Source organism: Mesoplodon bidens (assembly GCF_964165515.1).
Source record: "Mesoplodon bidens genome assembly, chromosome: 16".
NCBI lineage: Eukaryota > Metazoa > Chordata > Mammalia > Artiodactyla > Ziphiidae > Mesoplodon > Mesoplodon bidens.
In genome coordinates this window covers 51,192,534-51,336,712 of record NC_138173.1, presented here as the reverse complement: position 1 = coordinate 51,336,712, position 144,179 = coordinate 51,192,534, and the positions used below count along the sequence as shown (strand labels likewise).

Sequence of the window (144,179 nt, the reverse complement as noted above, 5' to 3'; positions counted from 1 at the left end):
TTGGGTCACAAATAAAGCCTCAGTAAATTTAAGAAAATTGTAATCATATGCTTTCCGACCACAACGCTATGAGACTAGATACCAGTTACAGGAAAAAAACTAAAAAATGCAAACACATGGAGGCTAAACAATATGCTATTAAATAACCAAGAGATCACTGAAGAAATTAAAGAGGAAATCAAAAAAATACCTAGGAACAAATGACAATGAAAACACAATGACCCAAAACCCATGGGATGCAGCAAAAGCGGTTCTAAGAGGGAAATTTATAGCAATACAATCCTACCTACCTCAAACAACAAGAAACATCTGAAATAAAAAACCTAACCTTATACCTAAAGCAATTAGAGAGAGAAGAACAAAAAAACCCCAGAGTTAGCAGAAGGAAAGAAATCATAAAGATCAGATCAGAAATAAATGAAAAAGAAATGAAGGAAATGATAGCAAAGGTCAATAAAACTAAAAGCTGGTTCTTTGAGAAGATAAACAAAATTGATAAACCAGACGCACCAGGAAAAAAAGGGAGAAGACTCAAATCAACAGAATTAGAAATGAAAAAGGAGAAGTAACAACTGACACTGCACAAATACAAAGGATCATGAGAGACTACTACAAGCAACAATATGTCAATAAAGTGGACAACCTGGAAGAAATGGACAAGTTCTTAGAAAAGAACAACATTCCAAGACTGAACCAGGAACAAATAGAAAATATGACCTGACCAATAACAAGCACTGAAATTAAAACTGTGATTAAAAATCTTCCACAAACAAAAGCCCAGGACCAGATGGCTTCACAGGCGAATTCTATCAAACATTTACACAAGAGCTAACACCTATCTTTCTCAAACTCTTCCAAAATATAGCAGAGGGAGGAACACTCCCAAACTCATTCTACGAGGCCACCGTCACCCTGATACCAAAACCAGAAAAAGACGTCACAAAAAAAGAATACTACAGGCCAATATCACTAATGAAAACATACATGCAAAAATCCTCAACAAAATACTAGCAAACAGAATCCAACAGCAGATTAAAAGGATCATACACCATGACAAAGTGGGATTTCTCCCAGGGATGCAAGGATTCTTCAATATACGCAAAACAATCAGTGTGATACACCATATTAACAAATTGAAAGATAAAAACCATATGATCATCTCAATAGATGTAGAAAAAGTTTTGAAAAAATTCAACACCCATTTATGATACAAACTATCCAGAAAGTGGGCACAGAGGGAACCTACCTCAACACAATAAAGGCCATATATGACAAACTCACAACCAACATCATTCTCAATGGTGAAAAACTGAAAGCATTTCCTCTAAGATCAGGAAAAAGACAAGGATGCCCACTCTCACCACTATTGTTCAACATAGTTTTGGAAGTTTCAGCCATGGTAATCAGAGAAGAAAAAGAAATAAAAGAAATCCATATTGGAAATGAAGAAGTAAAGCTGTCACTGTTTGCAGATGACATGATATTATACAGAGAGAATCCTAAAGATGCTATCAGAAAACTATTAGAGCTAATCAGTAAATTTGGTAAAGTAGCAGGATACAAAATAACTGCATAGAAATCTCTTGGATTCCTATACATTAATGATGAAAAATCTGGAAGAGAAATTAAGGAAACACTCCCATTTACCACTGCAAAAAAAGAATAAAATACCAGTAATAAACCTACCTAAGGAGACAAAAGACCTGTATGCAGAAAACTATAACACACTGATGAAAGAAATCAAAGATGATACAAACAAATGGAGAGATATACCATGTTTTTGGACTGGAAGAACCAATACTGTGAAAATGCCTATAACTACCCAAAGCAATCTACAGATTCAATGCAATCCCTAACAAACTACTAATGGCATTTTTCACAGAACTAGAACAAAAAATTGCACAATTTGTATGGAAACATAAAAGACACTGAATGGCCAAAGCAATCTTGAGAAAGAAAAATGGAGCTGGAGGAATCGGGCTCCCTGACTTCACACAATATTACAAAGCTACAGTAATCAAGACAGTATGGTACTGGCACAAAAACAGAAATATAGATCAATGGAACAGGACAGAAAGCCCAGAGATAAACCCACGCACATATGGTCACCTTATCTTTGATAAAGGAGGCAAGAATATTCAATGGAGAAAAGACAGCCTTTTCAATAAGTGGTGCTGGGAAAATTGGACAGCTACATGTAAAAGAATGAAGTTAGAACACTTCCTAACACCATACACAAAAATAAACTCAAAATGGATTAAAGACCTAAATGTAAGGCCAGACACTATAAAACTCTTAGAGGACAATATAGGCAGAACACTCTATGACACAAACCACAGCAAGATCCTTTTTGACCCACCCCCTAGAATAATGGAAATAAAAACAAAAAAAAAACCAAATGGGACCTAATGAAACTTAAAATCTTTTGCACAGCAAAGGAAAACATAAACAAGATGAAAAGACAACCCTCAGAATGGGAGAAAATACTTGCAAATGAAGCAACTGACAAAGGATTAATCTCCAAATATATAGGCAGCTCATGTAGCTCAATACCAAAAAAACAAACAACCCAATCCAAAAATGGGCAGAAGACCTAAACAGACATTTCTCCAAAGAACATATACAGATTGCCAACAAACACATGAAAGGATGCTCAACATCACTAATCATTAGAGAAATGCAAATCAAAACCACAATGAGGTATCACCTCACACTGGTTAGAATGGCCATCATCAAAAAATCTACGAACAATAAAAGCTGGAGAGGGTGTGGAGAAAAGGGAAACCTCCTGCACAGTTGGTGGGAATGTAAATTGATACAGCCACTACGGAGAACAGTATGGAGGTTCCTTACAAAACTACAAATAGAACTACCATATGACCCAGCAATCCCACTACTGGGCATGTACCCTGAGAAAACCATAATTCAAAAATAGACATGTACCCCAATGTTCATTGCAGCTCTATTTACAATAGCCAGGATATGGAAGCAACCTATGTGTCCATTGACAGATGAATGGATAAAGAAGATGTGGCACATATATACAATGGAATATTACTCAGCCATATAAAGAAATGAAATTGAGTTATTCGTAGTGAGTTGGATGAACCTAGAGTCTGTCATACTGAGTGAAATAAGTCAGAAAGAGAAAAATAAATACTGTATGCTAACACATATATATGGAATAAAAAAAAATGGTTCTCGTGAACCTAGGGGCAGGACAGGAAAGATGCAGATGTCGAGAATGGACTTGAGGACACAGGGAGGGGGAAGGGTAAGCTGAGACAAAGTGAGAGAGTGGCATGGACATATATACACTCCCAAATGTAAAACAGATAGCTAGTGGGAAGCAGCTGCATAGCACAGGGAGATCAGCTTGGTACTTTGTGACGACCTAGAGGGGTGGGATAGGGAGGGTGGGAGGGAGGCTCAAGAGGGAGGGGATATGGTGATATATGTATACACATAGCTGATTCACTATGTTATACAGCAGAAACTAACACAACATTGTAAAACAATTATACTCCAATAAAGATGTTTAAAAAAAAAAAAAGATAGTGCATGGTCAGTCAAACAAACAAATTAACCATAGACTTTTGCTAAGGGTTTTTGTGTTTAATTGTGTTTAATGTGGTACTGAAGATGAAATTTTAAAGTGATAGCATTCTAATGATCATATTAAATAAATCTTTGTTATAGCGAAAGCTAACTTCATTATAAATGCATTTCATTTCTAGAGGATTTATTATTGTTCCTACTCAGGAAATTATTCTGGCCAGACTCATTTGTCTCCTTTAATCAGGTAGAGAATAAATGATGGCCTAGAATTTTTAATATCAGTAAATCCAATGAATCCTATGCTTTGACGACCCATTCCTAGTCCAATGAAAATTTATGGCCTCAGTGATGACCCTGATGAATTCAGATTCCCTATGTGTCTTTTGAATTACCAAAGGGAAATTAAATGGTATGCCTTATTTTTTCTCATATGTAAGAGTTTAATAATTTTTAAAGAACTATAAAATTTCAATCTATGTATATAGTACATAATCATTCTAGAATAAATGGTTGAATAACTAGATCATTCCATTCTGTTACCATAATATATAACGAAGGTCACTGTAAAAACAAAAGGATTAAAAATGAGAGGCTTTTCATGCTATCATTATCATAACAGAAGGCGGAAATGTGCTTTAATAAGATTTATAATTGAGGTGTTTTGGAAAAAATATTTTTTAGGGGAAGTATTATTCTTTTTCTTACACTCATTATCTCCGTCAACAATTGTTTCTTTTTTTTCACACAAGCTTATCTGAGCCTCAAAAGTGAAAGAAACCAATTGAGAGAAAGAGAATGAGGCCTACTGTGCTCGGCATTTTATCTACTGGACACACAAAGGGAATCTACACAGTAAAATATTTTTTTTCCTTGAAGAGTTCTTTCATTCTCCTTGCTTCTCTGACCTTCACTATGTAAACAGTTCCCATTCAACTGTCAGCTCTGATCTCTCTCCTGGGCTCAGGTCCTCCATTCCCAACTGACCAGTGAACATTTAGCTGTTCAATGACCACATTAAAGCTCAGATGTCTACAGCTGAATCCCCGTCCTTCCAACCTAACATTTCAATGGTACCGTTCTCCAGCTTACCTTGACATGAAACTGCAAATTCACCCCTGAATTCTTCATATTTCTTCTCACCTCTATCCATTAGTCAGTTGACCCTGCTGCTTCTTTAAAAAGTCTTTAGCAGCTTCCTATTGATGCTGCTTTCATTCTAGTTGCAGCTCTTACCTTGCATGTGAACAGCGACAATAATTTCCCATTTGACCTCCTCGTACTACGTTTTCCTTCTCCAGACTGTTGTATTACTTCCACCATAATTAACATCCAAAAATAATGCTGGCAGTTTGAGATCAACCAGGAGAAATCAGGACCAGGAGGGGTCTGGTGGATCAATGCTGCAGACAGCCAGTGAGAGGTCAAGTTCAAAGAGGCATAGAGTGGGTAGAAAGATCAGTGGGTTTTATAGGTTAAGCAGGGAAGAATTTGAAGCTCAAAAGACTCTTGAGCCAGAAATGATCGGGTGGTCAAGCACTGTTAAGTTCTAGAAAAGGAGGATCTTGAGTCTCAATGTCAAAAATGGTACAAATGACCAGGAAGAATAGCTATTATATCCTAAATAGATGGCCAGCTCCATTAAGTCTGGAACTATTTGCTAAAGGTGTTGTCACCATCCCTTCTTATCTAGAGCATACCTCCCATACACATAGAGCTGTCATCCCACAGCAGAAGGTGTTTGTCTCAGTCCTGTTCACTTCTCACAGCTGCTACTGGATTACCCTGGACCTACTATAACCAAAGAGTAGTGAGAGAATTGGGCATGAACTTTGACCTTAAACAGATTAATTTTACTGGTTTTACCTAGAGGTTCCCCTGTAGGTGGTAATTCCTAATTCAGTAGCTCTGACTCCAACCTAATTCTCTAGCTCCATCCTGCTATTACGCAGTCTTTCTGTCTGAATGCTCTCCTACTCTACTTTGTCTGTCAGTTTACCATGTTGATCTGGAGTCAGACTGCATGGGTTGAAATCTTTGTTTTACCATTACCTCGTGTGATATGAGAAAATTACTTAACCTAAATTGTAATATCCTCATGCATAAGAAAGTACCGTTGACCCTTGGAGAACACTGTTTGAACTGCATGGGTTCACTAACATGTGGATTTTTTTTTCACTAAATACATACTACAACACTACACAGTCTGAGGTTGGTTGAATTCCTGGACACAGAACTGTGGATACAGAGGACTGACCATAAGGTTTTACATGGATTTTCCACTAAGGGGAGGGTGGGTGCCCCTAACCCTTGCTTTGTTCAAGGGTTAACTGTAATGATAATAGTACCTGCTTCATAGGGGATTTGTATGCGTTAAATGAGACAATAAATGAAAAGCATTTAGTACCTTTCCTGGGACTTACTGATAATGTAAATAATAAATGTTAAGCTGATACTAATGCCCAAACTTCAGCCACCTTTCAAAGTCCAAATTAAAATACTACTAGATAATATACTGCATTAATTAAGAGTGTGGACTCTGGCTTTGCATCCTAGCTCTGTCACTTAAACTAGACATGTAACTTTGTGCAAATTTCTTCACCTCTGCAAATGGTGATACTATTTCCCACTTCATATGCTTGTTACTGGGCTCAGGTAGAGGCCAAAGTCTGATCATGCAACATGATGTGACTATGCCTGAGAACTGTACATTACTACATTACTAACTAGTGTTATGTGAAGTGCTGAATCATAAAAACTGAAAGGAAGACAAGGTTGCCCACTCTCACCACTCTTATTCGACATAGTTTTGGAAGTTTTAGCCACAGCAATCAGAGAAGAAAGGGAAATAAAAGGAATCCAAATCGGAAAAAAGAAGTAAAGCTGTCACTGTTTGCAGATGACATGATACTATACTTAGAGAATCCTAAAGATGCTACCAGAAAACTACTAGAGCTAATCAATGAATTTGGTAAAGTAGCAGGATACAAAATTCATGCACAGAAATCTCTGGCATTCCTATATACTAATGATGAAAAATCTGAAAGTGAAATCAAGAAAACACTCCCATTTACCACTGCAACAAAAAGAATAAAATATCTAGGAAAAAACATACCTAAGGAGACAAAAGACCTGTATGCAGAAAATTATAAGACACTGATGAAAGAAATTAAAGATGATACAAATAGATGGAGAGATATACCATGTTCTTGGATTGGAAGAATCAACATTGTGAAAATGACTCTACTACCCAAAGCAATCTACAGATTCAATGCAATCCCTATCAAACTACCACTGGCATTTTTCACAGAACTAGAACAAAAAATTTCACAATTTGTATGGAAACACAAAAGACCCCGAAGAGCCAAAGCAATATTGAGAATGAAAAACAGAGCTGGAGGAATCAGGCTCCCTGACTTCAGACTATACTACAAAGCTACAGTAATCAAGACAGTATGGTACTGGCACAAAAACAGAAATATAGATCAATGGAACAGGATAGAAAGCCCAGAGATAAACCTACGCACATATGGTCATCTTATCTTTGATAAAGGAGGCAGGAATGTACAGTGGAGAAAGGACAGCCTCTTTAATAGTGGTGCTGGGAAAACTGGACAGGTACATGTAAAAGTATGAGATTAGATCACTCCCTAACACCATACACAAAAATAAGCTCAAGATGGATTAAAGACCTAAGTGTAAGAGCAGACACTATCAAACTCTTAGAGGAAAACATAGGCAGAACACTCTATGACATAAATCACAGCAAGATCCTTTTTTTTTTTTTTTTTTTGTTTGTTTGTTTGTTTTTTTTTTGCGGTAGGCGGGCCTCTCACTGTTGTGGCCTCTCCCCTTGCAGAGCACAGGCTCCGGACGCGCAGGCTCAGCAGCCATGGCTCACGGGCCTAGCCGCTCTGCGGCATGTGGGATCTTCCCAGACCGGGGCACGAACCCGTGTCCCCTGCATCGGCAGGCGGACTCTCAACCACTGCGCCACCAGGGAAGCCCGCAAGATCCTTTTTGACCCACCTCCCAGAGAAATGGAAATAAAAACAAAAATAAACAAATGGGACCTAATGAAACTTAAAAGCTTTTGCACAGCAAAGGAGACCATAAACAAGACCAAAAGACAACCCTCAGAATGGGAAAAAATATTTGCAAATGAAGCAACTGACAAAGGATTAATCTCCAAAATTTACAAGCAGCTTATGCAGCTCAATAACAAACAACAAATAACCCAATCCAAAAATGGGCAGAAGACCTAAACAGACATTTCTCCAAAGAAGATATACAGACTGCCAACAAACACATGAAAGAATGCTCAACATTTTTACTCATTAGAGAAATGCAAATCAAAAGTACAATGAGATATCATCTCACACCAGTCAGAATAGCCAGCATCAAAAAATCTAGAAACAATAAATGCTGGAGAGGGTGTGGAGAAAAGGGAACCCTCTTGCACTGCTGGTGGGAATGTGAATTGGTACAGCCACTATGGAGAACAGTATGGAGGTTCCTTAAAAAACTACAAATAGAACTACCATATGACCCAGCAATCCCACTACTTGGCATTTACCCTGAGAAAGCCATAATTCAAAAGAGTCATGTACCCCAATGTTCACTGCAGCTCTATTTACAATAGCCAGGAGATGGAAACAACCTAAGTGTCCATCATCGGATGAATGGGTAAAGAAGATGTGGCACATATATACAATGGAATATTACTCAGTCATAAAAAGAAACGAAATTGAGCTATTTGTAATGAGGTGGATGGACCTAGAGTCTGTCATACAGAGTGAAGTAAGTCAGAAAGAGAAAGACAAATACCATAGGCTAACACATATATATGGAATTTAAGGAAAAAAATGTCATGAAGAACCTAGGGGTAAGACAGGAATAAAGACACAGACCTACTAGAGAATGGACTTGAGGATATGGGGAGGGGGAGGGGTAAGCTGTGACAAAGCGAGAGAGAGGCATGGACATATATACACTACGAGACGTAGGATAGATGGCTAGTTGGAAGCAGTCGCATTGCACAGGGAGATCAGCTCGGTGCTTTGTGACCACCTGGAGGGATGGGATAGGGAGGGTGGGAGGGAGATGCAAGAGGGAAGAGATGTGCAAACATATGTGTGTGTATAACTGATTCACTTTGTTATAAAGTGGAAACTAGCACACCATTTTAAAGCAATTATACTCCAATAAAGATGTTAAAAAAAAAACAAAACTGAAAGGGATCAGCAAAATTCTATTGTAAAATGGGAACTGCTAATAGATATTGGATATGAGGAGGTCCAGATGCACAAGGAAACTGCATAAGCAGATGGTTCAGACTCATCTGTTTCTATTGCTTTGCTGCCTCTCTCTCAGCACATATTTTTAGCCTCACAGAGAGTTCCCAGGACTAACTCATGAGGGAGGAAAAACATGTGGGACTGACTTACTGATATACCTGCCTGGGATACTGGCACCAGGCAGGGGTGAATGCTGTTGCACTACAGCTGCACTTAAGGGAGGCTCCAAAAGATGGTGGTGAAAGTGTATATACATCAAGCCAATAGGCATAACTTTAGGTGAGACTGATTGCTCACTTTGTCTGGAAAGAGAGTGCCTGCATCATAGATCCAAACTGATTTGTGGGCAGGAGCTAATGGGCTGACCAGGTGATCAGGCACTTGGAGACACAATTGGAAAATTGAGGATATGGAAAGATAAGTACATAGACCCCTTAGGAGGGCTTCTTTCTCTTCCTGGAGAAAGCATTCCAGGATTCCCCAGGATTTAACATGACTTCTCATCTTTCAAAAGGACTATGTTTAGAAACCTGGCAATTCCCTCAAACGCCTGTTAGCTTTCCTCTGTTAGTAGTTCTGCTCAATGGAAAATTGCAACAACCCCAAGCGACAAAACCACCAAGTACTTGGATCCTAAAGGTTACCCTTTCATGTAAAAATCCTTTTGCAGCTGAAGGGCTTGCAGAGGGTAAAAGAAACATGGACGGTGTACTGGCAGAAGGCAATTTTTGCCTCTTGACCAGCTCTAGGAGTGGGGACTGAAGCAGCTTTCTTATGTTAATTAATAACTTTACAATCTCTCTTTTTCATTCTACAACCTAATATGAAAACTAGGGTTTTAGATTTCAGGTAGTAGTATAACCAAATTGATATCAACTTCTGATGGAAGTTTACTCACCTGGGTTGAAGATATGAACTTTTCAATTACATAAATGACAAAAGTAGTAGCCAAAGAGCAAAAGCACTTTGATGGGCATCAGCAATTTGTTTTTCCAAATCTACACCCTTGTGCCCCCTATTCTATATCCGAAGAAGCTGACCTGTCCAGGTTATATTCTCAGTGAGAGCTGTAAGTAAGAGAGTCCAAATCCAGTGTTTTATCCACCATATCATACATAGTTGTATCCACCTGAAGATGCCTTTGTTTTCTCAGCTGAAGGATAAGAGACCTAAATTATTTGTGGTGGAGCAGTTGAGGTACCCAATGTCACTATCCATTAGCTATGGATGCATCTAGTGGCAGTGATTGCCAGGTTCTGCGATGGTGTCCAGGGGCAGAACCGTTGTATAGCTGTGTCTGGTGGTGATGGCCTGTATCCTTATTCCTGATGCTTAGTGTTCTTGGCCTCTGGGTTCCAGCCTAATGTCCCAACCCGCTCCTCCAGCTTTCTGTCAATTCTCTGAGCCACTAAGTGTCTTTCAAATTGGATGCAATAAACCAATTTTTTTGTTTTAGACCACCAGATGCAGCTTATAATTTAATGGTTGAAAGGGCAGTGCCAATAAGCAAACGAATAAGCAAAAGGAATATCGAAAAAGTGATCATTGTATATAGAAGATGGAAGCAGGTTTATTGAGAGGTTATTTTATATCAGGTGTCCTGGGAAAACCTCACTGAAGAGATGATACTTAAGATAAGATCTGAAAGATAAGAAGGAACCAGCCATGTGAAGATTATGAGGAAGAACATTCCATACGAAAGAAGCAGCTACTCAAAGGCCTCAAGGTGGGGAATGAAATCAGCACGTTAAAGGAACCAAAGATAACAGTAATAGGGTCTGAGAAATGAGAAAGCAGGGAGGGCAGGATTCTAGGGCTTTATAGGCCACGGTGAGGAGGTTTTTAAAAAGTGTGATGGGAAAACACTGGAAGGTTTTAAGTGGTAGAGTGATGTGGTTGCGTTTCTATTTTAAGAACAATCACCTGGGCTACTGTGTGAAGCAAGGATTAAAGGGGGACAAGAGTGGAAACAGGGAGATACTATGAATTAGCATCATAGCCTAATGATCTCTACTCAGAAGGTTCAAGAAAATATAGTGAAGGAATTATTTATCGAGGAATGGGGAAATGGGAGAGGTTCAAGTATTCCAAGGTTCAAGAATTCAAGAAGAATTAAAGATGACTCTGAGATCTCTGGCTCCACCTGGAGTATTGATTTATCACATTTAATCATAATTATATTAGTATGTTTGTCTTACTAGCTGATTAAGGGAAGAGACTGGATCTTATTTATCATTTTCTATCTAGTTTCTAACCCATTGTCAGAGTGGACACAGAGTAGGAATGAAATAAATGCTGCCAAAGGAGCCTGTGTGCACTTTGAATAATAACAATAATTTAAAAAGTACTCTCATCTAGTTATAGAGGCAAGTAGTAGAGACCATTTAAATACCGCTTTCTCTTTTGCTCATTTATGCTTCTCCTTTTTCTTTACCTTCATTTGTGTCATTTATTTTTAGATGTAAAATAATTAAATGTAACAGGAGAAAAGAGAATCAGATATTATATGTAGAGTAGGAGCTTCTTTTATCTTTTGCAGTAAATTTTTTGTTTTGCTATTTTGTCTTTTTCTTTAGACTGAGAAGAAAATAAAAAGAGATAAAGATGGGGGGTGGAGAGGGAGAAAGGAGCTGTGGGGCTGAAGTATAATCTGAAGTGAAGACAGGCATATAGGGGAGAAAAGAGGAAGGAAAAGGGGAGCTGGGATGAAGAGATGAGGGCAAGAATAAAGGCCACCTAAGGGAAGCTGGAGGCACAGCAAGGCCCGTTATCTAACGGGTCCCTTCTCCCCCAAGCCCTGTCTCCCACTCCTTCCCACGACTCCACTGCTACTCCTACAGTCTACACCCATACCCACCCCACAAACAGTTTAAACACAAAATCCCTAACACACCAAAAACCTCTTGGGTATGTGCAGGTGGTATATCTGGATGAAATGACTAAGTTAGTTAGAACAAACAGCTTTTCAACTTGGTTTCATAGCTTCAATTTAAATGCTCCTGTTGTGCTTCGTGAGGTCTAAATATAGTCAGCATATCTGTTCTACAGCTTCTCCATTATTACGTGTAGATTTATCTCCATGAGGGCCATGCTACCAGCTGTCTCCCCTGGGCACCCTGTGGAGGGTATAGTCATGTATATGGGAATAGAGTCATGCAAGACTGGTAGAGTGTGAAGGTCATATACAACTAAACTCCTATGGACCAGAGATGAATCCTTTGCTCCCTTCCCCCACCATTTTGTTCCACTGTAAAAAAAAAAAAAAAAAGAAAAAAGGATATTTATAATCCAGGTAACAACGTTAATGGCTGTATTGCTTGACATTCAGTTGTGGAAAAAATATTCTACTCTAGCTATATAGCTAGAATCTACTCTGGCTGAAAATTTACGTAGGAAGAATTTTATTCTAGGGTATCAAATGGCTTAAGAATTGTTGGGTAGGATAAAGCAACAAATTCTATGTTGTGCTTTTAGGAAAGAATCCCAAAGCCCCACACAAAACTCGGCTTTTAGAAGTGTTGCTGCCTTACTGTTATACCAGTATTTTTAACCGTCTCACCCTATCAGTACAGAGGAATGCTCTTCTATCTTCCTCTTCTTTTGCCAGCTCTATCCTGTGTGTAACCTCTTTTGGGGCTATGTGGCAAGGTAACAGTGGTTTGGCTTAGGAAGCAAAACTCTATCTTAGCAATTATCCCTTTATACTGTAATTACCTATTTGTTTTATATATCTCAAATTCCTCATAGATAGTGAATAAATCTTATTTATTTCCTTAACGTCAGCACCTGGAACATAGCGCTCAATATTTGTAGACCACATGAAGAAAGGAATTTTATTTTTGCCATTACTGAAACTATGCACACGCCTGACCAATATGAAATTGTACAGGCTTGATTCCCTCCCACTCCCTACCAAATGTGCATAGTTATATTACTGGGTATGCAACAAAATGTTTGATTGTGATGAATGCTATTATAGTTAAGGCATGTTGCTAACATTTGTTGCAATAAACAAGGAATAACTACTTAAAAAAAAAAAAAGTGTTGCTGCCTTTTCTGTGATCAGGAAGCTGTTGTTTTCAGCCCAAACCACTATTGCTACAGTCAGGATAGTCTACAGTAGGAAGGTGTTGCTACTGCTGCCAGAAATAGAACAATACCACCTCTTAAAATCTATACTCGTCCCTGGAAAATGGATGCCCGGTATGTATCACTCATGAGGGTAATGACTGGACACTGAAACCTTCTAATATAGCCAATGGAGAAACAAATGTCTCCACAACCTGGGTCGACAGCAAAAACAAAAGCAACAACAGGAGCAGAGGAGGAAAGAAGGACGGCGTGCTCCTTATTCTCACTTCCAGTTTCAGGCAAGTTCACCTTATTTCCGAAATGAAACCACCTCCAGGTCTTGGCAGTGATTTCTTCTATCTGACACCAAAAGTACAGTCAACAAAAGCGAAAACAGACAAGTGGGATTACATGACACCAAAAGCTTCTACACAGCAAAGGAAACAGTGGAGTAAAAATGCAACCTACAGAATGGAAGGAAACATAAGGGGTTAATATCCAAAAAACGTAAGGAACTATTACAACTCAATAACAAAAACAAAAACAACAAACCCAGAACACCAAATAACCCAATTTAAAAATGGGCAAAGGACTTGGATAGATATTTATCCAAAGAAGACACACAAATGGTCAACAGGTGTTTGAAATCACTAATCATCAGGGAAATGCAAATTAAAACCACAACGAGATATAACCCCACAGCTATTAGGATGGCTATTATTAAAAAAAAAAAAAAATCCCCTCCCCCTCACAAAAAATAACCAGTGTTGGTGAGGTTGTGGAGAAATTGGAAACTTTGTGCTCTGTTGGTGGGAATGTAAAATGGTGCAGCTGCTATACAAAAAAGTATGGAGTTCCTTTAAAAATTAAAAAGTAAAAGTATGATCCAGCAATCCCATTTTGGGATGTTTATCCAAGAGACTTGAAAGTATACTATTACCTTAAAATGCAAATAGTAATAGTTTAAGGATAATATGTACCATGCATGTTTATAGTGAGTAGTCAATGTGATAAAGCACATAAAGGGCCTAGGACACTTAATGTGCCAGGAACTTAATAAAATGGTAATTGCCTTTTATCCAAGAAATATAGAATTTTTATTCTTTAGAAACTCTAAGCTTTTTGCATGTATCATGTCATCTATTTTCATAAAATCTTTTAGTGCTTACCCATGGACCTAAGACATATGTCTTGTTCACTTTTGAACTCTAGATGTTTGCTAAACATTCATTGAATTAATAACTGCATTAAAAATTGGATAATCAAGGGGAGTTCCCAAGATGGTGGAGTAGAAAGACTCTGAGCTCACCTCCTCTCATGCGCACACCAAAAATTACTATTTACACAACAACTATTGATGAAAAAACCTGGAACCTACAAGAAAAGATCTTCTACAACTAAAGATACCATAAAGGAACCACAATGAGATGGGTAGGAGGGTTGGAGTCATGGTATAGTCAAGACTAACACCCCGGGGTGGGTGACCCACAAATGGGAGAATAATTACAACTGCAGAGGTTCTCCCCAAGGAGTGAGGGGTCTGAGCCCCACACTGGGCTCCCCAGCCTAGAAGTCCTGTGCTGGGAAGACAAGACCCCAGAACACATGTCTTCAAAGCCCAGCAGGGCTTACTTTCAGGAGACCAAGAGGACTGTGGGAAACAGAGACTCCACTGTTAAAGGGTGCACACAGAATCTCACACGTTCCAGGACCCAGCGCAGAAGCAGTAATTTAAAAGGAGCCTGGGCCAGTAAGCACATGAAGAGATGCTCAACATCACTAATTATTAGAGAAATGCAAATCAAAACTACAATGAGGTGTCACCTCACACCAGTCAGAATGGCCATCATTGAAAAGTCTACAAATAACAAATGCTGGAGAGGGTGTGGAGAAAAGGGAACCCTCCTACACTGTTGGTGGGAATGTAACTTGTTGCAGCCACTGTGGAAAACAGTATGGAGGTTCCTCAGAAAACTAAAAATAGAACTACCATATGATCCAGCAATCCCACTCCTGGGCATATACCTGGATAAAATTATAATTAAAAAAGATACATGCACCCCTATGTTCATAGCAGCACTATTCACAGTAGCCAAGACATGGCAACAACCTAAATGTGCACTGACGGATGAATGGATAAAGAAGATGTGGTACATATATACAATGGAATATTACTCAGCCATAAAAAATAACAAAATAATGTTATTTGCAGCAACATGGATGCAACTAGAGATTACCATAACAAGTGAAGTAAGTCAGTAAAGAGAAAGACAAATATATGATATCACTTATATGTAGAATCTAAAATATGGCACAAATGTATCTATAAAACAGAAACAGACTCACAGACATAGAGAACAGACACATGGTTGCCAAGGGGGAGGTAGGGAGGGAGGGAGAGGGATGGACTGGGAGTTGGAGTTTGGGCTTAGTTGATGCAAACTATTACATTTAGAATGGATAAACCAAAAGGTCCTACTGTATAACACAGGGAACTATATCCAATCTCCTGAGATAAACCATGATGGAAAAGAATGTATAAAAGAAAAATAAAACAAAAGGAGCCTGGGTCAGACCTACCTGCTGATCTTGGAAAGTCTTGCAGAGAGGCAGGAGGCAACTGGAGCTCACCCTGGGGACATATACACTGGTGGCAGGAGTTTGGAGAAACTTGTTCTACCATGGGGACACTGATGCTGGGAAGCACCATTTTGGAATCTTCCCTCTAGTCTTGTAGCCTCAGAACCCAGCCCTGTCCCTGCCCACCAGTTTGTAGGCACCAATAATGGGATGCCTCAAGCCACACAACTAAATGGGAGGGGACACAGTCCCACCTAACAAGACGCCCTGAGCCCACATTCACCCCTAGACATGGCCCTGCCCACCAGTGCACAGGCACTAGACCTGGGATGCCCAGGAGCCTGCAGCCAGAGACCCTTATCTCTAAATTTTATTCCACTTCCCCTATAGAGTTTCATGTTAAGAAAACATATATTATGCTTAAAATTCTTTTATTGATCCCCTATCATACTTGTTTTAAATAAAACTATGTGTATAAATCTAAATTAAGATATTTTATTATATTGAAACATATATTCTGGAACATGTTATCACTGCATTATGAGTATGCAATTTTATCAAAATAATATACACATATTATAATTTTTGACAAAGACAACTTAATTAAGCACCTATATGATGCATTTTACTTTTTTTTTTTTTTTTTGCGGTACGTGGGCCTCTCACTGTTGTGGCCTCTCCCGTTGCGGAGCACAGGCTCCGGACGCGCAGGCTCAGCGGCCATGGCTCACGGGCCCAACCACTCTGCAGCATGTGGGATCTTCCCAGACCGGGACACGAACCCGCGTCCCCTGCATCGGCAGGTGGACTCTCAACCACTGCGCCACCAGGGAAGCCCCATTTTACTTTTTTCCGCCGATTAGTTAATGTAACCCTAGATGATTATTATTTATTGCTTGAGTGGCATAGGGAGGGTTCAACATCAGTTCACATAGATAAGTAGATGAGATGGGTTTTGTTAAAGTGGTTTTCCTTTATTCTTTGAATACTTTCTGAGTTACATGCCAAACATCTCAAAGTGGTCTAGCAGCAAAAGTCATTTTTAAAGCTCTATTAGCTGATTATTCTATTAGGCCTGCCATCAATTCCATTGAGAGCAAAGAATTGAAAATCAACTTACCTGCAAAGATTTGTTACCCAGTTGTTGTAGACGTTCATTTTTTCAGATTTTGGGAACTATACCAAAAATGCTTTACCAATACTTTTTAAATGGCTATTTATTATATTTGTTAGTTTTGCACTTGAAGGCATATAGTTTAACCCAATACTCTCAGAAAGAACTGGGACATGAAATAGTAATAATTTCAATATACACTGTCAATATAATAGCTTGATAAAATGCTTGTATCCACATGATCCATATGCTTTAAATATATTTTTGTTAAAACCTGGGGGCTTCAAGTTTAGTTCATCCTAATTGAAAATTTCCACTCTGTAACCTAATTAGTAAAGTCTGTACTTACTGACAAAAAATTGTTACAATTGATGAACCAATATCAACATATCACTAACAACCAAAGTCCACAGTTTATATTTGGGTTCACGCTTGGTACGTACAACTGTAGGTTTGGACAAATGCATAATGAAACGTATCCTCTACTGTAGTATCATATATCACTACCCTTAAAATTCTCTGTGCCTATCCATCCTTCCCTCCCCACTCAAAATTATACCCCAATTGAAGACCATATCTTATACTTCTCCTGTCCCAACCCCACCTTTGTTTGTACCACGGAAATTTTGTTATCTTGACTTTGCTTTCTCAGTATGATATTCCAAACCTGCTCTATAATCTGCTCTGTATATATTAACTTCAACTTTGAAAAACAAGGAACAAAAGAGTTAGTTCTAGTAATATTCTTCCTCAACAGATAATGTCCATGACCTCATATTCAGTGTCTCTAGCAACATTGCCATCCTTTCTAGCTGTGCAACACGCTGGCCCTTTAAGGGCACCATAGTAGCAACAGGAAACTGCAATATGACCAAATCAGAGTGCTAAGGCAATGACTATAGATTGAGTACTTCTTCATTAAAAAAATCATAAAATACATGCACGGGCTTCCCTGGTGGCGCAGTGGTTAAAAATCCACTTGCCAATGCAGGAGACATGGGTTCGAGCCCCAGTCCAGGAAGATTCCACATGCCACGGAGCAACTAAGCCTGTGTGCAACAACTACAGAGCCTGCACTCTAGAGTCCCTGAGCCACAACTACTGAGCCTGAGTGCCACAACTACTGAAGCCTGCGCACCTAGAGCCTGTGCTCTGCAACAAGAGAAGCCACTGCAATGAGAAGCCCACACATGGCAACTAAGGGTAACCCCTGCTCGCCGCAACTAGAGAAAGCCTGCGCGCAGCAACGTAGACCCAAGGCAACCTAAAATAAATAAATAAATAAATAATAAATAAAATACATGAACATAATAGCAAAATCAGAAAATACAATAAGAAAGAGATACATACTGTCACTCAGAAATAACAAAATTTTGAAGTGTATCTTTTTTCTATCTATCCTTATCTATCTAAATAAATAAATTTATCTTTGAAATTATATAATGCAGGGTGTTGTGAAATGTAAGTTTTAGCTCTCCAGCTCATTAACAACATATTTCCACGTTAATAAATTCACCTCTACAACATAATCTTTAACGGCTGCAGAATGTCCCATTGTGTGATTGAATCACAATTTAATCAATCAATATACTATAGTTGGATGTTTAAGTTGTTTTCAGTTTTTCACAATTCCAAACATTATGTGATTAACATCTTTGTAGCTAAATCTTCTCATACTTCCTTAGTTATTTCCCTGGAAATTACTCCTAGAAGAGATAGTTCTGGGTCAATATTTGAGTCTTTTGATACATAACCTCCAGAAAGGTTATATCAATATGCACTCCCACAAGTAACATATGAAAGTCTCCTTACAAAATTATGTGCTTCACTTGAGGAATGCTAACACATTAAGCTTTGGTAAGGAGTGTATACTAGAGGTAAGAGAGTGTGTAAATTGCATACTGATTCATGTACATGTAAATAATCTTTTTCTAGATGGAAGACTACAGAGACCTTTGGTTTTTCTGCCTTTCTTAGAAGTCTCTTCATGGCTCCTGTATTCATAGGCTTTATAAACAGAGCTTTAAATATCTACTGATTTGTGGCAAACCAGGCAAGATAATTATTCTGCCACACCTGAAAGCATGTCTTGCTCTCAGCATCTGAGTAGTTTGAAGCTTTGATTAGCTACATAATCTGCAGAGTCCCGAAGTTTGGCTTATTTTCTTATTTGAAGCAAGTCTGCCAACTAACTTGGACGTCAGAAAGTAGCAGAGGCAGATTTAGAGAGACAAACTATTTACACATTGCAGAGGAAAACCTGGTTTTGTATTCTGAATCCAATGAATTATTATTGCCTGAAAAAATTCCTACCAGTGATGATAACAGACAGGATACTGAGAGAGATTATGAAATTCCTTTTCCTAAAAAGGCACTGAATGACTTGAATTGTCATTAATACAGAATTTATTTCTTCCACTGTTATAAATATGTGAAAGGGGCACTATGAAACAAACAATATGAATTGGTAAAAAGACGGTCTGATGACAGATCGAGATCAGGGAGGCACATGTGTCATAGAAGAAAGAAAATTGGACTTGTATCTGAACTTAAGTTATTCATTTTTTCCCCACCCATTTAACAAATACTTGTTGAGTATTTGCCGTGTACCAGAAGTTGAACTAGGTGCTTAAATACAATAGTGAGCAACAGACACAATCTTATCTTTACGGGGCTTAGGGTTAGGGAGAAAATGGACATCAAAAAGTAAATAAATTTTTAGCCCCAGCAAGAAAAGAGCTTGAAAGTTTTCACTCCCATCATTACAACAATAAAAAGCTGAATAAACTGAACATTAATGACTTTTCTTGGATCTATCAGAGAAATGAAGTCACAGGGCTAGGCGTCACGCTGCAATCTGGAGAGACAGGTGAAATTGGAGAGTCACAGCTGAAATCTGCTTACTGAAGCAGAAGTTAACCGGTATGAATGTTTAAATGGTGATTTCGACAAATCATTTAAGTGCATGAAAATCTTAAGGAAATCATTTAGGAAGTCAGCAGGCGAGAGAGCAGTTGGAGTTAGAATCACAGCTCTAACCCTAACTGGCACTGACTAAGGCGGTTTGGCCGTGAGTAAGTCACTGACCTTTCCTGCCTCTTAACTTCCTCTCTTGTTAAAGATGTGACATTCAGAACAGAATTCAGTTCATAGTTATCTCTTAAAAATATTAAGTTTCGGGCCTCCCTGGTGGCGCAGTGGTTGAGAGTCCGCCTGCGGATGCAGGGGATACGGGTTCGTGCCCCGGTCTGGGAGGATCCCATATGCCGCGGAGCGGCTGGGCCCGTGAGCCATGGCCGCTGGGCCTGCGCGTCCGGAGCCTGTGCTCCGCAACGGGAGAGGCCACGACAGTGAGAGGCCCGCATACCGCAAAAAGAAAAAAAAAAAAAAATATTAAGTTTCTACAAATTAGCAATGTTTGTTGTTTCAGAAAATAACCTTGTTGTTTAGGTCATAAAAATTGAGAAGTAATTTTCCTGCTTACTAAAGCATCATGTTCTGTTTTGATCTTCGCATTTTAAAGGACGTTTTTAGTGCTGAGAATCAAAAACAATGAGATCTTAAGCAGAACCAGTGAGGAAAGCTTACATGAATTGAAATCATTTAGCTTACATTAAAAAGGAAGATTAAGTGATGATTTGATGACAATTTTTCAATGAAAGAAAAGTTATAGAAAGGGACATAGCTAATTATTCTCTCCTTTTATAAAGGCTTTAATGAGAAGCGGCTTAAGTTGCTAGGAAGGAGTTGGGAAATATTGTCGACTGCACCTGTGAGCTGCACTAGCACAGATTATGGAATGTCCATGACCGAAACATACAGAGCTAGGTCAGACAATGATGTGCCTCAAGTATTCTGCATTTTCCTTTGTAAAGACAGGTGATTGGTCTAGAAGGCACCTGGAGGTCTCTTCCAATCCCTTCATTCCACAGGAGGAGGGATTAGTACCTACTAACTCTTGCTGGGTGACAGCTGCTTTCATAATGTTCCTTAATCCTTACAATAACACTGAGTTGGGATAATTATTCCTGCTTTAGAGATAACAGACACTTCCTTCCCCACACCCTGGAAGGAGCATCTTTTTGCAGGTGAAGGGAATAACAACTGGGCCCTCAAAACTGGGCATCCGTTTATGTGCAGTAGTTAAATGGTTTATAGTCACAGTGAGGGGTGCCAAAATAAAACTTCATTCCTCATTTCCGCTTGGTGGTGGAAAGCATCCTTTTGCCAGGTTAAAGAAACTCAGCCATTTCCATTTAATGCTCAGCCTCTGCAGTTTTCTCCTCCCCTTTCTTCTCCTCATCTCCATGAGCAGCATCTGAGATTATGGCCTTTGTAATGCCACAGAATGGGGTGATGTGGGGATTCCATGGTAGTCTTCTGACCTTACTCACCCATCCTGATGGGTGCCTGGTGGGGTCAGCATCTGCTACTGCTGTATCTGCTGATGGTGTAAATTTCCTCCACAGCCTTGAGTTATCTGGGTACTACCATCTGTGTTAGCCTTATGTCAGCCATGAGTTTTCTTTCAGTCTACTATTAATTTTTATGCCTCTCTTGGGACCTAAGAACTGTTAGATCCTTTGCCTTATGGCTTTAGATCTGGAGGAGACTTGGGGGATGTATCAGGTGTGCTTTCTCTCTCTACCTATCCTATACCCATTGCTCCTCTAATGCCTGGTGCTGTTTGCATGCAGGGCTTCTCTCAGAGGTTTGCAGTCTCTTTGGGCTAAGCCGTGGGCAGAAAGTCCATGTCCCCTGTACCCCATGATTCCTCTAAACTGGTCTGCTGTCTGGGATTAGAACGGGGTGGAGAAGTGTGGCAGAGGCTCGGGTGTTTCACAGGCACATCTAACTCTTTTGCTTTACTTTTTGAGTTCTTGCTAAATTCCCTTTTCCCCCATAGCCCATAAAAGGTTCTGATCACCTGTCTGGGTGTTAGGAAAGCTATTCTTGTGCCATCACACATTCTTCCCTGCTCTCTGTTTTGACTTTTCCAGGCTTTGCTTTTAATCAATAAAGATATGCTTTTAAAATTCGCCCCAAGTCCACCAGCAACTTCCCACAGGAAAACCAAGCCACATAAAATGTATTTTCTCTTTCAATTGTCTGGCTTTTGTAATGGAAAGTTACTGCTTTCAAGACTATTTTGGAAAAAAAAAGATCCAGATTTGACACTTTTTTTCTTATTTGTTTGCTTTATCTTCTTTCTCCTTGGGCAATAAACCTCAGGTTTATGATCTATGTGTTTTGTTTTGCTTTAAGTAATTTTGACATTGAAACATAACAAACATATAGAAGAGTGCAAAAAAAAAAAAAAAGAAAAAGCATACAGGTTGGTGGCTTACTACAAAGTGATTACTGGTGATACCACCACCTACATCCAGATATAGAGCATTAACTGCACCCCAGGAACACAGCCCCCTTCCAGAGACTAGTCCACCTTCAAAGGTCACCACTGATCCAAATTCTAATACTCTACCTGTTTTCAAATTTTATATAACTGAAACCATGGAGGATGACTTATTTGTGTCTGACTTGTTTAGCTCAAATTTACATTTGTGAATCATTTCTACTGCTGTGAACAGCAGCAGTTTGTTCATTTTCATTGCTGAATATTCCACATTGCATGTATATCCCACAGTATGTTTATCCATTTCATTGTGGATGGATATTTAGATTGTTTCCAGTTTTCTGGCTGTTGAAAACAATACTTCTCAAATCACGCTTGTAAATTTCATGTGGTACATGGTCTGCATTCTGTCGGGTGAATTCTTTGAAGTGATAGTCTTCACCTTTTAATTCGAGTGTTTAGTCTAGATACATTATCATTATTTCAGTAGCTTCTTATCTTGTCTTCTTGCCTTTTTCTAATGCCTTCCCTATACTATATTCTTTCTAAAAATCAACTAGATCCTGTCATTTATATTTTTAAACCACTTCAGTTGGGAACTATTGCTCTGGGGTAAATTACAGACTCTACATGGCCCGTAGGGCCTCCTATGATTTGACTTCCTGCACCTTTTGCTCTGCCCTAGCCAAACCTTGTTCACCTCTCCTAACTGCGCTCTTTCACGAGCTGTTTCCTCTGCTTTAATCGTTTTCTGTCATCCCTTGTCCACCTTCCTCCCTACCCCTCACCATGATTTCATCTGGCCAACTCCCACTTATTTCTTAAGTCACAACTTGTCATTTCTGAGACAACACTGAAGGTTGAATTGTCAAATTTGGAGCATACAACACTCAAGTGAAACATGGGAAAGTCTGAGCCCATCAACAAAACCATCAGTCTGTTCTTCTCATATTAGGATGTATATTAGAACATGTGAAGTTCTCAGAGGTGCTTGATGGATATTCACAAGGGGAGTCATTTCAGTTATGGAACAGCTCCTTTATATAGCCCATTAATACACAGTTACATGACATTTTCTAGTGACCTATAAATACCAAGTTTAGTGACAATAAGCAAACTTGATAGACCATCTCTTAGAAATAATTCCTCTACTTCTCCCTAGAAAATACCATTAGGTCTTCACGTTTACAAAGGGATTTGACTGTGGCAACTCTTGCTAGGCATCCCTTAGAGGAAGAAAATAGATTTCAGACTTGCGGTTAATCTTTTCCTTTCCAACTTCTTAATGTAAGCGTTTCCAACACTCTAAGTCTGGACAAGTGTCTCTATTGTTTTCATAGTTTCTTGTGTTTCTCCCACCTAAGTGATTTCTGATGTATTGCCCGTAACCCCCTCAATACTATGAATTCCATTAAAATGGGGATTATGTATATTTTATTTACTGTTGTGTGTCTAATGCCTGGCACCATTGCTGAGACATAGTAAGGCCTCAACAACATTTGTGAATTGCTAAATTGTTTAAATATATCTGCTCTTTTAAAATAAGGTCTTTTGTTTACTCAGTTTGACATTGTTGGTTTTTAAGCTTGTTTGAATAAAGTTTATACATAGTTAACTTTGATGAATGATTCTGGCATAGCAGAAAGAAAAAGATTCATGGGTTTCTTGTATAAACCTTGTTATAATAATTAGATTTTATATTCTCATTGAATATAAGGCATAATACATCTTTGACCTTTTCAGAGATGTATTATTTATTTCCAGATTTACTTCTGCTGACTCTCTCTGTATTAATGTCTTCTTTCTTTTTTTCATTTTCTCACTCTTCTCCATTTTTCTATTTTTCCATCCTCATCTGTTTGCAATTCGTATTTCCTTTTTGTCTTTCTTTAAAATCCATTCCTTTTCTTTAGTTTTTGTCACCTCATAGAATTTAAAAAATCAAATTTCCCCGGCATTTGAATTTAAGATTGAAATAGTAAGCTTCTTGTTTGTAGAATTCGTGGTTTCGATCTACCTTTGCTCCACAAAGGCTGACCTCCAGTTTATCCATAGGTTGACTGATAAGGTTATGATAAGACCGATAAGACTGAAAAGATTATGGGTTCTGGCTATTTCTAAGTTATGCCAAAGCATCTCAGTGAAAAGGGATATATTCACTCATTTACCTGGATTCAAACAATACTTCACTCTAATATAATTCATAATAATAATATTGAGTTTATGTGACAACTGACATTTTCCTGAAACTACGGCAGCATTCGTGAAGAGACTATTACACTGACTGCTACTGAGTTCTTTTGAATTTGACCCATGTATACTTTCTTGTGCCATGGAATGGTTCAACTCTGCCGATCCTTTTGCTCTAGCACATTTTTCTATTCAAATTACTGCTAAATCTCTATTCAAATAGCACTTAGAATTTCACTTGGTCTTCACTGAATAACAATGCATCCTTTATGCATTTAGTCCTTATCCCATTAGCAAGTCTTATTAGCAACAATTAAAGTAATACTGTTTGGTGTAAGATGTAATTAAAATCATAAATGCAAATATGGGCACTGACATTATATGACAATAGTTAGCAATAAGGTGGTTATCTGGATGTTTTAAAGTAAGTTGATAATAATTTATTTCAGATAATTATTAAAAAGATACACAAAACTCAAAAATTTTATAGAGGGCTCCTGAGCCCTTGAGACTGTTTGTTGATCCCCAGACAACCACATCTTTGAGAAATCGTAGCTTCTTCCTTGAATTCTTAGACCAATAATTCTCAAAGTTTGCCCCCAAACCAACAACATCTGCATCACCCCAGAATTCATAGAGATGCAATTTTTGGCCTCACACTGAACCTACTAAATCAGCAATATTGAAAGTGGGGCCCAGAAACCTGTGTTTTAGCCTTTCAGGTGATTCTGATGCACACCAGTTTGAGATCACTGTCTTAGACCATGAGGAGATACTATCTGCCCTGGGCTAGAAAATAAAAGCAGGGCAGTGTGCTGCATGTATTCTAGAAGATGCACAGGACTTGATGTATACGGCATGAATTATTTAAGGAACAGTATTCAATCTCAATTCTATAGTGGGGAAAGGGTCTTGTAAGTTTAATGCATGAAGAGTGCAGTAATAAAACTAAAATAAAGTTACTATTCTAAGACAGAAAGACCAGGAGCTACTGCTTATCTATGAAGATCAAACTGAGTCAGGAGAGAGCAGAGGTCAGAGAGTCTGGAGAGTGTGTGTCAGAGGGAAAAAATGTGAAGTCCAAGGATTAAGAGTTCAAAATCGGTGTCTATGGACAAACCAAACTTAGATTCTAAACCAGTTGGAGACAATAGCTGATTGACTTTCTGCTGCCATGGAGAGTTTGGACCAGATAAGACCCTGTTGTTGTGAAAGGGCATACCTCTGTTACCCTTAAGGCTTTGGTGTCCTGACAATCATGGCTTAGAGAGATACACTGAAGGCTATTATATGAAATTATATTTGAGAAAGGAAAAGAATCTTAAGATCAACTGCATCCATGTAGCTAGTATCTTATTCAGGATTCAGTGAAAGCTTCAGTTCTCCAGGAAGATTTTCATGACCCTGTAAGGATAGGGTCCTGAGATACGTACCATGTGCTCCATAGTATGCTGAAACTCTGCTATCATAGAAATCTCATACTGTAATGTAAGGGTCTTTTGTCAACCTGTCCTCTCTAATCATAGTAGATTACGAACTGCATGAGGGACTGTGTTGGGAGTTCCCAAGATTCCCCTACCTTTGGAGATTCCCTAGAAATGTACACGAGACTCTTCATATAGACGTACTCATGGCTAAGATTTATTCCAACTGTGTAATAAGGAGACACAAAAAGACGCAGGTAGAGTCTGGAGGAACCCATATATAATACATTGAATGAATGAATGTACATGAATTCCTGATGTTGTCTCTAGCCCATCAGGGGTCACACAGAATGTGCTCTTCCCCCAGCAATGAAAATGCAGCAAACTGTGTGTGATGTTTCTGCCCAGGGAAGCCCACTGAGACATGATGCCCAGGATTTCTACTAGGCGTCGGTTCCATAGGCATGCTCTGCATAGCACATAACAGAATTCCAGACTCCCAGAAAGAAAACACGTGTGCAGCATAAACTCTCTAGCCATAGTCTAGCCCTTATCAATTCACTGTTGACTGGGAACGCTTGAAAGCCAAGTTTTCAGAGGCCAGACAAGGGTCAACTTTGCGAGTAGGGCTTTCTAAGGACAGCAGTGTCAAACTTACTATTAGAGCTCTTTCTGCACAAGGACCATATCTGCCGTATTCCCTGCTGTTTTCCCAGCAACTAGCACATTACCAGTAAATCTTCAGGAAATACTTGCTAAAGGAATTTTAGACCCATACAGATAAACAACATATTTCTAGAAGCTTTGGTCTGAGTATGGTTGTGTGTACATGCATACACACATGCCTGCATACACACACGCACACACAAGGCAAACAGTAAAATATGCTTCACAATTTGACTGTAAACCTTTCTCAAGAGTTACTTAATTGCCACAGTGCTATAGAAGATTTGGTTTCTGTATAGTTCGCTATCTGTTTGAGGGTGCAGGTCACTGACTCCCTGGAGCTCTCTGCTGAACTGTCAGAGAATCTAGGGCCTGGTCCAAGCCTCAGGGCACCCTTTAGTGAGGCCTAGGGGTGGGGGTGGAGTGGATATGCAGGAGCATAGGATGGAAGCCATCCTCTCTTCCAACCTATTTTTAGGCGTAATAGGTCTCTTCTTTTCTTTCTTCCTTCCTTGCCACCTGCCTGCCTGTTAATCTCTTGCTTTTTCTCTAATGCATATGGACATATCAGCTTTGGAGTAAAGTGAGTATCCACCTTTGTTGACCATTAGTTTAAAGGCATCCCTGCCAATAGGCTCCAGTCAAATACCACCAGGAACATGCCTGAAGTTCAAGTTGGATCTATGATTTATTGACATGAGGGAGAAGACAATCTTTGGGGTGTCTCAGTACAAGGGTGTTAGGTGAAACTTATTATAGGATTTGGGCTGTGTTAGGTGATTTGGGGAGGGTTTAAAGTAGCAGAATTTTGCTCTTGATTGGATACTGTGAGGAATCGGGTAATTCTCTGATTTTGTATCTTAAAAAATCTTTTTTAGGAGGAGGAAAAATAAAGCCATAATAAAAGCCATAATTGGTAAAGAAGATGCAGTCACTCATATAAACTGGGAGAGGTAGTTTTTTGTGCCTCGGACAGTATTCACGTTTTGTCTGTCTAGACGTGATTACAGAATGGTCCTATTTTTGTCTTGATCGATCCTGGTCACAGAGTTGCCTTGTCTGATATTGACATTCTGTGAAATTGTTTAAGTTCAACAGTAGAACACCAAGGCCTGGCTGGGAGTACGAGGCCAGCTCCTGGATATCAAGGACCGTTTTTCTTTTTCTCACCCCCATGGCTGAGCTGGAATTGGAGTACAGGGCAATTGATACACTTTTGGGGATGAGGTGAAGAAGTTGTGCTCCTATCAAAAGATAAAAAGTGATGCATCTACTTAACAGGCCCATGAACTCAGAGCTTAGGAGGGATAAATGTACCAAAATGAGAGACTCTATAGACAAAGCAATCAACAATTTGATGAGAAAATGCAATAAAACTACACTAATGTTACAGATTTTTTTGGAGAAGGTGGGAGTCAAAGTTTCCTTCTTTGTTTCTATGCACATAACTCTTCCAATTCAAGAGTAAGTTACAGTTCATTTTCTTGTCACTTAATAGTTTGCAAAGTGCTTTACAGCCTGTCATTAGTTTGATTCTCATAGTAATCTTGAGGCAAGTATTAACTTATTATTATTATTTTTTTACAGATTAATAAACTGAAGCTCAGAGAGGTTTAACAGACTTGCCCCAGAACACAGAATTAACTTACAGGAGTGAGTGACAGAGGCTTTGATCTCTGATTCTGAATCTCATGCTCTTTCAAAAGTGACACCCAGGGCTTCCCTGGTGGCGCAGTGGTTGAGAGTCCGCCTGCTGATGCAGGGGACACGGACGGGTTCGTGCCCCGGTCTGGGAAGATCCCACATGCCGCGGAGCGGCTGGGCACGTGAGCCATGGCTGCTGAGCCTGCGCGTCCAGAGCCTGTGCTTCGCAACGGGAGAGGCCACAAAAATGAGAGGCCCACATACCGCAAAAAAAAAAAAAAAAAAAAAAAAGTGACACCCAGCTTCCATTGGGGGGACTTCTTTTTTCTTCTCAAATAATTTAAATAAGTAGCATCAACACCCTCTTTGAGTCACAATCATAGCGCCAACTTACATAGCACTTCCTGTGATTCAGACATTTTTCTAAGCACTTTATATAAATTACCTCCTTTAATCCTCAACCCTTTGTGTTGATACAGCTGACTCTTGAACAACAGTGGTTTGAACTGCATGGGTCCACTTATAAGTGGATTTTTTTTTCCAATAGTAAATGCCACAGTACTACGCAATTCCCAATTGGTTGAATCCGAGGATATGGAATCTTGCATACAGAGGAAACTTGGATACAGAGGACCACTTATAAGTTATATGTGGATTTTCTACTGGTGGAGGGTCAGCACCCTTAAACCTGCTTTGTTCAATGGTCAACTGCTTTCATGTTCCAAAGGATGAAACTGAAGCAGAGAGGATACAATTAAGGAAGAGAGAGAGAACTTGCACAAGGTCATGCAGCCAATAAGGGACAATGTTGGAACTTAAACCCAGGTAGATGGTTTCCAATGCTCATGACTTTAACTACTGTGACTTACAGTCACCTGTGCTCTCTCAGTTCTTACCCAGTGGGTGATTAAGTTGCTCTTGGGGTGCAGAAATTATGGATCTAACTGAAGTCTGTTATTCTCCTTTGGCCACCTCCTGTCGTCTAGGGTTCACGCTCCTCAAGAATACCTTCTGCCCTTATTAGTGCTTCCTACCCATTATTTCTGATGAGAAATATTTTCAACTTGTTTATCTCAATCCTGGCAGGAGGACAGAGAGAGAGGCAGAGAGGGAGAAAGAGAGGGAGAGATGGGGGTGCGGGGGAGGGAGGCAGAGAGAGAGAGGAGAAAGAGAAAAAGAAAAAGGAGGAGAAGGGGGAGGGGGAGGAGGACAAAGAGGAGGCTAAGAGGAGGAGGGAGAGGGGAGGGGAGGGGAGGGGAGGGAAAGAAGAGAGATCTCCAGGCCTATTTTTGTAATCTCTTGACCTCTTGTCCTTACCCAACTTTTTGCTGAACTTCACAGTCTTTGGTAGTGTCTCTGTTTGAGCTCCATGTTCACTCCTCAACCTTCATGGTGAACTTGACCTTTCTGGTTTGGACTCTGTTCACTCAGATCTGGGCCTGTACTCACTACCTGCTTCTGCCCCCCAGCTCCAGACCACAGGGTGCACATCCTGGAAATACATCTTTCAAAGTTTCCCCTCCCAGGAGCTACAAGGAATGATCTAGACCCTGGGCCCAAAGATCACCTGTGCCTCAGCTCCTGTGGGGCCTCCAATGCCTTTTGCCTCCAGCAAACCTACCAGCTCTTCCTCCTCTGCTACTAAACTATTCTGAAGAATAGAGTTTATGCCTCAAAAAAAGAAGTGGTGCCTTTGTGTCAGCAGCATATAATTTTCCTGAAGTTACTTGGAGAAGCAGCTTCAAAGATGCTCTACTGTGATAGGGATGAGTGTGTGTAGAAAACAGAGAACTAAGCACTCTGCCTTGACTCTGCTAGTTGTTCTCATCCTATCTTTGGTAATCCAGGCACTGGAGTGGGGTTGATCAAGTATATAAAGATCAACTCCGTCCTTCCCTGGACAATAGCCAAGTGAAGACTGTTCCAGAATAAGTTTACACAGTCAGCAGTGGAAGGACCAATCAGCTGTGTTACAATGCATCTTAAGAAAGCAACAGGATTTAAGTCTTTCTGTAATATTTCCTTTCTTTATTTTCTGCTAGATGCTATACTAGGAATCTGCGGAAAAAAGATGGATATTATTTGGCCTCTGCCATCAAGGGATTTACACTTGAGTGAGAAAAACAGGCACATAAACAAACAGATTACAATATGATGTGATAAGTACAAAAAGGGAATATTGTATAGTTCTAGAAACAGCATACAGGAAGAAGCTATCAGTTCTCTGTATAGGAAGGCTTCCATATGAGGTTGTTTCTAAACTGGGTTTTGAAGGACGAATAGGAGTTGTCCAAATAAACAAAGGGAAGATATTGGGTAGGAGGAAAGAATTAAAACCAGGATCCTGGTCATAATTAAAACCATAGAATGAGGACCTACTTCTAAAAGTATTATGGACTAAGGTACTATTAGAGGTCTCTCTGCCACAGCAAAACACTTCCAAAATGACATGTTAAGCTCACAGGAAAGTATGGAAAATCCTAAAGGGCCAGATCATAAGAGTGAATGCTGAAATCACAGAAGCAGATGAACACAGACACGGAAGCTGCTGCCCTGGGGATAAAAAGTCTTATTTATAACCCAGAGTTTTATGTACCAATGACCACTGCGTGGAAAGACTAAGTTTGGGGTATGTGACTCTATGTTAGACAACATCACAGATTGAAAACTGCTGAGAAAAGCAGATGACTAATTCCAGAGATTGTCTTTATATGCAAATCTCTTTGCAATAAAAGTTTCACTGTATGGATAATCAACATAAAATGAAAATGCTGTGTGACTGTTATGAATGTATATTCAAATTTCTGTCTTATGTGATAGTCAATACTTTTGAAGTTATATTGCCAAGTATAAGAACTAGAAAATCTGAGAGAATATGACTAAAAGAGGGTGAAAATTAGAAAGGTGAGCTAAAAGTAGCCTATCAGTCTAGTCCCCAGTCACCATCAGGAACTTGGATGGTAATGAATTTATACTTCCCAAGGCCACAGGGTTTTTCTGGGAGTCCAAATCCTTCCAAAAGCTAAGACAAATAGTAGCTCCCAAGACAACTCTCTGAAACTGTACAAGTGAACCCTTTGAAGAATTTCCATAAAATACAAATGACAGTGGTTAAAATAAGGAGTTATTTAGAACCCACAGAGGAACATAAGTGAAAATAAATGAAATGTTAAAAAGTTATAGAAAGTTGCGGCAGAAGTCATTAAAAGAGGGGGGAGAATACAGTCTTTGAAGGATTTTCATATTGTCATTGAATGTATGAATTTCACAATTAACTCTTTTTGAAGAAAGATATTTATTTGTGCTTGCATTGATTCACTTAATAAACATTGAAAGCCGAGTATGTGCCAGATACCATGTCAAAAGCTGGAGATACGAAAATGAATAGACCTCACTGCCTGCACTTCTGTAATTCCATAGTCTACAGTAGACTACAGTGTGGCCTTCGTGTAACAAATAATTTCAGGGCTGTGAGATAAGTGCTGTAATAAGATATAGTGGTGACACACACAGCCCGGGGTGGATGATGAGATGGAACATATATTATCTTTTCATCTGGGATGAGCATCTACTTATGGCCGTGATCTTCCTTTCATTTTTAGAGTGGGCTGCACCAAGTCAGGGAAGGTTTGGGGGCTTCTGACTCCCTTTCTGAGCTTTATCAGTGAAATGTTATACAAGTTATATTCCTATCTGTGTATATTTCATGTCTCTGTATATTCTAGCCAATGCATACACAATGCAACAGCAAAATAAAAATATAAGGAAACAGTAAACAAAGATGCATTCAGGTGTATCAAGGGAATAAATTAAATGATATGACTTTTAGGGCATGAATCTGTTTTCATTCATAGTATCTTCCTTTTTCTTTGGGGCTGGGGGCACACAGAGAATTATAAAGAAATTACTTTCTCAAGGAGCTGCAGTGTAGAGTGATGATTGAGAGTGTCGTCTGGGCTCAACACAGGCAGGGCCACAGACTACTCAGGGACGTCAGACACAATATTTAACTTAGCAGGCTTCCCTGGTGGCACAGTGGTTGAGAGTCTGCCTGCCGATGAGGGGGATACGGGTTCGTGCCCCGGTCCAGGAAGATCCCACATGCCGCGGAGCAGCTGGGCCCGTGAGCCATGGCCGCTGAGCCTGCGTGTCCGGAGCCTGTGCTCCACAACGGGAGAGGCCACAACAGTGAGAGGCCCACATACCACAAAAAAAAAAAAAATTTAACTTAGCAAAGCCTTAGTCTGCTCATCTGAAAAATGGGGATGTAATTGCAATTTTTTTTTCCTTCATAATGTTATTGTGTGGATGCTTGCAAACAGCTTAATATATGTGATGACCATAATGATGATGAACAGCCACCCAAGCTACAGGAGTGGGGTCTGGCCAGGGGAAACATTTGGTCCAATGGCTTTCAAAGTTTTTAGCATATTAGCATCATGTGGGGCAGGGCTGGCTTCATGGATGTGAACCTGTATGGGGCCTTGTCCAAAGAGGGGCTCCCCCCTTGACTTAATGCTCTGCTGTTGCCATCTTAACATTCTTAAATTTAAACAAGAGTCCTATATTTTCATTTGAAAATGGGCCCTGCAAATTATGTAGCTGCTCCTGTCTGGGGAGCATTTAAAAATCCCAATGCCTGAGCCCCACCCTGCATCAATTAAGTCAGAATCTCGGAGGCTGGGTCCAGAGATGCTTCTCATTTTTTAAAAGTTCTATAGATGAGTTTTATATGTAACAAAGTTGAGAAACAGTGCCTTGATTTTCTAGTTGATTGCTGGCAGTCTAGGGCAGTTTTTGCCTCTGTGGCCTATGTCACCTTGGTGGGGGAAACTTGTTTTAGGTATAAATTTCTATTGCAAGAGAATTAACATATGTTCCTCAACTTTGAATCATGTCTATTACTACACTGCACACACTAGAACGCTCACCAATATAGCTGAGTGATGACTGGTCCTGGAGTCAGACCACAGGAAACTTTCTTTAATCTGTAAAATGGGGCTTAAAATAACACCTATCAATACATCAGACAGTTGTTATGAGAATCAAATAATTCATATTAAATGCTTAACAGAAAGCCTGACACATAATAGGTATTCAATAAATGTGAGCTATTATTAATGTTATAATGCCTACAGGTTGTTTTGGCTTTATTAGTAACAGGAAACTTTGATGACCTAAAAGATTCCTGTCATGAGAACATCCTTAAGGTACTTGTTTCAAAGTCCATGGTTAGTTATTCTTTAGAGTGTACAAGGCATTCAGTCCAAGGAAGTACAGTGGCTTGAGGCAAGCCACATCACAGCACATAAAGGCAAGCTGTGAATAATTTACTCATCCTGCCAAGCTGTCAAATTATTGAAGTTTTCCAAAGCACCATCTGACCTGATTTCCCGGACCACCAACACCCCACCCCCCCTTTACAGAGAACATGGCTAATTGGAAGAGAAAAGACATCCACAACCCTCATGCCCTTTGCACACCAAAACATGCCATCTGTCACCCCTATCCTTAGTCACCACCCCAGCCAACAAAATCTCTCCATCATCAATGACTGTACTTATATTTGTTCCTTAATTATTGATCATTATTTTTTGTTTATTCTGATATCCTTCATTTTTGATAGTAAGATGACAGAATGGATGTTGCAATACACTTTTAGAGCCTCAAGCACTGCTAAGATGCAGACAGATAGGTTTTTAAGCCTTAGAGGGGGATGAGGACAAAAAGAAATATAAATGATATTTTAAAGCATAAACGAACCATAAACTTACAGCTTTAATTTTGCAGTTTGAAATTTTGTTTTCCTATTTTCCTCCATTTGAAGGATTACTTGGCATTTTGCTAGTACCGCAGAGGGAAAAAATTTATGAATGCCTTTTGGTAGAGAATTACAAAGAACTGTGTAAATACTAATTTAATTAGAATTCAGCATGGAAGCCAAAAGCCAGAAATTATTTATCTGCCTGACACCTGGTTGACATGCTTACTTGGCACGGTGGTTCTTAACCCAGCAGCACTTCAGGATCACTTGGTGAGCTTCAATGAAATCATACCTAAACTCTGGCTCCACTTTCAACCAGTTAACTTTGAATCTTTGGGGATGGGGTCTGGGCATCATTTTCTTTCTTTTTTTTTTTTTTTTGTCTTTTAAATAGACAATTTTAAAAAAGCAGTTTCAGATTCACAGCAAAAGTGAGCAGAAAGTACAGAGAGTTCCCAGCTACCCGCTGCCCACCCCCCAACAGCCATCCCCACTATCAACATCCCGTACCACAGTGGTACGCACATTTGTTATAACCGATGAATGAACCTATACTGACACATTGTTATCAAAGTCCACAGTATACATTATAGCTCACTCTTGGTGTTGTACATTCTATGATTTGGACAAATGTTTAATGACATGCATCCAACATTGCGGAATCATACATCACTGCCCTAAATGTACTCAGTGCCCTACTTATTAATCCGTTTCTCCCCACTAAACCCTGGCAATCCCTGATCTGCTTACTGTCTCCCTAGTTTTGCCTTTTCCAAATGTCATATAGTTGGAATCATACTGTATGTAAGCCTTTTCAGATTGGTTTCTTTTACTTAGTAACATGCACTTAAGTTTCCTCTATGTCTTTTCATGGCTTGATAGCTCTTTCCTTTTTAGTGCTGAATAATATTCCATTGGCTAGATGTACAGTTTTTTATCTATTCACCTATTGAAAGATGTCTTAATTGCTTCCAAGTTTTGGCAATTAAGAAAAAAGCTGCTATGAACATCTGTGTACGGGCTTTTGTGTGGATGTAAATTTTCAACGCATTTGGGTAAATATTAAGGAGCAAATTGCTGGATCATATGGTAAAAGCATGTTTAGTTTTGAAAGAAACTGTCTGTCTGTCTTGCAAAGTGGCTGCACCATTTTTCATTCTCACCAGCAATGAATGAGAGTTCCTGTTGCTCCACATCCTCACCAGCATTTGGTGTTGTCAGTGCTCTGGATTTTAGCCATTCTAATAGGTGTGTCACAGTATCTCATTATTGTTTTAATTTGTATTTCCCCAATGACATACAATGTGAAGCATCTTTTTTATATGCTTATTTGCCATCTGTATATCTTTTTTGGTGAGGTGTCTATCTGTTCGGGTATTTTGCCTATTTTTAGATTAGGTTTTTTTTTTTTAAATCAGGTTCTTATTGCTGAGTTTTAAAGTTCTTTGTATGTTTTAATAGTCCTTTATCAGATATGTCTTTTGAAAATATTTTCTCCCAGTCTGTGGTTTGTCTTCTCTTTCTCTTGATGGAGCATCAATTAAAACAGATCTCCTCTGGTGATTCTCACATGTAACAGGGTTAAGAACATGGAGCCCCAGCTAGAAATGTGAGAGATCCTTATAGAACCCTCAAGGGCCACATGCTTTAAGGGTTGAGAAAGTACAAAAGCAGTTTTAAAAAACACCCTATTTGATTCTGGTTGGACTGTACCAGTAAGCCAACAATGTTAATGCCTGGTTAAAAAAAAAGCACAAACATACCTTCAACCACGTAGGAACAAGAACTTTCTCACGCTAAAGGAAAATTCAGTGCTGCTAGTTCCCTGGCCCTCAGGGCATCACAGCAGCAGAACAAAGTCAGTGCAAAACACAGTGTGGCCTCTTTTCTTTCTCACTTTTAGGTTTTCTCCACTTAGCTCAGGCATTTGGAGTTCCCCTTGCACACTTCAGTTAGACCTGAGCCTCCGTGAAAGCCAGCCACACTAGCTGTTCCCAGCGGAGCATGGGAAGTGTTTTTCACTCATGTGTGCAGTGCAGCCCACCCCCACTCACTGCTGTGTTCAGGTCCCTAAGGGACCAGATACTGCCCCCCACAAAAATGAATGTCATCCCACTTCTGAAAGAGACTTCTGCCTTGAATCCCTACCTTTAGAGAACTTCCTGCCTAATATAGAAGGAATTGCAAAGGTCTCCTTTACTCTAATGCCTGAAAGCCTACATCAGTGTAGGACCTGCTTGAAATCTCTGGGGCCCCATCCTGACCCCTGTTCAATTCTGAAACAAAAGAGCCCCCTAAACTACAATGGCAGCTCGTCTACACTGATGCTATATGGGAAGCAACTCTATACAGGGAGAGAGGGAAGGGGAAAGGACAGAGGTAGAAAGCATTTAATTATCTGATAACCACTTAGAGTGAGCTACCCAATATAAATAATCTGGATTATGCCTGTGTGAAGTCTCTTCTTCACCCAGTAACCAGTGATCCTTAGTTATATGAGTCAGATCATGTCACCCCTCTTCTCAGAAATCTCCAGTGGTCTCCCAACTCACTAAGAAGAAAGTCCAAAGTCCTCATCATGGTCTACAAGGCTCTATGGGACCTGCACCCCATTGGTTCTGCAATCCTGTCTCCCACTGCTCACTGAGCTTCAACTGCATTGGCCTCCTGGCTATTCTTGGTATGCACCAAGCATCTCAGTTTGTAATTGCTGTTCCCTGGGTCTGCAAGGTTCTTATTCTGGAGGTTGGCATGACCCCTCCCTTCCTTATGGGAGAGACAAGCTGACCCTCCTATTTAAGACATCACCCCATCCACCTCTGTCACTCTCTCTCCCCTTACCCTGCTTTGTATTTCTTCATAGTATTTACATCCACTTGACACATCAGAGAGTTTTTGTTTATTGTCTGTCTTCTCCCACTAGAATGCAACCTCCATGAGAGCAGAGGCTTTGTCTTGTCCACAACTGCATTCCCAGAGCCTAGATTGGTGATTATTAGACCTACATTGGTGTCAAGTAAAGCTTCAGAACATGTGCAGAGGCATCTTTCAAATGACACCCCTTAGCAGAGCTCTTTCTCCAGAATGCTAAGGACAGCTGTCCAACATTTCCACTTGAATGTCTCAGCATGTTAAAAGACTATAAGCCACAGCAGAGCAAGGACTCTATTGTTTTGCCCACCAAGTTCTCCCCAGTACCCGAGACACTGTGGGTCTATGGCCTGTGCTATTTGTTGAATGAATGTTCAGAATTGAACACTTTCCCACCAGCCCAGCCATAAACCTGGGAGACAACCTTGATTTCTCCTCATTCTTCATCTTGTGCATCAAATCATATATCAATCCTTGTGGATTGTTTCCCATTTACATCTATGAAATATATAGATTTCTCTCTGATCCTATGGCCATTACTCTAGTCTAGACTTCGTAAATCTCTGATTTCCTCTAATTTGTTCTTTAGTTGACAGGTTTAAAAAAATTTCTATTAAAGCAGATCTGATCATGCCTTTTTTATTATGCTTAAAACTTGTTAATGACTTCACATTATGCTCAAGATACAGTCCAATCTCTTCAATATGACTGGCACAGATTGCATGATTAGATCCCTGCTTTTCTCTTTCATATCAAATTCCATACACCAGACACGCTGGCCCAAGGCTCTGTCTGGACTTTTGCACAGGGTGTTCCTGCTGCCTGAAGAGCCTGGTTCTCTTCTCTCCATCCATACAGCTAACTCCTACTACTGTCTTCACCCCCCTTCGAGATTGGATCATGTGCCTTTACTGAAGCACCTCCTCAAAACACATGCATTCATTTGTACCCTTGTGAAGGTAAGGGCAGTGTCTAACTTGTTCTCCATTGTGTCACCAGTACTAATCCATCCCTGATACATAGCAGAGATTTAGCAAATTTTTTTAAAACAGATCTTTATTGGAGTATAACTGCTTCACAATACTGTGTTAGTTTCTGTTGTACAACAAAGTGGATCAGCTATAGGTATACATATATCCCCATATCCCCTTCCTCTTGAGCCTCCCTCCCACCCTCCCTATCCCACCCCTCTAGGTGGTCACAAAGCACCGAGCTGATCTCCCTGTGCTATGCTGCTGTATGTTTCTTGATCAACTGCATCCTGTGTAGGCACAGTGATTAGTGTGTGTGGTGGTGAGGAGAGCATGCTGTGTTGTTTAAGTTTAAACATCTAGTATTTAGAGCAAGCCCTGTATTTCCACAATTGTTAGTTTCTTTATATGGACTGGGTAGGGTTCACATATGGATCCCTGTGGCCTAATACTGTGCCTGGCATGTTGTAAATGCTCAGAAAATGTTTGCAAAATGAAGGTTGCATATATTATTGCAGCAGAATTAAAAAAAAAAACACACACTGCACCCCAACTCTGGTAAAAAGGCAAAATAGTGGAAAGAATGAGAGCTTAGACAAAGAAAAAAATTCAGATAATTTTGGTTGCTTTAATGTGGACTACTCCTGAGTGTAGTAGAAATGGTCTTAATGCCTTAACCACCAAATAATTTCCAGTTCTACCACATTTTCTAAGATATTTGAACTGTTTAAGGGACATGCAGTATGAGTGTGAATGTGACATTCACAGGATAACAATTAAATACACACACACACACACACACACAAATCTTGACTCTTAGGTAATATGGTGTAGTGGTTGAGAACCTGAATTTTAGGGGTCAGACAGACTTGGAATAACATACTGATGTGTCATTCCCTACATGTGGGAACTCAGGTAAATTACTTAATCTCCCAAGTCTCAGTGTATTAGATTGTAAAACGGGAATAATAATACCTAAATTTTAAAATGATGTATTGACAAGAGGGAGGAGATATGGGGATATATGTATATGTATAGCTGATTCACTTTGTTATAAAGCAGAAACTAACACACCACTGTAAAGCAATTATACTCCAATAAAGATGTTAAAAAATAAAAATAAAAATAAATAAATAAAATGATGTATTGAGATAAATACTGTATATAGCAGTTGATATACCAAGCATAAAGTATTTTAGAAACTGTGCCTGATTATTATTACCAATTATTATTAAAAGGTAATCCAATTACCCTTCAAGTAATTGAATTCCTATTGAGCAGTAGTTCATCCTTTACTTCAACAAAGCCCTGAAGCTCTCTAGCCATCCTTTCATCAACACTAACTCGCCATAATACCACCTACAACAGGTCTAATATTTTAAGGTTGCAAATGGAATATTGTAGGCCCATTCTTCACTAGTCAACAGAATTTCTGATACAAAAATATCAAAGATTATGCATTCTGGAAGGAGAACTAGGGAACCTCTAGGTGATATCTCTAATGGAAACAGTCTTTAAATTTTCAATATAGGGGACATTATGGTGGGAGTTTTAGCTATTTTAATGTAAGCCATGGATTAAGACTTGTTTGGAGGCAGGAGGATCAGGTAGATATTTTATGAACATTCCCTCAGAAGACGAACAGTTAAGAGTGACGCATTGTGCATGAATGACAGGATGCAACACACCATCCTGAACTTTCAGCCTCTTGAGAAAACTGGGGGGAAAACACGAAAATTTTCCATATAAAAATGTGCGTTGAATTTTCTGAATCTTAACAGGACAGAGCAAAGAAGCTGACTTGCCGGAAGGCTTTCTCCAAGTTTCAAGTAATGAGTCATTTAGAACAAAACATCTGTTGCATCTAGAAATGGACTATTGGGAGCAAAACCATTCACTGGAAAACAGAGAATTTGAACCTATGTCACAAGCAGTTTCACAAATAGTTTCCAAGACTAAAAAAGGAATTAGATTCAGCTCTCATGGCTAACAAGCCAATATTCTGTTGCATCATGCCAATTTTATTGTTTTTGTTCTATTATGAGCGCTGATCTTTAAGATTCTCCCGAGACAAACAGAGTGCAATTCTGAATGTCATTCTCATTTGATTACCTGTCATCCAAAACTCTGTTCTCTAAACTTGGCATGCACATGTATCTGTTCTAAACTATAGTTACATTGAAAATTAGAAGACCAATCTGTCCAAGATTGATTCTCAGTGGCATTATTATGTGATGAAAAGATAGCAGGCTTTGCAGTAAGGTCTAATTTGAATCCTGGCTTGGCCGTTGATGAGCTATGGGAATTTGGAGTTACTTACCTTCAATTGAATGGAGTTGCCTCATATGTAACATAGGGAACATAATACCTATCTCACAGATTTGTTGTAAAGAATACATGAGTATCCACTGTGCTCATTACAGAGTCATTCTAAATGTTTTCCCTGTAGCTTCCCAAACTCCAGGGCAACTCTCATACAGTCTCCTTATAAATATCCTGGAATGCAGTACAGGGACAAAAAGTGTTTTTGATGGAAAGGCATCTTGCATTGGTCCTTGGACCCCATGGGTAGCCACTGTCAAATTCTGTTTTCCGATGAAAGGTGTTTCAGAAGGCATCTCATGTACTCGATAATCAGCTTAGAAAAAAACCTAAAGTTTATTAACTGTTTCATGGTTCATAGAAAACCGAATAATTAAACACTAATATGTCAGTTGTTTATTGACTGACTTCTACGATCTTGGCCCGTTTTACACATCATTTCAACCTTAAAACAACTGGACTTAGTTTGTATTTTGATCACCCTAATTAACAGAGGGAAGCCCTGAGATGCAGAGTTGTGCTCACTGAAAGTAAGTGGCAAATTCAGTGTCCGATTCTAAAACTGGGCACTTTCACTTCATCACTCTGCCTCCCCAAATAATAGCGTCTTTGGAATGTGTAAGTCGTTCAAGATACAGGATTACTTAACACACTCTACTCAGTATATTCACATTGTAATTTTAGGAATTTGATTTCCTTTGCTCCCTTCTATGTTCTTTTCCAACAACTATAAATTGTTTTTTATTACTTTAAAAATTTGATTCCAATCTGATGTCTAAATAAGCCAAACTTATACATCTAAATTGTATTTCTCCCTGAATTCCTACCTTCCTCCCTCACTCCTTCCCCACCTTTTTTTCTCCTTCCTTTGGTCATGTCACTCTATTAAATATTACATACGCATTTACAAATACATACATATAGAAATGTATCAAAGAACTCCAGATGTCTAGTTAGAAAACGATGCTAAAACAAACATGGCCTCCTTCCCATTTTACCTATTAACTAGTCCTGGCCATTCCACAGTCGTTTGTAAAATATGGACATGCATCTCTGAACCTGGACCAATATTTCTTCCATATCTTCTCCATGGTTGGGGCATGTCTGGTCTAGTCCAAGAGTCAAAACTCCTTCTAATTTTAGATGTATACTCTCTAAATGAAAGAAATCCAATAAATTGTTTGGCAGTTCTTTTTCTCCTTTTCTTTCTGAGGAAGCAGATTATTACCTAATTTTCTTCTATTTGGAAACATTTCACTAGCCATTGAACTAGAGCCTTTGAAGTTTATTCATAACATACCACATGAAGAGTCGGACAACATTCTGGTTTGATCACTAGAAAAAGCCCAAAGGTGGAAACAGTTGCAGAAAGGAAAAGAATGAAGGGTCAACATATATACAAACTAACTGCACTGAAGTGAAATGAAATGAATTCCAATGAAGAATGGATTCCCATGGATATATATGTTCTGGTTCTGAATTAAGTTTTTTAGAGTAAAGGAAACTAACAACCCCTTTTAATGATAAATAATTAAGGAAACTTTTATATAAAAACGTTAAGAAATTAAGACATTAGTTAAAGGGATTTTTCTCTTGCCCTTTTCCATGAGAATTTCTGCCTAAAGTGATTTACTTGGCTTACTGTTTCCAAGGCTTCTGATTCTTTATTTGCATTTGGTTAGAAATCCCCTAAAATTATACACTAAAGAATAAGTATGCTATAAAAGTATATACCTAAAAGTGAATATTAAAGAATATTCTGAAGGATAGGTACTACTCTAAAGGATAGGAGAAGGATGATGCTTTAATTCGTAGCATCAACTTATCCTAAAGATGATGGAGGTCATATATGTTACTAGGGTAAAATCCTCAAACACCATATGACACGTATATAATAATGCCCCATATTTCAAAAACAGTCCTCAATCTCCTATCTTCTGCTACTGTATCAGATACGATGTATATGTTATAACCCATGCCTCAAGTTTTGGATTAGGAAATACTATCAAAGCACACATGGACAAAACAACAAATAAAACAAACAAAAAACCCCACAACAAAATCCAGCCATTTCTTGTTTACAAGGGACTCAGCCAAAGGAAAAAAAATCAGGACACCGAAAGTCTGGAAATAACAAGATACAAAAAATGTACTAGGAAAATATTAACAAAGTAAAAGAGAATGTGGCAATATTAGTGGAGAAAAAATTATATTCCTATGAATTACTATAATGGATCTTTCTGGGATGAGAGTGTTAGGTGAGACAAAAAGATATTGTATATTTTATAGGTAAAAGAGATTTTATTTTATTTTTTTTTGCAGTACGCGGGCCTCTCACTGTTGTGGCCTCTCCCCCCGCGGAGCACAGGCTCTGGACGCGCAGGCTCAGCGGCCATGGCTCACGGGCCCAGCCGCTCCGCGGCATGTGGGATCTTCCCGGACCGGGGCACGAACCCGCATCCCCTGCATCGGCAGGCGGAATCTCAACCACTGCACCACCAGGGAAGCCCAAAAGAGATTTTATATTAAACAAGTAAATATGACCTATATACATCTAAATGCATAGCTATAAAATATGTAAGGCAAAATATTAGAAATACAAGAAATGGATATACCTACAATTGTTGCAGAAAAATTTAACAAATTTTTCTTAGAAATTAATTGATAAAGAATAAAAAAGTATATAGCAGATATAAATAATTACCAAACTATATCTAATAAACATTCAGAGAACTTTGTATCCATGAACTGAAAATATACAGTCATTTTTTGTATATATGGATATGGAAAGTCTCACTAAGAAAAGAGACTATATACTAGTCCACTAACTAAATAGAAAAATTATTTTAAAAATGGGTGTAATAAGGAGTATTTGATCATAGTGCAATCAAATTAAATAAAGAAATTTATAGTAAAACTCTAATCACTTAGAAATTTAATCTTTTCTAAATAAATTTTGGGTTGAAAAGGAAATCAAAAAATTAAAATTTATATTGTAAGAGAAGACAAATGAGAACATAATTTGAACATAAGTTTCATATCAAAACTATATAGCACATAGGCACATACATATATGTACATACACAGACTGTTAGACCACCAACACAGAAGATGCATCTTTATATTTAAAGAAGATTGGAAAAGCCAAAAAATAACAAAAATGTTAGTTGTCTAGATTCAAAGTCAATATACAAAATTGGTATCATTTTCTATACATCCAGAATAGGCAATTGAAGAAGTCAACAGAAAAGAATCCCATTTACAGTAACAACAAAAATCTGAAAGTTCTTAGAAAAAAATTAATGTGTTCAAATCCTATCTGAAGAGAACTACACTACTTTAGGGAAAGGCAGAAAGGGAGACCTGTATGAATGAAAAAGCACATCATGTTTCAGCATGGGGAGATTCAGCATTGGAAAAGTTTACTAATTCATGATTTGATTCATTTTCAATTAAAATCACAGTAGAAAATTTCATGGAATTTGATATCTGGATCCTAAATTTTTCTGTAGGAGAACATGCACAGAAAATTTGGTAAAATAAAAACAAGAGGGAAATAGTACTACCAAATTTCAAAATAAGCCATAAAACTAAGTAAGGTGATTAAGATAAAGTGGTGTTAGGGCAAGAAAGAGGTTAATTCAGATGGGGAAATCCAGAACCCATCCCATATATAAAGAAATGTTTTAAATATTAGAGTTTCAATCCAAATGAATTCTCCCCCAAACTGCTGTGGGAGAGATGTTGTCTGATTTTCTGAAGGTAACACTAGAGAAAAACACAGAGAAATATTTTTACTGTCTTGATGTGGGCAAGACCTTCCCAAGCAAAGCAGAAAACACAGAAATTATAATGGAAAAGACTAACAGGTTTTCCAACAAAAGAATTAAAATCTTTTGTATGATAAAAGATACCACAAAAAAACAAATGATCAAAAGGGAGAAAATATTTGTTACAAATATAGCAAAGAATAAATATTCAAAATACACAGAGAACTCCTATAAAGCAATAAGAAAACTCAATAAATAAAAAAAGGACAAAGACATGAAAAAGCAACTTACAGAAAAAAATAATAGAAATAGAGACAGAGAGAAAGAGAATGTTCAACTTTATTAGTAGTAAGAAAATTGGAATTTAAACTAGTGTGATTTTTTTGGAATTCCCTGGCAGTCCAGTGGTTAGGACTCTGAGCTTCCAACGTCAGGGGTGCAAGTTTGATCCCTAGTCTGGGAACTAAGATCCTGCAAGCCGTGTGGTGTTGCCAAAAAATTAAAATAAAAAAAAGTGTGATATTTTTGGACCATCAGCTTAGGAAAATCTTGAAAGATTGATACGTTTAATGTGGGTGAAAGTGTAGAGGAATGATTACTCTCCTGTACTGCTGATTGGAGTGTAACTAGGTAGTCTTTTTGGAGGTCAATTTAGGAATATACTTCAAATTTATAATACATATGTTCTTTGACCTAGTGATTACTTTTAAAGGCATATATCCTATAATACTTCTGGAAGCTGTGTGTAAAAACATCTTTATGATGGTGCTGTTTGAAGCATTGCTTGTGATAGTAAAATGTTAGGAACAACCTAGCTGTCATTGATAGATGGATGTAATTAAATCATGGCACAGCCATACAAAGGAATCGCATGCAGCTCATCAGTGTTCTCCAACTTGAATCATGGATTTTCTCTAAAGGGATTTTTAAAAATTAATTGCCAGGGGCTTCCCTGGTGGCAGAGTGGTTGAGAGTCCTCACTGTTGTGGCCTCTCCCGTTGCGGAGCACAGGCTCCGGACGCGCAGGCTCAGCGGCCATGGTTCACGGGACCAGCCGCTCCACGGCATGTGGGATCTTCCCGGACCGGGGCACAAACCCGTGTCCCCTGCATCGGCAGGCGGACTCTCAACCACTGCGCCACCAGGGAAGCCCTTGTTTCTGAATTTTAAGTTTATCGTACTACAGTTTTTAGTGCTTGTTATCATTGGTGGATTTGTTTATTGGTTTGGTTGCTCCCTTTTCTTTACTATTACTGTTTTTACCTATTTTAATGATTAAAAAATTTTTAATTTTAATTATTTTATATTTTATTTATTACTTTTTTCTTGCTTTTTTTCGCCCTTTTCTTCTGAGCCGTGTGGCTGACAGGGTCTTTGGTGCTCTGGCCGTGTGTCAGGTCTGAGCCTCTGAGGTCGAAGAGCCGGGTTCAGGACACTGGACCACCAGAGACCTCCCAGCCCCACATAATATCAATTGGCGAGAGCTCTCCTACAGATCTCTGTCTCAACACTAAGACCCAGGTCCACCCAAAGGCCAGCAAACTCCAGTGCTGGATGCCCCATGCCAAACAACTAGCAAGACAGGAACACAACCCCACCCATTAGCAGACAGGCTGCCTAAAATTATACTAAGTTCACAGACACCCCAAAACACACTGCCAGATGCAGCCTTGCCCACCAGAAAGACAAGATACAGCCCCACCCACCAGAAAACAGGCACCAGTCCCCTCCACCAGGAAGCGTACACAAGTCACTGAACCAACTTTACCTACTGGGGGCAGACACCAAAAACAATGGGAACTATGAACCAGCAGCCTGCAAAAAGGAGACCCCAAACACAGTAAGTTAAGCAAAATCAGAAGACAGAGAAATATGCAGCAGATGAAGGAGCATTTTCTACCTGAAAAAGAATTCAGGTAATGACAGTAAAGATGATCCAAAATCTTGGAAATAGAATGGAGAAAATACAAGAAACATTTAATAAGGACGTAGAAGAACTAAAGAGCAAACAAACAATGATGAACAACACAATAAATGAAATTAAAAGTTCTCTAGAAGAAATCTATAGCAGAATAACTGAGGCAGAAGAATGGATAAGTGACCTGGAAGATAAAATAGTGGAAATAACTACTGCAGAGCAGAATAAAGAAAAAAGAATGAAAAGAATTGAGGAGAGTCTCAGAGATATCCGGGACAACATTAAACGCACCAACATTCGCATTATAGGGGTCCCAGAAGAGGAAGAGAAAAAGAAAAGGTCTGAAAAACTATTTGAAGAGATTATAGTTGAAAACTTCCCTAATATGGGAAAGGAAATAGTCAATCAAGTCCAGGAAGTGCAGAGAGTCCCATACAGGATAAAACCAAGGAGAAATATGCCAAGACACATATTAATTGAACTATCAAAAATTAAATATAAAGAAAAACTATTAAAAGCAGCAAGGGAAAAGCAACAAATAACATACAAGGGAATCCCCATAAGGTTAACAGTTGATCTTTCATCAGGAACTCTGCAGAAGGGAGTGGCAGGACATATTTAAACTGATGAAAGGAAAAAAACCTACAACCAAGACTGCTCTACCCAGCAAAGATTTCATTAATATTCAATGGAGAAATTAAACATTTACAGACAAGCAAAAGTTAAGAAAATTCAGCACCACCAAACCAGCTTTACAGCAAATGCTATAGGAACTTCTCTAGGTGGGAAACAAGGGAAGGAAAACACCTACAATAACAAACCCAAAACAATTAAGAAAATGGTAACAGGAACACACATTGATAACTACCTTAAATGTAAATGGATTAAATGCTCCAACCAAAAGACATAGACCTGCTGAATGGATACAAAAACAAGACCCATATATATGCTGTCTACAAGAGACCCACTTCAGACCTAGGGACGCACACAGACTAAAAGTGAAGGGATGGAAAACGTTATTCCATGCAAATGGAAATCAAAAGAAAGGTGGAGTAGCAATTTTTATAACAGACAAAATTGACTTTAAAATAAAGACTATGGGCTTCCCTGGTGGCACAGTGGTTGAGAGTCCACTTGCCGATGCAGGGGACACGGGTTCGTGCCCAGGTCCAGGAGGATCCCACATGCCGCGGAGCGGCTGGGCCTGTGAGCCATGGCCACTGAGCCTGCGTGTCCGGAGCCCGTGCTCTGCAACAGGAGAGGCCACAACAGTGTACCATAAAAAAAAAAAAAAAAAAAAAAACTAAAAATAGAACTACCATATGACCCAGCAATCCCACTACTGGGCATATACCCTGAGAAAGACATAATTCAAAAAGAGTCATGTACCACAATGTTCATTGCAGCTCTATTTACAATAGCCAGGACATGTAAGCAACATAAGTGTCCATCGACAGATGAATGGATAAAGAAGATGTGCCACATATATACAATGGAATATTACTCAGCCATAAAAAGAAATGAGATTGAGTTATTTATAGTGAGGTGGATGGACCTAGAGTCTGTCATACAGAGTGAAGTAGGTCAGAAAGAGAAAAACAAATACCATATGCTATCGCATATATATATGGAATCTAAAAAAAAATGGTACCAATGAACCTAGTGGCAGGACAGGAATAAAGACACAGACATAGAGAATGGACTTGAGGACATGGTGTGGGGAGGGAGAAGGTGGGGTGAAGTGAGAGAAGCATTGACATATGTACACTACCAAATGCAAATAGTTAGCTAGTGGGAAGCAACAGCATAGCACAGGGAGATCAGCTCGGTGCTTTACGACGACCTAGAGGGGTGGGATAGGGAAGGAGAGTGGGAGTGAGGCTCAAGAGGGAGGGGATATGGGGATATATGTATACATATGGCTGATTCACTTTGTTGTACAACAGAAACTAACAGCACTGTGAAGCAGTTATACTCCAATAAAGACGTATAAAAAAAATCTAGCAATTACACATCTGGGTATCTATCCCAAGGAAATGAAATCTATCTTGAAGAGGTATCTGCAGTCCCATGTCCACTGCAGCATTATTCACAATAGCCAAGATATGGAAACAACCTAAGTGCCCGTGAATGTATGAGTGGATCTAAAAAGATGTGGTACATACATACAATGGAATATTACTCAGCCATAAAAAGAAATGAAATTGAGTTATTTGTAATGAGGTGGATGGAACTGGAGTCTGTCACACAGAGTGATGCAAGTTGAAAAGAGAAAAACAAATACCGTATGCTAACACATAAGTATTGAATCTAAAAAAGAAAAAAAGGCTTCTGCAGAGCCTAGGGGCAGGACAGGAATAATGACCCAGACATAGAGAATGGACTTGAGGACATGGGGAGGCCGAAGGGGAAGCTGGGATGAAGTGAGAGAGTATAATTGACATATATATACTACCAAATATAAAATAGATAGCTAGTGGGAATCAGCTGCATCACACAGGGAGATCAGCTCAGTGCTTTGTGACCACCTAGAGGGGTGGGATAGGGAGGGTGGGAGGGAGTGCAAGAGGGAGGGTATATGGGGATATATGTATACATATATGCAATTCACTTTGTTATACAGCAGAAACTAACACAACATTGTAAAGCAATTACACTCCTATAAAGATGTTAAAAAAAAAAAGAAAAGTGCTCCCTGAGAGAGTTTAATAATATGAGCCAAAGTATCTCAAAACCCACTATAGTTAAAATCTCAGGAACAAATCGAAAGAGAAGATAAGAAGGGTTATATACTCCATGCAAGCCTACCTTTTGTTCTAATATAAAAATTCCACTCTTGAGTATATATCCAAAAAAAATGAAAACACTAATTTGAAAAACTACATGCACCCCAGTGTTCACAGCAGCATTATTTACGTTTGCCAAAACAAGGAAGCAACCTAAGTTTCCATTAACAGATGAATGGACAAAGAAGATGTGAGATATATACACATATTCATACAACAGAATACTAGTCAGTCATAGAAAAGAATGAAAATTTACCATTTGTAACAACATGGATGGAGATGAAGGGTATTCTGCTAAGAAAAATCAGTCAGACAGAGAAAGAGAAATACTGTATGATATCACTTACATGTAGACTCTAAAGATAAAACAAACTAGTGAATATAACAAAACAGAAACAGATTCACAGATATAGAGAACAAACTAGTGGTTACCAGTGGGAAGCGAGGAAGAGGGAGGGGCAAGATAGGGGTAGGGGGCTGAGAGGTACAAACGACCATGTATAACATAAATAAGCTATAAGGATATACTGTACAGCACAGGGAATACAGCCAATATTTTATAATAACTATAAATGGAATATAACCTTTAAAAATTGTGAATCACTATGTTGGACACCCAAACTTACAATGTACATCAATTATACCTCAATAAACCCACCCCACACACAAAATATATATATAAACTTGGAGGGCAAGAATTAATATGTTCATTTTATGGCTGAAAATGAAATTAGAGCACTTCTGTGAATGAATAATCTGTGTTGCTTATCTTGCTAAGTAGCATATTAATTTATGGTTTCTTATTGGTGCCCAAACACCAGGAATCATGGGAAGCAGTATAATGTATTAAAGAAGGATGCAAGATGCTTTTACGTATCTGAAAAACATTCAGGTCAAATTAAGTGAGTAACAGTTCACATGGTAAGAATTAGGTTGTACCAAGAAGTTAGTCAATTTTTCAGGCAGACAGGGTTAATATTGCTAGTGATGGGGTGGGCAGCTATCAACATGCTATGATGGGTGGGGGACAAAAGATCTGCCTGCACAAAGAGGCTTTTTCTCCCAGCCTTTCTGAAAATCCTCTTGGAGTCACTTGTATTGTCACTGTCTCCAAGTGGATCTGGCAAATGAATTAATGCCTCATTGGACGGCATGATACCTTAACCTCCTTTATAAAAATGACTGTTTATTTTGACATGAGTGTCTGTCTGGTGGATCTAGGGCAAGGGCTCTCCGTGCTCCCAAGGTGATCAGGGATCATCTTGTGAATCAGTTAAGGTAGAGTAACACTCATAATCTACCGATGGTTGATGGTTAAGTGGCAGAATAAGGGTTCAGTGTCTTAGAATCTGAGGCCTGTCCTTTATTGATTCCTAAACCACTTATCCATTCTTTCCTGAAATCTTAGCAATTTTTCTGTCCTTTAACATTCTTTGACATTTTCATGCTCGTTCATATTTTGTGCTTTGCCCATAAAATTCCCTTTTCCTGAAAAATGTATTTTTCAGGTTTTTTTCTCTATCTCAAGATTTTACCTATTTTAAGGACCTTTCTTAAATGCTTCCTCCTTTGTAATGGCTGTCCTGATATCTTCAGGAAGAATTTACCATTTATTATATGTGATTCCAAATACTTTGCAGATCTTAAAAAGCTTATTTCAGTGTAGCTGTGCATGTATCAATTCACAACTGAGGATGGGGGTAGCCTTGACCTTGCACAGTGCACACTGTAGGTGCTTAATAAAAAATTATTACTTAATACATGAGCTTTCATTATATAATTCACTGACTCCAGGTGGCATGGGTCCATGACTCGGAGAATGTGTAATCTAAGCTAACTCTCGGGAACTAACACTTGCAGACAGCTGATACCTGAAGGATTTATAAACTCAAATCATTGCCTCAGATCACAAAGTCTGATTTTTAAAAACTGGCCTTTGGAGTTCAACAGGCTATGCTCTAATCAGATCATATTCATTCTTCCATTCGGTGAAATGGATTTTAGCTTGAACCATCATTTATTCAATTCTCTGCAGAGTACAGCTTAGACTTAGATATATGCAGGCTATTCTGTCATTCAGGTTTAATTCTGTTTTTGATGCTGGAGGCTGCTGACATAGTGGAGTCCCGGACGGAAACCTAGGCTGCGCACCCACAGGGGGTTCAGGACCAGGTGCATCCAGCCTTGTCTGAATGGCTGACAGTGGGGAGTCACCAGCAACTGATTTTCTGGAGGTTATCCGAAAGCCTCATTGTGACGAGCTCATCCACAAAGAAGGAAAAGTTAAGGAATGAAATCTTGGTGTGAATACAATGTGGCCTTTTGAATTTAGGAGTGTGACTTCTGGCACAACCCTCTTAGCATCAATTAAGTTATCTGTGAACTCAGACCAGAATCATTTTTCTTTTTCATGCTACTTGCATACTGATGACAGAAATAACTGTAGACCTTCAGAAAGTTGCTCTTCCAAGTTGCTCAAAATAAAGAGAAACCCCTGCCATTTCCGAAATATGTAAGCTACTCCCAGGTGGCTCTTGGTCCATAGTTTCTCTTTCCTACACCCTCTTCCTCAGGAAAACAGTCTCCCCACATGACTGCTAAACCCAGGACTGCTGGCTGACTGCACTTCATCACACCGTCTTCCTTCCTGCCAAAATCCTGATTTTGCTCAGCTATCTATCCCTGCACCACACAGCACACATGAGTAAGAGGAAACTGACACCATCTCCAGTACCAAGTGTGGGTAATAATTAGCCTAAAGGAATCATCACATGGAGTTCTCTTGGCAACTATTACTGATGCAGAAATGGGCTTCTGACTTTAGTTGGCTCAATTAGATTAAAGTGAAAGACATATTCCTTCCTTGAGGGCAGTGATTTCTCTTTCTCTCTCTCTCCCGGCCCCCTGCCTCCTTCTTCCCCTCCCTCCCTCTCCCCCTCCTTCTAGATGTGAACAAGAGATCACATGGCTATAGTTGCTGCTGGCAGCCATCTTAGGACCAAAACAAGAAGGACCATAAGGATAAAGCAAACACTCTATAGACAGCAGAGCAGAAAGACAGAAGAATCTGGGTCTCTGATATTGTAGCTTGAGCCCATGAATCAAATCACCCTGCAGTTTACTGCCATAGTTCGTGCTATGTGAAATAATACCATTCCTTATTGTTTAAGCCTAGATGAGTCATGGCTTCTGTTACTGCAGCTGAAATCATACCAACAGATATATTATGAAAATAGCTAATTATGAAACTGCGAACACAAAATTTTGTGTTGTACTCAAACAAAACTTAAAGTTAACCTGACTCATTTAGTTAGTGATTTACATAATTGTTATCACACTGCATAATAATTAGATTTAAATTATAAACAATGCACACAAATGACTAATTTCCCAGGGAGATGGTGGGAGAAGGTGACATGGAGCAATGAAAAGCTTACCTTATTCAGAACCATAGATGGAAATGTTCTACCCCATGTACTTCTAAGAAGAGGAGCTACACATACATTTTTGATCAATAATCAGCTCCCAATTGGAAAGGGACTATTGCTTATTGAGTACTTACTGGAAGAGAAGCAGTCTCCTGGGTGCTTTTTATATAGTTGGAGTCATGCAGTCATTGAGAGCAGGAGATGTGGAGGAGTGGCTTAGAGCTTGTTCCACTGGGGCACGGGCTGGATGCAGCCAATTCTGAATTGAAAGAGCAGATGGGGTATACATATTCTCTACTCTGCTTCATCCAGATTCCACACTTGGATTCCCAAGATTACTGTCCTCTTAGTGAAATCAATCTTTCCCAGAGCACAACCACTTTGCCCCAAGGGGCTGGTTCCAGAGGAACTTCCGATATCAGCCACATACAGTGTCAGAATCAGCCCTTCCACATAAAACTCTTAGGCCCTGGTGTTAAGGCTGGATCAAAAGCTGAAAATAGCTACCCTTTTTTGTCAAGGTAAATTTATTTCAGGTGCCGCATTGCTACTTCTTGTCAATGAAACCTGACTGGAGCAATCCCAGAAAGCTCATCGGGTCTCACCAAGTTCTGTTCTCAGGAACAGTGTTGGATCTGTGGTCCCTTATTCCTCAGAAGTCCTCTGGGCGCCTAGGTAACTCTCTTGAGATCCTGACTTGATCAAGTTTAAAAAGCACTAATCTAAGAGTGCCTGCTTTCCTACACTTGAACAACCAAGGGGGCTGCACAAGTGACTCATCACTTGATAAAGGATTGTTAAAATTTATATAAAACAACATATATTCAAATTATACACATGTATATGTATGTAAAATCAGATCATTACACAAATGTTCTATATCTTTTTAAAGGTCTCATGGAATTCCATCTATAAGAATACGATAAATTACTAAATCAATCTTCTAACGTTGAACTTTTAGATTGTTTCTATTTTTTCTCTACTATAAATATTTCCTCACCATGAACACCAAATGCATAAGTTTAAATGTTCCTGGTAACATTTTAAAAGAACTTTCCAAACTGATCTCGGGGAAATCCAGAATCATTGTAAATGAATACGGGGACTATTGCGGAATGCGTCACTAAGTCTACCAGAGAGATTACGAGCCAGAACCACACAGCTGCTCCTTTTCAGGGCAAACGCTACCCGAGCAATGGACCCTAATTCCTCTTCTTTGACTGTCTCCTTGCTTTGTCCTGTTGGGCCCTACTAGCCTCCCACATCTACTTCCTCAGATTTTAGTGTTTCCTCTTTGCTCTCCCTCCCCGTGACTCCTGACCAAGGCCTTGCTCCGATTCCGCCAGCCAGGCACTGGGGTGCTGCAGGGAGCCCAGTCCAGGGCTCTCTGCTTTCTTCCTCAGCATTTTTTGGAATTGACAGCTTGCCCCAGCCCAGCTCTCTGTGACCACACGAGGGTTTTAAATTGTTCTGAGTAAGGCAGGAGTTACGGGAAAAGGCTGAAGAGCAGTGCTAAGACCTGCGAGTTGAAAACTTAGGGAAAACCCGCCGTTGGGCAGCACCCAGCGACCCTGCAAGGCCTGTACTTGCCCAGCTTTAAGACCCAAGAAGGAGCATGGAATCAGCAACAGAGACATCAGGGGTTTAATGCGTGGGGGAAACTTACGTGTCTGAAGCCAGGTCCTGGAGCGACACCCCACCGTGTGCAGCTGACTGCGGACAGAACATGGCGGCAGTCTTCTCCGGAGATTGCCAGTTATAGGGGTAATTGACATCAGGTGCGCTCATTAGTTACCAGGGAAACCAGCAGAGGGGTACGCCCCTTCCGGCCCCTTTGATGAGAACAATCACCAGCTGGGGCCTGGGGCAAGTACTAGGCAAGTTAGTCATGTGCCTAGGGCTTAGGTGAAGCAGGCCCTGGTCGAGCAGGGGATTACAGAGAGCAAGAGGACAGCCATGTTGAGTGGCCTGACCATACACCCACTTTCAGAGCACAGATCCACCCTTTCCCTAGGTGCCTTTTAGCGATGATATTTGATATTCTACTTTATTTCCTTTCTGCCCCAGGCTAATGTTTCTGCGACTGCACCTGAGCTGCAAGTTTCATTTATTTTTATCTTCTGTTGGTAAGCATCTGGACCCCTGCATTTTGAGAGGCACTGGCTTCTGATTCTATTAGTCCTTCTAGCCCTCCTTGGAGCTCCTGGAGACCCAGGTGCTTCCCCTGCCTCTGCTCTCGCGGTAATGAAGAGGCCGTGCTGCTCAGTCATTTCGTCATTCATTCATATTCATAGAAAAGCATAAAAACAATTTGCTTAATTACAGGGCTTGATGCTGCCATGTGTCTCCCAATTTTCCGTGTGTGGTTTCATCAGTGTAACAGTCACTCTGCATGAATTTAAGACCTTCAATTGCTGGGGAAATTTCTCCAGGAGAAGTAAGATGCAAAGAGGGAAATTGACTTACAGGATTCCATTTAAAGGATGCTTATTTGACTCTGGTCTTATTGAGGCTGAGCTGCTGCTTTGTGATTTGCATGTACAAACCAAAGTTAAGCTTCTGGTTTGCATTCTTCATTTGCTAATGAAAGTTTGTATTTACCTGCAGGTGAAGATTCAGACCTCACTCTCTCCTGAGATCACTGTGAAAGAAGGGAATGAATAATTGGATGGTCCCTAAAACATGGAGAGAAACATGCTGCAGGTTTTCACCATAAAATTGAATTACGTGAATCTATCAGTTAATGTTTACAGGTTGTGAGGAAGTAGAGTGTAGCCTCTGTGACTTTCCTCCAAACGCACTGAAGAAATCCAGCCGTTCTAGGTTTGTTGGGTAGAATGCTTGGCGATCTCAGTGCAGAGTCTATAGGATTTCAAAACAACAGCTGGGGGGACGTCCCTGGTGGTCCAGTGACTAAGACTCCGTGCTCCCAATGCAGGAGGCCTGGGTTTGATCCCTAGTCAGGGAACTAGATCCCACATGCTACAACTAAGAGTTTGCGTGCCACAACTAAAGATCTGGCAAGCCGCAACCGAAGATCCCTCTTGTGGCAATGAAGATCCCGCATGCCACAATTAAGACCCAGTGCAGCCAAATAAACTAACAAATAAATATTAAAAAACAAACAAACAAAACAACAGCTGGAAAGTAGAATAAATATCATCAAATACATTTGCTTTGAGCATCTTAAGAACTAGATCTCCCTGTTTGATTTCAAAATTTCACTTTTATCAGATGTCAGTTGGTCAAACTAAGCAGTGTTTTTTTCTTTCCAGTCATTTAGGGTCTAATGAAAGAAATATATGTTTCACTCTGGCTCTGCCCCTCACTCAAGCTGTCTGAATACTTGAGGCTACTGCTGGCTGAGATATGATCTGAAGCCAGGACTGATCATGTCTGAAGCTGGCATTAGTATTCCTTGTTTGGGTAGGATTGAACTAAGATTTGAAGTAAGCTAAGGATCCCTTGAGTTTTGGGGTTTTTTTTTCCATTTGTTCTTACAAGTTACAGAAAGAAGACATAAACCAGCATACCTACTTTGTTCCTCAAATTTAATCTGTTTTCAATAAAGCTGTAATTTTTATGGACCCTAAACTGGGATTTAGTCACCACTCTGGTGGGCCAGTGCCCTTCATTATTTACATTCATGAGCTGATTTGTATTAAAGGAGAAAAAGATGCCAGAGTTGGAAAGTTTTGTGATGAGTGTCTGAGAGGAGAGGTGGGGGAGAAAAAAAGGATATTATTATGGTGCTTTTTTCCAGCCTTTCAAGAGCTTATGTTTATAGGAATCATTGCTACACACAGAACATAAGCAGTGGTATGCAGAACCAAGCTTATCTCAAAACATGGTATAAAATAGGGGGAAGAAGGGGATTTTACATGGAACAAGGAAAGAAATGCAGTTGGTTTTTGTGTGTGTGTTCTTTTGCGGGGTGGGGGGCGGTTTGGGCAACTCTAACACTTTACATCTTTCAGAGTCAGAAGGGATGTTTCCTTGGGCAAATCTATATTGTCGTGGTGAGAACTGGCAGCTAATCAGCTAGGAGATACTATCTTGTTGTTTTGCATCAATAAAGAGGCTGAAGTTGAAGACAAATAAGACAGGTCCTGAGCAAAGCGATATACCCCCAGGTCTGCAAGAAATAACTGAAAGGGAGACTGAGGCCTTGTTGTTAGGCAGGTGGGTTGACCAAGTGAATCCCAGGAAGATCCAGAATATATTTGCTTCTATTTTAGACACAAATATCTATTTGGGACACCGCACTTCAATTTGCTTGGCAACAGAGACACTGCACTCTTGCCTTAGGGCACTTTGAGTTAATGTCACATTACTGGCAGACAAGATCATCCTTTTTTGCTTCATTTCCATTGTTTCAGCATATTTGCATTCAATGTCTTTTTCTAAAATCTGATGAGAAAACTTTTCTGTTTGTTTTGTGCTGTATCAAAATAGGAGATTGTAGAAAGTGGTATCCTCCTAGGGGTGATAAGAACAAATGTGAAAACTGCCTCTTGGCAGAGGATAGTGTATGGAATGAGTCAGCTGCCTTTTTAAACAGAGGGCTGAGAATGGAGCGGGTGGGATGTAGGAAGGGCAACACATAGGAGTTTTGGTGAGTCTTCTAGATGAGAACAGTAAGAGGATGAAGGGTACCAAGAGTAACTCTTAAAAATTTTAAAGAAAGAATTTGTCACCCATTAGTAACTTTAATATTCAAATAGCTGCCTATGTGGTTGGCTCAGCTATTTATCTATCTATCATCTGTCATCTATCAGTCATCTATCTATCTATCCATCCATCTATCTTCCTTAAATATATGATGTCAATCCTTAAGGATATTTTCTTCAATTTATAGTACCAGAAACAGAAAAATTATAACTTTATGTTTATGTGGTTTTGATTTTAAAAATTGTATATTTAACTTATGACTTATATTGCTTTTTTGGTGGGTAAAACAGTGGTAAATTGAATACACACTTAGGATCTTTTCTGGGAAATAGTCCCTAATCAGAGTAAAAAGAGTCTCTATCAATGAACTCTTGCACCATGCTGATGTTTTAGCATCCTGACCTTAATAATGCTCTGTGAGGGACCAGGAGGAGAATGAATGGGAAGAAAATGAGAACAGTTACGAGAAAGAGATGGTGGAGAAGGAGGAAGCATACTAGCTCATTTAGCACAACTAGTCACATGGCACCACTTGACTGCAGAGGGGTTGGGATATGTAGTCTTCCTTGTGTCCGTGATGGGGAAGAGAGCCAGTAATCTTTATGCTTTATACGGTGCTCACAAAGATAACTTTATTGGACACGGAAGCTCCAGTTCCTTTGAAATTCTAAAAAAAATTCTCACAAGGTCTATTGTTATCTATCCTTATTTAGTGACTCATGTGTGTGTCACTGTGCCAGACACAATGCATACATTTCTTATTTAAATTTACCTAAATGTTGTTTTGGTCACTTTATAGATGCTTAGGGAAATTACACAGCCACCCTGAGATTACATATTTAATAGTTGTACTAGTGGGATTTCAACCAACATCTACTTTAAAATCTCAAAAGTAAGCTCCCACATTGTGATTTGATACTCACCAAAGCTGGACTGATCAGTTTTGTAGCAGCTGGTGAATGTTGAGATCACCTTCCCTTTGAGTTGACTCCTTTCTTCCACTGGCTGGAATTCTAAAAGTCTGGAGAGTCTAATTCCTAACACACTCTTCTTTTGGAGAACTGTATTAGAGGCCTGGATTATTCTCCATTACCATAATGATCAAAACATTTTTTTTTTCCTTTAAAAACTCTATATAAGCCTCATCATATAAAATGTCCTAAAACAAAATAATCCTTTCAGTTATTCTATTATAAACTGTATGGGTCACTACTTGTGATCCCAAATTAAAATCTGTCATGTTACTTGGGATAGATTTTTTTAATGATAATACACATACACACATACACACACAAACACATACACAAGATCTTAATAATTTTTTTTGGTTTCTGGGACATTTTTCATTCCTACTTTGGTGGTTAATCGGAATTTTAAAAGCTGTAACTAAGAGGTTCTTTCTCTTCCCAATAAACACTTGTATTGAAAATATTTAAAACATTGATGATCAGATTCTTCAAACATGCACCTGCTTTGCTCTGGGAAATACACAATCAATAGTTGGGGCAGCATGTGTTTCTGTTCATCCCATTCCTGAAAAGACACTGAAATTCCCCTTCATGTGAATAGTAATCACAATGTTCAAGTGCGAACATAGGAGCTTAATGTTGGTCAGGTCTGCCTGGTCTTTGAGTCTCTTCAGTCTTCTTTCTAGGGCTGGGGTCACTTGACCTCACTTTGAAAGCTCAGTCTCATTCCAGGCTCTCAAATAAGTTGTGACTTCAGCTGGGTCTATGTAAGCACTTACAGCTCGTGACTGTACTGCTCCACACAGCACCAAGTCACCCACACTTCAGCATGGCTCTGATTATTTACATTGATATTTGTCCAGTTAGATCTCTGAATATCATTAATTTCTTTCAAGTGCTCTCCTTGTCTAAGTCAATAAACAATTATGATGAACTTCCCAGTATCAAGTATATGTAGTGTAAGATGTATGCCACCAGTCATACTGTTGGCACGTTGTAGACGCTTACTACCCATTTGTTGCCTTAAATTGAACTATGTGGATGCCATTTTTCCTAATAGACTGGACTCCCTCTCTGTTTCCACAGATGGATGGGCCCTCACCTCAACTTCCTTCTCACAGTGCCTGCTAGATGCAGGAAGCAGTTTTAATGCTGGGTTCCAATCTCTTTGGGTCTCCTAAGTGCCACTCTATTGATTATATCATACCAGTAATAAGACATGGTAATATTAATTTTCATAAAATCCCAAACATATGTAACTGATATAAGAAATTAAAGGACAGCAATTCGTACTCATTGTATCCACTGCTGTTTCTGATCAGCAAGCAGAAGTACAGTGTGAGGTATAACCTAGGAGAACAATATGTAATGTGGGTAAACTTAGCAAATGCTCAATTTGAAAGAAGCTGTAGTTCACCATTTGGCTATAAAAGTGAGTGTTTCCACATCCTTCATATCTTGGCATTAAGAAGAATGTGTTCAATATTCCAAGCAAAGGCCATGATTCTTTCAACTGTCTCCGATCCTTCTGGTAGACAATTACATTCTTCTCAAAGAAAACGACTTATTATGAATGAAGTAGCAGTGCTCCTATTAAATACTGAATATTAAATTCTGAAAGAACTTCTTTCAATAAACCCAACACAATGTGATACTTGGAAAAGTTATTTTCATCAATCCTTGTTTTACTTCCTTTTAGTTGTTGTTATTGTATTTCTTCCCTTCAACTGTTGGGATACTGTCTAAAGATGTTTCTGTACACCTCTGTCCAGTCATAGCTAATAGTACTAAGAAGCTAAACAAACAAACAAGTATTTTAATTGTTGCTATTGTCACCTATTTTTAAGGGTTTTTTTTCAGTTTAAGAGTTGGTCTTTCTTAGACCTTGGAAATTGCCACAACCATGTCACCTGCCATAATAGCTGAAGACATAAGACATGATTTTCAAGCTCTGGAGTGTGGGGTAAAAGTTGAAACACTATTTTAATCAACAATGATGGAGTTTCTCTGAGGGTACCTTGGCAATGGCAGAGTCATTAGAAACTCCTTGAAGTCAACTAGTGTCCACTTTATAATACCTGTGAATGACTGAAGTCATGTAGTAGATGCATATTTTAATATTAAATAAGATCATTTAATATTAAATATATTATTAAATATATTATTTAATTATAAGATTATTTAATTAAATATATGATTTAATTAAATAAGATTATTTAATTATTTAAATAATAAGATTAAATGCTTAAATTTCCTTAAGCAAGCATTTTCTTTTACATGGCGAGATGAGCTTTATCAAATGGAGTCTGTATACTAGAGCAGTGGCCCCAGGAATAAACCAAATCCACTTCTACAAGAGCTGAACGTTATTAACGTCCAGATATTTTTTGCCTTGCTTATTCCAGGTAAGTTGGAGATTACTTGGAACTACAAAGGTAATGGAGCAATCTGCTTTTCAATGATACACACAAGTATCTGGGTTTACTTTGCTATTGTTCAAAAAGGGACAGACACCTGAAACAATTACTTCAGTGCTGTCCACACTTCAGCCACTTGTTTAAACCTCAAGATTTTTCGTCTTATCTAATATCAACATCAAGTGAACTCATTAACATCGTGAATTTAATGAGCTAGTCATATTCGCTCCAATACACATTAAGATAACTATTGAAATGGAAAACGTCTATCTCTGTGTTACTTATAATCATCTCAAAAAACCACACTGGTACATGTTGGGTGCCACTGGATTAAAAGGATGTTCTTCTGACCAAGTGGTTAAGAGTCAAGTTGCACCAAAATGAAATAATTTGGAAGATAAAGAAAACTAAAGAGCCAGTTCTTTCAGTCTGATGCTTTATTGCTCACAATACACATATTGGTACAGACACAGTTTCCCACAGCAGAGCACATGATACTGTACTTTCTTAAAGAAGAGCCTTTGTCCCACAAGGACACAGCGATTAATTCCCAAGTAATGAAATGAGTCAGCATACAACTTTCTAAAACTGATAGAAGGAAGCCAAGGCATTCAGGAGCACATCAAAAGCAACATGCAAGTCCACGATGTCACAAGTAATCTGAAGCTAATCACTACTTGCTTTTCAATACAAATTTAATCTTGAAGCTTAAGTTCATGAAGGGCCTAGGTCCCTGAGCTAGCTCTGATTTCTATGGTTAACATAATTGGATAAATCCAGAGTTGTTAAGGACCCCTGGATAATATACACAGGTATAAATACTTTAAAATATATGGTGATGATATGATATAGAAACAAAGATATACATGTATATGTATATGTATATATATATATATATACACACATATTTTCCACTTCGAAAATTAAGACTATAAGAGTACTTTTGGAATTATAATGCTTATAAAACAAATAGTGTACTATATTTTCTATACATAATAAATGAAATATTTAGAAAGTAAATATAGCTGACCTATATGTTTTTAACTCTATATTCTAGTGTATGGGTGAATATTTCCTCACCAAATATAAGCACAGGTAGGCTCTTGACTTCCTTTACTTTTCCTTTACTTGGAGTTTTATTGGTGGTGGCAAATATGAAAGCACTAGCTGCCTTCCTTAATCTCTCATGAAATGGACATACTTTGGACCCGTATCTATAATGTCCAGAGCCTTGCTCTAATGTTTATTTGTACCTCCCTGACCTCACTCATCTTACTTCTCCCACATGTATTGTCTTTTCTTTATCTAAATCAAACGTATCCTTGAAAGAAGTCCTGTGTTCTCTACAACGTTATCCTTAATGACTCCAGGCACCAAAGATGTCCCTTTTCCTCTGAAGAGTTCAATTGTTTGTAGTCTGAAATCACACAATTTGGCTTCCAATTATGCATCCTGTATTTCTTATGTTTCTGTGTTAATATGTTATCACGAGACTGTAATCTCCTTGAGGGCAGAGGCAATGCATTAGTCTTGAATTATTAAATTAGGATGTGGAAGTGCTATTGAAATTGTCAAGCACTACACGTACGTAAGGAATTGTTCTGACCCTCCTCTAGCACACTTAATGCAGTGCCTTTCACTGAGCTGGGAGAACTGTTTAGAAAAATAATAACCAGATAGAACTAGTTATCTTATTGTGTAGAAAGATTTAGAGGCGAATTGGACATCAGCAGAAAATTTTAAAATATATTAGCTTGCATTTCATTGATTTATTCATACATTTACCAGATACTTAGGGACATCATCCAAGTTTAGATAATTTGTGGAATACAAAGATGAAATAGACTTACTCTCAAGGAGTTTTTCATGTAGTTTGTTTATTAAGAATTATGATATATAAGAGCCTTGAAGGTCAACACTGGGGACTATGACTCAGTGGTTTTCAAGCTATGGTCAGAGGACTACAGGCATCAAAATTACCTAATAAGAGTCTTGGGGCAATGTCAAATAAACTGCATTTTAAGATAAACTTTCAGATAATTCTTATGTATATTAAAGTGGGAGTGATTTATTATTCTTGACTAAGGTGTAAACATTTAGCCTCCTTACTGGGGCATTTTGTGCCATTTCAGGAATACAGAAAATGTTCTTAATTGTCTTCTAAATTCAGACCTGTGGTTAAGTTCAATCTTATTCCACTGCCACGTTGTGTTTATTTTTCTGTTCTGGAAAGTCTCCATCTTTATCAATATCAGTTCATAACATTCTTGAGAAAGTTCATTCTCTCTTTCTTACAAGACAGAGAACGACAGTATGCACAAAAATTAAGTCCATTATTCTGTGAGGAATGAAATAATCACTTATGGGTGTTGCTTAGGGGCTCAGATAAGTTGCAGGAACTCTAGCCAACTCCATTGCTTTTATCCCATCCTTTTAACTTGTATAACTTTCAAAATGCTTTTATTTCCATTATTTCAGTTGAGAGCCTGTAGTAAGGACTTGACCCAGATGCTCCTCCGCGAGGATATACAGGTGATCATTGTGTGGATTTGCTGTTTATTGGCCATAAAACTGTCTTTTGTTCTCTTGCAGGATCCAGATTTGACAGTTTGGACAATGTGCTGTCCCAGCTGAACTATTTCATCCAGCTTAATTTTTCCAGACGTAATCTCTAAAATATAAACCAATCACCTCATGTTGGATTTGCCATAAATGTACTTGGTGTAGAATAAAGTAAACAAGCCTGACAACACTGTCTACAAACATTCTTGGCAATTCTTTTCACAGAGATTACTTGAATATTAAAATCAGAACCATATAGATTTAGTTTATATCAGCATAGTCCATTTGGTTCTAACCGTCTCAGAAACAAAACTATTCGCCAATGGGCACTCTCGTAAATGAGCTTTTCTGTTGAGTGACTTGAGATTACAGACTAAACATAAAAACAAAATATTACAGGGCTGTATCTGACCTTTCTCCCCCTGTGTGTTCAATGAAGTTAAAAATTAATCAATATTTCTAATTATAGTTCATAAAATAGGATCATAATACATGAATGATCTTAATTGCTTCTTTAAAACATTTCTGATGTTTCTAGTTCATATTCTAAATATTGCCAAAATGTTATATCTTGAGATGATATTATATTGATTTAGTTTTTCCTTATTGGATTGTGAAATCCTTAAGAATGGGGAGAGCCTTTTATTTTCTTAAATTTCTGCAGTAGTTTTTCACATATGGAGTATTCTCTTATTGGCTTCTCAGTGAAGCTCTGAAATGCCAGACTTCCACTTATCTGTGAGGGAAGAAACATTGAGCAGCTCAATTCTACAGATGACTCCCCACCATGAAAATTGGGACATAAACAGAAACTTTAGAAGCATCAGTTCTTCCACAATTTGAACATGATTTTATGAAACACAAAAGTGTTCAGAGCAACTATATATATACATATACACACACACACACACACACACACACACACACACATATATATACACACACACATACATATTACATATATTTGAAAGGGTACACTTAAGATAGTTCATGTCCAGGTTTAGTCTTGAATAAACTCACATAAAACTGGCTGCTCTGAGGAAAATCATGTTTGCGGAGGGAGAAGAGTTTGATAGGGGAGGTGGGGAAGGAGAGAAAAATGTATTTATTACTACAGAGTGCTGTAAGACTTCTTCATGTGTATTATTCTAAAAACTTATATTTGCTCAGCCAAATCTTGGTTTTGATGGTTATTTGCTGTGGACAACTACAGATAAACAGAAAACACATTGCTAGAGATGTTCATACTCTGCTTTTTCCAAGGAGAACAAGTGACTCCAAATATTTTACATAAATGTTCTTTTAGCCTGGATGGACAGGTTGTCTGTGGCTGCTCCATCATTCATATCCAGTTCCCTTACTCCATGATCAAATAGTCCAACCCCTTTGTGAGCTTCACTTGGGAGACATAAATAATGTTGCATATATTATTTATAGAATTCATAGAGCCATGGGTAAGCTATTTAAAATCTTCCTTTTCCTCCCCAAAGTTAATCTTTTCTCTCTTCTATCATGTTTATAGATTTAACATAGTTTGGAATGATGTAACTCTTATTCTTTAAGAGTAGTCTATAACCATGTGGACTCAGCTTTACTATGACATACTGTCATTATTACTCCAACACATTCTTCTGAAAATGAAACAATTCAAGTATCTATTTAAGACTTAGTTACACTAACCTAAGTTTTATGGCTATAGTTTTCTTTTGACTTAACTAGTTGTTTAGCACAAATCAGCCATGTGTTTGGGTATACTGTCAAGGTGTACTGTTCCGTGCATTTGGCCTGTTTAAGAGTGATTACAGAGTTTTCACTTTTCTCATTTCTCTTTAGCGTTTAGAATATTTGTGTTGGAGTGAAGCTCTAGAACTAAACTCATAATACTGATGAAGAAGTCTTAAGAGGAAATTTATGTCTGCTTGTTTTATTCATGATCTGTGCCCTTCACCTAATTACCTCAGGTCCAAGATCTAACCAAAGACACTCAGCAATTAATGAAATTGGAAGTAATAAAATAGCTCAAGGAATTTTATTAGGGGAGGCCTTAATAACATCACTCCGTCAGCAATTTTTAATCTAACTCTTTATTTTTCATTTGATGTTTGTTAACTTTTGATTATTTATGGCAATATTTTATGATTTAGTACAGTCTGATAAAGAATACCTTAAAAAGTTATATTTCTGCTGTGTAAACACAAATATCTATTGGATATTGCATGGGAACATTTAATTTCATAATGGCATTTGCTTTAGAGTTGAAACGCTATGAACTGTGTTCTTTTGAATTTCCCATGTGGTCTAAAACTAACAGATTATTAGCAAATAACTTTTTAAACATTAAAACAAAAACTGAGCCCATATATTAAATTTCCAAAGGTGGGAAGAATATATTGTGTTCTGTGTATAACGTATAAAACTAATCATAATTTTTTTCAACATCTGATATTACCACTCTGCAAAGAATATTTTTTTATTATTTAAGCCATCAGGTCACAAGAATTTTAATCAGCATGCTGGCTTAAAAAAAGAAAAAAGAAAGACATTTCTTCATTTTCTTTCCCTAATATCTATACAGTTTAGGGAATTAATCCCTGATCCCTGGTCTTATCATAAGAAAATCACAGCTATAGTGAGACTGTGATGAAGATAATGTTGATTAAATACCTACCAGCATGCCTGAGACGTAGTAGATGCTCAATGATATCAGTTCTTTTCCATAATGAAAAAAATCTAATATATTCCAATCCCCATGGATAAGCAATTTACGCATCCATGTGTATGTACTTGTATGCACCTGCATGTGTGCATGTGTGATTTGGGGTTGGGTCACTCTAGTGCTCTATCTATATGATCCCAAAATTAATATTTAATCCAGGATGAAAAGTCAGTTAAAATAGTTTTCTTAGTGTCGTGCACATAGACCTTTAGTGTATTTCCTGTAAGTGTCTGCTTGCATTTGTTTACGGAAACAGTGACAGGATAAGAATGTTTTCATGGAGTAGATGAGGCCAATTTTCACCAAAGCATATTTGGGACTGAGGTTCTGGATGGCAGAGTCTCCATGAAGCAGCATTTAAAAACTGAAGTTTGAAAAATAGAGTGATATATTCTTCGTAAAGAAGGTGTTTATGTGGGTTATTATCATTAGCAATTAGGTTTCAGGAAAAAATCCACAAGATAAGTATATACCCTGGAAAGGGAAAATGCCAGTCTATGGGGCACTTAGAAGTAAACAGGGGGCTTCCCTGGTGGCGCAGTGGTTGAGAGTCCGCCTGCCGATGCAGGGGAGGCGGGTTCGTGCCCCGGTCCGGGAAGATCCCACGTGCCACGGAGCGGCTGGGCCCGTGAGCCGTGGCCGCTGGGCCTGTGCGTCCGGAGCCTGTGCTCCGCAATGGGAGAGGCCACAGCAGTGAGAGGCCCACATACCGCACAAAAAAAAAAAAAAAAAAGTACACAGTACTTTTTGACCCAGTCATTAAAAGTCAGTTATTACTGAACCAGCACCAAGGACGATTTTTACACTTGGCCAGATCTTAGTAGGTGAGTCAATTGAAAGGGATTAAAGTAGGACCTGACAGATTCACATTCACAACTCTCTAATAATCACTGGAATAGAAGAGCAGGCCTAAGTCATAACTATAAAGAGATATTAATAATGAGATGAAATTAGTTTTAGCTCTATTGGAAATAAAGCCAACAAAATTTTGCATTGCTTTGATTTAGACTCTGTAAACAAAATGTCACAAGCATTTGAAAAAAAAAAAAAGAGAGAGAGAACCTACAAACGACAAGCAGGCAGGAAAGAAAGACACTTGCAGACAAGTTAAAATCCATAGACTACAATGCTCAGTGGGGAGTCTTCAGCTGGAAGTGTAATAGCCAGCCTTTGGCTGACTTAGAATAGCAATTAAGCTTTTGAGAATGTTTCAGACTTTTAGCTAGATTCAGCTAGAAGGATTTGCTTGACATAGTTCAGTAGTTTATAGGATTTTCTTCTCAAATGCTCAGATAGGATTTTCTTCCTTAAAAGTCTCAGAGGAAGAAGTAAAACCTTATTTTGAATACTTGGTCTTGTCTTGGCTACTTTTCAATATTAATTATATGTTAGTATGTATCTTCACAGTTATTTAATCTTGATATTTCTCCTGTCTCACCCATCATTTAGAAGCCTTGTAGAGTACAGAGCTGGGTTTATCTAAATATCAAATCTACATGTCTTCTCAATTAGTAATTTTGGCTATTTTGGGGTTTGGCTATTTACATTAAAGTTGAATGGTGACCACCTACACTTTGTAAGATATAAAAATCAACTCAGAATTTTATAAGCATTATGACTTTTTTTTCATATCGTGAATATATTTGTCTGAAATCTCATTTTTACTCCTCAAATTTTTTTTCTATTTTTCCTTGTAGTTTCAAATATTCATGAAAATAGCACTGTACTTTATTAAAATGAAATGCTAAATGAAAACATTAAAAATTTTCATGTTGCCAAATTACCACATGTATAAATAATTTGGGAGGGGTGAGAAAATACATTTGATAAAGTTATTTTGAATAAGGTAAACTGATGTCTAGATTTCATCTAAACTTCACAGCCCCAGAAAATACAGTCTCAAATTAAATGGAAAATTTCCACCATTTGGATCTTTCACAGATCTGCTCAGTTTTTCTATGATATACATTTTCTTGATATGAGAAGGAAGCTGTGAATCATTCTAATGGGTTAAAGTATCTTGGGGCAGTAGTGTTAGAGCACTGGTGAGGACTTTATCTGCCCTGTCGTCACATACCAGTATTGGCTGTTTCCTCTCTTGGGTTGATAACTGCACAGATTCTCATTTTCTTTATCATCCATTTTCTTCTACTTCATGAATCAACTTTGGCTAATGGTTATTTCAGAAGCCAAGCAGGTGTCATCAAAAGACACTTTCGTGGCAGACAAGTAAGTGTCAGTGACAGTGATGTCATCAAGCTCTGTGCTGAAATGATCTGACTCCTTGATGACGCTGTAATTGAGGGCCACACTGTAGTTAGCCGGTTTCTCCACCGGCTTCTGCTTACAGTTGCAGAGCTTTCTGAAGGCTGCACGGAATTTCTGGGACATGAGATTGTAAATCACTGGGTTGATGGCACTGTTGAGATAAATGCAAATTCTGCAAAAGAGCAAGAACCAATTTTCTTGGAAAGGGCTAGAGAGAAATGAGTTGACAACCACAAGAGTTCTGTAGGGCATCCATAAAAGGGCAAAGAGAATGACAACCACTGCGAGCATCTTGGTGACCTATGGAGAAACAGAAATGCAAAGCAAACACAAATTAAAACAAAACAGAACCAAAACATGAAAATAAAACGACTCCGCCTCTGCCCTCCTCCAGCATTTAGTTCTCAAGATGAAGTCTGAGACAAGGACTTAAGTGCAGGCAGTTTACAGTGTTTGGGAGATGAAACCAGGAAGCAGGATTAAAGGCATAGAAGAGAGCGTGACAGAGGAGGAAAAGCCAAAATAGGGTGTGTTTTTGAGACAACTCCCACTGTGGGCAACTGTGGATCAAGTAATGCATTTCGGGATCATCTGTCCAGAGACAGGGAAGCTGAGGCATTTATCTACTGGCTGCCATCTCCCCTTTGTTGAGAGGTGCCTTAGGGGCTTTAAATGCATGGTACTTCCAAGTTTCACCTACCTGGAAACTCCTAAGGGCTTTAGACAGAACCTTGAGGCGGAGAAGAGGAGAGACAGTCAGGGGACATTGGATACCTGTAGTGCAGTGTTCTCAGCAAGCAGGAACCATCCACCGTAGCCATGAAATCATGGCTGAAACCACAGTCTATCTAAGAGCATGTGACCCAGGGCACCAGAAGTGTCTGCGGTAAACACTAGGAGACCTAGGGTCTAATCCCACCTTTACTCACCTTTCCTTCAACAGCAACACTTTACATATTTTAAAATAAGTTTTTAGCTATCTATAGTCTCTTACAGAGTCTGACAAATTTCAGCTTCCTCAGCCCAGACTTTCTAGATGTTCTGAACTTGAAAACTACTGCAGATAGAAGGGGCTGATACTTCCTCTTTCATCTTTCTCAACCTCTCAGCTGTTTTCCTAAAGCCCTCTCCACCAGCCTCTATCTTGTTCTGGCATTGTGAGAGATCCTGTTTGTAGACAGGGCTTTTAAAAGTTCTTTAGTGTAGAAATAAGGATTCCACAGCTAGATACCTACTCTGTCATTAGTATCTACTATAAATTCAGCTCCTGTACTTAATCCTGATAATAGAATCCATCTTGCTCTCCTGTGTTAGAATACCTTCCGTTCCCCTCCTAGCAGTCCTTCTGATACTGGGGCTCTGTCCTACCCTTAACTATATCTTGTCCACCCCAGGAACTCCCCATGAATTCCACATCGTGGGGGTAATGCTACCCTCTTGCTGTTATTCTATAGTAACTGCCTCCTTTCTTGGCTCATATTATTTGCTGTAATACTTCTCACTTAGGGACACACATAGCCTGTACTGTTTTTTGAACCACTACTATCTTTTTTTGAACAATTCCTACAACTTCTTTGCAATGGCACCTATGAGCTATCTATCCACCTACTCTCAAGTTACTGTGTTTCCTCTGCTTCCAGGGCCATTTGATCACTTTCTTGAAGTCCTCCCTCCCCTCTAAGAATGTGCCCAAGCCCTCCTGCTCTACCTCACTCACTGTTCCCTGAGTGATCACTGTTCACTGTCCCTCTGACTCACTGCATATAGGATAATTACATTTTATATTTGGCTTACTGGGGTAGGGAAGTTGTTCAGTGGGAAGATATGATTTTCACATTGGTTCATATAATACCAAGTAAAACATGTCAGAGATTCTTGACTTCTTTCAGAGATAAGGAGGATCTATTCAGACAAGAGGTTAATGGAAGCCTGCTTTTTCAAAGCTGACTTTTAAGATTATGAGTAAGTACTTTAATTGATCCTAGGAAACTAAAGGCTTAATTCAGTGATAAATACTCTGAGCTTTGGAAGGAGCCATAGTAATTATCATCTTTATCGTCATCATCATCACTCACATCCCTGCCTTTTTCCACTGCCTGGTACTCCAGGTTCTCTGATATCAGGTCACTGCTTCACACTTACCAACATCCTCCCACTCCTTGCCAAGGACTAAGCATCTTATATTTGAGCCCCTGGTTTGATTTACAATTGGATTGCTAGCATCACATTTGAGTCTTTATAATGGCCCGTCATCAAGATATGTAAACATAATCTTATTTAATGCTTTTAATAACTCCACGTGTAAGCTAGTATTGGTTCTCTTTTGCATATGAAGAAATTGAGGTTTAGAGAATAGATGTGATTTGTCAAAAGACACATGGCTTGGCTTCCCTGGTGGCGCAGTGGTTGAGAGTCCGCCTGCCGATGCAGGGGACACGGGTTCGTGCCCCGGTCTGGGAAGATCCCACATGCCGCGGAGCGACTAGGCCCGTGGGCCATGGCTGCTGAGCCTGCGCATCCGGAGCCTGTGCTCTGCAAGGGGAGAGGCCACAACAGTGAGAGGCCCGCCTACCGCAAAAAAAAAAAAAAAAAAAAAAAAAAAAAAAAAAGACACATGGCTAGTAAGTGACAGCCATGATTCAAGCTAAGTCTGCTTAAGCCAAAGCCCATGTTCTTTCCTTTATACTTTGCTCTCCCTGTGAAAGTCTTTTGCATTTTCATTAATGATATTTCTACCATGTTAATCCCACATGGTTGCCAAAAACATTTAATCTCTTCTAAGTATAATTTCAACATACTTATTGCTGCTGAATCTCTGAACTTAAAGGTTGAATTTTATCTGTTTATTTTTCCCTACTATTTTCAGATGAAACACTGAATTCACATATAATATCTACCTACCTCTTTTTACTCATTGTCTCAAAGAAAAACAATCTGTTTCTAGGTTAGTATCTCTGCCATGCACTTCCACAGGCCCCCATGCATACTTTGGCATCACTCCCCAAACTTTTTATTGCAATGAGTTACATTTGTCCACCTGTCCAATAGATGGTGAGCTTCTTCAGGACATGAGTAAAGTTTATTCATTTCTCTTTCCTCAGGTATTTAATACAGTATGTGACATAAGATAGCCCTCAATTAATGTTGAATAAATTCAGGCATGGAAAGAATTATTTCAAAATATGTAATCATGATCCTTTTCTGTTTTTTTTTTCATTCAGTGAACATTTATTAAGCACTTGCCATATCCTAGGGACTCTTCTAGAAGTTGGGGATTCAAACGGTAAGGCTCTCTCCTCTTTTCATGTTGCTTATATCAATGCATTGTGAAGTCACTGACTTTATACATTAAAAATAAGCAGACTATGATATGTGCCTTGTGATATATATGAGTCCAGGGTTATGAGGAAGGATTAACTTACTCCACCGGCAGAGAAGGGGAGGCTTCATGAAGCTGGTTCCCTTGGAGCTGCCCCCTATTCACTCCATACTCCATCCTGGAGGAGACACCATTTCTCGAGTATTCCTTTTCTGGGTTTTAATATTCCAACATATTGTTAGAGGATTTTTGCAAACACTTAATGTTTTAATATTAAAAATCCCTTTAAAATAGAGATTGGTTAATTAGTAAAATGAGTCCTTAATATACTTCAGCTTTTTGTTTGAAATATACATTTTTTAAATGTTAAGGAGGTGTTAAAATAAAACAAATGCAGTGATGTTTCTAAGACTGACCCGGAGGAAAATATGTCTCCAGTGGGATAATAGAGAATACATTTAATCTCACTCATAATTATTTTTAGTTAATTACAAATATCTTTGATTGAGCTTAATCACTTTCTAAAATGTTCACAAGTTTTTGGTGTAGCCATAGCTTGGATTTTAATAGTTCTTAATACAGGAGCAAATACCTAGAAAGGAAATGTCTTAGAGATTGTCTTTCATACCCAATTAATTTCACTGTTGGTTGCTGAGGTTTTATTTCTGTTGTGGTTCCAAATAAGTGACAAAAATGCAAATTTGAGAATATCTTTGGGCCATTGTTTTTAGGCATTGACATTTTTACTGGGGAAATGCATGGGATACACAATGAGTTGAAAGATTGCTTATTTACAGAAGCCTCTGCCCCAGGACCTAAAGGTCTTTGAGAAACAGCATGAAACAATCTTCAGGGGAAAATGATCTTACCATATATATATATATATATATATATATATATATATATATATATATATTTTTTTTACCATATATTTTTGATTGGGAAGGAATTAATTTACCCATTTACTCTAGGAGATTCATTGGCATTCCTACTGTGTACCAGTCAATGTCCTGGCTCTTGAGGATTCGACAGTGACCCAGAGACACATTGCCAATGGCTTCATGTATCTTATAATATGACACAATGTGACAAATGCTAAGACAGAGGAAAGTTTTGGTTCTATGAGAGCCCCTGATCTGGACTTGAGGTTGAGGATTGGTGAGTGAGGATTTGGTCTCAGTGATAGTTAAGCCAAAATCTGAAGATAAGGAGAGGCAGGACAAGTGTTACTGCAGAGACTGGGTGTGTGTGACAATTTGGGGGCATGAGATAGTGGGGCATAACATGAAGACCAGAAGTAATTTAGTGTGCAAGTTCTAACTGCAGACCATGGAAAGAAGTGGAGCGATCTCTTTTCTCTAGGAAGCTTGTGGAAATCATAACAAAATCCATCATTTTCTGTGGGGTGCTTGGCATTCCTTCTGCTAGGACAGAAGGGGAGATGCAGCTGCCAAAGGGGATGTAGAGTGTTGAGTCCTAAAAGGGTCAGCTCCATGGAGCTAAAAAAGTCAACGAAGAAGTAGGCAGCCATTTTTGCAGAGTATATTGAGGGCAAGGAAAAGAGGTCATAAAAATCAGTTGATTGAAACATAGTGTTCAGCTGGAGAAACTGCTTACAGAGATGGCTGAGAAGAACAGGATGGGAACAGGAGGGTCTAAGGTGGGCAGGCCTCTGTCCTTGGCCACCATGGTGAAGGGTTATCTTTTTCGTGAGTATCAGCTGGAAACTTTAGAATCAAGCCCCACTATATATATTTTACTCTTTATGATATTTAATTATGTGGAATAAGTACCATATAGTTCTCACAAGAGAGTTTCAATTCAGTCCTCAAAACATCATTTTGTAATCTATAAAATCTCTAGATAAAGACCCTATTCAAGGATTTCTTTTCTTCCTTTAAAAAATTTTTTTAAAAAGACATGAACTGGGTAGATGTCTATCTGACTGTTAAGGTTGAGATTACATTTCCCTGAGTGGACACAAGCTCAACTTTGCATATGTGTGCTGTCTGTGAAAAACCAGAGGCTAACTAGTTTCTCTATTCTAGGCTGCTGAGGAACCTAGTTTTACTAACTACTATCTCTAGTACTAGTACTATGACTTTTACTACAAGTTCTAAAACTATTAGCTAATGTTTGTATATTACCTTTAAAAAGATAGTGTTAGATTTATAGAAAAGTTGCAAAGTTAATACAGAGAGTTTCCAAATACCCTACACCAAAGTCTCCCTATCACTAAGACCTTACACTAGTATGGTGCATTTCTTTGTCACAATTAATGACTATTCTTACACAGAATTAGTTAACTCCATACTTTATTCAGATTTCATTAGTTTTTCTCTAGTGCCCTTTTTCTGTTCCAGGATCCCATCCAGGATACCACATTATATTTAGTCGTTACATCTTCTCAGGTTCCTCTGGGCTGTGACAGTTTCTCTAACTTTCCTTATGTTTGATGGTCTTGATCGTTTTGAGGAGAACTGGTTAGGCATTTTATAGAATGTCTTTCAACTTGAGTTCGGATGATGTTTTCCTCATGGTTACAATGAAGTTATGGATTTTTTGGAGGAAGGCCACAGAGGTGAACTGCCATTTTCAACACAACATATCAGGGGTGCAGGCTATCAGCTTGACTTATGACTAATGATGTTAACCTCATACATTGCTTTATTGAGACATAATTTACATATAATTAAGTTCACCCACTTAAACTGTTCAATTCAGGTGTTTGTAGTATATCCACAGAGCTGTGAAACCATTACCACAATCTAATTTTAGGACATTTTCATCATCCTGAATAGAAACCCTATACCCGTGAGCAGTCACAGTCCACCTTCCCCAGTCCTAGGCAACCACTAATGTACTTTATGTTTCCATAGATTTGCCTATCTGAATATCTCATATAATTGGAATCATGCAGTCTTTTGTGTATGACTAGTGTCTTTCACTTAGTGTAATGTTTTTAACGTTCACCCATGTTGCGGCTTTTATCAGTACTTCATTTCTTTTAATTGCTGAATAACATTCCATCCTATGTATATACCACATTTTATTTATCCACTCATTTGGGTGGTTTCCACTTTTTGCCTATAATGAATAATACTGTTATGAACATTGGTGTACAAGTTTTTGTGGGCATGTATGTTTTTATTTTTCTTGGGTCTATAAGTAAGAGTGGAATTGCTGGGTTGCATATTGATTTTTAAGTTACAAAGTATTCAAGAATATTAAACATTTAATATTTGATGTAATTCTGAAATAATTCTGATAATTATTACAATAATGCCTAGTAAAAAGTACTAACCAATTTTACAGATCAGGACTCAAGAAAGATAAAAAGACAAAACTAAAATAGTTGGGACAACCCTCTTAGGCTACTCTTGTAACTTGGAGAACAACTACAAGACAGAATAGCATGAATAAGAGGAAATGAGTAGTTTTGGAGAAAAGCATTATTTATTTATACAAATAAAAACTTTAATTTATCAGGCAAGCCTGCTTAGAGTGGGTTCAAGAGAAGATGGGAAAAGTGGATAGTGATTATAAACATATCTTTTGAGTTTTTCTGGGAAAAGGAGTAGAAAAGCAGAAGGGCTGCCAGAGGGAGATGAAGAGTCCATTTTTCTAAAGATGAGAGACATCACAGCATGTTTGTTTTTTGCTTAGGGAACAATCCCCATAGAGAGGGGAAATCTTATGATCCAGGAGAAAGAGAAAGAAGACAATTGGAAGAACTATGTTCTTGAATAGGGAACAGAGTCCAGTGCCCAAGTGGTGTGGCTGGCCTCTTCTCAAGTGTAGACACAAAATTACTTTTTCAATATCTTCTTTTCTTTTCTTTTTTTGTTCTTAGCCACACTTGATCTAAGCAATCAAGATAATCTGGGAGAAAATGCCACTTTCTTGTCAATACCCTGAATCCTGAATGAAGTCCTGATAGCAGTTAATTGTTTAATTCCTTGGAATTAACAAAGTACTTTCATTGTCGTTAAACCATTTTCTGTTCATGTCCCAGTGAGATCTGTAGGACAGGTGTTATTATTCCCATCTCATTGATGAATGGAAACAGCTCAGAGAAGCAGAGAAATAAGGTCATACAGCTCACACATAAATAGCAAAGCTAGTTATTAAACTAAGCTAGTTATTAACTAACTCTAAGTCTAGTTTTCTTTCTAGATAATTACAAAAATCAACATATATGGTAAGCTGAAGCCTTCAAATTTGCTGTAACATATATGCAATGGAATATTACTCGGTCATAAGAAAGAATGAAATAATGCCATTTGCAGCAACATGGATGGACCTAGATATTGTCATACTGAGTGAAGTACGTCAGACACAGAAAGATGAATATATGATATCACTTATATGTGGAATCTAAAAAAATGGTACAAATGAAATTATTTATAAAACAGAAATAGAGTCATAGATGTAAAAAAAACAAACATGGTTACTGGGGGGATGTGGGGGGGAGGGATAAATTGGGAGATTGGGATTGACATATACACGCTACTATATATAAAATAGATAATTAATAAGGACCTACTGTATAGCACAGTGAACTCAGTACTTGGTAATGACCTATATGGGAAAAGAATCTAAAAAAGAGTGGAAATATGTATATGTATAACTGATTCACTTTGCTGTACAGCAGAAACTAACACAACATTGTGAATCAACTATACTCCAATAAAAAATGTTTTTGAAGTATTTGGAAAGGATAACGTTATTGGCAGGAGTCACTGGTAGCCCTGGAATCACATACGATTTTTTGCCCCAAATTGGAGTGTTACATTTAGAAAGTACTGATTAGGGAGAAGAAAACTGTCATATCAAGGCAGATAGGAATCCTTCATACCAATTTCCTAGGGAAAAAAAAATTTAAATGTGAAAGTAATAAAATGGAATAAAAAATAAAATGGAATAAAAAAATAAAATGGAAACGTCTTTTTTGGGTTACAGATCAATTAATAGTATGCCATTTATGAGGATCTGCTTACATAGAATCTGAGGACATTTTGATTAATTATCAGAGATAGGTTTATTAGTCTGCCTAGGAGGTCATGGGGAATGGTTGATACCTCAGTACTCTGGGAAATTTAGTTGGAATTCTTGTACTGATTCAGAAAAAAAAAATGATTTTTGATTCTATGTATGATTCAGAAAAAACCCTGTGCCTGGTCATGGGTCCTGCTATTATCTGGACATTCTCTCCTGGGAGATAAATGCTGTGGCATAGTCCTTCTGTATGTTAGGGAGGGACAAAGTGCAGTGGGCATAGAAGGAGCTGGAATTGGTGTCCAGCATCTTGGTTTCACAATCCACCTCTGAGTTCTGAGGAGATTGGGCAGGTCACATCACTTATGTCTGAACCTCATATTCCAAGCCAGTAAATACACAATCTGGATTCCTCTCAAAAGTCTCTCCAGTTTGAACATTCTGAGAAAATCCAACTTATATGTTATTAATGGTAACACAATATTCAGACATGTTTGTGATCATTTTCACATAAATGGGATTTTGTTATTTGGGGATTATAAGGCCAGGCAAAGGGAAATAACACCTGGAGCATATGTATCCCTGAAGATGCTGATGAACTATAGGAAGAGATTCAGTTCCCAATCACAGTGATTGTTGGTAATCATCTTAATTGCTGCATTCAGAGAGGTGATGCAGTTTCTTGAAGTGTTGAAAAATTACTAGAATTTATATTAATTTCCTGTAGCTATCTAAGAACACAGTGCATCTCTAGACCCAGGACCCTGGTTTCCAGACCTACTATTATTTCTTTTTTAAAGTTCATTATAGGGCTTCCCTGGTGACACAGTGGTCAAGAATCTGCCTGCCAATGCAGGGGACACGGTTCGAGCCCTGGTCCGGGAAGATCCCACATGCCGCGGAGCAACTAAGCCCGAGCGCCACAACTACTGAGCCTGTGCTTAGAGCCCACGAGCCACAATTACTGAGCCTACATGCCACAACTACTGAAGCCCACGTGCCTAGAGCCCGTGCTCTGCAACAAGAGAAGCCACCACAATGAGAAGCCCGCGTACTGCAACGAAGAGTAGCCCCTGCTTGCTGCAACTAGAGAAAGCCCCCGTGCAGCAATGAAGACCCAATGCAGCCAAAAATAAAATAAATAAAATTAAATTAAAAAAATAAAGTTCATTATAACTGAAATATTGTTGAAGACATGGAGTTATAGAAAGATATAGAGGTATCACTTTGAGAAGAAAGCAAATAATTAAATCCTTTTTTAGGAGTACTGTCAATTTAAAAAACTGAATTTATAGAAGATTTAAAAAGAATAGCCAGAGAAAAATTACTTAATAAAATGTACCAAGGCCCATTCAAACCTTTGGCTGTCATTTAGGTGCAGAATATCTAAATCTCAGGGCAATCTGAAAAAGCTTTCTTAGAACTAAAAAGGCAAAGCCATATTACAGGAAGTGACAACCATATCAGTAAATGTCCTCAAAGAATATTTACCACTCTTATGAATGAGCATCAAGAGCATCTTAGGCTAACTTCAGCTTGTAAAGAGGCTCTTTATCAATATTGGATCCCACATTCTATAATGCCTAAGCTCTGTTTTTGGCTTCATGAACAAAGTAAATCAACAACTAACTTTTATAGGATTGCATAACAGGTTGGGAGAAGCCCTTTGTATGCATGCCTGTGATATAATAAGTGTTCAATTAACAGCTGAATTATTATTGAGTAAATACTTATTTTTTGCAAATGTTAAAATGTAATTGTGGAGGTCTGTGTGGGTGTAGGGCTCTTGAAATTAGCGAAGTGCTCTAGTTCTTGCACTTCTGACTGGAATATCTCCATTTTCAGAAGTGTACATCCTTCTGGACACAGTTTGTTGGTTAATGGATATAAAAGTTAGCCTTTAATCTTCTAATGCCACTTTTTGAAGGGTGACAACACATTCTGTGTTTGGAGACTATCCACGTTCTCCTGCATTGCTGCATATTAGCAAAGTGTTCTGTTACTGGGAATATTTTGCTCTCAGGTGGCCTATGATCAATGTGATCAATGACCTCTTGCATTTTGTTACATCAGTTGAGCCAACTGAAGGAAAAACTTTACTAGACAATTATATAAATCTGAATTTAGCCAAGCTTCTACACTGATTGGGGTGCTCTGGAATTTTCCACTTTCAGCTTGTTCTACTTTGTTCTGACTTAGTATCTGCACAGGCAGTTTAAAAAAGACAGTTATAATCAATGTGGGGTGCTTCATATCCTGGTGTGAGATCATTGACGGGATTTAAAAATTAATGATGGGGCCAGAAAAGGGCTTGGAATCAACTCAAAGTCAGTTAAAGTATAATAAAAGTGAATAAAGGCTGAGTGGTGATTCATGGTGGAGAGATTGTGGACTGTCATATGCTGTGTTGTGGATTACTTACAGATTTCTTCACAAGAAGCCACACAGGGATGCTAATGCATGGGTTCTTGACTCCACCTGTCAAGTACTATATCTAAATGTTCTATTTAGAATAGCCATTCTGGCAAGAATTCTGAAGTGTTTTCTGGGCTCTACTCTGATTAAAAAGGTCCATAAAAATGTTAGCAGAGGTTCACAGTAGAGAAACTGTGGTTGTATTTGGTGATGCTGAGGAAGGAGAAGTAGTGATTAAGTGAAAAAAATGGTGATACAGAATTTTTCAAGTATAAATTTGTAAGTGTGGTATGTCCAGTGAAATTGAAAAAAAATTTCTTCACAATTCTAGGGGTGTTGAGGAAGGTGGACTTGTCCAGCAGAACTGTTTCTTGAGTGAGATGACTGGGGGACAGGAACCTGGACTCTGTGTCCCAGGGGGGCTTCATGTGCCAGTAGAGCCACAAGTAGCCACTGCTGTTGGTAAGATACAAGAGCACAGATGAGAGCTGAAGTAACAGGGTGGCATATTTCTGTGCAGAACATGATGTGACTCTTCTGTTGTGACACGTCCAGGTCTCCAGAATAATCACTGAGCGTCACCAAAAATACCAAGTGTGAGTCACTTCTTGTGGGAAATGGGCAGAGCTCTGCACCCAACTCTGATGTGGGATGAACCCTCAAAGCTTGTACTTTCTTTCAAGAGCAAAGACAGGCAGAGGCACAGACACATGAAGAGTGAGAAAAAGTGATGGAATGTTGAGTTGTCCCAGTTAGTAGAGCTAGGGTTCAGGGTAAAATGACACCAACACCTCTCAGGGTAAGAGAGACTCTGAGTGGCCGGCCATGAGCCTCACTTTCTGAGAATCTCTGAGAATCTGTGTTAGATGGGGACTGTGCAGTATTTCTTAACATGTTTCCATCTAGAATGAAGAAAACTGGATGAAAATGAAAGGTATTCCAATCTAGCAATGGGAATTGGTAGATGAAGGAGAGAAAGAGAATTAAGACTTATGAAATACTTACTGTGTACCAGTCAATGTGCTTGGCATTTTCTTCATGATAGCCCTACTTTATCTGCATTTTACAAAGGGTAAGACTGATGCTGAGAAATGTCATACATTAAGGAATAAAGCCACAGTTTAAAAACATGTATAAACATGTATATTTGACTCCAAAGTCTCCTTATCCTCCTTACTATAATACCTTGAATTTGGGGAAGAAATACTTTTTTCCTGAAGTTTGCAAAACCAAAAAGAAAAAAAACCCATAAAACGTGCTGCTTAAAGGTTGGGATTGATGAAGGCTGTATGTGCAGGGGAGCAGGGAGGATGAAAAACTAATTCTTAAGAGAACCTTCCTACACTGTTGGTGGGATTGTAAATTGGTGCAGCCATTATGGAAAACAGTACGGAGGTTCCTCAAAAACATAAAAATAGAGTTACCATATGATCCAGCAATCCCACTTATGGGCATATACCTGGAAAAGACGAAAACTCTAATTCCAAAAGATACATGCACCCCACTGATCAGAGCAGCGCTATTTACAATAGCCAAGACATGGAAGCAACCTAAATGTCCAATGACACATGATTGGACAAAGAAGATGTGCTATATATACACAATGGAATACTAATCAGCCATAAAAAAGGATGAAATAATGCCACTTGCAGGAACATGGATGGACCTAGAGATTATCATACTAAGTGAAGTAAGCCAGACAGAGAAAGACAAATACCATATGTATCACTTACATGTGGAATCTAAAATATGATACAAATGAACTTATTGACAAAACAGAAATAGACTCACAGACATAAAAAACAAATTTTATGGTTATCAAAGGGGGAAGGGGTGGGGAGGCATAAATTAGGAGTTTGGGATTAGCAGATATAAACTACTATATATAACATAGGTAAACAACAAGGTTCTACTGTATAGCACAGGGAACTATATTCAATATCTTGCAATAAACCATCATGGAAAATAATATGAAAAAGAATATATATATATTTATCAGAATCACTTTGCTGTACACCAGAACTAATACAACATTGTAAATTGCTTCAATTTTTACTTCAATTAAAAAAAAGGGCCGAGATGATGTTAAAAAAAAAAAAAAGAAAGAAAGCCTCATTCTTAGCTCAACACAGTGTTTATGTCTTAGCACCTAACAGAGATATTCCTATTCATACTGCGATACTAAGTCCGGATAGAACATATTTTTGGAATGTTTCTGATTTCAAGTTCTTCTGCTAAGAGTAGAAAGCAGCTGTGTGCTAGGTAACATGTGCAGCTAGACTTGAGGATTAGATGCAAAACTTCCTGCAACGCTAGCAACTATTGTAGTTTCGGTATTGATTACAGAGACTGATAATTGTGCAGGATGAAAGGCTGGCTTCCTTCCTGTGGCTTGGATGTTTTCTTGTTCACAGGAGGAGGGTATTTGGAAACATGCTGGGAAGGGAAAAACTCAGCTGCCACACCTGGGATTCAAATTATAATAACATCTCAATTTAGAAAATGAAATGTCAGTCTGAATTCTTTCATGAGCCATGCTGGAACAATGCTGCAGTTCATCTGCCGTGGGTTGAACGTCCTATTTAGTCTTTTCTGAGTGTTCTCTCTTCCAGGTAAATTATTGGAGAATGGCTAAGCATGTGGAAAAGCTTGTCTTAATAAGTCTTGCTTTGGTTTCCTTACCTTTGTACCTAGGGTATGTTTAGTTCCTTTGATCATTTTTCTCATTGGAATGAGACCTTAGAAATTCTGAATGAGGCATCTTGGCTGGCTCTGAGCTGGGAATCCAGTTACTGGCTATCACACATCTGTGAAGATACTAATCCTTCCTGAGGGAGCTATTTCCCGATCTCATCTCTCCCCTGTGCTTCTCTGGCCTCACACGGGAGACACTGTAGACTGTAATACAGACGAGTGAGCCCTCAGCTGCTCACCGCGCCCCCCCCCCGGGGGTTGGGAAATCAATGAGAATATTTTAAGACGTAGAATATGAATGATGGAGGGGAAGGGAGGTAATCTCTAAATAGCAGTAAAGCTCTCAGGGCTGCCAAACTTTTAGTGGGCATTTAGTTGTCTTGCTTCTAAAGGTCATGGACAAAGTCCCTTATCATGGGGCTGAGAGCACTTGGGAGGCAGCCAACTCCTTCTCTACCTGTGTCCGTCCCTGGAGAGACAGCCCGTACCATGCTTGGGTCCATCTGGAGTTACAGAGCTAATTTTCTAGCTGTCCCAAAAGAACCCACAGAGACAGCCAAAAATGGGGGAGATACGTTTCTTTTCTTCAGCAAGCCATAAATTCAGCATTTTCACTGAATTTAAATTTCTGATGCGTTAAACATGGGTCTTAGAAGATTTGGTTTGAAATTTTAGCTTCACTAGTCATTACCATTCAAAGCTTTCTGGAGCCTTGGTGTCTGCATTTAATATAGGAAAATATATGTTTGAAGATTAATTGCGAGGAGGACATGAAAACAATACTCTCTAAAAATACAGAGTGGGGGGTATAAAGCCTCCTCTAAGTTCCTTTCATCTCTTCCTGTTTATTTCTTCTGTACTAATAATCACATTCTGAAGAGATCCTGTTGCTTCATTTGGTTCTTTGTTTATAGTCTCTTTTTTTGTCCTTAGAATGATGAGGGCTGCTTGAGGATCCCTGTTCTGCCTTACATACAAGGAACAACATGAAGGTATGGTACCGAGTAGGTGCAATAAATGTTCAGGAAAGAAATGAATGTACAAATGAAGAAACAAGTCACTAACGCTATTCTAAGTTTTGCTCCCTCCATGGAATTCCACGTGGTTGTTTGATACTTCCAGCCCTAATTGCAAACGTCATTCTTATTTTGGGTCTGTTTTCTTTCCTGGTACATAAGATCTTGATGGTGGGAATAATGTGTAGTGCACATTTTTATCTCTAGCCATTGAGGCAAGGTTTGGCATCAAAAAATGCTTGAAGTTAAAAATTAAAATCAGTGTGTAGAGATTCAGTGTCCAGAAGGGTCATGATAGATCAGACTGAAATTATGTTGAAGAAAAATTTCTGGGGAATAGTCTGTAGAAATAGAGAATTGTTGGATATGTTGTTATGAAGAACTTATGAAATGTAAAGAGCTAAAGAGATGCTAACTCAATATGATTTATGCTGAGTTCATTTCCCATTACTGGATGTTGACTGATACTCTGTTAATGTATACCAAAGTAAGGGGAAGGTTGCCTCCAAAAGATACAAATCCCACTTTACAGCCATTCTTGTTCTGTTCTTATCTACTGCTGTCAAATTTAGTCATCTGTGGCTTCTCTGTCACTCATGAAACTGTAGAAAACTATTTTTCTAGATATCACTCTGCATCTTAAATTTGTATTTTTAGAGCCTTTTGAAATCAAGGATCCTCCCATGTAACAGGCAAAGCATTTTCTTCAGGAGATACAGAGTCAAGTGAAGGCAGGGTATATACTAGCTGCTAACTTAGCCTGCCTGTGATAAGCTTGAACTTTTCTGTTTTGAATAATTTTGTGGAATTCAAACATATTTATTTAATATGTACTTATCATTTGTTTTTGAACACCCGTCATTTACCAGTGCCTGTACTAAGTATATAATATTTTTACAAACTCTTTTTTTTTTTTTTTGCGGTACGCGGGCCTCTCACCGTTGCGGCCTCTCCCGTTGTGGAGCACAGGCTCCGGACGTGCAGGCTCAGTGGCCATGGCTCACGGGCCCAGCCGCTCTGCGGCATGTGGGATCTTCCAGGACCGGGGCATGAACCCGTGACCCCTGTATTGGCAGGCGGACTCTCAACCACGGCGCCACCAGGGAAGCCCTACAAACTCTTAAATAGGATTAGTTCAGGGGTCAGCAATCTTTTACTATAAAGGGAGAGATAGTAAATATTTTAGCTTTTTGGGCCGTATAGTCTTTGTCTCAACTACTTAACCTGGCTATTGTAATGCAAAAGCAGCCATAAATAGCACATAAATGACCAGGCATGGTTCTGTTCCATTAAAACTTTATTTAGAAAAACAAGCAGTTGAACAGGATTTGGCCCATGACTGTAGTTTGCCAACCAACTGAAGAGTTGAACACTTTAAATAAAACAACAAATGGCATATAATGTATTTCAAACTATTGTTGTATTTTATGACTAATTTTTTTCAAGTTCTTCATTTCATTATCAACAGAGCTTATGAGAAATATAAACCAAATAATGCTGGCTTTTAGCTCGCGAACCAAATTTCGATTTAAAATTTGATTTCTCTTATGACAGAGTCATGGTTAGCATTACCTCTCTAAAAAATATCACCTAAGGGGCTTCCCTGGTGGTGCAGTGGTTGAGAGTCCGCCTGCCGATGCAGGGGACACGGGTTCATGCCCCAGTCCGGGAAGATCCCACATGCGGTGGAGCGGCTGGGCCCGTGAGCCATGGCCGCTGAGCCTGCGCGTCTGGAGCCTGTGCTCCGCAACGGGAGAGGCCACAACAGTGAGAGGCCCACGTACCGCAAAAAAAAAAAAAAATCACCTAAAAAATGTAACGTTAACACTGTACTTTCAATAATCCTGGGAGCTACTTTTCTAGAAGATATGATGCACTCTCATGGGTGACTAAGTCAGGAGTGTTGCAGAAACCAGTATAGGAGCCAGTTGGAGAAGGTGCATCTACATGTTGATTGGTAGTTGGTCCTCCTGTCCCTAAGCAAGCCAGTCCTTTGGTTTTTATATCAAACCCTCCTAATTTACTAATGTCAAAGACTCTTCTTTTACAACAGTCACTCTGTGTTGGTATCCTGGTCCCACCACTTACCAATTGTTAGACTTTGGGCGCTACTGAAACTATTTCTGAGTCTCAGTTTTCTCTTCAGGGAAATGGTGAAAGAAATTTTACCTACCTCCCAGGGTTTTTGTGTGGAAACATGAGATGATGTAGATCAAGTGCTTATGCTAGGGCTTGGGACATAGCAAATGCTAGAACAGCGAAAGGTATTTTTGAAACTAAGAATAGAAAACACTCATTACTTACTATGCATCAAGTGCTGTTCTAAATGCTTCATTTACACATTAACTCATTTAATCTCAACAATAGTATTGTGAGGAAGGTACTATCATCTCCATTTTACAAATGAGGGAACCCATATACCACTTACAAGGGGTAAAACTGGGATTTGATCCAGGCAGTTTGTCCCAATCTGCTCTTTAACTACTCCAGCTACCATCGAAAAAACAGAATTCTCTTATCCTGTCCCTAAAAAGGCAACTGTCTCTTCTTCCCCAGTTGAGAAGGGAAGATAGAGGTTGTCAGGCTTTCTCTTACAAAAATGAAGAGGCCTAACTCTGTATTTGGGTAAAGGAACATTTATCACAAACCTCTCTCAATCACTGACCTACCTAGAGGTCCCTATTCCCACTGCTGGGAAATACTTCAGTTCTGAATTAGAACGTAAAATGCATTTTCTTTTAGAATAAGTGCTATACAAGTTTATGAAATATAATTAAATAGTATCACTAATGCTATACTTCCTGTGCGTAAAAGCCAAATGACTAATGTTAAGCCAGCCTGTTTTAACATTCCATCAATAGGAAAAACCCTGTTATTTCAGGCATTGATTTATAAATGACATTTACTAATGCCTGCATATAGAATCAAAATAACACTGCACTCTGCAAATGGGCTATTTATTTGATATCTCTGACTGTCCTATTTAAAATCATACCCCTTCTATTTCAAGTTTTCATATCCTCCTTATCTGCTTAATTTTTCTCTACAATCTGATACACTACTATGTGTCTTTGTTTATATATTATGTGTATTTATTCCCTGATTCCCACCCCCCCCCTTTAGGATGTAAGGTCTATGGGACTGGGATTTTTGTATTATTTTTTCATCACTGTTTCTCAAGGTCTAAACAGTGCCTGGATCATTCAAGCAGGTGTTCAACACATTTTGTGGAATGAATGAATCAATTTAACTGTCACATATATAGGAAGAAGTTCCCCTTTTCTTAGGCAGATAGGCCCACTCTATACCTAATCTCTGAGATACTAGTACCGTGGGCAGGTATGTGAGGAAGTAGAGTGTAGCGCTGCTATCAGAGGGTTTAGATCAGATGTTAGGATTAAACTCCTTCCCCTCCTATTTTTTGACTGGGGGCCCTGAGCTTAATGTTGCTAAACCTCAGACCCCTCACCTTTAAAACTGAGATGAGAAAGTTATGTCTATGTCAGAGGCACAAATGAGATGAGATGTGAAAATCCCTGAGAAACATGCCTGGTTCAATGTAGCAAAAGCTCAATAATATTACCTATCAAAAAGGTTAATAAACAACTGACATCTAGGCAAGTGGGACAGACTACTTGCCTGGTTACACTGGTGGGAGGAAGACAAGGCAAGTGGCCTGGGGCATGATTTTAACTGAAGAATCTAAGGTAGCATATTTAAACAGTGACTCTCCACCTGGGGTGGGGAGGTTTTGAGGAGGGTTATAAGAATCCCTTGGAAGTTTCAGCCTTTTCCGGTGAGCGGCCTGAGGTGACCGCTAAAAATGGTTCACTATTCACTTGACCGAGAAAACCTCACAAAATCATGTGAGTCAAGAGGTTCAAATCTTTGTGCTCACTTTAAGAACACTCATGAAACTGTCCAGGCCATTAAGGGTATGCATATCCGAAAACGGTTTTGTGAATTTTATCCTTGCTAATCACCATGCTTCAAGTTGTCTTCATGACAAATTATTGGTGTTTTTGAAAGAATAGTTTATATTCCTCCATGTTACTAAATAACTTGACTCTACCCTTAATATTGGGATTGTACTGAGTCAGTTTAGTTGAGGCAGGAAGATGGCCTTATTGAATAAATAGAATTCTAGTTATATTATCTTTACTCTGTAACTCTTTAAAAGATAGCAGCAGCATCTGAAAGTGGGTCTACATTTACATCGGTTTGCAAAAATTATTGTGCCTTCCTTAAATGTTACCAAGAGTTTCATAATGGTCATTAAAAATTATTTGAGAAAATTCATACCATCACAGCCTAGAAATTTCTGTCTTTTGGCTGAGTTTAATAGGACCATGAGTTTTCTTTTGGTGCCTCAGTTTTCATGATTTAAAAAAAAAAGTTCCGGAGTGCATGGATAATTTTCTATTTTAAAGCATGTTTAGAAGGGGACAAGAAGCCTGATATGATTTAATAACCTCTTTTGATTAATTATTCTGAGGAAACGGGTAGAGTTGGGGAGGAGCCAGCAACAGAAGCTGTTATTCATTAGCTTAAGAGCCACAGAGAATAACAGCAGTTTTCCACCTGTCTGAGTTTTGGGTCTGCACTGGATTTTGAGTGGCTGGCACAGACTTCTTGAGATGGGAGAGCTCCCCTGAGGAATAAAAAAATATTCTGCGTGATGCTGAAGTGTGAAGAGTAGCACTGATAGAAAAAAGTGTTATTATGTGGAGCCTCTCTGGCTTTTGCCTTTAGCATCTCAAGAGTCTTGGTGAGCTACAGGAAGCTGGTATGCTTGAATTTGAACAAGAAGGGTCAAGCACCCTCGATCGTGTGGATCCCTATTTATTAAGGGCGTCTGCACCTCATGATACCCTCTTTCTCTGAGATAAAGTCAAGAGCAAAGTTAAAGTAAAGGACTGTGTGCAAAATGGAGTGTGTTGCTTTTGTCCCAAGGCTAGTTGCTTTTACGTGTGTTTCTAAAATCCTCTAAAGATAAAGTGGACAAATATCATATGATATCACTTATATGTGGAATCTTAAAAAAAAAGGGGGGGGTACCAATGAACTTATTTACAAAACAGAAGTAGAGTCACAGATGTAGAAAACCAACTTATGCTTACCAGGGAGTAAGCGGAGTGGGTGGTGAGGGATAAATTGGGAGATTGGGATTGACATATACATACTACTATATACAAAATAGATAACTAGTAAGAACCTGCTGTATAGCACAGGGAACTCTACTCAGTACTCTGTAATGACCTATATGGGAAAAGAATCAAAAAAAGAAGAGTGGATATATGTATATGATAACTGATTCATTTTGCTCTACACCTGAAACTAACACAACATTGTAAATCAACTATACTTCAATAAAAATTAAAAAAATAAAATAAAGTGGAAAGAGCCAAGATGTTTGAGGGGAAGGAAAAACAGCCTGAACACTAGGCATGTCAGCTGAGGATGCTGATAAAGGAGAGATCTGGCTCTAGGTGATGAGGAAGGAGTTACTGCCCATGAGCTGGTCCTATTCATGATATTTTTTGAGTAAGGGGTTTATCCAGGTACCTGGCTCCTCTCCATTTGGAGGCAGGGCTCCCCATGGCAACTTTGGCGAATGTAGAAATCCCTGCCCTGTGGCAATGCATCACATCTGATGTGATCTGGCCCTTTGTCCCAAGATCCTTGCCTCCCTGAAGGGGAATGAAGTGCTAAATGTGAAACTGTACCCATTGTGGACGTGTCACTTGCTGCAACAGAAAAGGAAACAACCTTGAGGACCATGAAATGGCTCATCTAAATAGGGCACCATGCATAAAGACCTCTGACTGTCCGAACAAAGTGATGGATTTTCCTAATTTGCTGGAGAAGATGTTTATTGGAATAAGTCCCAGAGGAGGTCCACTGCAAGTACTCAGACATCACTAAGAAATTAGACCGCCTGTGATTTACTACTGCTCCAGTTCATTTTTTCTAAACAGGAATGAGACTGAACACATACCATTCTACCTGTCATCTACTTTTCCCATTTCCCACAATGAACTGCCATGTCCCCTCCTTCTGCCATTGCCCCTTCATTCTCAATCAATATTGTCCGTCTTATCACTGAGAAAATAGAGACCAGCTTGTGAGAACTCACCACTTCCTGCCCCAGAACTTAAAACTGATCTGCAACAACACAGTCACCCTCATCTCTTTTCCTTGTATCCTATTCATTTCCTCTTTCATTCACTCACTTTTCCATTTATTTATTTAACAAACATTGATTGGGTACCTCTATGTGCCAGGCACTGTGCTAGGCGCTAGGTGATGATGTAAGTGGGTCAGTGACTTAGACACAAACCCTGCTGACGAGGAAAGGAAGGACGCACCCTTTTCTCTCCGAGGCTGACTGCTTTGCCTGCACTCTTTATGGTATCCCTTCTTGCATCCTCAGGAAGGGTGCTCTCTCTATACTCGGTCTCACTTGCGTATCTACAAATAATTCCTCCCACTCTACCAGCTCTTTCCCATCAGGATTTATACAGGCTCAGGTTTCTTCATCTTAAGAAATAAAATACAAGTAAAACAAACATAAATACCCTGCCCTGTTTCTCACTGTCATTACTGTTCTCTCTCTCATAATCAAGTTTGTTAAGACAGCTGTTTACTCTTACTCTCTTTCCAGTCTTTTCCCGCTTAGAAATTCATTCACCAACTCGATGAGGTCTGATTTATTCCCCCTACACTTTATAGAAACGCTACTCACAAAGGTTACCAATGCATGTTTTAGGTGCGTTTTCAGTTCTTATCTTTTCCTCTTTAGTGATCACTATTGAAAGTCCCTTCCTCTGGCTTTTGGGACTCTACTCCTGTTCTTCCTCCTTCCCCTTTGGCAATTTCTTTTTTTTTTTTTTCAGGTACGCGGGCCTCTCACTGTTGTGGCCTCTCCCATTGAGGAGCACAGGCTCCGGACGTGCAGGCTCAGCGGCATGGCTCACGGGCCCAACCGCTCTGCGGCATGTGGGATCTTCCCAGACCGGGGCACGAACCCGTGTCCCCTGCATCGGCAGGCGGACTCCCAACCACTGCGCCACCAGGGAAGCCCTGACTTTTTCATTTTTATATCCTAGTACCTAATACAGTGCCTGACATATAGTAGGTTTTCAATTGAATCATAAATGAGAAGGTACGAATTTGTCCTTACTTCCACTATTTTCCCATTCCATATAAGAATGCACTGGAAGGGACTGTAATAATTGAACAAGGCCATATTTAATTCCAGGATCATACCTCCACTGTGCACTACAGTTGGTTTATACAAAGGTAGTGACTTGATTGCTCTTAACTTATTCAGAGACTTGTCTAATTGATTTGTAAAGAAATTCCTGGTGGTCCATTCTAGCACTTTATAATATCTAGTCAAATATTTCTCCTGTAAATTCACCCTGAATCTGAGCTTCTTTCTATCTTTCCCAGTAGAACAGAAACTATCTCAGTGCACACTTTTTTCTCACTCTTCCCAGACAGATTTTTCTATATGCATAATATTTCAAATGTTTGCCAAGTAGAATCACTCACAAAGCTGAACTCTTATCAGAGGAAACACGGAAGGGTGTCAATACTGCACATGAGTCACTTGACTTTAAAAATTATCTTTGAAAAGTGATGGGGTGCTCTGCTGTTACTCCGTCTCTTTCCTTCTCATCCTCATGATCATGCCACCTCGCTCACGGAGTCACTTCCTTATTTTCAAAGCTAAGAGCTGCTGCCTGCGGAAAGTATGCTGAGTTCTCCCATAGTCATAAATCCACATAAGACTCAAACAACAAAGGCATGGAATGGAGAGGCGAAGGATGCTGTACTTACTTGCAGCTACTATAAAATTATGTTCAGGCAATCTATCCAAGAGAGATAGCTTTTGGCTAAAAGTGTTGTTTATAAAAGGTTGCAATATTTTCTTTTCCAAAATAATATTATCTATTTTTATGTCAACTAAATATGGATGTTAGGTGTTTTACATTATTCATCCTATTCCATGTGCACATGTATTTAGCCTTGTTTAATTTTCAGAGCTAATTTAATTTTTAGTTTATTCAAGTTCTTTTCAGGTGCCTCCCATGCAGCTCTGCAGAGCTGTGTCTGACTCTAGTGGCAAGGACACAACGCCCCAGTTTTAGATAAATCCACTTACTCATTTAACTGAAGCTTCTCGCTCTCCTTGGCTCATTCTTCTTTCTTTACTTTCCCGCCTAACTGGAGTCATCCATTACAGCTATGCCTTTGACACTCTGGGTGTTCCAAGAGGGGGAAATTGTGTGGTGTTTTCTTTTTTTTTTTTTTAAATCTGTAGCAAAGAATCCAGTCATCTTCTAGCCTCCTAAATGCAGACATTCCTCCAGAACTAGGTTTTTGTCAGTCTGTCCTTCCATTTAAAAAAATTCAACTCTAGGGGGCTTCCTGGTGGCACAGTGGCTGAGACTCCACCTGCCGATGCAGGGGACATGGGTTCGTGCCCCGGTCCGGGAGGATCCCACATGCCGCGGAGCGGCTGGGCCCGTGAGCCATGGCCATTGAGGCTGCGCGTCCGGAGCCTGTGCTCCTCAACAGGAGAGGCCACAACAGTGAGAGGTCCGCATACCGCAAAAAAAATAAAATAAAATAAAAAAAATTCAACTCTAGCCAGAGTCCGGATCAAGATGGTGCAGTAGGAGGACCCTGAGCTCACCTCCTCCCAGGGACACACCCAAACTACAACTATATATAGAACAACTATCTCTGAGAACAACCTGGAGACTAGCAGGACAGCTTTTCTACAACTAAGGATATAAAGAAAAGGTCACATTGAGAAGGGTAGGAGGGGCAGAGATGTGGTGCAGTCAGAACCCACAACCCAGTTCAGTGATCCACACGTGGGAGGGATATCACAACCATGGAATTCCCCTCTGAGGAGCTAGGGGTCTGAGCCTTACACTGGGCTCCTCAGCCCAGGGGTCCTGCACCAGGAAGATGAGCCCCCATAACAGCTGGCTTTGAAATCCAGAGGGCCTTATGGCCAGGAGAGCTGGAGGGCTGTGGAAAACTGAGATTTCACTCTTAAAGGGCTTGCACATAAACTCGTTCCCTCTGAATCCCAGCACAGAGGTAGAAGCTTGAAAAGAACCTGGGTCATACACAAAGGAGAATCATTGACTAACATAAAGGCAGGTACCAGAGGCACAGGTATCTGGCGGCACTTTCTCTGGGGACGAAAGCACTGGTGGGTGCCAATTTTCTTTTACTTTCCTTTCACCTAGCTGGCCCAGTGCTGACAAGTGTCATTTCTGTCACACTCCATCAGCCTAGGTAAAACCGTGCTCCCCACCCTGGTGTTCTCTGGGACCCACCTCACTCAACCCACCTATCCTGGCTGGCCCCTCTGAAGTGGCTCTTGTCCTCCCCAACCTGTCAGGCTATTCTAGCTGGCACAGTGCCCCTTCAAAGTGGCTTCAGCTACAGGAAGCCAGCCCCACATATCGATGTATGAGCAGCAATCGAGGTTGGACCTCCCAGCCAGCTGCACTGAGGGCCAGCCCCCATATCAGCATGCCTGCAGCAGTTGCAGACAGGTTTTGTAGACAGCTGGGACAGGGACCAGCCCTGTCCACCAGGGAGTCTGCAGAAGTTGTGGCTAAGCCACACAGCTAGCTGGCCTGGGAACCAACTCTGTCCACTAAGAGGTCTGCAGCTATCATGGCTCAATCACAGTAGAAGGACATGCACATCCCACACAGGGGATACCCCTGGAGCACCTGCCTCTTTTGACTAGGTGAGATCATACCATTGAGCCCCACAGAACACCTTCTACATAAGGCCATCCTTTCAAGACTGGGAGACATAGCTGATATATATAATATACAGAAACAAACGCAGAAAGTTAGGCAAAATGAGGAGACAAAGAAATACCTTCCAAATGAAAGAATAAGAAAAAACCTCAGAAAAAGAACTAAATGAAACAGAGATAAGGAATTTACCAGATAAAGCGTTCAAAGTAATAGTGTTGTAAAGATGATTACAACACTCGGGAGTAGAATGGATGAACTCAGTGAGAACTTCAACAAAGAGGTAGAAACTATAAAAAAAGAACCAATCAGTATTTTTTAGTAACTGAACTAAAAAGTACACTGGAGGGAATAAACAGCTATTTAGAGGATGCAGAAGAATGGATCGGTGTTCTGAAAGACAGGGTAATGGAAATCACCCAATTAGAACAGCAAAAAGAAAAAAGTATAGTTTAAAAAATGAGGATAGTTTAGAGACCTTTGGAACAACATCAAGTGTACTAACATTCACATTATAGGGGTCCCAGAAGGAGAAAAGACAGAAACCTACTGGAAGAAATTATGGCTGAAAATTCCCTAACCTGGTAAAGGAAACAGACAATCAAGTCCAGGAGGCAGAGACGCCCAAATGAGATGAATTGAAAGAGACCCACACCAAGACACATTATAATTAAATTATCAAAAGTTAAAGATAAAGAAAGAGGGCTTCCCTGGTGGCGCAGTGGTTGAGAGTCTGCCTGCCGATGCAGGGGACACGGGTTCGTGCCCTGGTCCGGGAAGATCCCACATGCCGTGGAGCGGCTGGGCCCGTGAGCCACGGCCGCTGAGCCTGCGCGTCCGGAGCCTGTGCTCCGCAACGGGAGAGGCCACAACAGTGAGAGGCCCACGTACAGCAAAAAAAAAAAAAGAAGTAAAATAACATACCCAAAGTTACAGAGATAGGAAGTAGAATTGAACTTACATTTTTCTGACTCTAGAGCTCATGCTAGACTCTGCCTTCGGGTAGATGTCCAATGTACGGGACCCCTGGCTCTAACTGCAGCCTGAGCTGGGAACTTGAGCTTTTCAGAGAGGTGGGAGGTATGAAGAGTGGGGAGGGCTTTACAGGTGGGAAAAATTACATGAGCAAGGTTGCAAAATCAAATGAGCTTATTATACATGGGAGAATCTGGTGAGACATACCCGCATCTATGAGGAAGGAGTAAATATAGTTAAGACTGTTCTTCCTCTTGTATTCTGTGCCATGCTTGCTAACACCACTGCCTGCCCAGTCACTCCAGTTGAGAATGTGGGACTCACTTTAGGAACTTCTTTTTCATTTGCCAAATTAGTAGTTAAATCCCACTGATTAAACTCTTGTATATCCTTCCTAGACTTCTCTACTCTTATGCCCAAATTCAAGTCTTCTTTGCTTTTTGCTTGGATTGCAAAAGCCTCATTTCTGTTTCCCTGGTTATGGGCTGGCTTCATTGTAAAATTTTATGAGTGAAGTTCCCGAAAGTCAAATCCAGTTTGCCACTGGCCTTATTAGAGTTCTTCAGTGGTTCCCTGGTGCCTTAGCACCAGATTTAGTTGCTTTCAGTGGCACACAGGGACTTCCAAGGTCTTACCCTGGGCTCTGCTTGGCTACGTAAATTCTGCTGGTTTCATGTTGGCCTGGCGAATGCCTACTCATTTTTCTGAAGTGAAGTGACTCTTCTCTGTTGAGGGCCTGCTCTCCAGCCTTATGTATGGTGCTCACTCATTCCTTGTTGCCTCTTCTGCACACTGTACAGCCTAACTTTGTATTTTCCAACTGTTTTTTTCAACTTAAAAAAAAATTATAGTTGATGTACAATATTATATGTTACAGGTGTACCATATAGTGATTCACAATTTTTAAAGGTTATACTCTATTTATGGTTATTATAAAATATTGTCTATATTCTCTGTGTTGTACAATATATCTTTGTAGATTATTTTATACATAATAGTTTGTACCTCTTAATCCCCTAACCCTAACTTTCCCCACTCCCTTTTCCTCCCCGCCACTGGTAACCACTAGATTGTTCTCTATATCTGTGAGTCTATGTCTTTTTTGTTATATTCACTGATTTGTTTTACTTTTTAGATTCCACGTCTAACTGATATCATACAGTATCTATCTTTCTCTGTCTGACATATCACTTTGCATAATACCCTCCAAGTCCATCCATGTTGCTGCAAATTGCAAGATTTCATTCTTTTTTATGGCTGAGTAATATTCCACTGTATATATGTACCATATCTTCTTTATCCATTCAACTGTTGATGGATGCTTAGGTTGCTTCCATATCTTGGCAATTGTAAATAATGCTGCTATGAACATTGAGGTGCATGTATCTTTTCAAATCAGTGTTTTTGTTTTTTCACACCTGTCAGAACGGCTATCATCAAAAAGACCACAAATAACAAATGTTGGTGAGGATGTAGAGAAAAGGATACCCTTGTGCACTGCTGGTGCGAATGTAAGTTGCTGCAGCCACAGTGGAAAACGGTATGGAGGTTTCTCAAAAAACTAAAAATAGAGCTACCATATGACCTAGCAATTCCACTCCTGGGTATATATCTGAAAAAAACAAAAATACTACCCCAATACTATCACCATTTTTGAATGGTGATCTTTTGTATTTTACAGAAAGTTCCCATAAGACAATGATTATTATTGGTTTTCTGGAATAATGCCTGACATGAAATTGGTGCTCAATAATTGTCTATTAAATTAAAGAAACAATGGATGAACAAAGCCAGAAAAATGATGAAAAGGTCAGATTTTAGAGGGCTTTGGAAGCCAGTCAGAGGAGATTGGGGATGTTTCTTTTTTTGTTTGTTTTTTTTGTTTTTTTTTTTGCGGTACATGGGCCTCTCACTGTTGTGGCCTCTCCTGTTGTGGAGCACAGGCTCCAGATGCGCAGGCTCAGCAGCCATGGCTCATGGGCCCAGCCACTCCGAGGCATGTGGGATCTTCCCAGACCAGGGAACGAACCCGTGTCCCCTGCATCGGCAGGCAGACTCTCAACCACTGCGCCACCAGGGAAGCCCATGGGGATGTTTCTTTTTGAAAGAAGATGATGTGTGCAAATTGTTTTAGGAAAATTAGCCACATAGGAGTGCTTGGATAGATTTATTCTCATCTTAATACTTCTGCTCACACTGTTTCCTTCCTTAAGTTGCCATCCCTCTGCATCTCTGTGCATTCGGTCCAATGTAGCTCTCTCATTGGGGAGGATATTTGAAAGGCTCTTTGGAAAGCCAACAGGATTCTGTATAAAAAGTAAATTATGATTTGAGTCTGCCATGTTTCTAAGTCAGTCTGTTCTGTCTGGAAGGGGGAAATCTTGCTCAAAAGTCTTATCTAGTAACAAACTCACTATCATACTAGCTGGTTGCTAGTTTTTCTGTTTTGGAATTCAAAAGACATTCAATAAAAGACAATAAATTTTAATTAAAATCAGTGAAGGATATGGAATAAATAAACAATAATTTTTCAGGGAGCAAAATAGAGTGTTGGAATTGACTTAGCTCCAAAGTATACGTGTATGTACTCTTTTACACTTTCATTTATTATGTATGATACACACACATAGAGAAGTGTACTGATCAGTATTTAACAATTGGCTCTCCACAAAAAAAGGGAGGGGCCCTGAAATGTCTTATTTGCTGATTTCTGCAGTGTTAGTACTCCAACCATGACCAATTTTAAGCAACTAGTGTGATGTCACTGAACATAGATTTGGGAAGAAATGCTAGCCACCTGCTGTATTGCAAAGCCTGTACTCTTTGGCTGCAACACATGACTATCTATAAACTCTTTTGGAAGCCTGTGACATGCCAAATTCAGTGCTGAGGGCACTGGGGATATGGGCCCTACTCTTACAGATGTTAGTGGCAATGGGAAGACCAACAGGTAACAATTATGATACATAAGAATTACTAAACCAGAAGTATATGCAATGTACTGTGGACACATAGGTAGAATACCTAACACACATGGTTATAGCTAAGCATTCAGTTACATAGATCTGCCTGAGACATTCAGGGAAGGCTTGATGGGATGCATGGGGGGCACCGTTTGATCTGAGACTTGGGTGATAACTGAGAGTTTGCCAGATGAAAGATATTCTGGCTGAGAGAACACAGCAAGTTCAGAGAACTACAAATAATTCAGTATCACTGGAGCATAAAGTCTGAGCTAGGAAAGCCATAAGTGATGAAGCTAAAAACATATAAAGGAGCCAGGATCTTACTTGTTATGCTTAGATGTTTAAACTCTAGGCCTCTGGGAACTTTAAAGCATTTTAGTAACATATCTGTTTGTTAGAGAAACCCCCTAGTGAGAAATGTGCAGAATGATGTGGGGAAACAGGGGAATGGTAGTCAGAGAGGCTTGGTGAGGTGTGTCCTGAAATAGAGCAGGTGAGAAATGGTGAACTAGGACAATGGTAGTGTGACGGAGTAGGTCAAATAATGAGTTATCAGCTAGAATCACTAGCACTTGACTATTACTTGGATTTGGGGTGAGTATATAGGACAGAAAAGAACTTAGAAGGACTCCTAGATTTGTGGCTTGGGAATCTAAAATAGGAAAGAAAAAAGAGGTAGGGGTTTACGAAGGAGAAAACAATGGATTTAGTTTTAGACATATTGGATTTGATGTAATTACACGATGTCCAAAACTCAATTAGGCGTAGGGGTCAGGAGATGTCTTTGCTAGCGCTGTGTACTAGACTTTTATAGTTGGGAGTTGTAATCATGGGTGTGGGTGTAAGTAGGTAGAGTGACAAAGTTCAGGGCTGGGGACGAGAGATGGGAGTTAGATATAGCAGGACCACAATCTGGTTCAGGCTTCCCTCAGTAGACAGTTCACTTTCATTGCCCCACTTCAATGATACTAGACTACTCTCTCCTTGAACGTGCCCAGTCCTCCCCCTATCTATTCCTCTCTTTCTGTTGAACTTTCTTCCTTTTCTCTCTGTCTCCTTATTGCTGCTTTTAGACATTCCGCCCATCTTTACAGGTCCAGATCAATGCCATGTTCTCCACAGAGCTTTCCTCCATTCTCCGCCATTTTGCTTTTCCCCTCATGGAGGTTTCGTCCTCTATTGTAGAACATAATGGTCTGCTCAGGATTATTTGTGTACATGGCCAATAGTGAGCTCCTTGAAGATGAAGAGTGTGTCTTTCTATATCCCAGTAGCCCCCCCACCTAGGAGAGCACTAGGTGCTTTTAGGGTTGTGAGTGAATGTTTCATTAAGTTGAGGAGGATAGCGAATATAAAGTGACCTACTGCAAAATTCTGCTTAATGTTGACCTAGCTCTAGCTTTATACCTTTCACCCTTCCCCCAACTCATAAAAAAAGTAAAGGAGACTAAGAACATGGTTACAGCCCAGACTTAATCTGTCTGGAACTTGGAATATCTGCAATTTGAAGAATTCACAAGAGGCTACGTAAAGAAATATACTTTGTCATTTTCAAGGTTAGCTGATTTTAAGGTGTTTTTTGGTGTGTGGTAAAATCAAAAATTCTGTACGAGTGCAGGTTTTTCCTTTTTGTAGGCATACAGGAAAATGTATATTTCTTTACTGGTGAAATTATGTCTCAAAGCTGCAAGCATAACATTGGGAATACACAATGTGCGCTCATCTAACCGAAGGACACAAAACATGTAACTACAGGGCACTTTTACTGAGGCAATTTATGACATATGTAGTTTTTCCTTATATAGGATGTGAACTGGAAAATGGAAAACTTTTCTTTAATAATAAAATAAGGTTGCACACTTAGATAGCTGTGTGCTAAGTTATAAAAATTGCACTTTTTTCCCATCTAAGAGATCTTTATACTATTAAGGATATAGTTGAACCCAGAAAAATGGAACAAATAAAACAATTAAAAATGAAAGGTGGATCTGTGAAAACAGTACCAAAACAGTCCCAGTAAACTTGAGGAACCTCTGATTTAGGCCTAATGCTGGAGAGTTTAGTATCATTAGTACATCCTTTTTTGTTGTTTTTTGTTTTTTGCCGCACCCGCGGCATGTGGGATCTTAGTTTCCCGACCAGGGATCGAACCCGTGCCCCCCGCAGTGGAAGCACAGATTCTTAACCACTGGACCGCCAGGGAAGTCCCAATATGCCTTTTAAGGTTAATCGTTGATGAAGCTACCCACACGGCTTAAGGGACTTTATGTTTCCAAATGTCAGCCCTACTGCCACCATTATGCCTGCTTTCCTTTGTTTCTTAAGTGTCTTTCCTTGTTCAAAATTTCTTCTTTAGGGCTTCCCTGGTGGCACAGTGGTTAAGAGTCCGCCCGCCGATGCAGGGGACACGGGCTCGTGCCCCGGTCTGGGAAGATCCCACATGCTGCGGAGCGGCTGGGCCCGTGAGCCATGGCCGCTGAGCCTGCGCTTCCGGAGCCTGTGCTGCGCAACGGGAGAGGCCACAACAGTGAGAGGCCTGCGTACCGCAAAAAAAATAATAATAAAAATTTTTTTTTTCTTCTTTAAAAAGTAGGTAACACTTGAGGCAGGAGTTGGAGGGAGGCAGGGGGAGACGAGAAAAGACACATTTAAGCCCTTTCTTTATCTGAGTTCTTAATTTTCCATGAGCACGTCCTACTCAGTTTACTCAGAGTCAGAGTCAGGAGGCTGCCTAGAGGAATGGAAGTCACTGAGAAGTAAAGGACTGATGGAAGGGTAGCTGATGGTACAGGAGGGAGGAAAGACAAAAAAAAAAAAAACCCCAAAAAACCCTACAAATTTTGTCTGATGCATCTCATCTGATTTGAGTAACTCCATGAGGAATTGTTAGTATCATTTTATTAATGAGAAAACTGCGGCTGAGAAAAACTGACTCACATTCTTATCCATTTTCTTTTACTTTGTGCTATCCTTGAGAAGATTAATTTCACATTTTGTGTAAAAACAGCATATAAAATTATATATCTGTATATTGACTATAATGATATAAAAAAGATCAAGTGAAAACATGAAAAAAATATGACTAAATGCTAATAAATTGTGGCTTTTGAGAGATGGGGTAAAGGATGCTTTTTTTCTTATTCCCAGTTTTCCATAATACATGACTGCTTTTCTATCATCAGCAGCAATAACAGCAACAACAGCAACAAATAAAAGGCATATATTGCTTTAAAAGGAAAGCTGCCTTTGTCTCTTGGGTTACCAACATTCCTCTAGGAAGGTAGAAGGCTTTTAAGAAATTTATGTAAACAAAGACTGTTTGGCATTTCAAAGGCTTTTTAAGCCAAACAAAATCCATAATGAAAATTTTCCCATAAACTTTTGGAGTTTCTACTTGGACTATGTTGCAGTTTCCCACCAGTTATACTATAAAAAACAAACAAAAAATACGTTAGTGTGACTCAACTGAAAATGAAATTGATAGCCTGATCTATAAAATATTCTGCATACCCCGTATCCTGTGGAAATAATATATTTGAATTGAATGTGTTTATCCATAGTGTAGTCCTTTACCAAGATATTTCTGTGTCTCCAAAATACTGAAAGATCCAATCAATTCCTTTGAAATATGCAGTCAATGATAAAGATATTTTATCTACACAATGCTGAACACCTGAACTGACTGAACAGCGAGAGATCTTTTGGGAATGTGTAGATAGAGCTGAAATGGGAAAAATGTGATCATTTAAACCATGTCTTCATTATCATTACAGCCAACTGTAAAGCAAAAGATTTCGTCAATCAGATAATTCTTTTGTCTACACAATTCCAAGCCATTATTCTGAGTAATTTGTTTCATTGAATTTACCAAATATTTAGTTGGTTTCCTAAAACATAATTGAATCTGAATAATAGGAAGAAAAAAGATTCTGGTCTGAATTTTCTGCATAGGGGATATAAGTTAAAAGCAAACAAATGAACGAGCAAAAACCCCACACTTGTCCCTTACATATAAATACTCTTTTATTTCTTCTTAAAACGTAGTTCTTTTAGGCTATGCACATTTGACTTTCATTACTTGGTTAGAAAGACCTGGTGCAGACAGAATATTTATTAAAATGTAAATTAAAATTGCCTGAAAGAAAAAACATGCAGAGAAAATATTAGAATAATAGTCCTTGGGTTATAGGAGGTGGAGTTAGAACCTTTGGAAGATTTAAGAGAAGAACCGTTTCAGAAGAGGAAGAGCCAGATCAAAGGGTCACTGATTTTGGACAAAACTGACTCCCCCCATGGCTCTTATTCCATTCACTGGAGGCACGACTGTTCTTCCAGACTCGGAACCCTGAAGCCACATTGAATTGTTCCCTCTTCATCCTTTGTATCTGATATGTCCACATCTCACCCTCTCTTTCTTTGAAAGCTCTCTCCGGTTCACACCTTACTTTACATTCTCCTGATAGAGAGTCATACTACTTCCTGCCTGAATTACTACCAACAATTTCCAAAGTGGTCCCTCTGCCACAAGTCTCTCAGCCTCTAATCCTGCCTGGTCCACAGCTGTCCGATTTATTGTCCCCAAACATCACTTTCCTCATTGCTGCCACCTGCTCATCACTCACTTTCTTCATTGTCCCTGCACTAAGTTCAAACTCCTTGCTCTGCCTGATAGTGGGGATCCTCCACAGCCCTTTCCCTCACTCTCCTTCTCTCTCTCTCTCTCTCACACACACACACATCAATCCAATCTTACTTTTTGCTGTTCCCCAAAGACTTCATTTTAGTCAACCAAATCACTACGTACTATAAAAATCCCCTTCCTGACCCCTTCTCCAAATCCATACCATTCTCATCCCAGCCATGTCCTTTCTGTGTAAAGTGCTGTCCCTCCTGACTTTTACTTTCCAAATTATCTTCATCCTTCCAGAGCCTTCTCAAATGCTACCTCTTCCATGAAGGCTTCTCTGATCCCTCTAGACCCATAATTTCCTTTCCTTTCTCTGAACTCTCCTCCTATCTATAATCAAGACTGAATTACACAACATATTACTGCAATACACTTCTTTTGATTTATATGGCATCCCTTGTTTCTCAAGGAGGGTGTTATTGACATCTGTAACAGGGCACTTCATTGTGCAGGGCTGTCTAGCACATTGCAGGTCATTTGGCATCTCATCTCAGCTCCTGATGCTAAGTGACAGGGATGTTATTGTGACAACCCCAAATTCTCTGAATACAATTCCAAATGCCCTAATTATTAAAAAGATCCTGGAGAAGTTGCTATATCATATACACACCTGCTCAACAAATGATCTTTGTTTAAATGGTGAATGCATATTTTAAAGAATAAATATTTCCCTTACAGTTGCCAACATATTAAAAAAACTCAGAATGAGACTAATTAAACATTCAGATGAACCAACAGTCTATTTTAGGTGTCTTTCATAAGGTATTTCATTAAACCTTCACACCAACCCTGGCTGTTATTTATCCTTATCCTTAAAGATGAGGAAACTGAGGCTCAGAGAGTTCTGCTTACCCATGATCATACATCCAAGCTTGAGTAGAGCGCTGGCATTTTAAAGCCCAGGGTATTTGGAGTCAAATCTTTGGCTTTTTCTCTTACCACTCAGCCTCTATAAGGGCAGCCTATTTGTAACAGCTTTGAAATAAGAGTGTGAACATGTAACACAATTAGCAATTTAAAGCACATTATTAACGCTGATAGGTGCTAATGACTATAATTGAAAGGGAAGATATTAGACCAGACAAACAATTTTTTAGAATTTAAAACAAGGATCTAAATTAGAGTCTAATGAATGAATCTACTCCCTGACCTTCTTTGCTACAGACATTACCCCATGTTTAGTCTCTAACTGAGATGTACGTATTCTTTACTCTCTTATTGTATTCTTTACTCTCTTAATGTTTGCCTTGGCAGATGGCCAACAGATCTCTCTAAGTTTCCCTTGATCAAGTTTTGGGTAATAGATGCCCAATACAAGGCCCAGTAAATATGCCTTGTATTAGGTAGTACTGCTAGACCCAAAGCAACAGAAATCTAAGAGCTGGCAATAGTTGCTCAACTCTTCCCTAGTTGCTCAAGTCTTTTCTATCACCTGGGCATCTTTAATACTAAATGTTATATAAACCAAGTATCATGGTATCATTTAAAATGTCATATATATTTCTTTCTAGTGACAGTTCATTATTCATTTCATGCATGTCTAAAACACCTACATTTATTAGTAACTTATTTCACTATGTGCCCAATGTCCAATTACAATTCTTCATATTTCAGCTGATCTAGAGTTTAGGAAGTGATAGTGTGGATGATTCATGTGCTTACTTTAAAAAGTACACTCATGGGTTTCCCTGGTGGTGCAGTGGTTAAGAATCTGCCTGCCAATGCAGGGGACATAGGTTTGTGCCCCGGTCCGGGAGGATTCCACATGCCGCGGAGCGGCTGGGCCCGTGAGCCATGGCCGCTGAGCCTGGGCATCTGGAGCCTGTGCTGTGCAACGGGAGAGGCCACAACAGTGAGAGGCCAGTGTACCGCAAAAAAAAAAAAAAAAAAAAAAAAAGTACCCTCAGTTTCTATCTGTGCACATAGGAAGAACTATATTCCTGCAGGATTTTAAAAAACAGAAAGAAAATTCAACCCATTTGAAAGAGCCAGTATTGTTGATTTCAGGTTTTTCTTTTCAGCTCTGAGGATGTTTACCATCTATTTTTTTTCTGTTTAACAAAGAAGGAAAAGGACCTGAAAGCCAAGTTCATAGATAACTTAGAACAATTGTGTAACTATAGGTAAATGTGCATATGATATAAAAGTATTTCATTCCTGTATTGTCTTATAAACCATATCTACTGAAACAAATTGAAACCATTTGTTTAACTCATATAAAACCATTATTCAACTGTAACCACCTGAGCATTCAGGTGATCTGAAACATAAAAGGATTTTTAGTTATACATAGCAAGAAAAACAGACATTTAAAAAAAAATTCAATAATTGTTTGTAACAAATTGAGCTTGGTGTTAGCCTTTTATTAGAACATTTCCTGAGCAAAGTGCATTTTGAACTGCTACATGCTGGGACACTTTGTAGGGAGGTGGAAGAGAAGGTAATAGAATCTTTCTCCACTAAGACTAAAAAAAAGAAAAAAGTCCAGTAACCCCTCTCAGTTTCATTATTGTTTTGACTCATCTTTACTCAAACTATCTTGTGAAATATTTGTCAGACAATAGAATTCTTAAAAATATCCAGCTGCTCCCTATAGAAGCCAGAAATGGTCTAAATATTTTGATAACATTTCTCAGAGAGGCGCGAACACTTTAAAGGTGGAATTCTAGGGTTTTTGTTATATTTCCTTATATCCTAATAGCATGTGAACTGGTATCTGCTGATGTGCTATCAACATTTTCCCATCTATTTTTAGATCTTCAGTTGTTTTAGAGGTGGATTTAATATGTAAAGCAGAAGCTTACACTGTGAAACATTTGCATGATTGTATTTTAGTTTTACCATTAGCTAAGTAGGGCAAAGTTGATCCCATCTCACAGGGAACTCTCTCCCACATTTTCTCTGTGGACTTGGAGGTTCAGATTTGCTTACCTGCTTCCTTGAAGATACTGTGCTGTTGAAATACCTACTAGAGGTCTTTGAATTCAAATTCTTGTTCTGATGGGTTGAGTCATTTTTCCATGTCTTAGAGTTTTCTTTAGGATCTGAAGGAATGGGATTTAAGAAGAGGATCCTAGCTATGAATCCATAGAGGACAGTGGCCAGGATCATTGGAACAACATAAAAGACACCAAAGTCCATTAGGTAAATAGGTGAGTAGTAATTCCTGGAGATCTTGTAGCCACAGGACACCACAATAGCATCTTTATAGGTGCTAATATTGAGATCCAGCAAGAAGAACCACAGCATACAGTAAATGGATGTGAAAGCCCAGACAAAGATGATGATCTTTTTGGCTCTGGAAAATGTGCAGAGAAACTGGGCTTTGATGGGGTGACAGATTGCTATGTACCTCTCAATGGTAAATGCTGTGATTGAACAAGAGGATGCATTAATGCCCAAGTACTGGAGGTAAGTAATGCAGAGGCATCCAACGTAGCCATAAACCCAGGAACCATAGATACTGTCCGTTATGTTGGGGAGGCCTGCGGCCACCAGGACCATGAGATCAGCCACTGCTAGACTCACCAGGTAGCAGTTTGTGGGCGTCCTCATGTGCTTGGTTCTCATGACCACCAGGACTACCATGATGTTGCCCACGATGCCCAGACCACAAATAATAAGCACAAGTAAGATGGTGACCACTTGGTATTCTAGGGCCACCACGGCTCGAGGCTGAAGCTGTGTTTGGTTCAGTTCACTTACTGTCTCGTTTTCCATCTCTAGTGGCTTGAGGTTTCTCTGAAACACTTCTCAACACATCTTCTTTCCAGTGCCCTGCCTTTATCACAGTGGTTCTCTCCCCCTGTGAAGAGTTACAGTTCATATTCATTCACAGCATCACCAGTTCTGATCAAGTCACAGTCACTTACAGGTAATTCTCCTCTCCTTTCACTTCCCATTTTTCGGCAGTAATAGGGCTCATATGTACCCCCCAAAACCCCTTTTATTGCAACTCTAGTGTAGGATGGAATAACTGTTTTGACTACCTTACCATAAGAGGGACCAGTTTTTTTCTTAATGGAGAAAAATGCTCAAGAAAAGAGACGGAGAAAATGCTCCTTGTTTTGAAAGAGTGCTCAATGGAAAAAAAAAAAAAAGAAACAATATCTGCTACCTGAAAAATAAATACAAAGACATCTCTCAGATGCCTGGGAAAAGTACAATGGAGAAGCAAAAGATATGAGGGGGGAAAAGCCAAGAGGCTCAATGATCAAGCTTGACAGAAAATTAGCATCTGCCTCCTCTGCTCTCAAAGGGTGAGATCCCTTTGCTACAAAATAGCTAGCCTTTAAAGCTACCTCTCCCCATGCCCTCTGCCCTGCAGACCCAACAGAGAACAATTTCTTCTCTTACCTTTTCCTCTGTAGTGTTGCCTGCTTTTCCAGGTGGATGAAGCAGTATTCAGCGCGAGTTTCCAACGCTGCAGAAAACCTCATCTACTTTGTTTGACAGGGAGACTACTTAGCAGTGCTCTGTCTTCAGAACTGCGGTTCTTCTAAACCCTTGCAGCCTTTCCAACTGATGACAGACCATACAGCCGCAGCAGAAGCAGCAGCAGAAGCAGCAGCAGAGAGCCTGTCAAATCGTAGATCGTCCCCTAATGAGAACATGCTCGCTCTCTCTGTCTCCCCCCGCCCCCCTCCCACACACGCGCAAACACACACACAATCTCAAATGCCAGTCAGTCCTCACTGATTCATAATCTTCTCCCCTCGAAGGATTTACTTTTAAATGTGCTAGGGATACAGTTCTAATCTGGAAGGCTGAAATCACCAGCAAGGGGTCCAGAGGCAGCTGGTCTTATAGTTGTTTATAGTTTAAGTTCTACAGAAACTCCAGTACCTGAGGCAGCCCTGAAATATATTTACACTCCCTGTTTGATAGGACTTGGGGATGGCAAATCCTTCACAGTCCAGACACAGCCCTTGAAGCTTGAGATATGTGTCTGAGCTGAAATCAACTTCTTTCCCTACTATGGAAACCCTTAGACTCCAGTGAACCAGTGAAATTGACTCCCTCCTCTCATATTATATGAATGGAAAATGAGTTGAAATGGATTCTAAACCATTTCAGCTGCAATCTTCTGAGGCTTATAAAGATTTTTTAAAAACCTGTTTGAGCTAAGAACATCTATTTAAACCTACATATGATCTATGAACGTTGTTTTTCAACTCTGGCTCTGCATCACTTACTAGGATCTCTCTAACTGTTCTGGACGCCTCTCCCCTCTTCACCCACCCTCTGGACTGCCAACCAACATGCACCACCCAGCAATGTTTTGTGTCAATTTATTTCTAGATGGAAATCTAAACCAGGGCCACTCTGACAACCTCCTCTGAAACAAAACTTTATAAACAATCTTTTTTAGGAAAGTGTACTTCGGCTTGATTTTTATTTCTCTGAAGTAGCCCATGGGCAAATCTTTATACTTTTTAATGGGATCTCAGAAAATAGGTCTTTCTTCTCCAGGCACCAACTTTATACACAAAATGTTAATGTTTGTCCACTTTTATTTCAGACTGACAATGAATAACAGCCCTTAACTTAATGCCTTATATAGTGAACAGGTTGATTCTCTACTCTAAGAAGTTTAGATGTTCTTTTTTCTAGAAGATGTCAGTGGAAGAATAGATTCGGTGTAGACAGGACCATGAAGGAATCAGAGTCATGTTCAAGGCTAGGTAACAATGGGATGAAGGCGAAGCTTGAATCATATTGAGTGAATTCCACCCTCTGAACCATTGAGGGCTCCTTGAGTATCACTTCTCCTTCTGAATCTACCAGAGTTACAAATTAATGACCCAGGACTCAGATTCAGGCTTCCGAAATGTATTATTTGGCCTGCACAATGTAGGCTCAAAGGTAGACTATCGTCTGTCTACCTTTCAATACTGAGAGATTGTATAGTAAATCTGGATTTCTGCCTCTCATAAACATGGAAAGATCTGGCAACCAAGAGTCCATATTCCTGCTAGAAATAATCATCTGAAGCTGAGTAGTGATTGTGAGTAGCAGACTGTGGGGGGACAGGATGCATCCCCTCCTCTTTTCCTCCCTCTTTTCTGTCACACAGGCCAGCTTCACTCAGTAATCCTGCACACCTGGCCTCTGTAGCCTTTCGAGTCTTGACTTGTATCACATGCAGTTCCTGAGAGAGACAGTAGAGGGTACCAGCCAAATACAAACTCTTTTACCCTGAATAGGATTTCTGCCCACCTTCTAGTTTGTTCACTCAACTGGTTTAGCAGATTCAGTGCCAGCTTTACTTCTCTCCCTGCCCTAGAGGACAGAGATTACTCTGAACACCTTGTTTCTGGTCGAGTCCTCTGCATTTTGGAATGAAAAGTGCTTTCTAAGGTGAAAGCATGGCCTCCCTACCCCATCCCAACCCCACCACCTCCAATCTGAAAGGCCTCTTCACAAGTCACACTTCATAAAGCACATCTTCCCCTCTCATTGTCCCCAGGATTTTAGTCAGCTTTCAGGCCTTCTGAAGAGACCTTATTTTAAGTCTTGGGTAGTAAACATGAGGGGAGAGAACATCTACAATGCTACCTGCCCTGGCAATTCCACCTCCCTCCAAATCTTAGCACATTTTTCAGCATTTCTATGTAAGGACATCATTCTGAGTCTTCAGTTGGTGTCCCTATTCATTCTTTTAGCACTTAATTGTTAAACTCTTACTATGTACCAGGCATCTAGTATATAACATTTTGTTTTCACCTTCAAATAGGTCATGGTGTATTGGGAGAAGCGGACTTATGAACAGTTACAAATATGCATAGATACGTTGAGAGGGCTTAGGTTGTGAAGGGGAAAGCATTTGTGGGTGGCAGGCACAGCAGACTGAGGGGCCAGCGAGGGCTTCCGAGGCAAGGTCACATCTGAGAACAGTCTTGAAGAAAAGTAGAGCTTCTTTTTGAAGGGTGGGATGAGTGAAGATATTCTGACTGGAGGAGATAGAATATATAAGGCCCAGCTGTGTAAAGTGGCAAGGATTTTGGGGGGTGGGGGGGTAATTTTCTGATTCTGCTTTGGCCGTGAGGAGTATGAGCTGGTGACGAGACAACAGCTGATGACCACCAGGCAGCTTGCAGAGTAAGGAGCGCTCCTTTCTGCTCTGACTCAGACTACCCTTGGTTCCGCCTTCCCTCCCCTTTAGCTAGTTCCTTCCTCTCTGGAGAGTACAACCTTCTGCTTTCACCATCCCAGCCTTGCCTGTCCCTTATGGTCCTGTCTGTTTTCAAGCTAATTTACGCTCTGTGCAAAATTATATTTTCAAAGTAACTGTGATTTCATAAGGTAGGTTTTTTATTTGTAAATCTCAATCAGACAATATCTAATAAATGCTCCCTAAGTGTAAAGAACTGCACAGAAATGGACCTAGAGTCTGTCATACAGAGTGAAAGAGAAAAACAAATACCGTATGCTAACACATATATATGGAATCTAAGGGGAAAAAATGTCATGAAGAACCTAGGGGTAAGACGGGAATAAAGACACAGACCTACTAGAGAATGGACTTGAGGATATGGGAGGGGGAAGGGTAAGCTGTGACAAAGCAAGAGAGTGGCATGGACATATATACACTACCAAACGTAAAATAGATAGCTAGTGGGAAGCAGCCGCATAGCACAGGGAGATCAGCTCGGTGCTTTGTGACCACCTAGAGGGGTGGGATAGGGAGGGTGGGAGGGAGGGAGACGCAAGAGGGAAGAGATATGGGAACATATGTATATGTATAACTGATTCACTTTGTTATAAAGCAGAAACTAACACACCATTGTAAAGCAATTATACTCCAATAAAGACGATAAAAAAAAAAAGAAATAGTGTACAACTAGATTACACTTTACATTTTGGAATGAGATTTTTTTCTCACAATAATATCTTAAATTCTAACCAACTGTGACTTTTATATCTTTTGAGTAATTCTGACTAGAGAGAAACGCATCCTTTGAAAATAGTTCAGTGGCGTCTGTTTTGAAAAAAGGTTGCTAAGTCATGGTTACAGCATGTAGATGGTGCACAAACTTCTCATTGCCCACTTTCAGTTTTGCTCCGTTTCCTCTGACCTTTAGCCAGGCCTTCTCAGTCGTGTGCCACTTGGCTAGCATCAATAAGAATGAGCATTACACTTACGGGCTCCTTTGTAAGAACGCCCTTAGACTCCAAGCTGGGAGTTTTTTTTTTTTTTTTTGGCCTGGCCTCAGACTTGACCCTAAAGCTTGAGGAAAGATTTAGCACTTCTGCTTCCCACTCTTGGTGTTCCCACCCAGACAGTTTGCTCTTGGTATCTGGCTTTCCCTTTCTTGGCTACCCCAGGGAATCATCTGCTTGGCCAAGTCTCTGTCTCTGAGACACAGTGGCTGACATGATTTTACACAAGAGGAATTCTACAAGAATTCTACGTAAGAGGAATTCAGGAAAGCCCTACCCTGGTCTTTGAAGGTGATCTTAGCTGTCTAGGTAGTAGCTGGCTATCAGCTGGTTGTCATGAACCCTTTAGTAGAAAGATGATTATTTATGCTATCAGCATTTCTCAAATGTTAGAGTGCATCTGGATCTCCAGGAGAGCTTGTTAAAACCTGATAAAACGGTCCCCAAATTGCTGTTTCAGTAGCCCTAGGGTGGGACCTGAGTATGTGCATTTCTCATAAACTCCAGGTGATGCTGACGCTGCTTGTCTGTGGACCACACTTCGAATAACCTTGTACTATATGATCTAGCTCAGCGGTTCTGGTGTGGGAGGTGGGAGCAATGATGAATCAGAATAACCTAGAGAAAATTTTAAAAATTTACATATCAGCTTAGCCCTCCTAAGTATTTTGGGCTTTGGTGTATGTCCTCAGATTGGACTAGGGCCTGAGAAAGAGAGTGGGGCTCTGGACAAAAGCAACTGACTTGTTCTCCTCTGTATCTATCAGTTTTTTTCATCTCTGCTATCATACATGGAGCTTGGCTTGGCAGGTGGGGGATTGCTGCAAAAGAGAATATCTATGCTCACTGTGGTCAAGTGGCACTGGGGTCAGAGATACTGTAAAGCATCTAGCTAGGTCAGTGGTTTGCAGGACCCAGACCATGCTGAGGAGAGGGCAAAATTTAAGGGGGTGCCAAAAACCTCAGTAATTAATACCATCAATATTTTAATGCAATATTTTTAAAATTAAAGTTTATGCAAAAAAGTCTATGATGAATACAATATCAACTTTTTAAATAAAGACAGCATCAATATAACGAATTTTCCCTTTCCATCCCTTGTTGAATTTCAGAATTGTCTGGGGAGTTTAAAAAAATATAAATAGTTAGGTCCCTTTCCCAGATATTCTTATTTAATTAGTCAGGAAGTGAAGCCTAACCTTTGGTATGTACAGTGATGATTAAGAACCACTGAGCTACACCAACAAATGTTGGTCTCTGGAGGTGAGGGAGTGGTGGTATGTGGGCATCCAGGCTGCAGGAGGGCCAGGGAGGTGAGTAAACTAGGTGCGGGTAACCCACCCAGATTTGGAAAGGTGACAACACAAAATGTTGGCAACAGAACACTAGCACAGACTCTGGTTCCTGAGAAAAATTATATAACTATACAGGTTTCTAGATTTAGAAGAGCAGAGTGAGGTACAGCCTATTGAGTTGAGATTCTGACACAGAAACCACAGAAGACTGGGTCACTGGAACTGGGATAGAAGGTTTGGGTTCTGGAAGTAGTAAACAAAGTCAACTCAGGATTTGATGCTAAGTCACCTAGATACTGAACTAAGTATCCTTCAGAATTTCCCTGTTCAGGTGTAAGCTTGATCACAGAGCTCTGAGTAAAAGAAAGCATTTGGCAAACATTATAGAAAAGATATCAAAATTCATTTTCGCTGAAATTTAAATGTTAGCTAGAGAAAACTGTTGGCTGTTGATCAACAAAGAAAAATACTTTATGAAATAGGATTATGAAGTTGTGTTTGTGCTTATTGAAAAGGTACAGAACCTGAAAGGGAAATAAGTTTTACAGTAATGTTGTATATTTTGGGCACAAAGTGCCCTTCCTATTTCTCAACCATGTATGCTCTTATTTTTCCATTCCCTAGTGTCCACATTTCTGGAGAAAATAAGATCTTAGATTTAAAAATGAAGTACAGTAGCAGTCAACCTAAAAATATTTTAAAATGAAAAAGTAGAAACACATAGACATAGCTTCTTACCCTCTGCAGTATGTAGCATTTGTTATCTGGTTGGGTGAAGCATGTTCAGGAAGTGTTAACACCAGTTACACAAGTTTCCCCAAAGTGTCATGACCTACACAAAAGATTGAATAAGAATTTTAATCAAAACTTCTGAGCTCATAAATCAACTATACTTCAATTTAAAATAAATAAATAAATAAAAAGGAAAAACGTCTGAGCTTCTTATTATTTTGATTTATTGCATGTTTTATGGAACACTAAAGTTATTTTTAAAAATTCATATAATGTTAAAAAGTTACTGTAATTTAGTTATTATAAAATTCCATTTTGTAAGCTGAACATGGCTGACTCTGGCTGCTAGGAATTTCAAGTCCGAATTTGTATCCTTACATAAATGGTTGTGTAAGACTTTATCAATAAAATGCTTTTTTTGCTTACTAAGTCTATCAACTTTGTATTTGACCTTCAGTTCCTCCTCTGCTCTTATTTATTTATTTGTTTGTTTGCAGTACGCGGGCCTCTCACTGTTGTGGCCTCTCCCCCTGCGGAGCACAGGCTCCGGACGCGCAGGCTCAGCGGCCATGGCTCACGGGTCCAGCCGCTCCGCGGCATGTGGGATCTTTCCGGACCAGGGCACGAACCCGTGTCCCCTGCATCGGCAGGCAAACTCTCAACCACTGCGCCACGAGGGAAGCCCAATCTGCTCTTATTTATTATGTCAGAGACACAGATGCAGACACATAACACTGCTTCCCAGATATGTATATATCATTTAAAAATCAATTTTATCGAGGTACAATTTACATAAAATAAATTCACTTTAAATGTAGAGTTTTGTGAGTTATAGCAAATACATATAACTTTGGAGCCACGACCACAATTAAGATACAGAAAACTTCCATCATCCTAAAATGTTTCCTGTGTTCCTTCCCATTCAATTCTGTATTCCCTGAACAATTCTATGTTCAGGTAAATGTTGCTCAGCTTTCTATCTCTAGACTATATTTATCTTTTGAAGAGTTTCATATAAGTGCAATTATACAGTACGCACTCTTATGCACACATAAATCAGCATAATTTTTTTATGTTTACCCATTTTGTTGCATGAATTATTAGTTTTTTCCCTTTTATTGCTGCACAACATTCCATCATATGGCTATATGGATATATCATATTTTATCCAATCGCCTGTTGGTGGATATTTCACTTGTTTTCAGGTTTTGGTTAATATGAGTGAAACTTCTATAAATATGTATGCAAATACAATGTCTGTAAAAACATTCTGCCATTTTTCTTGGATAAGAATTACCAAATTCCAAGAGTGAAAATTGTTGGGACATAAATTTAGTATATTCTTACATTTTTAAGAAATCACCAAAATGTTTTCCAAAATGATTGCACCATTTTCATACAAATTTACATAATGTTTTGTTTTCATAGAAACCTATATAATGGCTACATATAAAAAATTCAAAGCAGAAAGTAACTGTACACACTTAGGGTGAACTCTGCTTTATGCATTTGTGTGTCCCCCAGCATGCAGCAGAGACAATACACAGAGTATACAGAAAAGGCAGTTCGTATACAACATGAATTTGTTGTATAAATGAGTGAATTAATTTTCCCAAATGATTGCCTTAAACTTAATTCATAGAACAGATATGCTGAGTAAATGACATAATATATATCAAGCACTCAGTCCAGTACTTGGCACATAATAAAAGTTTAGTATATTTATTATTCTATAAATGCAATGTGTTCATGGAAAATAAAACTGGTATTATTAAATTTGCTAAAACACCACATACCACCTTTAAAATTTCTAAGTTATAAAATATGTCTTGCTGAATCCAATGGGGTTTTTTAGTGGTTTGGCTAAGATATATCTCTGTGGAGATCCTAGTGCTGTATCTCTTTTATTCTTCTAAAACCCAGTAAATGTGAATTATAACATTAAATGTTTTTATGCCTCCATAATTGTTTACTAATTAATTAACAAAATACAAGCATTTGTTCATTCACCATAATTATGTTCATAATGAATGAGGGAATTTGTAGAACTGAAATTCTTACTGATGCCTTTGAAATTACGATTGTGATAGGAAACGTTGAAAAAAGTGGCTTGTTTTAGTTGTCAGGAATTGTTGGCTTACATAGTATGCTAAGACAGAAAGGAGAGCACAGAATACTGAAACTGTACATTTTTTTTAAAAAAAAGGGAAAGGAAGACTGTAAGTAGTTAAGAATAAAATCCGGTCACTTAATTATTAGATTGTAGTGGCAGCTGACTATTTGGTGTTACTGATGAAATCATCCAAGCACTGACGTGCAGAAGGGATGCATCTCCCTGAGGAAATGTTTTCGGACCCCCGCACAGGTGGCCCAAACCCTTGGAGAAGGTGGGTGGGGCTTGTTGGGAGTGACGGTGATAGGAAGCAGGGGTTTGTTTGAAGGAGATAAGTAAGATCTGCCAAAATCAAAAGTATAGCATCTTAGAGAATCAAAGGCCACCTCAATACTGAAAATAATTTTGTTAAAAATAAAAAGAGGCATTAATGTGGAACAAATTTTCAGTTTGTGACATGTCATAGTAATTTCCTCTAAGGTGAGATACTGCTGAAGTATTTTGTTACAATGTTTCTTAAACTTTCAGTCTTCTGGGAAATACTTTTCGAAGAAGAATGGCAAGAAAGAAGTGTGGTGAATGAATTGAGACAACATTGCAGAGTGATTTCTCACCTTCAGTGTGGAGGTTCATTTGTCAGTCCACCTGCTCATACATTCACACTTGTTAAATGCTGCCTTTTTGAGTGCCAGTTATTTGACAGGCTCTCTGCCAGACTCTATAGATAGAAATGTGAATATGAAAAGCACAGAGGAGTTCCCAGCCTGGCAGGGGTGATTTATACAAACTGCCAATTATAATGCAGTGTGTTAGCTGCTATAATTGACGTATGTACATATTTTTAAAGCTGTAAGGTGTTAGGAGTGACTAATTCTATGTGAAATGGTATGGAGTAAATTCACAAGGCCAAGGAGAAGGACTCTTTGGTCCAGGAGAGAAAAAAGCAATAAAGAGTTGGACAAATGGCCCCTGACCAATCAGCTGGGGTGTAGGGAAGCTACCATGCATAGAAAATTCTCAGTGGACAGCAGTAGGTGCCACGTTCTCTCTGAGGATGTCCCATGGTGAACGCTACTCTATCACACGTGCAGTGCCTGACTCCTCCACCCTTGGACAAACATAGAGCCCAATGCAAAGGCATATACAAAGCCCATGGTTCTTAACAGACTGACTGGTCTTTCATCCCGGTTCACTTACTGTCTGTGTGACTTTTGTGAGTCATTTAACTTTTCTGCACGTTGATATCTTCATTTGTAAAGTAAGGATAATAAGAGTAGCTATCTCATAGGATTGTGTGTGGGTTTTTCTTAGGATTAAATGAAGTAATACGAGTTAAAATCATTAGAACTATGTCCACACAAGAGTGTACTGAGTAAATGTTAATGGCTACTATATTTAGAGGAGAAGAAAAAGACTGTTTTCTAAATCTGCTGATTTAAAAAATAAATAAATTTATTTATTTATTTATTTTGGCTGCGTTGGGTTTTTTTGCTGGGCGCAGGCTTTCTCTAGTCGAGGTGAAGCGGGGACTACTCTTTGTTGCGGTGCGCGGGCTTCTCACTTCGGAGGTTTCTCTTGTTGCAGAGCACAGGCTCTAGGCACGTGGGCTTCAGTAGCTGTGGCACATGGACTTAGTTGCTCCACAGCATGTGGGATCTTCCCAGGCCAGGGCTCGAACCCGGGACCCCTGCATTGGAAGGCGGATTCTTAACCACTGCACCACCAGGGAAGCCCAAATCTGCTGATTTTTGAGGCATGGTCCTCTGAAGTTGTACCCAGCTAAATTCTTGTTGATTTCAAGAAGTGGCAGGGCTGTCTACAGAAGCTGGATGCTCCTCTGTATTACAAAGAAATGACAAAGCAAAGACAGGATTTGAATCTATTTAATGATGAAAGGAGTGCAGAGCGTAGCTCCTTTTTTTGCTGAACAAATTCTTTCTTGTTTTTTTCAAGAGGCAGTGATATTTTATTTTATTTATTTTTTGCATCTCACTCTATTTATTTATTTATATTTAACATCTTTATTGGAGTGTAATTGCTTTACAGTGGTGTGTTAGTTTCTGCTTTATAACAAAGTGAATCAGCTATACATATACTATATCTCCATATCTCCTTCCTCTTGGGTCTGCCTCCCACCCTCCCTATCCCACCCCTCTAGGTGGTCACAAAGCACCGAGCTGATCTCCCTGTGCTAGTGGTTCCCACTAGCTATCTATTTTCCATTTGGGAGTGTTTATATGTCCATGCCACACTCTCACTTCGTCCCAGCTTACCCTTCCTCCTCCATGTGTCCTCAAGTCCATTCTCTACATCTGCGTCTTTATTCTTGCTCTGCCCCTAGGTTCTTCAGAACCATTTTTTTTAGATTCCATATATATGTGTTAGCATACAGTATTTGCTTTTCTATTTCTGACTTACTTCACTCTGTATGACAGACTCTAGGTCCATCCATCGCACTACAAATAACTCATTTCATTTCTTTTTATGGCTGAGTAATATTCCATTGTATATATGTGCCATATCTTCTTTATCCATTCATCTGTCGATGGACACTTAGGTTGCTTCCATGTCCTGGTTATTGTAAATAGAGCTGCAATGAACATTGTGGTACATGACTCTTTCTGAATTATGGTTTTCTCAGGGTATATGCCCAGTAGTGGCATTGCTGGGTCGTATGGTAGTTCTATTTTTAGTTTTATAAGGAACCTCCATACTATTCTCCATAGTGGCTGTATCAATTTACATTCCCACCAGCAGTGCAAGAGGGTTCCCTTTTCTCCACACCCTCTCCAGCATTTATTGTTTGTAGATATTTTGATGATGGCCATTCTGACTGGTGTGAGGTGATACCTCATTGTAGTTTTGATTTGCGTTTCTCTAATGATTAGTGATGTTGAGCATCCTTTCATGTGTTTGCTGGCAATCTGTATATTTTCTTTGGAGAAATGTCTATTTAGGTCTTCTGCCCATTTTTGGATTTGTTTGTTTGCTTTTTCGATATTGAGCTGCATGAGCTGCATGTAAATTTTGGAGATTAATCCTTTGTCAGTTGCTTCATTTGCAAATATTTTCTGCCATTCTGAGGGTGTCTTTTCGTATTGCTTATGGTTTCCTTTGCTGTGCAAAGCTTTTAAGTTTCATTAGGTCCCATTTGTTTATTTTTGTTTTTATTTCCATTTCTCTAGGAGGTGGGTCAAAAAGGATCTTGCTGTGATTTATATCATAGAGTGTTCTGCCTATATTTTCCTCTAAGAGTTTTATAGTGTCTGGCCTTACATTTAGGTCTTTAATCCATTCTGAGCTTATTTTTGTATATGGTGTTAGGGAGTGTTCTAATTTCATTCTTTTACGTGTGGCTGTCCAGTTTTCCTGGCACCACTTACTGAAGAGGCTGTCTTTTTTCCATTGTATATTCTTGCCTCCTTTATCAAAAATAAGGTGACCGTATTGTGTGGGTTTATCTCTGGGCTTTCTATCCTGCTGAACAAATTCTTGAAGTAAGTCAGGGAGACTAGGATGCCCATTCTTATGACTCTATCTGACTGAGGCTTTAGAGTCCCTCTGCCTGTTCTAAAGGGATTCTCCCAAATGACTGATGTTTACCAAGCTCTATCAAATGAGTATTTAAACAGAGAATGAAATTGCTAAGCATTGTTACCCTCAAACTGCAAGTTGAGATGCAATATTGGGTTGTGAAATCAATTTAAAATTTCAGGACAAATTTTTTTTTAGATTGCAAATAATATGGGTATTATTTCATAAACTTCTAGTTTCACTTAATTTATATAAGCAATAATATGATGGCTGACGCTGTTATAGTGCCTGACACTGTTCTAAGAATTTTAATGTATAGTAACTCAGTTAATTCTCATAACAATCCTAGGAGATAAAGCTCATTTCCAACTTCATTTTGCAGGTGAGAAAACCAAGGGGTTAAACAACTTCACAAGGACAGAGAGTTGATATATTCCAGAGCCAAGGTGCAGACCTGGAAGTCTGGCTCTAGATGGTATGAGGTACGTGGTGATAATATATAATATACATCTTACTGTGGGTATGGGTCAAATGGGTTTGAAAGCCACTCTGATGCAGAGAAGATAGGCAGCCCCCACCATACCAGCATCCCTGGGCAAATGCACTAGCTCTGTAGGATTTCCAACCTCTTGGCAATCACAGCCAGTGTTAATATTCAGGTTACTTCTGAATCTTAGCCAAATGATTTAATCAATATAAGAATGAAAGAGGAAGGTAAGTGTATGCAAAAGAGTAAGATGTCAAAGTCGTCAAGGGCATGCTTTTAGGGAGAGAAAATGGTGAACTGCTAAGATGTGCAGATTACAAAAAAATCAGTTAATATCACGCACAAAACGTTATTTCAGAAAATAAATGTTAACTGTGCATCTTCTTATTCTAAGGATTGTGGGGAGCAAAGATAAGTAGAACAGGGTCCAATGTTCTCAAATAGTTTATAGTCCAATGGGCGAGACAAGCAAACACAAAATCTGAGTTAGACTATGACCTTGTAAGTTCAACAATAGAACTGAGAAGAAATGCAGTGAGCTTCTCAGTTGTACATAAGAGTGGCCACCAACTTGGCCTGGAGGATGAAAAAAGCTCATGGAGAAGCCAATCCTGGACCTGAATCTTGAGAGTAGAAGGAGGAGGGTGGATTTCAGGCTGAGGGAAGAATGTGTGTAATCAACTGAAAGGGTGGGAAGGTGGAGCATGTTTCTAGAACTCTGGGTTGTCCCAACTTAGTCACTACCATGTTCCCTAGTAGTAAGAATGTCTTTGGGAATAAACATTCTATTTTTTTCTACAACATCCTAATATTTGAAGACACACTGAACCTTGCCAAAATAGCTGCATGCTCCTAGGCTCTATTGCGTGTGCGTAACTGAATACTAATGCAGCTGGAAAAAGAAAATTTCTACAACATTATGCCTGTCCCTAATACATTCTAGCTGAATCTGCTTACCTAAGGGCTCAGTGTACTTCAAAGATCGAAATTCGATTGATTGATTGCCTTCCCTGGGAGCTGCTGCAGGCAGCAACTTTCCTTGCTTGTCTCAGTTAGATTAGGGCAAGTGTTCGCCACCTCTCCAGGGCAGAACAAGTCACGGGAATACCTTCTCCTCACTCTAGACACATGCTTTTAACGTTTCAATAAGCAACATTCGCTTTTTGCAAACCAGGTTCAGTTTAATGTGAAGTGATCCAATGTCATATGAAAAAATAATTGGCTTCATGCTTGGAAGAGCAGGGAGGAAAGGTGTATGTGTAATGGAAAGGAAAGCCTTGAGTGTCCCATAATGAGCCTGGACAATTTACTTCAATTCTCTGAGCCTCAGTTTCCTCATCTATAAAATGAAGATGTTGGAATAATTGACATGTTCTGGTTTTAAATGTTTGATTTTGAGGTTATTTTAGACTCTTGTTGAGAATCAAAAGAAATGATGTTTAAGGTTCAGGTAGCCCAGAGTCATACTATATTGTCTCTCCTACACCGACATCTTGAGGGAACCAAAATGGAAAAAGTGGGTTTCCTCTCTAAGCTGGACAAAGCTGTCCTCTGGACCTAGGCTGGGAAGTGGGACCCTCTGATTGTGCCCCTGATATTTTATCAGGTCTGTAAAACTGCATTTGCTGGCAGCCTATGAGGCTGCTCTATTTGGGTCTCCTGTGTTGGTTTACCTCAGTGTGGAAAATGCCCAAGTTCTTGTGCATCATACACGTAAGGCCACTAGCTTGCAGAGACTGCAGAGGCTAAAAGCTGCATAAGGGAACAGAGCAGAACAACCCACGTGATGTCAAAGAATCAAGCTCTTGGGAACCTTTAAACCCACTGTACATATGCAGATAAATCCCCTTGAGAGTACAGGGTAGTATCTCCTCTTTGGAGACAATTATTATATTTACTTTCTTGCTTTCTGTTCTTGTGGAATGCACATTAACACAAGAGAAAGCCAGAGCTCTACTGGTCTAATGATATATATTTTATGGTTCTTTTGTTGAAAGTTCACCTCTTTTATTGGTTGTCTACTTGACTGTGGTTAAGGAAATGCCAAATCCTGCTCCTGTCCTGTTGCTATAGTGATTCCTGAGAGATAAAAGCCAGGCATGAAATATTCAGCTGTAAGTTGTATCAAACTAATGTTTAAATTAAAAATGGATTTTAATTTACTTATTAAAATATTTGAAATTTGGTGATCATGGAAGCTTTACTTACCAATTACCTCTGCCTTTTCCTCCTTGATTGCTGTTTCATGCAAACAGGTGCTTTCAGTGAGTGACTCACTTGTATTTTCTTATTCTCAGGTGAGAATCGCTGGATCACAGTGAAGGCAGTAGAGTGGCTGGATCAGCTGAAGGACCAGCATTTTGTTTTTTCAACAGTTTAACCATCCATTATTTGAAGGGAGCCATATAATTAATTTCAAATAAGAGATTTTAAAATACTTCTTTCCCTTCCCACTTGAACACTGGCTCAAATGTTTTTAAAGTCTCAATAATTATATTTTGGAAACTTGGTTTTGTTTCTACAATAGCTCCATTTTGTAGAATGCCTTCATCCAGTTTTGCTGGTGTGCCATGCTTACATTTCTGTCCATACATTTCAAGACAGAATAAGCTAACCTATTGGTGGTAGGTCAGAAATGTGGTACTGTGTCAGGTTCACACACAAGAGCAAAGATTGGAGAATGAATTATCAATAGATGGCGGTAGGTGGAAAGGAAGGTTTGTTTGGACAGCAGGTTGTCACTTGGGTATGGCAAACTTGGAGAATCCTCCCCAGCCCTTGCTTAGTATTGCACAGACCAGGCACCGGAAAACTTTTTTCTGTAATAGGCCAGAGAATAGCTATTTTTGGCTTTGCAGGCCATACCAACCTCTCTTGTAACTGCTCACTTCTGCCATTGTAGCATGACAGCAGTCATAGGCAGTATATAAATGAATGAGTGGCTGTGTTCCAATCAAACTTTTGTTTATGAACAATCAAATTTGAATTTTATGTGGCTCATGTGTGAATTTCATGTGTCACAAAATATTATACTTCTTTTGATTTTTTCCCCCAACCATTTAAAAATGTAAAAACTATTCTTAGCTTATGGCCACTAAAATAACAGGCAGTGGGCTGATTTGGCCAGCAGGCTGCTGTTTGCTCTCCTCTAGCATAGAATGTTTACAGGGTGGAATCTGGGCTCAGATGGTCTGTCTTTGAATTCTGCACTCTTCCATTCTACCTGTTTTACTTTGAGCAGTTAATTTCTCCTTGTCTTGGTTTCTTCATGTATACAGTGAGGTTGGTAATAATACCTACTCGTGGAGTTTTTAAGCTTTAAATAAGGGGATAGATAAGAGTGATTAGAATTCTTCTTAACATAGTAGCAGCTCACTAATAGGAGTAATTATCATCCACAGAGGACCTCAGGGCACTAGGGGAGATGTTCTGTCATTTTGGGACTGGAACAAAGTCAGTCGTAAGATTTGACATCTGTGGAAAAAGCCAGTGTGACTTACAGTGAGAATACGACCACCCCTCCTTTCCTCCGCAGTCACCAAAGCAATACAGGCTGCCTTTTGCCCACCTACCCGGCCACCATCTATGGCCTATTTATGATGAATGCTTCCCTGTGGAAATGGTTGCTGGTGCTTTGCATGCTGGCACCTTCTGTCACACAAAATTTAATCATTTTTATTTGCCTTTCTAAGTGTTGGCACAGTCATTTCAGGACTGGTCTCATCATTTTCAGATCTTATGATGGTCATTTTTTATACCTCATAAATCCAGAGAGGCAAATTTTTGCAGAACATCACACAGCTGTTGGGCAGCAGAGAACCGTCTTTCCAGAGTTGTCCATGAAAATACAAAGTTGTCTTTATGATGTTTACTGTTTTCTCTCCTTGTTTTACTGTTCCCATTTATTTTTGGTTCCTGGTCCTTTAGGGGAGCTTAGAGCTGAGGAATATTTGTTTTGAGGGGGAGGAATTTTTAAAATATCTTGAAGTTATCCTTCTGATGATTTTCTTTTTTTTTTTTTTTCGGTATGTGGGCCTCTCACTGTTGTAGCCTCTCCCGTTGCGGAGCACAGGCTCTGGAAACGCAGGCTCAACGGCCATGGCTCACGGGCCCAGCCGCTCCGCAGCGTGTGGGATCTTCCCAGACGGGGGCACGAACCCGTGTCCCCTGCATCGGCAGGCGGACTCTCAACCACTGCGCCACCAGGGAAGCCCTGATTTTCTTTTTTGATGATTGTTTTCAAATCTTACAAATCAGTTTTCCCCAGAGGCCAAATCATAATCTTAATTAATTTTATTTTAAAGGCACAAGCCATAAGAAGGAATGATGTACCAAAATATTCTAATTTAGGAAAATCCAGGTGGCAATTTGGAGAATTTCGTAATAGAGACCACTGACAACACTTTTTTTTGTTTCTTAAAAATGGTGTCAGACATTTTCTGAGATTGGTGATTTTCATAGGTTTGTGATTCCTATGAAAAATATTTTAGGTGGATGATTCTCTACTGAGTTGTGTTGTAATTAGTTCTGTTTTTAAAAAACTTAATTATATTATTCATTCATTCAAATCATAAAAACCTGGGCTCTGGAGTCAGTTCTAATCTTGGCTCCATCATTTACTAACTTTGTAACTTTAAATGAGTTATTTAAGCTCCCTTTGCTCAATTTTCTTCTCTGTAAAAAACGGGGGTAATAATCACATGCATTTCATAGAATTGTGAAGAATAAAAGTCATAATTCATAAAAATTTCTTAGAATGGTGCCTAGCACAGAATAAGAATTCAAGAAATGTTAACTTTTTATTCTTTAATTATTCATTAGGGAGTTCACTTGTCTCTATTATGCTCAGACCTTGACCCTGTTGACCTGAAACAAATAGACTGCCAGATATTTTTCCAGCAAAGATGGGCTTATTCAGGATCAGCAGAGAATTACAATTCAGGGCAAGGCATGTGCAAGTCCCCACACAGCAAGGGAAGGAGAACATTTTTATAGAGGGGGAAAAGAAGTTGGGAGGGTTACAGTAAGCATAGAGCCCATGGCTTTTCATTGGCCGAGTTGTTGCCAGAAAAGAAGAGTCTTTCCTCTCTCTGTTGGGCTCTGCTATCCTCACAGGGTGTGGGAGCTCTCCCAACTCTATTTTACAGAGGTTTCTGTTTATTAATTTTTCACTTACTAGCTGTGTGACCTTAGGCAATTTGCTTTAACTCATAATGAGCATCTTAAATTTTTTAAGGAAACTTTCTCAACACATCAGATTAACAATTTGAAATAGGAGAAAGAAAGCAAATAATAGGAAAAAAGGAAAAGCAGTAGTTGAAATCCATTGCAAAAATGTACTCCAAAAACAGCCTTTCATCTCGGATTTGAAAGAATTCTGCTTGTGCATTAATAAAGGTTCCCCTTCTGTCTGATTCAAGCTCATGATATAAATTACTTTCAGGTACTGCTTCTACAATGCTCACAACCAGAAAGCGGGGTTATACATGATGCATAGGCAGGGATATCCTGCCTGAAAGCAAATGTATCATTTTGAAGAAGAATGAAGGAAACAGCCATGGCCAAGGCCAGCCACCAGAACATTCTACCTGTGAGCATGAGTCACAGAGTGCTTAAACAGACAAGCAAGAACCTACTTGAACTTTTAAAATGCTGGTAATAAAGAAACATACTTTTGGTCAAAACTAATTTTTTCCATAGCCATCCACAAGTCTGAATTCACATACTCCCGCAAAACTCCAAATGCAAATGAACATTTCTAGAGCACGTCGACAGTTTCATGGCCAGCATGCTTGATTGGTCTGCTGTCCTGGACTCTGAGTGAGTCATGGAGCCTAAGGGATCCATCTGCACTGGGGCTCTGTAGGTAGAGCAGATGGCAGTCCTGTTTCTACATGGCGGTTTGGGGATAACCACTCCCTTCTTAATGGGGAATAAAAATAGATTTCGTAAGTTCAGTAAAGGTTGCAATTAAACAGTTTGAAGATCTTTAAACTATTCAATAACTGATCCTACTTTTCCAATTTGTTCCCTCAAACTAAATTTGACCTTTCAGACTGACACAACTTTATGTATATTGGATTATTGAAGAGAGGAAGTAAAATCATTCCAAAGCATAGAGCTTAGACTTCACAGTCCTGAAGGCAAACTAATGAGGAACTAGAGACTGCCTTTAATTTCTTAATAACTTTTGTCTTCAGAACAGTAATGCTAATTTAGAAACACCTCGTTCTGCTCTTTCTTTACATTATTATTTTAAAAATTTATTTATTTTTGGCTGCATTGGGTCTTTGTTGCTGTGTGCAGGCTTTCTCTAGTTGCGGTGAGCGGGGGCTGCTCTTTGTTGCAGTACGTAGGCTTCTCATTGCGGTGCCTTCTCTTGTTGAGGAGCACGGGCTCTAGGCGCACAGGCTTCAGTAGTTGTGGTGCACGGGCTCAGTAGTTGTGGCTCGCGGGCTCCAGAGCTCAGGCTCAGTAGTTGTGGCACACGGGCTTAGTTGCTCCACAGCATGTGGGATCTTCCTGGACCAGGGCTCAAACCCATGTCCCCTGCACTGGCAGATGGATTCTTAATCACTGCACCACCAGGGAAGCCCCTTTACATGATTGAGAATCCGTTATTTTTTAAAGATTTAAGACATTAATTATAAAGGTGTTACATTTTTATTTAAAAAAAACTGTAAGTACTTGGTTGTTCAGATTTAACTTAAGTGTTAAAGAATACTTTATGAGGTAAAAAGAGAAGTTTAAAGTTCATACTTATTTGTTTACCAATACCATATTCCTCTTCTGGTTACTCCCAGGGACCTTATTTTCATAGCCAAAGTTACTTAAACTCTAACCGAAGCCTCAGCCCTGCCTTAGGCCCTATGATGCAGAGCTATTTTTAGTTTCCCCACTTTGCTGGTGAGAAAACTGAGGCAAGGAGATGGTAAGAAACTCACCCAGGATTGTCCAGCTCACATGGAGCAGAGCTGGGATTTGAACTTGGATGCTCTGTTCCCGGAGCCTGTGCTCTTAACCACATGCTCTGGGTCTCCCCAGTGCCTACCATAGAGAATAGACTCATTCTTTGGGTCCTCCTCCTTTACCCAAGCAGGATGGAAAAAAAAGAAGCACACACGAGAGTGGCAAAAAACCCCACAAAAACAAGGAACACAAAAATGCCACAGACTCTGTTGAATTCTAAAACATGAGCTCCCAAAATGTTTGGAACTGTAGCAGCCACCATAACTGCCTTCTTCCCCACGACACTTTGAAGGAGGTGTGGCATTCCCTGGGTTGCATAAATGCCACCACATTTGTGAGACATTAGTCTCACTACACTGTAGTCACATGTCATATATAGGAATCAGAAGGGCTAAATGACAAGCAAATTTTGACAAATCAACTTTCTCTCTCTCTCTTTTCTTAAAATGCTTGAGGGGGAAGGCAGTAAAAGCAAAGATAGAACATTATATTGGTTTCATTAAGGTTTTGCTTTGTCTGGCGTAACATTCTTAATTATGAAGACAAAAAGTGTTTTGATGAAGTGTTTTTGATCAGGTGGATGAATAACTATCTTTAATAGGTGGGTAATTCAGGTTTACATGCAGTGATATTAAATAGACACTAATGCTGTGGCCAAAGTCAAGTCTGTATAGCTTCCTCCACTTCTGCTGGTCCTCAGAATTCTTACTAAATTTTTCTTCTCAGGGCCCCTTTTTTCTCTCAACTGGAAAAATGCCCACTGGCATTTAATGAACCCCTGTACTCTCCACAACCTGGTTCATATCATGATGGTTTCATGTGGATCTCAATGTGCCAGCCCATCCAAAGCCCTGTTTGAATCAGTCTCCAGTTCCTAAGGCCGCTGGGTGCCCACGGTCCCCGCCCCCCCGAGCTCTAGCACTCTGCACAGCTTTCAAGTAGTTAACATTTCATGCATATGACTCGGTATTATCTCCACTGCTTCAGCTTAATAGTTTGAGGACTTTCTTTGTAACACCCATATTGTACGTGTAGTACTTCAAATGTATTTATGGACAATGTTAAATGAAGTCACCTCCCACAAAATAACTGCTTTAAAGCCCACTATTATATTTGATAATATTCTCATCCCTAGGGAAGAAAGCAGAAGAAATCATACTGCCATCGGCTAGTATGATTTGTGTAAGGAGTATTTTTTCTTAGAAATTGTGGCAGATATTGCTGTTTGCTTCCCAATATTCATTTTCCCTTGAGCAACGTACTCAGTTCTGGGCTATAAAAACTTATATAGGACTGGCACTTTGTGGATATGTAAGATAAAGCAGAGGCTTTGGAGTTCGATAGACTTGAATTCAAATTCTGGCTGCTCCTGGCTGTCATTGGTCAAGTTTTTCACCTTAATTTCCTTTACCAGCAAAATGAAGATGATAAAACCAAACTATCTAACTCAAAGAGGTTTGAGAGTTAAACTAAATCATGGAACTAAAAAATCTAATAGATACTAGGCATATATTTATTCCATAGACCTCTTATGAAGTTCCCCCAAAATCCTAGACTTTCTTATGGCCAAAAATAGAGCAAAACTGATTAGTATTATTAGTATGGACAAGCTTGTCAAAATTTCCCCTGACTCTGCACTTAGAATGTGCTGTTCCATCCTTAGACATATGCTAATTTGCTAAAAGAAAATGTGCTTATAGGTTTCAAATAAACTTTGATTCTATCTAATGCTACTTGTGTGATTACAAGTTCAGCCAGAAACCCTGATTTTTAATTGCTTCTTAAGAGCTAGTCAGGAAATATTCTCACATGTGTGTCACACAAACCCAGATATGGCAAAGTTAATGTCCTGGTAATTAAGGATTTAGGCTGAGAAATTTAAAAATTTTTTACAGTTAAAATATGTGCTCACAGATTAAAATGAATAAATGTTGGCCTTGACAATTTATCTTCTTGCAAGTTTTTCACAAGTACACCTGAATAAGGCAACAGGGATATAAGGGCAATGGGGAAGTATTAACCCTTTTTTTCTAGTGTACTTTAAAATTAGTATTATTACCCTTAAGTATTCAGATGGAAATGCATGACCTCATATACACTTGTTTTCCCATTTATGTGAACTACCTAGAAAAGCTCCCGAAGTACAATTGTTACTAATACATTATATATAATTCTGATTTCCTTCTTTTAAGGGAGATGGTAAATTCTGAGGTCAATTACAAGAAAGTGAAAAATGGGTGCCCTTTAGATCTATCTCTTCAGTGTTCCTGTTTTTTTGCTTTTATTCCTGTCCTTTTACATCTTCATTAAAGGCATTTATTATAATTGGACATATCTAATTGAAATGAAGCTCTCAGAAGCTTTTGCTGCAAGCACAAGAAAAAAATGTTAATTTTCAGACTGATTAACAATATTTTAAATTAAAGAATGATTTTATGAGCTTCCCAACCATGACAACTCAGATAAAGTTACTAAGTTGGGAAAAACTTAGAATACATAATATGTTTCAAATAATTATATTTGCTTATATTCAAAATGGTAGATCTGTTTGTTGTGATACCCCCAAAAGCCAAAATGACATATAGAAGGTGGTTTAATGTTTTATTAACTAGAATTATGACATGCTAGAGAATGCTAACCCAGTCTATGGAAAGGAAAACAATTTATTCAACAAGCTCATGATGTCAAAGGATCGAATTGACCAGTGTTTTGACTCAGATCATCTCTAGCTTTCATTCCTTATTAATCCCCTTATTCTCTAGTCTTGCTAGACTAGACTATTATCAGTTCCTGGAACTCATCACACTTCTTGTCCTTGTTTTTCTTTTGCATATACTTCTGCACATGCTATTCTCTCTGCTTAGAGTAGTCTTTCCCATCCCTGAAATGTCCACATTCCCAGGCTAATACTTTTGTGCATCTATCATTCAATCATTCATTCACTTATTTGATGTTCATGAACAATCCAGCACCAGTGTGTATGCTGGGTGTGGGAGGGAGGCCGTTATAGCCCTGAACACGACTCTCATGGCTCCTCCCTTCAGGGGATTTACAGCTCTGGCAGAAGGAGATTTCTCCATCCCATTCCCTTCCCGTGTTTCTTCTCAGCTTTGCCCCTAATGGGGAGAGTCTGTTAGCCTAATAATTTTCACATTAAAAAGAAACCTGCATCTGTTAGCCTTATAGATTAATTTACCTAATAGATTAATTTACCTAAGAGCTCTATAATGAGCCAATAATTCTAAGAGTCCACCATCACCTTCCTGAAAAGGAGCCATTCCTGCCTTGACCATCAGTGCACTAAAACTTTTGTGGAGCAGAAACCCTGGGTTGATGTTGAGGAGTAAAAAGCCAAAGTCAGAGAGAGAATAGAGCTAAATCCCAGATATTCATCCACTCTCTGAGTTAGAAGTCTCTCCTAAGCGTTACCATTTTACTCTGCTCTCACTATAATGTACTGCTATTTTCTGTCCCTTTGCCCATTTTTCCCACTAAACTTTAAGACCCCTACTAATCTCTGTGTCCTCAGAACGTAGCCCAGAGCTCAGCACATACCAGACACTCAATAAATATTTGTTTAATTAATGAATGAACCACAGCAGCCACCAGGTCTGGCTGTGAAGGTGACCTGCTGCACAACTGCAGGGGAACCATTCACATAGACCATAGTGTGAACAGTGCTGACTGGAGTCCTCCATTGTACAACCATATGCCCTGACTCTGGAATGGACTAATACTGTTACTCTCTGATAAATAGTAATCCATGCTAGTGTGTCTAAGTTCAGATACTAAAAGTATTTCACTTTCATTTTTAGTGCTTGGTCATTCATTTAAGTGTGAGGGAAAATAGGAGGGAAAACTTGTCTGTCCATACCATCCTGTAGTACATAATCTACTTATTTATTGCTGACTTATTGAAAATAAAATGGAATTGAGACTCAGACTTGGGTTTGAGTTAAGACCCCATCACTTAATGGGTAAATGACCACAAGAACATTAATTCTTCAGTCTGAGACTCAGTTTCTTCATTTGTGACAAGAGGATAAAAATATCTAGCTCCCGTATTTGTGGTCTAGAGGTCTATCCACCTTACTGTTCTCAACCAACAATCAGCTTTTGGTTTTACTGATATTCTGTATTAACTTTTCTGTTTTCTATTTCATTGATTTCTATTCTTATCTTTATAATTTTCCTTTTTGTGCTTGATTTGAGTTTAATTTGCTCTTTTTTTCTATTTCTCAATGTGGAATAGATCACAGATCATTGACTTTAGACCATTCCTACTTGATAAAATTTAACATTCGATGCTCTAAGTTTCCCTCTAAGCTCTGCTTTAACAGCACCCCACAAATTTTTTTCCTTAAATTTTTTTTTTAACTATGGGTTTGCAAGCAATGAATTCTCTTCATTTTGGCTTGTCTAAAAAAGGGTCTTTATTTCCAGTTAATTTCTGAAATAAATTTCCTCTGGGTAAAGAATTCTCAGTTGCAAGTTCATTCTACCTAGAATAAACTAGAGAAAATTCTAGGTTGAAAGAATTTTGTATTTTAAGGCTGTCACTAAATTTTCTTCTGTCTTGGATAGTTTCTGATGAGAAGTTTGTTGTAATTCTTATCTTCCTTCTTCTGTATATAATAATTTTTTCCTCTGGCTGTTTTTAAGATTTTCTACTTATTACCATGTTTTCTTTATGCATACAGTCCTTGGGATTTATTGAGTTTCTTGGAAATATAGGTTTATAATTTGTAACACATCTATAAAATTTTTGGTTATTATTTCTTAGACAAATGTTTTTGTCTCACCTTCTTTCTCTTCTTTTTCTGGGACTTCAATTACAATGTGTTAGACTACTTGATGTTGTCGTATGCATCTGTTTGTTTTTCATTCCTGTTTTTCTTTCTCTGCCTCATTTTGGAAGGTTGTATTATTATATTTTCAAGTTCACTGATTTTTTCCTTCTGCACTGTTTAATCTGCTCTTAATCCCACAAAAAATATATATATATATTGATTTAATATTTTAAAATACTTGTATATGTATAACTGATTCACTTTGTTATAAAGCAGAAACTAGCACACCATTGTAAAGCAATTATACTCCAATAAAGATGTAAAAAAAAGAAGAGTGGATCTAGCATGACACTTAGAGATAAAACACAAAAGTGTAATTCTATGTCAATTATATATAAAGTGTTTGAAAAGAAAAAAAAGGAAAAAAAACTTTTCTAATAAGTTTGCTGGGGTATTATTTTGGCGAGGTTAAAAAAAATTGAATAAACCTTGTCCACAAATAACTATTTTAAAATGAGTGTCTAGGTACTGAAGAAGTTATAGGAGAGTAAAAAGAATATTGAGCTTCAAAGCAGAAAATCTGAATTTTATTCCAAATTTCCTTACTTATTAGCTAAGTGATCTTGAGCAAGCTGCTAGTGACTTTAAGAGCAAGTTACTAATCTTTTCAGTGTGCGAACTATGGTTCAAAGACTTGCCATCTGTTTTGGGGACACAGTTTTATTGGAACACAGCCACGCCCATTAGTTTAAGTATTGTCTATGGCTGCTTTCACATTATGGCAGCAGATCTGAGTAGTTGTGACACAGACTTAATGGCCCACAATCTCTAAAGTAACTAATCTCTGTCCCATTTTAGAAAAAGTTTACTGACCTTAGCATTAGAGCCTCAGCTTTTTATCTGTAAAATACAAGTGATAGCACCCATATCACTGGTTTGCTGCTAGGATACTTACTGTGCTATACATGTATGAAAACCTTTAGTACAGTGCTTAGCACATAGCCATTACACAACAAATGCTTGTTAAATTGGAATTTAAAATTTCCATCCCCACTTAATGGTTGATTTAAAAACTAAACTATTTTCTTTTTAACCTTACTTTTATAGGGTGAAACAATTATCTGTCAAAAAGCAAAATTTCACATTTTCCCTTTTAAAAAACTCTGTTATTTGCTTAGTCATCATGACTTTGTCAAACAATATAACCTTTACGCTTCTTTGTCATAAATAATTAAAGTAATAATAGGATATTTTAAACTCTCTGGCTGATACAGTGCTGAACTCCACAGACTTGATACAAATAGAAAGGAAATAGTAGACTATTTCCCAGTTTTTAAATGGTAAAGACCATAATTTTCTTTAAACAGCAGCAAACATAAAAGCCTATAAGTTAAAATTATTGGTGGTTCTTTCTTGAATGACACTGTTAAAGATACAGGAGTATATTTTATTTCTGTTCTTGATGATTAGAAATATATCGTGTGAAAAATGAAATGATAATTTGGAAACAAAAATAAATAGGAATATTCTACTTAAGAGACTGTTCCAGCAACTGCATGCTGTGTACACTGTAATTCTTAGCTACTCATGCCTATTATGGCAAGTAAGTACATAAGGAGAGGCAAGTCACCAGGAAGTATTCCCTCCTTGTAGAACTGCTTTTATTAAATTGTTCTCTGCTGCGATCATCAGTACATTCTACAATGAAGTAATATATAAGAACATTATTGAACACATCCTGTCTGATCTTAGGACAATAATCATTGTACTAATCCTGATAAATTGCTGTTTCTAAGTTATGAACCATGTGCATTGAGGAACTGATCAGGTTTCCATTTTCCCATGAACTTGATAGAATGCTCAGGGCCACATTTATGACTCAATTGTGGCAATCATGAGTCTTCATGATGTACATTTTGCATTTTAGTATTCTTCCTGGTTGCATTTTATGTCCTTTGTTTCTTCTTTTTGCTCTGCTTTTATCTGCGCTAAGTATTTTATGTAACTTTGCAAGCCACATTCAATCTTTTCTGGAACAAGATTGGGTATAAATAGATAGGTAATTGGGAAGTAAGTGGGTAGGTTATTTCCCTAAAGTGCTAATATGTCTATTTGGTTCTCTCCTTGAAATACCTTATAAATAACACAACAAAATAACTCTCAGCTTAACACTTGATATATTTTACAATTTGAAGAGAAAGATTTAGTTATATTAGTTGCTTGGATCCCTACACCATACAAAAAGATTAAAATAATTCTGCAACTGATCCTCTGTCTTCTCTAAAGTAAGCCTGTGATTTCAATACTAAATTTTCTTTTAAATATCAACAAGAAGGAATGCTTATGGTCTGTATTTAAACCATTCAGTCATACTAATTTTATTTGCTTGATAAAGATTATTGGAATTGGTTGCATTTTAAAAAGCTTTACAAGTGGAACTACAAAAATATATATATTTCTAAATACATGACAAACCTTATTTACTAATTAAATAGGTATGTATTGAGCACTATGTGTCAAATACTGTTTGCAGAACTGTGGATACAGCAGTGAACAAGACAGAACTCTTTCCTCATGATACTTCTAAGAACAGCCATATCATAGCAGGGGAGTCTAAGAGTTGAGAAACAAATGGAGCAAATTTATAGTAACATTATCTTATTGATTCTGATCTATGTAGTATAATACTAAAAAATGCATGGTATTTTAAAAGAGATTTGTTGCCTACCAGGAGAGAAATCATAGAACCCTCATCTGGTTTTGGAGATAGGGTCAGGTAGATCAAGAAGGTGAATTTGACTCATATTGGCTTGATTCCCCTGAAAAGCCATTGGCCTGGAAGTGGCATCATGAACTTTTTCTTTAAGTAGGGGACTCACACTTCACTGCAGGGTGACTACAAAGACAGAATGGAAAATTAACACTGGTAGAAACAAGTATATCCTAGAGTGGGTCAATGTTGAGGAAACACCTATAAGCAAGGAGTAAAGATAGAAATTGAGGCTAAAGTTTAGTCTAACAGGAGTTAGAGATTGCCAGAGGTTAAAATAGGGCTGTGGCATCAGAAATTGCCGATTGTTAAAAAACAAAACAAAGCCCTTGCACTTATTCATAGTCCACCTGGTGTTTCATGTCTTCTTCCTTTTATTAAACCTGCTCTTCTGTCAGGAATTCTTTTCTCCTCTATCCTTCTAAACTCAGCGAGGCATCATCTTCTCCAGAACCTTCTGTGGTAATCCAGGTTGAATGAGATGCTCTTTATGGGTTCTCATACTACTCTGTACTTACCTCTATTATTTCTTTCACTATCTTACATATGAAATTCTCCTTTGAAGTGTCTGTAGCCCTCATTAGACTAAGAAGTTCTTTGATGGTCTGGACCATAACTTATTTCACTCTCCTTAATGCCACCTACTTTAGGTGTTAAATGATTTACTGAGTTAAACTGAACTGAATCAGGCAAGCAATAAAAAACCAGGGAACGTGAGGGCACTATAAATATCATGAATCACATACTCAAATACCCTCAGGGACTGACAGATAATATAAATAAATAAGCACATGCTCTGTTTAAGGGGAACAACTAGTCCAATCCAGACAGTTGTTACCATGTAGGATTGCAGCCCCATATTGCCAGACTGGAGGTTTTGGAGAAGCCAGAAGTCTCCATTTTTTAATATAAACATTCTTATCTTAGATCCTAGTGGCAATAAATTCAGTTTAAAGATTCTTTGGGGGCCAAAAAACCTGGCTCTTTCCAGCATGGGACCACCAATGTGTCTCTGCTGGTGATATCTGGTGATATTTCAACCAGGATTCTTTGCTGAAAACTATAAAAAACAACTATAGATATCTGATCCAAAAAAAGGTAAGAAAAAAATAAATATATTGGAAGGCTATAAGAGTAGGGATAGACAAAGAATTGGAGGAATAACTAAATTACCAGATTTAAGGCAGGACAGAGCCTGGGTAGTGCTAAGGAATCTTGGAGGCAAAAACTAATGGATACTGGAGTAGCTGGACTCCATCAGGCTTCTATCTGTGCCAAGTAACCATGACTTAAATTACTGGTAGGGTTGCCAGACTTAGCAAATAAAAACACTGGACACAAAGTTAAATTTGAATTTCAGATAAACAACCAATAATTTTTAGTATGTCCCATGCAATATTTTATTTTAACAATCCTAATACCAGTAACCAGAGTCTGACTTGCTTAATTTGGGTCACACACCTATCCTTAGCTCCCTAAGTGAAACATCAAGGAACACTGCAAGTCATGGAAGAGGGATAGATTTCTAAAAGAAAATCTGGGTCTTCAACCACAGGAAAGGGCAAGGAATGTTAGGATGTCGAAATGGACCATTCCCTTCCTTCTCATTCTCTCTCCCTCTTTCATCATGACAATTTATAAAATAATAATATTTTATAATAAAATAATAATAATTTATAAAATTAGTAAATACTCATTGAACAATCTACCCTAGCCACTAGGACAAGCACTATTCTAAGCACTAGGAAAACAGCATGAACAAAACAGACACAGATTTATATCTTTTCCAAGTCAATTCTCTTTCCATTCTGTTTCACAGAAAAGAAAATCACACATTCTTTGACCCACCTTAAGAGAGGAGTATAGTAACTTTCAATAAGCTGCAGAAACTTGCTTTTGTCCCACTATCAAAGCAGGTCCTGGGCCTATTTTTGCTGCCTTCCAGACTTCTAGAGACAAAGGTCAGACCTCAGTGCACTGTGTCCCTAATAACAAATGGCTCTCTGGGTGTTCTTGTTGAACCCCTCTCCCCAACCGTCTCTCAATCCCTAGACTTGTTTTGAGAGGGCTGGAGCCACCCATCAATCTTATTGAAGGAAGAGGGGCTGGGGCTCAAAAGATGGATTTTGCCAAAGAAAGTTCCTCACAAAAACCTCTTTCTCACCTGCACTCTCTTTCATCACCCTTTTGTAAATAAGATTTTATTTTTAGTGTTGTAAAACCAGCTTTTGGCTGGCTGTTTCCTGCAAATCTCTGCATATGGTCAGTCTCTAGAGCTATCTCAGTATTTTATGCAACATTTTTGGTCTGCACTCTAAACCAGGATGCCTGGGTTTAAACTGGAATCTGAGACCCATGACAATAGCTGTGAGACATTGAACAAGTTACTTGGCCTTTTTGTGCCTCAGTTTCCTCACCTAAAGAATGGAGTTTATAGAAATTCCTGCCTCATGTCTTTATCATGAGTTTTAAAATATGAAAAGTTCTTAGAACAGAGCCTGGCCCATTGTAAGACATTGTTATTTTATAGCCTTTTTCTGGGTCTCATTTGAAACTTCCAAATTAGCATCTTGTTGCTTTATTCTATTCCCTCTTAACCTTTTTATTCTCCTGTCCTTAGACTGATTGGGATTCAAATCCATCCAAGTCATTCATCCATACCTAGGCTTCTGCTGCTGATGACATTCTCACACATAAAAGATTTTTCCTCTTTTCTGCTATGTACAGTTCACATAATTATGAAAAATGAGGCTTTTCATCAAATTTTTCCTAAGCTGTCTGAAAAATCAACTTCTAAACTATTACCAAGCAAGAAAGAGAGAATGGTAATCATTTTTCTTTTTTAGTGGCAGCTAGAAGTTAGAGCTTTCTGGGGGAGGAATTTAGTAGTAACTGTCAATGCTGGTTTCTTTATTTTGTCTTTTAAGCAGGTAATTTTTCAGTGATAGTGAGTGACACTTTTGAAGTTAAGGTAATTATTTCCTACTATGTTGATGATGGCTGTGAATAATACTCCATTCTCAATTTGTGGCATAGTCAAGGAAACACATCTTTTTTAAATTGCTTTTCTCTGATTTTTCAAGGGTTATAATAGTTGAACTCTGAGTTCACAATAAGATCGTTGGAATCATAATTCAAATAATGTGAAATTGTACCACTGATTTCTTGATGCAAGACCTCTTAAATAACAACATAACAAAATTCAACATCTTACCTACTTAGTAGATTTTGGTTGCCAGAAGAGTACTTAGCATCTTTCCTTACTGAAGGTCTTAGAATCTTTGAATATTCTCCAGTGGAGATCAAGGCAGCTTATAATTCACAGACTTTAGGTAGGTTTTGTGAGCAGAAGAATTCTCAGCTATAAAAAAAAGCAGGAAAACAAATCCTCTAAGGAATTAGAACCTCATCTATCTCAGCAAAAAGAGATTAAAGCTCTTTTTGTGAAAACAGTTCTTCACATAGTAAAAAAGATTAGCCAAAAGATTTTTTTCTGAATTGGTTTTTATTAACTAAATAACTAGTTTTATGAATTCTTCTTTTCTTACTTGTTTGAATTTAGTTGGTTGTTTGACTTAATCAAATCTATCGGCTGTTTTGCATTATGAGAACCAACAATTCCTGAATGTATTCCATTAGATGCTGATCTGATGGGATATTCATTCATTCAGTCTTTATTTATTGAGCACCTGCTATGTGTCAGGGATAGTTATGCGGGATAAAAATGCAAACAAAACAGAAAAGATCTATGCTCACATCTAGTAGTGCAGAGGTGAAATAAACAAATAAACAAATAATTCTACATTTTCATGTAGTGAATAGTACTATGAAAAAAAGTAAGATGAGGTAAGAGTCTGAAGGACAGAGAAGGAGCTTATTGTTTTAGATGCGATGTTTTATATATTAATAGAAAGGTAAAAACTTTCTGAGAAAGTGATACCTGAGTAGCAATCAGAACAGGGTGAATGTGAAAGGCATAGAAATATCTGGGGAAGAACAGCGCAGGCAGAAGAATAGCAATGGGAAGGGTCCTAAGGCAAAAGAGTGGTTGACATATTCCAGGGACAAGGTGGTCAGTGTGGCCCAGGGAGGCATATGTGAGGCAGGTGTTGGTGGAGGAGAGACCAGATTGTGTAGGACTTTGTGGACCTCGGTCAGAACTCTGATTTCCATGCTGAGCTGATGTGAAGCCACTGGAGATATTTGAGTGTGTGTGTCTGTGTGTGTGTGTGTGTGTGACATAATTTGCTTTATGCTTTAAAAAAGATCCCTTGATCATTAAATAAAAAACATATGTTAGGTTGGGAGTGAGGGGTAGGATATTAATAGTATTTTTTATTCTTAAGACTTCTGTAGTCAAAAAAGTTTTGGAAACACTACATTAAACAAAGGTAAGAATTAATGGATTCTTAATTCTTAATTAATGGATTCTTAATTCTTTTGTTTTCGGGGAAAAAGAAAAGGGAGATTAGATGTACAAAGGAGCAGAGTGAAATAACCCTCATCCGTGGGCCCAGTGAGGCTTCCTGCCTTTCCTCAGGAGGTAGAGTCTGGAGCAAACAGAATGAGCACAATGCTGTGGTGCGAGGGCTTTGGAATCAGGCATGCAGCTGTGGAATCCTGACTTTGCCACTTCCTAGGTGTGGGGCTGCCAGTTGCTTTTTTTTTTTTTTTTACATTTTGAGCCTCTATTTTCTCTTCTAATAAAGAGGTGGTGATAGCTCCTTGATGGGGCTGTTGTGTAGACCATTCAAGATGATACATATGCAACTCATTTGTCTCTCTCCCTGGGTGGAATCTTGTTTTCACCAATGTGCCAACTGTGAAGCAAAACTTCACTCTTTACATTCACTAGAGAGAAACCACTCCAAATGTCAGTGAACAATGTGTATTTTACTAAAGATTTGGGGGTACAGTTGAGGTGGGCATTCATGTGGTAAAGGACGTAGCATGTCACTCCAAAACTCGCAGTTACTAGTTATCTTTCGCTGAGTGGGTAGACACTGCTAACTGTAACATTATATCCATACATCCCTTCTTCCTTTTAGCAACAGAAGCCTCCAACTTTTAGCTGAGAATATAGCTGCCCAGCTAGAGTTTTCTTAATTTTGGCCTCACGTGCATCCAGGTGTGACTAAGTAACCAAGCCAGGCCCGTGGGGTATGAATAGCAATGATATGTGCAATACCTGGGTCATCTTCTCTGAGTTAAAGCTGCTTGTCTTGGACTCTTTTTCCTATTTCCTGTGACCTAAAGAATACTGACAACCCAAACCACCTTAGAAACAACTATTCATCCCTGAACTATTAAGTGCTAGCAAAATAAACCACCTCATTTAAGCCATTATATTTTGAGGTCTTCTTGTTAGAGCAGCTTAGTCTATATTCTAATTATACACAGACCAGTTCTCAGTCTCAGATCTCTCTCTCTCCTCTTATCCTCCAGGGCCTAACTTTCTGGGCTACAGTCTCTCCCTTCCTGGATCTAATGCTTCCATCTCACTCCCTTTCACTCCTTCTCATGCAGTTCAATTTAACTTTTTTCTATTCCCTTCAAACATCTGTCCCCCATGCATCGCTTTTTTTTTTCTCTCTCTTTCTTTTTTTCTGTATACAAGGGGCTCTCCAGTCACTGGGGTGTATCTTCTTCAGAAAGTAGAAGAGAATTATAAATCACAAATGATATTTTCCCATGTTACCCATGGAAAACCCTCAAATAGAACCTGGTAGGTAACAGGTGCTCAGTGATGGGTTGTTCCATTTCCTATTTAGGCCTTTGTCTTCTCCAGGAGTTGACACTAGTTCTGGGACAAACTGGGAAGATTTAAAGATCTACTGTGGTGCTATAACCCTGCTATAGATCAAAACTGGGCCCTGGGAAAGATCCAGATCAGTGATAACCTAAGCCAGGTTTAGACATCTTAGGAATGCTTTGGGTCAAAGAGAACCTTCTCAGCGAATCTGAAACCTGGCTGATAATCTAAAGGTTGAATAATGTATAGATTCCAGGGTCCCACCACTGGAAAATCTGATTCCGTAGGTTTGCTGCAGGGTCAGGAAATTAGTGTTATTAGCAACCATATCAGGTAATTTTTTTTTTTTTTTTTTTTTTTTTTTTGCGGTACGCGGGCCTCTCACTGTTGTGGCCTCTCCCGTTGTGGAGCACAGGCTCCAGACACGCAGGCTCAGCGGCCATGGCTCACGGGCCCAGCCACTCCACGGCATGTGGGATCCTCCCGGACCGGGGCACGAACCCGTGTCCCCTGCATCGGCAGGTGGACTCTCAACCACTGCGCCACCAGGGAAGCCCCATATCAGGTACTTTTGATGCAGCCATTTAGCTGGTGCATGGACTAAAACTTTAGATATCATGAATCTAGGACTTTGCAAAACTTTAGGTAGTTCAGGTAATGCTCATTTCCACTACCTTTGCCCCCCTAACTCTCAGCTTCCCTGACAACACTAGAAAAGATTAAACTGATAATTCAGGCATAGGATAAGGAGCCTTAAATTTTTCCAACCACTTCAAACTATGGGCCAGATTCCACTCTCAAGTTTAGTCACATATGGCCAAGGACTACAATGGGTTTTGAGCACATCCAAGTAAGTATCACAATTTGGCTTGGTACACATATAAAAATCGCTAATGAAAGACAAAGGGAGAAGAACAGGAAATGGGAACACATCTGTTTGGAGGCCCAGCTACCTGATATGTTAGCTTTGGCAAACCTTGTATACTTTGTCCTGCCAAAGAAGCTGCTGACAAGGAAAATTGAAACACTGACCTCATATGGCTGGGATCAGTACCAGTAATGCCACTGTACATATTATTAGGCCTTCAAAACAGTTCCGGAGGTTGATCTGGGGCTCAACTTGGCAGCTCTGAGCCACACAGATCATTACCTACAATGGAAATTATGCACGTTTATTATCGAGATGATTTATTTTGAAAATGTTCATGGGCTAGAGCTCTAGAACTTGCATACAGAGAATAAATTCAACATTTAAACTAAATGCAGCAACTTCCAAACAGAAAAATGGGTAGTAAAATTTCAGAGTCCAAACATTATGCAGCAGATGCTAAAGGTCAGAAGAATGTATTAAAGGGAAAAGTGCCAGGGATCAGGGAATCAGAGGCAAGGAAAAGGCCTTTGGAGGCCCTCTTTCCCATCCTCTTCAAGGACAGGGATGCCCTCCAAGTCGTCTCCCATTGCTGACCATCTCCCTCACAGTGAAGACGATGGGAGGAGAAGCTGGAGGCTGCAGAGACAATGTTCAGGGGCCTTCACCACAAGACCAGGTACATGGGATTTTATTCTCTTTGTATATTTTAGTTTTAAGGAACATCAAGAAACACCATTTATAATGTAGAAATTCTGGGATTTAATTACATTTAACTTAATGGAAGCACTTATACAACCTTCTGATACTACTTTTGGATGTAGTTGTATTGAACTGTCATGAAAACAAGAGTTATTATTCAAAAGGCTCATCCTCTAGATTAGCACAATGGATTATGCAACTTGCCAAGATGTCAGGCATGAGTAAGAAATTACTTGCTCCTGTTTTGACAGAAATATATTCAAGCACTTTGGATTATCTTCTGGGCCTCAAGTGTTCAGAGAATCCCAACACTTGTCAAGAGATCCGTGCCAATTCAAATTATCCTGTTAGCCCGTTTTTGTGACATAGTAGGAGGTCTCAGTTTGGGCAAGAGGAGGGAAAACATATTTGTGTTCTACATGTCTGATGAGCATTTCTTCTGGACAATTCTATAATGTAGACTTTCTTATCTTTATCCCATTCCTCTTGTTTTTCTTCCCTCCCTCACCCTGGATCATGCAACTCATTCCCTAGCAAGTTTCCAGTACTAAGGCTTATTGAACCGCTACTTTGTATCAGGTTTTGTACTTGGAAAGTCACACACATACATTTATTTAATACTTTAAACACCTCTAAGTAAATGATATTATTCCCATTTTATAGGTGGAAGAAATTATTACTGAGAAAGGATATTAACTTGATCAAAATAATGAAACTAGTCAATGTTAGAGCTGGAATTTGAATCTATGTCTTCTAATTCCAATCCAGTGGTATTTCCATTATGTTATGCTGCTCTTCCATCACTGAAAACAAACACTTGGAAGTTAAGCACTTGGACTTTTGAAGTAAATGAATTCCAGAGCATATCTGAATTCAACTCGATAGAAATGTCATTTGATGAAAGGATTGATATACACAGACCATAGAGTATGGTACTAAATTCAAGTCATTTTGTTTCATGTCAATTAAGAAGTTTCAGTGAAAAGAACTGCACGAAGTCTGAACCTGAGAGAGCATACTCAACTCCCCAGGGGACAATGACACAAAATAAAAAACTTACCTTTACCAACTGGTACCCATGCTAACATGGTCTTAGAAATCCATGTTATGATGGAGCCTCTCAGGTAAAACAGTATTTCCCCCAGTTATAAATTTATTTTAATGGGGAAAGAAATACATTTGTAGTTGTAACACCTGCTATTGAGCTCTTGCTCTGACCTTTAAAAGCTATGTAGTTCTGGCAAATCTCAGCATCTCTAAGCCACTGTTTAGAGTTCCCTGTAAAATGGGCATTTATAACACTAGCCAGGCCAGTCCTCCTATCCACATTCAATGCTAGATTATACACTCTTTGGATTAGGGACTGTGTTTCTGTGTGTCTAGAAGAGTACTTGGCACAAAGGAGGGATCAATTCTTCATTGAATTTATGAAGTTAAAGTAAGTTAATGAATATGAAAGTAACTTGGAAACTATAAAGAGAGTTCAAAGTAATTATTATTTTTTTAAATAAACTACTTATTTTAGAATAGTTTTAGATTTACTAAAAAAAACTGTGAAGATAGTAAATAGAGTTCTCATATACCTCCACCCAGTTTCTTCTATTATTAAATCTTACACAGGCATGGTACACTTATTACAATTAATGAGCCAATACATTATTATTAACTAAAGTCCGCATTTTATTAATATTTTCTTAGTTGTTATGTAATGTCCATTTTCTTGTTCCTTGTTCTAGGATCTAACCCCATGGTACTGCATTTTGCCATTATGACTCTTTAGGCTCCTTTTGACTCTGACAGTTCTTAGACTTTGCTTATTTTTGATGACCTTGACAGCTTTAGGAAGGAATGGGTGAGTATTTTGCAGAATGTCCCTCAATTGGGATTTGTTATAATTAGATTGCAGTTATGTGTTTCGAGGAGGAAGGCTGAAGAGGTGAAGTGTCATCTTCATCACCTCATATCAAGGGTACATACTATCAACGCGACCCGTCCCTGTTGGTGTTAACCTCGAGCACCTGGCTGATGTAGTGTTTGTCAGGTTTTGCCACGGTGAAGTTACTTATTTTTTATCCCCTTTCCATACTGTGTTCTTTGGAAGGAAGTCTCTATGAGCAGCCCATACTTAAGTAGTTGGGTGTTATGTTCCATGTCCTTGAGGGTGGAGTATTGACATAATTTATTTGGAATTTTTCTTCATGGGAGATTACTCACCCCACTTATTTATTTATTCAATCATTTATTTATATCAACATAGACTATGGATATTTATTTTATACTTTGGGCTATGATCCAGTACTATTTATTGTGTTGCTCAAATGTAATTGTAAATTTTACTATTAATATTATTACCAAGCAAAATCTATAGTGGACTAGTATTCTGCTGAATTTTATTTGGTAGCCAGAAAGCTGATGGTGAAGTTCAAGATTTGTGTCTATTTTGTTCATTTCTGTACCTAGTGCATGGCTCATGTGCCTTATTAATACTTTTTGAATTAATATCTGAAATACAGTACTGAGTTACAACTGTCATTGATTATAAAGATCATGGGTAAAGAGATTTGTTGTTGCAGGATTTATATCCAGGATCACAAATGTTTGGTAGCCATTGAAACAACTTGCAGATTTATTGCTGGACTCCCGAATGTCCTTTCCTGCCCACACCACACTCTCTCATAATTGCAGCTGGAGCAGAAAATCTTACCCTCAGTGAACACCCACTGTGGGTACCATAGAGAAACATCACATGTAACACTGAGAAGTTTCATATATTCTATGAAATTCTCTGTTAACATAAAATGACCAGTATGGTTCTCCCCAGCTAGGCTCCAAAGTGGAGTGCAATCACATGGTTGAAATAGCAAGAAGCCTGTGAGAAGAAAGTAAAGCCCTGCTTCTTATCTGCCTTCAAAGCTCCCTTCATCTATCACTTAGAAGCACTCAGTTTGAATTTGGAGTGGGCGCCTTTGAGTGTGTACCCTGCTCTGCTCTGTTAGAGAATGAATCTTGAAGTTCCAACTAGTGCCAGTAGAACAACACAGGCATCAAGTTAAGTGGACTCCATCCCTCTGGTGCTGCTCCACATGGATATTTGTCTACAGTCAGGGACAAGTCCAAGTGTTGGCTTTAATTTATAGTGTCTGGCGGTTTCTACTGCTGGGATCTTAGCCAAAGCCAAGCTCTCTCCCTCTGTCTGTCTTTATCCATCTCATTCCTCAGTTAATATTTTGAAGTATTCTTCATGAATCCCTAAATGTGCCTTTTGGAACTTCACTATGATCCTCCCAACATCTGTTACACATTATTTCTAAATCATGATTCTGCCAAATTCTAGTTCTTTCTGGAGCAGAAAAATGTGGAGTTGAATTCTAATTGCATCATTCTTGGGCCAGTCATTAAAACTCTGTGAGCTAATGTCCTTATCTGCATGGAAGATAAAATAATACCTACTTGAACAAGATGGTATGGTGAGGATTAGAATTGATTATATAAAAGGTATTAGCCTACTGCAGGGGCTAAGTAAGTGGTAAATATTTGTTTATCTAAAGGTGCACAGGGAACTCTTCTCATAGAATAAATGAAATAATACACTAATAAGAAAACCAAGTGGGAAAAGGTATTAGAAAATGATTCTGAAGGAATTATACACATCCCTCATTGATGGGAGGTTGAGCAGGTTATTGTGCTGATTTGGCCAGTTTGTATTTATTACTTGAATGCCATTTGTCTGATCATGGCTGGGAACAGTCCAATTAATGAATTCTCTGGGACAGAGGACAATTGAAGGAGTTGAGACCAGGAACTCAACTCACCCCCAAATATGGGTCAATAATGGGAATAATAGATTTGATTTTGGAGTTCACCTCAAACCCTGAAATGAATGGAAGCAGGCAGCAGAGGCATCGGGGTGGGGGTAGCGGCTGTGTTCAAGGACAGACAGTGAGCCAAAAAACCAAATCTGGAACACAGGGATATATAAAGGAATATAGAATACAAGGGAAGGAGCAAGGCAAAGTCAAGAACCAAATCTAGTGGTGGTGGAACCGGTCAGGTGACCAAGAGCAGAACTGGAGTCTTGGTATAAAAAGGATTGACTAAGGATTTGCTCTAATTCTAGCCAGTTTCTAAAATAAGCTATCATTTTTAGGGGGTGCATTTGATCAGTTTCCTTTTTCCATACCATTGCATCTGCAAACCTATTCTATTGGCTTGTTTTTCTCCTGCTCTTGAATGAAATTTAAATAGGTTCCATGGCTTCCATGCTAGTTCTAAAATGTAACATGAAGAGTCTTAATTTTTAAGATAATAAACTGTCCAATCTAACCTAATGTTAGAATTTCAAACCTTCCTTCAATTTAAAACTTCTACACTCCATGCCAACCCACCTGTTGGGCTCAACTCTGGCTAGTGACCTGCAGTGGAGGAGAGGGCATGGTTAGCTGCTTCTCCACCTTTTCCCAAGACTGCCTGGCTGCTTTCTGCTCTCATTCATAATTCTATATCAAAGGCTGGAAGGGAAGGGAAGGGCTGCAGCACAGAGGAGAAAAGGAGAGGGAGCTTCAGATAAGTATACTTTCATCCATCACTTATGCCTTCCAGGATGTCAGCTACCTAATCATTCTTTCTTGATTGGTGCTTCTGTGAGTATTTGGACGTGTTCTCCTCCTCTGGGGGTCTCTCCAGCAGTTCTCTTGATGTAGGCAATTCCTCCACAGGCTGGCTGCTCTGTATTGTACCTGGGATCAACATATCCCCCTGGGAGTTTACAGGATATTCAAGCCCTGCTCCCGTCATAGGGTCCACATCAGTCACATTGTTAGGGAAGTGTAGACAGCTCCAAGGGAAGCCCATTTTACTGCAGACTGTGTATCCCTGGCCAGCCTCCCACATTTAGACTTTGATTTTTCTGGAGATCTGTTGCTAAGTCTTAGAGTGGCTCCTTTGAAATCACCCTCATACGGCTTGAGAAGATCAGTGGCAGTGAAGTCTGGCAACAATCTCACAACTCTCCTCTAAGGAAATCATCTCCGTGGCTCTTTAAACCAACTTTATCACACCCTTCCCCTTTATATATCCTGGAGATGAGCACTGGGCTCAGCGTCACAAAACTGGAGTCAGAGTCTCTCGGCAGCTCATGCATAGATGGTCAGGTGCTTATTGCTCTTGGTGTCTGGAGGTTGGCCAGCGTTCCAAGACCACAAGAAAAGTCACATCTAACATCTGGTTACCCAACCAGAAGCCTCTCTAAAGAATTTTCTTCTTGTGCTGCAGTCTTAGCTGCTGTTCTTGCATTTCCCTGTGGGGATGTTCAAGGGGCTTCACAGCTTCTCACACACAGTCTAAACTTCTCCTGAGAAGTCATTACATCTTCATGGTTAAAAGGACATGGTTTACTTTTAATGTTCAGTTAATAAACTGTGCCCTTTATTTCTTGGTACAAACTGTTTAGATCTCTCTGTGCCATACTTTCAACATTTTTGAATGGCATGATACTTAATGGATTTTTGTGAAGATTAAATGAAGCACTGGTTGTAAAGTACTGACCACAGTTCTTTGGAAAATTTGACTTCATGAAATAGATCAGCCTGTTTAAAGGAAGGCTCTTTTTGTGAGGATCTAGGGAGAATTAAAGCAGGGTTCATTTTATGTACTGGAGGTATTGGCTCAAGAGTACCCTTCTCTAGTAGAACAGAAGCAAAGTCATATTGGTATATGTATGGTTCAGATAGTATGTTCTGGTGAAAAATCAAAATAAAGCAGAGATATTTTGACAAATAAGCTTGCTTTATGATATATATATATGATGATATA

At 39.0% G+C, this 144,179-nt stretch overlaps 1 protein-coding gene across 1 annotated transcript; it reads right to left on the bottom strand.

The window, feature by feature from the left end:
- Positions 1 to 67,057: 67,057 nt before the first annotated feature.
- Positions 67,058 to 137,932, bottom strand: TRHR (thyrotropin releasing hormone receptor). The gene is made up of 6 exons (XM_081258898.1): positions 137,831 to 137,932; positions 134,261 to 134,407; positions 110,390 to 110,483; positions 104,550 to 104,771; positions 103,125 to 103,998; positions 67,058 to 67,626 (listed from the first exon to the last, which is right to left on the bottom strand). Exons 5-6 carry the CDS (start codon positions 103,911 to 103,913, stop codon positions 67,219 to 67,221), a joined length of 1,197 nt encoding a protein of 398 aa, XP_081115024.1. The 5' UTR covers positions 103,914 to 103,998; positions 104,550 to 104,771; positions 110,390 to 110,483; positions 134,261 to 134,407; positions 137,831 to 137,932; the 3' UTR covers positions 67,058 to 67,218.
- Between the last annotated feature and the right edge of the window lie 6,247 nt (positions 137,933 to 144,179).

Coding starts and splice junctions, on each gene's coding strand:
- TRHR (XM_081258898.1), bottom strand. CDS start 103,913: ATGGAAAACGAGACAGTAAGTGAACTGAACCAAACACAGCTTCAGCCT. Junction 67,627..103,124: donor CAGTATCTTCAAGGAAGCAG/GTAAGCAAATCT, acceptor GTTTCTCCATAG/GTCACCAAGATGCTCGCAGT.